Below are 121,896 nucleotides of genomic sequence, written 5' to 3' on the forward strand. Positions count from 1 at the left end.
CATTAATTTTTGACTCACATTTAACGTTTCTACCACATATCAAATCCCTCAAAACTAAATGCCTGAAGGCACTTGACATGTCGAAAGTCCTTTCAAATTCTAAATGGAGAGGGGACCAAGCTACCCTACTACAACTTTATCGATCACTGATCCGGTCAAAACATGATTATGGCTCCATTGTATATGGTGCAGGCTGTAAAGGCAGCCTAAAACGTTTAGATTCTGTTCACCATCAAGCTCGAAGACTTTGTCTTGGCTCCTTTCGAACTTCACCTGTTGACAGCCTGTACGTTGAGGCTGATGAGCCATCTCTTGAGCAGCGACGTATCAAATTAGCTTTACAGTATGTTACAAAATTATATTCCAGTGAGCCAAACCCTGCATATAACTGTGTTTTCAGTCCTCTGTTTGAGGATTTATACAATATGAAATCTTCGCTTGTTCCGCCTCTTGGTTTAAGAATTAAACCATTTCTTTCTGCTGCCGGCATTGAGCTTGAAAATATAGCTCCTTCCCGTCTTCTTTCTTCTCCACCTTGGCAGTTGGTTAGGTCCCAAGTGGACCTAACATGGACCACATTTAAAAAATCAGAAACTAATGAATTACAGTATAAACAAGAATATAATCAATTGAAACATAAATAGAGCAGTTATATATCCTTATTTACAGATGGGTTCAAGGACGGTGGCGCAGTAGCTTGTGCCACTGTCATTGGATCCAGAGCAATATCTTCTAGATTACCAGACAACAGTTCTATTTTTACAGCTGAGGCTAACGCCATACTAACAGCTCTTAAATATATCCAAAGACGCCATAAACATAAACAATATGTAATCTATTCCGACTCTCTTTCTTGCCTTCAGGCGATTAAAAATCTTTCTTGTAAACATCCACTTTTAATTAAAATTATTGAATTATATAATGATCTCGCTACTGGCCAGTACGACATCATCTTCTGTTGGTTACCCAACCACGTGGGCATTTCCGGTAACGCAATGGCCGATCTTGCTTCTAAGGCAGCACTCAACAAATCCGTGACACCACCTCTTATTCCTTATTCTGACTACAAAGCTAGCATTAGAGCTTACACTCGTGATCTGATGCAGAAGAAGTGGGACACCCAAGTAGGTATAAATAAACTACATGAAATAAAACCCTACATTGGCTATACATACTTGGGTTGTCAGTCCAGATTTGAAGAGGTCATTTTCCGACGATGTCGTATTGGCCATACAAGATACACTCATGCATGCATACCTTTTAAAAAGTGAGGATCCTCCTTTTTTGTATCCCTTGTGATGAGAGAGTCACGGTCAAGCATATCCTGCTTGACTGTGTTGAATTCTCCATCATAAGGGATACGTATTTTACTGTAAAAACCGTTAAGGATCTTTTTAACACAGTCAGCGCTCATTTAATTATTGTTTTTTTTAAAGGAAATTGATTTCTTGGTTGAATTTTGATTAATATGTTCTGTATATAAATGTATTTAAATGATTGGTAGTTTAGGTTAGGAACTAGAATTGTTAGTGGTTGTACCCTCAAAGGGGTTTGAAGCATTGTAAAATTATTGTCCTCCTGGGAGGGTGCGTAAGTCCACAAACATTCAATGTAAACTTAAGTCTACCAAGTTTTTAATCGTAGTATTCTTGTTGTTTTAATTTTGGCTAGCATATTGTACAATCGCCGGTTGAAGGGATGGTGTAAATCTAGTTCAGTTACTGTAAATCCCCATGGTCCCTAGTGTGGTGATCTACCTTCTGTAACAGTTGCTTGCGATTTATTGCCTGTTTTTATAGTGTATTGTCCTAATGGTGGTGTTGTTTTTAACTTTCCAAGCTATTTGTGATATTCTAGTTGTTTTACTGTCTAGGTTTTATAGTAGACATATAATTAATTTTGATATTAGATGTTCTCGTCACGATATGGCTGAGATATTGCCGATGTGACGTTAAATTTTAACTCACTCACTCACTGCTTGTCTTGTCAACTTCAATCCCAAAAGCACGATCGATGGGTACTCTTGCCTCTCTACCAAACATCAAGTAGAATGAGGAATAGCCTGTTGACTCATGTCTGGTTCCATTGTAAGCATGAACAAGTGCACCGACAAATCCTTTCCAGTCTTGCTTCTGGTTTGGCTTAGTACCAAACATGTTGAGTAGAGTCCTTTTAAAGCGCTCTTTCATTCCATTACACATCGGATGGTGTGGTGTAGTTCTCGACTGGGCTACCCCTAGGATGTTGCAGAGTCCTTTCATCATTCGACGCGTGAAGTTAGATCCTTGGCCACTGTGGATTCGCATGGGCGTACCATAATGAAGGACAAAGTTGTAGAATGCCTCTGCAGTGGTCCCGGCTGTAGTGTTCTTCGTTGGCACTTCTAAAGCATATCTCGTGAAATGATCAGTGATCACGAGCACATGTTGAAATCATCCCTTTGAAGTCTCTAGGGTGAGAAAAGCCATACAGACTAACTCCACTGGTTGTGATGTGGTGATGGACACGAAAGGGGCATTTTGAGTGTTCTCACACCATAATAGGCTGATACATTTGTAGCAAAGTCATCCCAGTGGACCCCGAGCCAGTGACAGCAGGGATCAGGGACAGGTCAGGGATAGGACAAAAAAAACTGACTACTCACCGAGTGGTTTACAATCGAGTGACCACAGAATGACTAGAGAAGGACTCTTGAAAGGGTTCTTGAAGAACCCTCCTAAATTGCAGAAAAAGCAGAAGACCCTCATAAACCGTAGTGACAACAACGGTGAAAAATCGGGAGACAAACAAATGTTTACCCACCAAGTGGCCAGAAGAAAACCGTGAGAAACGATGACATATCTGACCCCTGATTGACCGGATATTTACCCATAAAGAGGCCACAAGATAACAGGTGAGAAACGATGACTTCTGCTTGACCCCTTGTTGACCTGCCAAGGACACATGAATTCGAAGCATATATGATCTCAGGACTCAGAACATTGACTCAGAGCAGACACTCAGTCTCGGCACCAGTCCAGTGCACACTCCAGCCAGTTGGCCTCAGACCTGGTCCTGACGTCACTCAGAGCCTATGATGCGACAGATATCCTGCTTGGCAGATATCTCCTTGTACTTCTGGTGGTGTCTCTTACTTTGTTACAAGTAAGAAGTGGAAGAACGGATCTTGAATGGTGCCGTGACCCGGATCTTCCTAGCAAAAAGAAATTTGAAGCGCAGAGTGAGTAACTGTTAGAGATGCTGTTAGTAATCCTTTTATAAACATGGCAGCCCAGGAAATTTAGTTTATCAGGTCAGATAACCAGGCAGCTAGCTAATCTATCCACAGCACTTGGGGCTCGGGGAATTTCAGATGTGGTTTGAGGGGGATAGATAGATAGGATATTTATATAGTGCACATATCCACGCACTAGTGCATGCTCCCTCGATCACTGGATGTCAATCTCAACAGCACATCGTATTTCAATCTCAACTCCCTGGGGAGTATATAACTCTTGCTGCCACAAGGCGCACCGAGTTTATTGTGGCTCTCTCATCCTAACGAGGTACCCAATTGACAGCTGGGTGGAGTGGGACACATAGTCACAGTACTTTGCTCAAGTTTACTGCACGTTGCTGTACCCGCAACTAGGTGTATGCACGTGTTCATGTGGCCACCATCTAGTCATATACCAACGGATTCGTGGGTTTCTTTTAAGTGCACAGGGTTGTGTACTGTACACTGGGGGTTGTGACAACACTGAAAGTGTCTGCACACAAAGTTGACTCCAAGGTGTTTACTCCCGGTCACATGTGGCCTCGACCCCGGCACCTCAACTTCGCTGGATCACTAGCCTGGCGCCTTAGCCAGCTCGCCCACCATGCCCCCCTTTGTTTCCAGCACATTTCTTCAAATCTGTTTTAGTTGATAACTTGTATGATAATGTATATCTTGTTCAGACTCAAGGTCTTGTAAAATGATTTGTGGAAGCGGAGTTGATATAAGCTGTAACACCTTGTTTACCAATCCCTATTTATTTCTTGAAAACTACGTTAAAGTCGCTTGTACAAATTGTGACTTTGGATGCTCACAGACAACGTTCTTATGGAACTCACTGACAGCACTGGATAGTACACGTGATGCTTGTTTAGTCGATAAAGCTAGAAGATGACACAGACTCATTGTCCTCAATGTCAGCAGAATCAATACCGATACCTGAGGATTCCGTAGGAGATTCATGGGAAGGGGTCGTTCATAATTTATGACTGGAGTGTCATTTGTATGTCATTGCGGATCTGCCTTTTCGTGCATGTGAATCTGCTTGGGTTGATTTCAACATTCCTTTCATGTCCAGCAATCTTCCAACACCTCCACGCTTTGATGTTTATATATTTCACAATCAGTATTTCATCTAGCGCCATACCACTCATGCTGAAAAGTGGTTTGATCAAGTTTATAACATGCATGGCGCTGTTGAAGCTTTCGTGAGGTTTCATGGTAGACATGTGGAGAAAATTTCCCAGTTTGAGTCATCAATGACAAAAAGAATGTCCAATGCAATTTCTTATTTTGTCGTATACCATATGTTCTAACATTATTTCAGTTGAACAATTGTCAGGACAGCGTATGTGTCCTGGGCATAATAAGCTCCCATTTTCGCGAATATATCTGATTTGTGTCAAGATGGTTTAGTTGTTGGTCAAAATCGGCTGTCAATCGACTTACAGAAAAAACAATAAAGAATTTGTTGGTGCCACGTGTGGTGATCCATGGTTATGTTCACATTAAATTATAATCGGTTGCCTCCGATGTTAGCGTAGCGATCGACAACGCAGTCGGATGGGGGACATCGAGGTGTCCGGCCTTGTCATGGGGTCATCTAAAAATATTCTATTTTTTAAAATGTAATGCATGCAAAACACTAGGGCGTTTGCTACTGAAGGTCGACCCAGAATAAATCATGTAACGGAAATAGTGATTTAGGACAGTCATTTATAATGGCAGTGTCATTAAAGTTTTGATATGTCAAATGATGGATGGTGTTTGATGTAACACGAGACTCGCGTTGTATGTAAAATAGAGTTGTTTGTTAAAAGTCACTTGTTTGACCTTTGGTGTAAATGACCGACACATAACATACATGTTTCTATTTGTGAAAACATGTTTGCAACATTTTACATTATGCATATTCTCCTCCTCCTCCTCCTCTCCCCCCCCCCCCCCCCATCATCATCATTCGTTATGAGATGCAAAGACATCGTGAGTAGTTGTTGGAACGTTTGGAAAGGCAATCTACACATCCAAAATATCATCACTGTAGCTCATCATCATCGTCATCATCATGATCATAATAATAGTGCACATTTGCAATGCGCTCATTTCCACGCTTGCAGCATGCTCAAGGCGCAACAATCACGGAAGTACAATGGAATAATGGGAGATGACAAAGTTAGCAAGATTCGTAAAACTATCGGAACAGATACAGTTTGAGACCAACTTTGAATGAATCAAGCGTTGGAGAAAGTTTCATATCTTGGGGGAGAAGGTTCCACACGAAGGGGCATAATGTTCAATAGATCCAAACCAAATGACTTGAGTTTGTACGGTGGCACTGTCAGTAAGTTCTGGTTCTGATCTCAGTTGACGTGCTGGGACATACGCTGATAACAGCTCCGATATTTATGAAAGACTTTGCTTGTGAAGAGATTTATATGTCAGACGGAGAAGTTTGAACTGGATCCTTGCTCTTATCATCATCATCACCATCATCATGCATCGCGGTCGTTACGACACGAGATGTCGTGATTAGTTGTTGGAACGTTTTGGAAGGCAACGTACTCATCCAGAATATCATCACTGTAGATTTTCATCATCAGAATGTATCACCGGGATAGGACAAGCGGTGTCGCAAGTAGTTGTTTCAACGCCTTGGTAAGGCAACGTACACATCCAAAATATCATCACTGTAGCCCGAACATGTCATCAGGCCCCGGTGGATGACGTTGAGGTTCTTTTAGCTCTTGTTTGGCTTCGTTAGAACCATGAAATCTGCCACCTGCATCTATATATCCCTTTAATATGTCCTGACGCCTATCCACACCAGCCACTTCTGCAATGTGACCTTGCATCGACCTCAAGCGACGTATTGTTGCTGCAATACTCAAATATCGTTGCACTCTTCAATAATGATATGCAATGAGTCTCTCACGACACAGAGCTTATTGCTTACCTCCCGTTTACATCGCGCCCCATTAATGCAGGTCACTTTCTCAGTCCATCTTTGGCATTTCTTTCAGAGAAACGCGCTTGTTCTGCTAAATTGATTTATTCTGACCATGGTAATTCTCACGCTTCATACCTGCTTTCATACAATTAGTGTTCATCAAGGTTAGGTTGAATACATACGCAATAAGTGGTATGCCTGATTGAAAACATAACGGATGTCCACTGACACGTTTCAAATCTCAGATGGAAATAATTGTCTAATTGAAGTAAGAGTAAGGTCCGTGTGACTGTTGGATGTTGTTTGGTCTGAAAGTGCTGTCATTCATCAGCTCACACCGTTTCAAGAAGAATTCGAGGATTAGAACATTTTTATAAGTAATCAAAACACGTAATTCGAACCGGAACCATAACTAGACATGTATTTGGTTTCCATTTGTGTAGACGTATCACATACATATTATCTCGTATTGATCACATCCCGCCATATTAATGGGGCCAGTTTGTTAATGCCCGCAAGTGACAGCTGCTGATTGAGGTTTCCGTTCTCATTACAGCTTCATTGTCGACAGGGAAACCTGTACAACGGGATAGAGTTGTATTGGATATTTTGTATTCAAAGTGAGTGAGTGAGTGAGTGAGTGAGTGAGGCTGCTTCTCTACTGTGTTTCAAAAAACGAAATTGTGACAATTGCTCATTTCACATTTCTAATTCTTTCCTTCACACTTGGTCAAAGTTACTTGATCAGTTCATTTAATGTCCGTGTACTTCATACACTGTATGTTAATTTCTCCCTTTAAAATGACTAGGCTGGTGGTTAGAGCTTCCAGTATAAAACCATGTTTCTGGCCGTAAGTGTTATGAGTGAGTGTGTGAGCCCCTTTTAGCAATATACCATCAATATCACGCCTGTGGAAACGATAAGGTTTCACACATATACGCCGACATAACAGAAATCTCCGATAGTGTAATTATTATACTTCTCTCAGCCGACTGGAATGTAAACAGTATAAACGGTTTTGCTGTAAATGTTTAACTTTTGCTCGCTACGACATGACTGAAATATTGCTTGTGTGGCGCACGTGAGTGGGTGATCGGAGTGAGAGAGCGAATGAGTTAGTTACGCCACAAACGTCATTATTTGCCCAGTAAAATTAATGTCAGCCTAGACCTCGCAAACAAGTGACTATGCAGTCGCATCTAAAGACCCCTAGTGATGTTTGAAGTTCGTTTCATTCTTTTTTTTTTCTTTGGGTGTGTGTGTGTTGGGGGGGGGGGGGGGGGTGCTGCGAAAAGCTATAAATTTTAGCAGTTACGTCAAGTAACTGAACGAGGAGTGGTTCACTGGTAACCTTTCGCACGATTGGTTGTGTAATAAATTCCTATTATGAGACATCTAACTTCCTATATAAGGACAAGGAAGATCCCGTGACACTAAATACATCAACTGTTATCAGGATGAAGTTTGTGATAAGTCTTGCGGTTTTGGCTCTCCTCTCCGCTGGTATGTACACATTTTCCTGTAGTGCTTTTCAGTGGATCACGTAATAGAAAGCCGAAGTTATCCCAATTTTCCTATCATTATGAATCTTCTTGTGAGATCCTTACATGAACCACACTGGGTTTTTTTCTGTCCATGTGGTGAATATGCCAGAGTTTTATTGCTGTTTGATCTTTAATAAACGACATCAGGGCCCACTTGCACAAAGCGATCTTAGCGCTATAATTATTGTAAATCCTTAAGATCGCGATTTTAGGCTTCGGCTACAATCGCCAACCACTTGCACAAACCAATATTAGGCTAAGATCATTGTTAGTTACAATCAAAACTCGGAACCAATGTTCAGAAGGTAAGATCATTGTAGTCTGTAACAAAATGGCGTTCAAATTAGTATCATTTTCACGCAAATAGTTAGCTTCACGTTTGGAGAGTGCTTTTATATTGTCTGGTATTTTATTTTTTATTTTTATTTTTGAGTGTCCATGAAGATCCTGCAATGTGCAACTGAGGCACGTATGTCAGTTGTGTGCAGCAATCAGTTCCCCTTCTGATTTGCGCAGTATGCTATGCGCACTTGCCGACATGGTCATGGAGTCGAGTTTATGAAATTCCTACCTCCACCGTTGAAGAGTTCGATCTTAGTTAAGATCGCGATCTTAAATTCATGCCGACTTACAATCTCGTTAAGATCGGTTTTGGCAAGTGGCTTAGGGCACTTGTACGTTGAATGTATTGTAACAGTGATTGTAGCGCTCTAAGATTGATGGTAACTAAAGTTGCTCTGTGCAAGTGGGACCAGGTCATGGATATGTCTGAGACTTAAGTTCCGATCAAGCACAACTCGTCTACTTGTCCCAATGTCCTGTCTCTCCAGGTTCTGCTTTTCAAACATTGTGTAAATATGACTTCATGTGGTATATGTTATATGGTTGTACCAAATGTCCTCAAACGTTTTAAGACAGAGTTTGCGGTTTTAAGTGGCTTAAAAAGAGGGACACTGAAACAACACCACGTGACTGCTTTACCGCATCGTGCAGGAATATGTTCGCGTCAGTCCTGAATATCCTGGGACCACCAGCGTTTGAGCTGCTCATCCAAGATGGCCGTCTAAGTCTTGATTGCAGGTAAGAATAAAAATTGTTTAATGAAATTTGAAAATATTCAAAATATGTATATGATAAAGTGGGTTGTTTTACTTGTAATGGTACGGACCATCTATCAATATTATTGCTGAATGAGATTATTTGTGTTGAACTTTGATGTGTTTAATGAGGGAATGACTTTAGTTTTACGCCTCTGGGGAATAGAACCCAGGTCTCCGGCGTGACGAGAGAGCGTTTTAACAACTAGGCTACTTCAGCGCCCCTTGGTGTGCAGAAATTATGGTTGTTTGGATGTGTAAAATCGGCCGCTGCGTGATGATTACTTGATTATCTTTTTACTGTTATCTCGGATAACTCGATTTATCGAGATAGGGAAATGGGACACGTGTTGTTTGATAATAGAACCTGTTGCGAAACTTGAGTGGCAAGAAAAAAGACCATTCGCAAGAGTGTGATAAGATGGATGACTTCTAGAAACTGTGGCATGAATGATCTTCAGTGACCCATTCCCACATTCTTCCAGTTGGAATCTGATTTGCTGGATATTCGGGTCTGAGCATTCCTTGTTGTTGACAGGCTACATTCAACGATCACATTGTCTAAGAGTTTCCAATTTTTACAACTTTCAAAAATGCCCTTTCAGCGAAGATACCAAATATCGTCTTAAACCTCTGGTATCGCAATTGTACAATGCCTTATAAAATCATCACACTAGTTGATACCGGTGTGTCGAACTTTGATGAGTCAAAAGTAGGGTTATATCGAATATGATAGTTGCCCCTGCGTTTTCCTACCTCTATAAAGATTCCTACCTTTCTTCCATGATCAAATTCGGACAGCATCAACATTTTACGTAGATCCTTCAACTTGGACACATCGGTATCTGACTGTCGCTGCCCTCATGTCTGTCACATGGTGTTGATATTGTTACTTTCAGTTGTGACATGTGGCGTCTTCTTACTTTATCTTACAAACCTCTTGTGCTGGTTGTGCCAACAAGAATTACGATTGGATTACCTAACATTAAGAGAAAGAAATTGACATAATAAAATTTTGCAAGACTATATTTGTTATACCATATTGTTATTTCAGCCGACAGAACCTAGATCGAGCAGACGAATGCACGAACTTTTCATCGTTCTTGTGTGCTTCACCCTACCAAATGGATCTGAGACTTCACACTGCCCTCAATATTATCTGTAGAAACAAAGCAGGTGCGTGCAGTTTGGGGATTTCTATGTTGAATATCATGTGAACTGCTGTGTCGAGTACATGTTTCAGTGGCAATAAGTGGCAACATAGCCTAGATCATCATCTTATCATCTTAGGTATTAAGATGGTCATGTCATGAAGGGTTCTACATAGTCATAAAGTAAGGGACAATGGCTTTCAACTCTCTTACTCAATACGTGTAGTTGATTGACAATATACGGAAAAGCAGGAGCTTTTGCCAAGTGTTTCAATAACAGACAAAAACGTGAACGCTTACTAATATGAGATTTCATTTTTTTCGAAATTTGCGTTTCTTTTGCTATCGTTACATACCACGCAGATCAGAACAGTATCGAATACATGTTTATTAAACTCAACACGTTGACAACACGGTCCAAGATGAACACTGTCAACTTTTGTTTTGGATTCACATTACAATGAAACACCGAAATATGTTGAATATGTTGTGAATGGGCGATCTTTTTGTTGCGAGGTTCGATAACTCTCCTTTTAAAATGATAAAAGCGACGGTCCAACTTCTTGCTTCCGGTCTTGTTCCCGACTGAATGAGCGCTGCGGCAACATGACACACGTAAAGACAGAACCCAGCATACGCGTTGCCGTGTTCATGTTCACCTTCACTGAAAACAACTATCGTTGCCGACGAAATGTCATTAACTGGCACATGATTTGCTTTGATTTTTAGTTTTGAAAAACATTGTTTGTTTAATTTCCAAGTTTAGTACGAACTGACACGATATAGATAAAGAGGAAAAACGCAATGAAAAACGGCATATTGTCACTGCATTTCCGATGACAGAACACGAGGCAGTGCAAGTCTTGGGTTTCGTAGCATCTATGAAAGTTATTTTTATAAGTTATCAACCCCTATCTTATTTCCATCGGTAATTCTTCAACAATTGCCGCATTCAAATCTTAAAAATAGTTCCCGTACTACAACCGATCTCAATGTGAAAAATGGGAGATACACCCTTGGGAAGTCTTTGTCGTCAATTTGTGATTTTTACGAATCCCTGACATTTGAAGAAATTACGTAAGCAATGTAACAGTTAGAAATATATTTATTACGTTTTGAGCAGCGGTTCCTCACTCATCTGAATCCATTTTGGTTTTGAATTCTGACAATATACTTATAAAAGTGCTATACACCGATTATCCAAGCAGTTAGTGGGATGCATCAGAAACACCAGTCATCACAGATTGCAATTAAATATGTACCCCGTGTAAAATAAGTCCATCAGTCAGTGCTTTATTTTATATATATTTCATTTTATATATGCGAATTTATTCATTCACTTCGTACACAAATTTAACACAACTTAAGGCTCTTAATATAAATTGTCATTTACGGAGATGTGTCAACAAACAACATATAATTCTGACCCCCCATGAAGATGTGTATGATAGAATTACATTACATATGTGTTTCTTATTTTGATAACATTATATTGACAAATATTTCTCATGACAGACCACATATTATCTAACTATACATTTGTATTCTGTATTTAACAGTTCTTCAATGACATAAATTTGAATTAAACCCCGCAAACATTCTATGAAGATACGTTTATACATTTGTTTATACAGTACAATTTTAGCAGATAATATGTACAATGACTGTTATAAAGTCATGCATTTGTCATTTCATATTAAAGTACACACGCACCGTCATACGAAAACAAAATTAGAACATTGTACAGTGCAGCTATAATGTAAAGTGAGAAAAGATTCAGACTTTATTTAATATATTTGTGTTAGAATTTGAAAAATCAATCTATTGCAACAAAACATGAAGAGCTAGCTCTAACAAATACACTATCAGCCTTTTCATGACTATTATAATAAGCTGATTATTGTAGAGGCAAGCTGTATATAGATACTACAGTGAAATTAAACTGTCTGTTACTTAACAGTGTCATTTGTTATACTGGAGGTTGAAATTTATAATCAGTATGAATATATCTATTTCTAGTTATGTAATAAAAAATTGGAAAGTGACCTTGAATATGTACTTATCCTAGTAGTAGCATTGCTTTTTCTGTATCTGAACTATTATATTTAATAAATGCATATTTTAATATCATTAAAAATTAAGAAAAAACAAAAAACTGTAATTTATACCCTTAAATCATTAAAATGCAGTAGAAATTTGCAGTGTTTTTATGCATTATGTATCCATACAGTGGTTTTGTATTTCATGCACCACAACCTTTTATAGACATAAAAAAGTTACGTTATGCCCACCGCCTCGCTTCGAACTTCTATTTCGCGATTCATTCTTGCAATATAAGCAGTCATGATTATCCCAGGCGTTTCATAGAATCATGGAAAACATATTTCAGGACACAACACTTGATATGCACCAGCGAGAACGCTTCCGGTGACGGTGAAGGCTATACTGGTTAACTGTCTCGAAGTGTTATAGTAACACGTACGGCGCATATCGCGCATACGACTTGCGCTGTCAGTTTAAGGTTGGACCGTCTGGATCAGCACACCTAGCGGGTTAGTGAAGGGAAGATAAATTCATAAAGATCGCCCATTCTCCGAGTTACCCAGGGTTTGACACAATCGAAAGAGATGAATAGAAAAAGAAAGGATAGCCGCAAGCTCTACACAGGATTATATTATCATCAATACTACGACGTCGTCTATTGAGTGTTCCGTTTTTTACATCTTTAACAGATATCGTACAGGAAGCATCCTGCTGGACCAGTGGGAATCTGTTCGGGGCTATAAGGTCATGTTATGATGATGACAGGTAGGCACCTGTTACACCTACGATACGATTTCAATACTATGAATCTGCTGTGTGACGTCGTTCAATGATAACGCATTGCCGCATGCAAATTTGTAAATGGTAGGTGCTATAGGTGAGACAGGACTTGCTTGCAGGTTTGGCAAACATCACAGATATTAATTTTGTTTGTCTATTAATATGCAGTGATAGTCACGTTTTTCCTTACGCCAACTAGAATCTATTTGAAGGCTGGATATGTTATTGCATTGACGTTCAGTGACACTGAGTGGTTTTACTGACTGACCATAGCTGCACCATTGACTCGGTTAGCCCTGCATGTCCACTTTGTAACGCGGTGATTTGGTATTTCTAACACACGACAAATCTAAATACATACATGGGTGCCTACATCGTGGACCAGATATGGGTGACTGCTGTTCACGTGTATGCTCTGATTACAGGGATGTATATTCCGCGTGTGCTGAACAAAGTGTGGGCAACCTGCAAGGGTGTTCTACAAACACAGGGGCCATCGTGAGGCAGCTGATGTTGGCGCTGGTTATCTGAATGTCAGTGGATACACACCGTTACAGATCAACTGGTCCTTTCGTGTAACATATATCTTTATTACACAATAAATAGTTCTGTACTTGTGTTGCCGTTTAGGGTATTTTTTTTATAAATGTTACCTTTCAAATTCAGTGCTTTTGTTACTTGCTATACGGTGTTAAAAGACACATTGTCTCAAGCTTAGGTTTATTAATGTCATATATCAGTGAATTGCCGAAATAGGTTTGTGATGGCATGTATTATGAGACGCTTTTAAGAACTTGTCTTTCATTTCATTTACCAGTTGAAATGTGTAACCCTCAAAGAAAGACCCTTGACCTTCAACTAACTAATAATGATCCTGAAACAAAACTGAATTACCTACATGACAATGATCTTCACAAAGACGAACGCAGTCAAATAACTAATGGGGATCCTTAAACAGAACAACAAAGTTAGAACAACACAGTCAACTAATGATGACCCTTATACAGAACAACAGAATTACCCACATGACACTGATCTCCACACTGACTAATACAGTCAACTAACTAATGATGATCCTTATACAGAACAACAGAATTACCTACATGACACTGATCTCCACACTGACTAATACAGTCAACTAATGATGATCCTTATACAGAACAACAGAATTACCTACATGACACTGATCTCCACACTGACTAATACAGTCAACTAACTAATGATGATCCTTATACAGAACAACAGAATTACCTACATGACACTGATCTCCACACTGACTAATACATTCAACTAACTATCATTAGCTTCGATCTAAGCATTTATTTGATTTAGGTATTCGATGACATTTGTCAACCAAGCCAGCAAGCCTGACTACCTGATCCATTTAGCTGCCTCTTCGGGCAATCATGGGTTACCAAAGATCAGTCTTAGTCCGGATCTTCACGGGTTAAATCCTATGAATACTGATATGCAGTATGAAAGAATGAACAGTGTCGACTCATTTGTGCACATGTCTCTCATTTTAAAATATAATGTGTGTCACAGTTCAGCTGTCCATCAGATCCATATAACGACATGTTTGAGCTCACAAATTATGCGTAATTTTTAGCATAATATGACTTGTTAAATAATTGTAATTACAGAAAGTCGACGTGAACTTGCAAATATAAAGGTCAACAGGATATAATGTCAGAAATGATAGAACTGGTGATTCTAGTGTGACTGATACAGTATGTTCCAGTGTTGTTGCTTTCAATGGACTTAAGCAGACTCACTATACGCTATTCATGGTCACCTAGCATCATAAGCGGTCCATTAATACGTGTTCATGCTAAACGACATTGTATACACGACAGTCCTGAGGCTTGGATTACTATCGAAAGAGTTATGTAAATATATTTTAAAAATTTCAGTCATAAGTGCAGACATAGTTTCACTTAATCATTATTCTCATGATTTTGGTTTGCGCAGTTCTTAACGGTTTTATCATCATCATCGTTTTTATTGGGTATAGCCTTATTTCAATAAAATGTTAATAAGGACCATGCTTGGTGAAGAGGGGCAATTCTAAACACGCTCACTTGCTTGTTTCGGTTTTTCACATCGAAATAAGCATGAATAATAATTAATAAGCCCATATTAAGACGTGTACTGGACTTCAGTCCTGTTAGTAGCATGATGGCATTAAATGTTCTCAGGCAATAAATATGATGACAATAATTTTGATTGTTGTCAAACCATAATATGTTGACGCATTTTAAATGTTCTCACACCATAAATGATGAACAGACACATTTTGAGCTTTCTCACACTATCCTTCAATGGACTCCGAGCATTTTGATTTTAATATGATCATACATTCCCATTGTTTTCACACCACAAATGACGACACACTTTGCTTGTTCTCACGCCTTAATATGATGACACCGTTTGAGTTTCCTCACCTATTAGTATAACGACACATTTTAGGTGTTCTCGGATCATAATGTGTTGATACATTTTGAGTGTTCTCACACCATAATATGTTGATACATTTGGGATGTTCTTATGGGATAAAGGATGATACATTTTGAGAGTTTTCACGCACTGGTATGATGATACATTTTCAGTGTTCCAACACCATAATATGTCGAGACAATTTTGGTGTTCTCACACCTTAAAAGATTATATACATTTTGAGTGTTCTCACACCCTAAAAGCTTATACATTTTAAGAATTCTCACATCATAACATGGTGAGATGTTTTTGGAGTTCTCTCAAAAGATAATACATTTTAAGTGTTCTCACGCAATATTTTGATTTTGCATTTTGAGTGTTCATACGCCATAATATTACATAACTTTTACTTTGCAGGGAACTCCACCTATCATGATATCACCTTTAAACCCACAAATTATGTATAATCATTTCGACTTGACATTTTATCCCAGTAATGACGCCCACGTGTAACCTTAGTCTACATATAACAAGCTTGACGCTAACAGCCATCAGATTGACGCAAGCTGCTGAAGCAGATTGTAAACATACACACACTGGACCTCTTATACAACATGGATAGTTTGAAGATTCTTCTTATTGGGTGTCTGGTATCATGTAAGTAGTAAGCGGCTGAGTGAATGAGTGAGTTTGGTTTATCGCCTCTTTTAACAATATACCAAATATATCTCGACATTCTAGATTACTCGGAGGAGGGGATATGAAATAATGCAGATCTCAACGTTTCCGCACTTTGGTTTAACCTAAGTACATAAGTATGGCTCCGAGGCACTTAGAAACGTAACGTAACATGACACGGGGGTAGGGTAGGGTGGGGTGGGTGGTGCAGTTTTACACCACGAACTGACAACTGGGTCACTCCTGCCCCCAATAAGTGAATATTTCGGAATGAATAAAATTCTTTCTGTGGCAGGTGAGTGTATTAGAACGGTATATACTGAGGGAAACAAATAAGGGAACACCACTTCATGGCAGTGATAGGTTTTATTCGAAGATTTATTCCACAGTGATAACGGACAGCTCGTGATGAAAGATAAAATATATCAAATGATCACCTGAATTTTCCTATGTTCCTATATTTGTTTCTTTCAGTATATTTACAAAACGCACACTTTCACAGTGGGTATGGTGTGGACGGGAGTGTGTAATTGTATCAGCTAGAATACGCAGAATATTATACGATCTTTGCGTTATCATCAATCTTGAAAAAAACATGAACATATCCATAATGGGTTCTGTTCTTGATTGATGTTTACATCATGCATTTCCATAGCATAATATCTTTTTTCCCTAAAAGTAAAGATGAAAAAGACACGTTATGAAAGAGGACGCGCTTTGCTTGTTTTGTTTTACTGATATTGCCCCTTTCTTTGGATTTGTAAATGGAAACCTCTTTAACTTAAAATCAGAAGCTGAAAAAAAATAAACATTTTATCTTCATTGTTTACAAAGATTCTTGTATTCAAGATTTCAGGAAATATTATGCATGGTATAGGAGCGCCTCAGTGGGACAAGCATGATCGTGGTTATCATCACCATCATCACCATCATCACCATCATGAACATCAACATCATCATCATTATCGTGACCAAATGATGGACATCCTGCTAGGCACCTTGGTTGAGGAAATTAACATCACCATTTCAGTCTCCACTGCTGAATTTCGCTTACCAGTTGAGTGCGACGGGTGGCTCAGTCAGTGCTATCAGGTCCTGTCCCAGGAGGCTTTGTTTAATATCATTCATTCCCCATCAAGTATTGTAACACAAGGCGTGCTCTCAATTGACTGCTCGTAAGTATCTCAAACGTTTTGGGGCTTTTTGTGGTGGTGGGCTAGACTAATGGTTCAAGCGTTCGCTCTCACAATGCTTGAGCCGTTCCTGACGTGACAGACGCCGTATGTCCAGACCGTTTACCTGATTTTATAACAATATCTGAACAATCTTCTGTCTTGTTTTTCTTAATGGCATGTAGAGCAACACATTGACAAGTTTTATTGTAAAACATTTGAAGTTTTATCCCCGACCATGTTTAAATGCACATCATAAAGACATGCACCCCCAAAATTCACGAAATGGCACATCGTGAATAAATAAGAACACTTTTTATGGATAGGCAACTGCAGTACTGCGACGTTTTCGTGTATTGAACACACCGTACATCGACCTCTTCAACTGTTTGAAATTCAACTCAAATACTCGTCCTTGTGCATATTTGTGTATCATTTGCTTGATAATGGTGTTAGGATCTTCACCGAAAAGTCGCATCCACTGCATAAAAGACATTGTCTATCCATAAAAATATTCCTCTTGATCATACTAGATTCGAAATGTCACTTACGTACTAAACGCTGCGAATAAGTCCATATGTAATCCCAGATAATATCGCCCCAACATTGAATGTCATTTATATTTGTAACCTTATTAGTTACATATTTCCTTCAGGGCGGAGACAGCAGCTGCTCGACAGCGATGTAATGCCACAATACCGATGCCGTTTTGTTCAATCCCCCTGCCGGTTGACGGCAACATTCAGTTGTTGTCCTACCTGTGTGACCATTCCGATGGTAAGCTGGACATCGTCCACGGACAACTTCGGTTTATCTCAACAGATTAACATGTCGGTCATGGTAATTTTAGGCCTGGCACCTAAAGTATACAGTATTACTTTCTCCGGGGTTATTTCATTTAGTCTTGATGCAGAATGAGTACACAGATTTTTCAGATATGTAATGCCAAACAGAAGGGTCTGTAGAGGGTGAAGGATTTTATGAGAGCTTTCTTTTTGCCAGATTTTCCAGTACACTACCATGATATGACGTACTGCGACTGACTATTATTCTTAACACAGTCAAGGAACGGCTTTCCTTATATTCCCATCAGGTATTTCAGACAGACGAAATAAATACGATTTGGATTCTATAAAACTGATAAGTGTTTGTTTGGACTTCTGTCGAAACGTATGGCTTTTTTTTCTTTTTACGACAATATCCCACATGACATTAATTTTTAATTCATTGACCCATTTCTCAAACAAATGTGGAGACCAGGTCTAAATGAATGTCTGTCTTGATGGTTTGAAGGCAATGTGTCGGAATGTCATGCCGTGCCATAGTCATATACGGTTGCGACATGTTTATGATCACTGTCAACGCTATTTTGACCCTATGAACTGTAACTGGAATAATCGTCTTAAATCCAAAGTCAGTCTACAGAACATTCCTTACAAGTTATATAATTAGTACATTCATGCTCATCTATACCACACAGTAGAGGGATTGGCTCAAAAACTTGAGGATTTGCATGATTAAGAGGTAGGCCATGATCTACTAAACCTTTCCTGTCATAATTGCAGTAAACCAAGACTTTATGCTCTACATGTTTGGCCCCCATTCAGCCTAAAACTACGTTACATTTGTCTCAAGCATCCACTGAAGCTGCCAGATCTGATAAATGACAGACCGACTGCATATTGCTGGAAAGGTGCTGTTTACAACCTTGTGCGACCAACAACCATGCAAATATCCTTTGTTTCACCGACATGTATTCCTAAACAAATCCCATTCGAAGTGAACAGAATCGCTGCTATTTCTACATTGTATGCTTTGTACCACGTACAGTTTGTATTCCTGCTGCTCCAGTAAAGCAAATTATATGTTTCATGGTTTTCATGATGCAATTGCTGCGTATATGATATGCACAGGTAGTGAACTCCTATGTGTTCAGTGTTTATATTCGATTTCATGTTCAGGACATGCAGAGGCCTCCGAAAAACCAGATATTGTTCGGACATGAGAGGGATGTGCTCTATGTAAATATCTTGGCCAACATGGGTTCAGTTTTGCACATGGATATAACTTCTACAAGTCGCTGTCAACACCTGCCAGAGAGCGACAAACTGTGTTATGCTTCTATAAATGGTGTCTTTTTTAACTCCAAGACATTGCTGCACTTATATTTCATTTGCAGAGGTTATGACTGGTGTGTGACGTGACTTTCGCAAACGCACCAAATACTGTCGTACCTGACATTCAGTGATACTCCATTTCCAGGATAATCACCTCCATCTACATCTTGCTTCTGACGTCCTCCGGAATCTGTTTTGACAGCTGCTTAAGACTAACTATTTCCACTTCATATTTATAGCTATGTTGGTTGGTATGTTTGTTAAATTTCTTTTAAGCAAACGTCAACAATATTCGAGATGATGTGTCGGTGGTCAGTAAATAAACGTGCCTGCACCAGACAATCCAGTGATCAACAGCATGAGCATCGATCTACTCAATTGGGGTACGATGGACATGTGTCAAGCAAGTCAGCGAACCTGTCCATCGGATCCCATTAGCCACCCTTTATGACATTCATGGGCTGCTGAAGACGACCAATTGTAACCCTAATCGTCACTGGTTATATGTTTACAGTAATTACAAGTAATGCTGATTGCTGGAGTGACTCTCGATTCCTTCAAAAGTGGACCGAATGTAATAGGGTGTCGATTGATGCGTACGAGTAAGTATAGCGTATCTCACCATGACGTCAGCGGGGAATGTAGGAATATATTACAGAGTATCAATATATATATGTTTTCACAATGTACACAGCAAGACGATTATTAATACAGATGTAGACGCACTGACATGTAGAACTTATTTGTAAAGAACTGTTCAAGGTGAAGAAAAATTTCATGGTATTAAGAAAAGTCAAGGATGTGTAAGTCAGCATGATGAATTATTTAGATCGAGGCCGTCAATGTACCGCCAGATCATTGACAAAACCGCTGACAATATTTTCGGCAACAATCAAGCAGGCTTAAATGCAGTCAGTGAGTATATGGCGCAAGAGGAGTTATCCACATGTGGATCTTAAAAACCCAGCATATTTGATTATATGTATCTCAAAGGCGTTTTAGAAGCTTATGGACCTTTCGGTGTATTCGCTTTGAGAACAACCAGGCGTAGTTGTAGGACTGACTGTACAAGTATACAGATCCTCGACTGCGATGTTAGGAATACCTTGGATTCTAGCTCATCATATATTAGTCTCGGGCTATAGGGGATAATAGCATTGTAGAGAGTGGCTGTGGAGAGCAGTATATCACAGCTGCGTGTGGCTATTTGTGTCATCGGTATTTAGTCAGTGTCTATGAGGCATGAAAACGTAGAGGTGTACGGCTACGAGAATGCATTGTGTATCTATTGTGGTAACACAACAGTTTGTCACTGAAATAAGCTTAATGCTTCAGCTTGAGGTTATTTTTGGTTAATGGGGTAGAAGTGTGTGAGCGTGGGATTGATAGGGAGAGTTCTGTGTGGCTGTAGGGGTTGATAGCGAAGTAGAGGGCAGTTATGGGATTGATAGGGTAGCAGTGGGTGGCTATGTGGGTTGATAGGATAGTAGTATGTGCTTGTAGGGGTTGATAGGATAGTAGTGTGTACTTGTGGAAGTTGACTCGGTCGTTCTGTGTCTGTGCGGGGTTGATAGGATAGTAGGTGGTGGTTATGGCAGTTGATAGGATAGTAGTGTGCAGGTATTGGGTAGTAGTGTGTGTCTGTGGGAGGTTGATAGAGTAGTAGTGTGTGGTGTGGAGGTTGATAGAGTAGTAGTGTGTGGTGTGGAGGTTGACTCGGTCGTTCTGTGTGGCTGGGTGGGGGGTTGATTGGGTAGCTCTGTTTGACTGTTGAGGTTGATAGGGTAGTAGTATGTAACTGTGGGGGTTGATATGGTAGCAGTGTGTGACTGTTGGTGAAATAGTGAATGGTTATGGAAGGTTGATAGTGTGGTAGTGTGCATCTTGAGGTAAATAATGTAGTGATGTAGAGGGAGGTGGTAATGAAGATGAGGCAAAGAGGTGGAAAGTACTGATGTGTGTTAAATGACTTTGTGGGTGAAAAAAGCTCCAAATGTCATCATCTCACGTCAGCATCAGGGCTATGTTTGTTGATTTCGCCTGTGGTGTTGAAGATCCTTCCTTTGATCGTTATCCTTGAGTGTACATAGGCACTTAGGAATCCTCTTACGGTAATATATTGTCTATTTCTTCAGGTCCATGAAAGACTGTCTTCAGGAAGAGATGAGGACCATTCCAGAAAGTGTGTGCTCGTCTTCAGCTGTGTCAGTATTTTCTGAACTGCCAGCTATGTTCCTATCGGCTATGGAGTCTTTCTGAATGCTAGACGCCGATGATCCGGGTCGGTTCTGGTGTCACTCGCGCCGATATTCCTGGAATATTGCTAAAAGCGGCGTAAAACTAAACCCACTCAAATGGTTCCTGAAATGATAATAAACGCCATTGCTCAGTTACTGATCATCATGCCCATACCTGAAACAGAAATAAATTACACTTGCGTGAAATTCTTGCGTGTTCTTCAATGTTTTTCTTCAGTCGTTGTGCTAAAAAATTCATATATATTTCATCGTGTCGGGACAAACTCTTTGTTACAAATTACAGCTGGTGACTGAGTGTTGCTTCACGTCGTGGAAATACTGACGTGGAACCAGAGGGAAAGCCAATCGGGGAAGCAGACGTAGAACCAAATGTAGAAGCAGACGGGGAAACAGAAGTAGAAACAGACGTGAAAATAGACATGGAAGCAAGGGTTGAAACAGACGGGGAAACAGACGTGGAAATAGACATGGCAGCAGACGGGGAAACAGACGTAGAAACAGACATGGAAATAGGCGTAGAAACAGACGTGAATGCAGACATGGAAACCATGAATGTGTTCTCCCCATACAGAGTTGTGTCTAACGTTAGTGTACCCAGGTCATTCTGTTATGTTTCAGTATTGCGAGAACATTACTATGACAATTACGTAACAACACAGAGATGTCCTCGTCTGACGAGATATTCATGGTGGTGACTCCATCAAATTAACGTAATGTCTTCTACGAAAGAGATAGTTTTCGGAAATAATAAGTGGTGTTTTACATTTAAACATATTAAGCGCAAAAGAAGACCCCAAATACAGATGTCCAAAAGGCTCTGCCAAGACTACTGAATCAATGCGTGACTTAATGCATCATAGCAAATATCAAATGAATCTGAAAGAGATATTGTATAAACTTCATCGTAATTCGCTGGATGTATTAGTGGCAACTGTCGACATCCTCATGGAAACAAATAAGGGAACATATAAAAGTACAAGTGTTCTTTATTTATTTTAAGAATTTAACTCAGTGCAATACATACCTAAACCCAACTGTTCATAATCAAAGACCAACTGTAGATGACAACCAGTGGCATGAAATATTTCACATCTGTTTTAACTTTCATACATAATTGATAACTAATAAAACAATGCACATGACTGCCAGTGACACATGATTTGGTAATCACATTGATTGATAATGAATGTGATGCGATAGAGATAGGAATCGATGACACAGGAGGAAAACCAGCTGTGGTATAAATGAGACATTAGACGATGGTCAAAAATGATGGTCAGGGACAATATATATGGTCATTAATGCCATTATATACCCGACAGATAAGGGCATCATATAAACGATACACTGAATTTGAAATGTTTGCTTGGATATGACCAACATTCCTGGTTATAATCAAGAGTTTTTCCAGATTTCTTTCATTCTATGAAAGCTCTATTTGATTCACTTTTCTGCAAGGCTGCGTGTAATGGTGATGTTGACATAAATTATGTCCCATGACAAATACATGGTTACAATGACACCCATGCCTGTTACTGGATTAACCATTAAATACAATATGGATATAAAGACTTCAACGTTAAAGCCTGTTAAATCAATACCACCGACATATTACCAAACATTAAAATGATTTCCCTCCAATAATCAAACCACCATTGGTAGAATTCCATACGCGAACCTCATTGATTTCTCTCGCAACCACAATGAACACTGGCAACTTGCATCTGATTAAACAACACTGTTGACTGACAGGTATTTGTTTCCTACCCGTGCAAGGAGCTTATAATGAATGTGCTAATTGGTGCTGAGCGTTCAGCTCCTCACATTGCTTGTCATGCAGCAGAAGGATTCGTGTCTGTGTCGTGGTAAATAATTCAGTTGGTTGATGTGCTGATCTGCGTCACACAGCTCTTGTTTGAATGTATCGATCTCTGTAGTGTTGATATACCACAGTGAAAGGACAGGTAGAACAGTGCCAGGCCCTTCATACAGGTAGACAGGAATACCGACATGGCGACGTTCATGGTGGCAACCTTGGTACTCGTTGTTGCTGTGGTCGTTATTCTGTCCCATGGCACCGGTGCCGAAAACGTACCGCCAACAATAGGTACGTATATTCTTTAAACGTTTATGGCTATATCACATGTACATATATTATCATCACCAATGAAGCACGTATATGTGTGTAGAAACCGGGTACTAGAGACACTATAATGAGTTTATAAGTCTTGTTTAAACACAGTACCATGATGGGTCATGTGTCAACCGAGGATTTTGCTGTATTGGAAACATGAAGAATCATGCTGAATAGTACTGAAGATGCATGCTGTGGTGACATGTCACAGTACGTACATAGAACACCGGGTAAACAACATGGACGCAGGGCAACATTACAGAGCAGGCAAAGGTGTGTTCTCATAAAACCCACTGAAGGAGTTAAAATGCTGAAAAGCGAAACATTGTGTAGGCAGTGCCGTTCCTATGAAAATGTCAAGGTAATCAGGGCCGGTATTAACAAAATTGGGACACATTATTTTTGCAACAGTTCTGTAAATACACTCAGATCCGCTGACAGGAACCATTCCATATTTCGGCATGCATCAGGGATTGGTTAACGATTCATTGATCAAGTATATCTATTTCTTCTGTAAACACTATTGATACCATCGATTCATTGAAGATGGAGTCACTATTTCAGCAGTTTGTGTTGGCATTGCTACAATTATTTCTGAGCCATATCTCTTTTTCTGAAAGCTTTCAAATACATGCCTATAAAATATCTAAGTATATACTCTTTGTAACAACCTGAGAAGTAAATCATTAACACAGATCGACATTTTGGGGAATATTGTATAAAACAATGCAGTTTAAATGTTACAAAATCGTTTTAATTACTTCAATTCTTTAAACCTTAGTCCTATGGTAACTCACCAAATGATGCGGGGTGGGATGGAGTTGGGTGGGTTAGGCTAGGGTGGGGTGATAAGGGAACAGAAACCTAAACTCTCCCGGAAAATGCTTGAAAACTTGAAACATTAATGGACTGTTGACTGTAACGACCTTATTTTTGAAGTCTTTTGCGTGTAGTCGAGGACGTCCATGACAATGCAGTCGGAACATATAGCTGTAACATTCTCATGCAGTCTCGTGCAATATTCACTCACTTATTGACAAATTAGTAAGGGTGAAACGAGGTTTGCAGATTATCGAGACTTGCTGAATGTGCTCGAATACATGTCATCGGTAAGTATGCCCTTGAGAATTTTTCAAATTACTGCAACATTTGCAGTTTAATTTCAAATTCATTTGTATGCACACATACGTTTATATAGAGTTTTACATACCAATTAATAAGCAATTGAGTTGAATGATGGTGACACCGGGAGGACCAAACACGCTTACCTTCCTCACGACACCAGGTGTCACCACTATTTTCAGTGGACAATACAGCAACTTTGCCCTGTATATCTTTATGTAAAATCTAACGACAGAAGATGACGGAGTTTCATATTTACGTCGGTTAACAACCTGTAACTTCTTAATGCAAATTGTTTGTGATCGGGTCGACTCAATCGGGTCAAATCTATTCCTTTTTGCAAACACCAGGAGTCATCACTGATTTTTAAACGGTCGTAGAATTTTCACACTCTTTTGCCTAAGGAGTCTGTTTCCTCAGATATGTTATGGTTGTTGATATTTAAGACAATGGCTGACCGTAAACATGTTGGGTAGTGTAGTGGTTAAAGCGTTTGCTAGTCACACCGACGCCACGGTTTCAATTTCACGTATCGGAACAAACCATGCTCCTCATTTCTGCTTCCCCCACCGTGACATTACTGAAACATTAGCTAGAAGCGACATAAAAGCGAAGTTAGTCACTCACATTTTCTTCTGGAAGTCGAAGCCACACCCACATAATCGCCGAAAAACTTCCATTACTGACCCGTGAAGGTCCCGGGGTAGAATAGGCCTTCAGCAACCCATGCTTGCCATAGAAGGCGACTCAGCTTGTCGTAAGAGGCGACTAACGGGATCAGGTAGTCAGGCTCGCTGACTTGGTTGACACATGTCATCGGTTCTCAATTGCGCAGATCGATGCTCATGTTGTTGATCACTGGATTGTCTGATCCAGACTCGATTATTTACAGACCGCCGCCATATAGCTGGAATATTGCTGAGTGCGGCGTAAAACTCAACTCACTCACTCACTCACTCACTTCCATTACTGTCGGGACCCGTGAAGGTCCCAGGGTAGAATAGGCCTCCAGAAATCCATGCTTGCCATAAAAGGCGACTAAGCTTGCCGTTACGGGATCGGGTGGTCAGGCTCGCTGACTTGACCAATTGAGTAGATCGATGCTCATGTTGTTGATCACTGGATTGTCTGGTCAAGACTCGATTATTAACAGACCGCCGCCACATAGCTGGAATATTGCTGAGTGCGGCGTAAAAGTAAATTCACTCACTCACCTTCTGTTGAAGCAGGCATGGGTGGCCCTGTCGCCGAAGGCGCCACCATTGTCTGTCCAGATTTGCTTCCAACCCCTACCCTCGTGACGTTTTTCATTTCATTACCAAAGTGGAAAATGTGTGAGACCTTCATCATTGTGTATTGGGTTTCCACACCAAGGTGACACACTGATAAAAGTGGAATATTAGTCGGGTACTAATATATAACATAACATAGCCAAACATAACTGAACACAACATGACGTGATATGATTTCGGATGCTTCCTGTAATTCAGGACATCTGTACCCATTTTACGAACACCTGGTGTCATCGCTGATTTTCAGTGGTCCATTCATGCAATATTCACGGCTGCTATATCCTTTTCCACAAATGAAATCTGTTTAATCTTAAATAAATTCTGAGTATTCTCTCATATTGACCACTTTTTATCACGTCGTTCTAACGGCATTTGTATCTCTGGACTGTATCATATTTGTTGATAAATAACTTCATACTAGGCCGACACGCTAACTATGGCCAACTTCAGTCCTTTTCATTTATGCGACGAAACACAGATGTTAAAGTTCGGGCTGCAATAAAAAAGGAATAAAAAACATCTGCACCAAATTCTCTCTATAGGATTCTTACACTTTGTGACGATCGTTACGAGCGAACTATTTTTGTTTGTACAGAGAGCGTAATGAAGCTGAAAATATATTTGTCTTTGTCAAGAGACACTTCAGATAAGACATCTCACTGCTAATTGGGTTAATGGCATGTACAAGGTTCTAGCATGTTTATAATAACATGACGCAAATGGATATCTGTCTTTGCGCTCGTGTTGATCACGATATTTTCTAATTCTTCTCATGCTTCTGTAACGCAGTGTGACATGCTGTTATAGTGATGTGGACTAACATGACATGTCCATTTTTAATATATCTCGCACCGTATGAGTCAGTTACTACATGTGTTACTGCACATTGTGAAGAATATTAAATGCTCCTGGTGATCAGTGCTGCCAGATATGTAACAGTGATAACCAGCTGATGCTGACGCTACGGGAGGAACGCGCGACGTATTACATGGAATTTTTTGGAAACAGTGAGCTGAATTTGTACCAGCACTGATTGTACTTCAGCTGTGCGCGGGCGTGTAAGCGTTAGGCGACAAGATAATCTGTGATTCATGTATTTCGCAATATCTTTGCAACTTTGTTGAAACACATGTAGGGTTTTACCGATAGCCTAATATTCAAAATTAGGGCTAATCTTTTATCAGCCATGGTCTGCTGATCCTGTTACAACCAAGTGACACAATTCTGCGTAGCGTAATACCTCGCCTTAGTTAGATAAATTCCCCGAGCTCTCAGTGTCCTCATGCAATGGTGCCGTAGTGCCACAGCGCGTCATGCTGTGTCATCGTGATGTCATGTCATCGTGTCGTCCTGCCGAATTCTTGAAGAGACTCTGAAACATGAATCGCCTCGTGTTTCACTAACAATATATAAATATCCTCTGGTATTGGCTATCACAAATATGAGTTGGGAACTAAACCAACATCCGCCCCTGAATACAAACTGGTCGGACCCGTGTGAGGAATAACTGGCTCTGTAACACTCACGTCCACGTTTATGTGATGTATTTTGCGCCGTGTGTTAGTTTGCTGATATTGATTTGTCGATGTAAGCTACTCTTGCCGTTGTAATTGTGACTGTTAATGGTTCTGTTAAGACCTTACTCAACCTCCTTCCTCGTCTCCTTTCTGACCGGAAGCTGAGCCGCTCCAGTATTGACCAAGTGGTTGAAAAACGGTTGTATTGTTTGCTTAAATAAGCAGCGGCCATTAGTGATGTTTATAGACTGTGGAGGAACTGCGTCTCGCATTGATTTGTTGCACTTCCACCCAATCAGAGATAAATGAAACTCATTTGAATAAAGATTACATTAACTATTGATATTGCAAATGTCATCAATTCATGTGCTAGGCTGTCAACTATCTTTTGCTTTGTATAAAGTATGTTGCTAGTTATACCGGTGTGTGATGTACGTGAGCTAACATCCAGTTTTGTAACCCGTCCACGAAGGGCTGGGAGGGGCAATTCTCCGGGCGAATGGGTAATGAGGTGCCCCCGGGTACCCGTCTCGATACCCGGACCCATTATGATCATGTGACTAAACAATGCAATATCTTATTCTTGTCCAGTGACGGGACAAAATGGTTCCACCTGTGCTGGTCATTAGGAGGCGTCCCATTACATCGGGCGATCAGGCTCGTTGATTCTGTTGCCGGCGGGAATATTGATCACTGTATTGTCCAGTTCAGAAACCATCATTGACAAGTATCCGCTGCGCGGAGTGTTTAACAGCAAACACATCCAATATTCGTCACTCTTAGTGTACATATCGTCTTGTTGTCAGCTTCATTATTAACCTCCACATCCTCTACGACAGTTGGAGTAGCCTTGTGGTTAAAGCGTTCGCTCGTCACGCCGAAGACACAGATTCGACACTATTTTGGCGTAAAAATAACCTCACTCAGTAACGACAGTGCGACAGCTTAATCAACTGCAGAATAGAGAAATAACAACCTATCATTCGTTGCCATTTAAACCAGGTAACGCAGGCAGCTCAGATTACACAAACATATGTTACAGGTCTACAACAAACAATGTTTGCAGTTGATTACTACATATAATTTGTTAGTGCCCTACATTCATGATTATGGCAAATATATTTGCAAAACGTTTTTTCCTGACTAATCAGATGGTATCACACAGAAGGAAACGATATTACCATTTGCACTGTTAATATTGCATTCTCTTTACAGAACTATTCAACAGTTTGTTATTGCCCCCGAGACATTCCGTTTCAGCAAAGATATCCTGTCTAGCATCTGACGTCATTCTTCTCTTGAGTATGACATCATATTCTTGTTTTGTAGTTGATATTCGATATCATTCATTTTTATGCTTGACATTCAGTATCATTCTTGTTTTGTGGTTGTTATCCAATGTTATGGTTGACATCCGAAAACATTTCTTTTTTGCGGTTGATATGTGCCATTATTCTTATTCCGTGGTAGGCGTGGGATATTCTTCTTTTTAGTCTGACACAGGATATCGTTTGTGTTATGTTGTTGACAGCTGATAACATTCTTGTTTTGTGGTTGGTATAAAATATTATTCTTGTTTTGGGGTTAACATCCGATAACATGCTTGTTTTATGGTTCACATCCGATACCACTCTTGTTTCGTGGTTGACATCCCATACCACTCTTGTTTCGTGGTTGACATCCCATACCACTCTTGTTTCGTGGTTGACATCCCATACCACTCTTGTTTCGTGGTTGACATCCCATACCACTCTTGTTTCGTGGTTGACATCCCATACCACTCTTGTTTCGTGGTTGACATCCCATACCACTCTTGTTTCGTGGTTGACATCCCAAACCACTCTTGTTTCGTGGTTGACATCCCATACCACTCTTGTTTCGTGGTTGACATCCCATACCACTCTTGTTTCGTGGTTGACATCCCATACCACTCTTGTTTCGTGGTTGACATCCCATACCACTCTTGTTTCGTGGTTGACATCCCATACCACTCTTGTTTCGTGGTTGACATCCCATACCACTCTTGTTTCGCGGTTGACATCCCATACCACTCTTGTTTCGTGGTTGACATCCCATACCACTCTTGTTTCGTGGTTGACATCCCATACCATTGTTATCTTATAACATTCTTGTTTTGTGGTTGGTATCTGATATTAGTCTTATTCAGTGATTGGCATGAAATATTCTTTTTAGACTGACATAGGATATCATTCCTGTTTTGTTGCTGACATCTAATGACATTCTTGTTTAGTTGTTGCCATGTGATGACATTGTAGTTTACATGTGATATCATTTTGCGACATCATTAAGTGACATGTGATGTTATGTTTATTTAGTTATGTATGGGCATTGTGGTTAAGAGGCTGGGTTGAATTGCCCTTGTTGAACAGCTTTTACGCTGTGTCACGCTCGTAACTTTACAGTTGTGGAAGGTGCATACTCCAGCTTACGTGATTGTACTTTACATGTTTTACATTCGTATTTTCTAGACAGGTCGCACCATGCTTGTTTGACAATGCGAGTTTGATTTTGCTGTAATTGAATTACATATTCAGAGCGGCGCATTAGAGTAGGTTCTGGGTGCCAAGTGAGTCCCCGTTCCATATTTGCATGTTGAGTTGAAGACGTACTGTGTTTTCTCTAAAATGAATGGTCCAACCAGTTATTCAAAAATGCACAGAAACAAATATTATTTTCTTCGCCGGCCATATTAAATAGGCGAGGAAATGAATTCATTGTTCAAGCATTTGTGTGAACATAGCCTCGTTTTCCTTAATGAAACGGCATTTATTGTGGTGATATAGACCATTCTTGTATAAGGATGCTTTCTATTTACTGGAGACTCCTCAAGGCGCTGAAGACTCGATCAAAGTGCCATTATTTGAACAAATACTCCAATATTTGTTCAAGGCCAGATGACGGTTCTGGACCGGAAGCGCTGCTCCTTCGCCACGGCGAGTCGACTAATGACGCTGATTTTATACGTGCAAATACGGTTGTCAACGTACATTAAAGATGGATCTGATTTCACTGTTTGCTCCAATCTGAACCCAATATTCCGTCGTGCACAGGGAAACTTTCCGGTTATCATTAGCATCGTCAGAAGCATGGTTTCATCGATGTGGCAATCAGTCGAACGGCCAGGATGACATGTCAAAATCCTATTATATGGATGTTAACCTGTCACTTGACATGTTGCGAAGTTCGCGACCTTCCTCGCAGGAGAATTCCTTGCGCGTTCAAGTACAAACGAAAAATGTTTCTAGAACATTAAAACTGTTTTCTGGCACAAAAGAAATATATTTCCTCAACTTTTGCCATTACAAGCAGCGAATTCTATTTAATTCAAGATGAAAAAAGGACGTTTTCATTAGTTTTAAAGAAGTCAGCAATCTCCTTAGGAGGAGGGCTAGCCTAGTGGTTACAGCGTTTGCTCGTCACACCGAAGATCCGGATTCGATTCTCCATGTGGGTACAAATGTCAAGCCCATATTTTGAGTCCCAAGCTGGATGGTATTGCTGGAAAAGTGATAAAGGCGGCATAAAACTATCCTCACTCACTCAGATGTGTAGCCCTTTATACAAAGCATTTTCTGGTTTGGCGGGTAATCGAGACTGGTTATTCTCTTGCGCTTGTATTTGCATATGCTCATTCTTGCAATACATAAGCGTTGTCCTGTGAACGGCGATAATCTTGCTAACAAGTTAGACTTTCGTTACCTCCTTATTGAAGTCATTTGTTCAACGCAATGAGGTTTTTCATTTGTTTCTAATGAATCATGAACATAACAATTTCTGTATACTTGCGGTTTGAAATGGTTCTTGCAGATCCATATCCGTTTTTAGTTTTGGTTGATGTATGGAGTTATTGATTTCTGTAACGGTTGATATATGAGATCCCTACAAGTGCATTGTATTTACGATACGAGAGTCTGACAAGGGTTCCGTGAAGTCAGAAGAAAGAAAACCATAAACGCCAAACTGATAACCTTGATAGAGTGTTACGTCATGACCTTCTGTAACACCCGATGTATGTTAACAGTGGTGTTTGGATTAAGGTGACAATGACGTATGTTCTACGTCAGCAATCGCAAGGGTTATGTATTTTTATGTAATAGTTTTAGTCCTCGCGGTTTTCATGTATATGATTGCTACAAAAATTCATGCTCAAGGAAATCCCGATGCGAAAATTTGCGTATAGCTCGCCAAAACAGCTCTACGCACGGTTAAATATAATCCTCAAGTTAAAGCGCACCCTCGATACTCTTGATTTCAGGCGAGAATTGAAAGTGGAATGTGCATAGGCTGACAGAGTTGACAAGGGGATGAGGGATGGAATACGGTGAATGTTATTTCATATTCATGCACCTGGATGTGTAAGACACCACAGCGAAATGATGCAGGTTGACTACTTTCATGAAAATCCGTGCAGATCCGGGTTAGAATTGATCTTCAGTAACCCATGTTTGTCGTAAGACGCGACTAATGGGATTGGGTAAGTCGGTCTCGTTGCCACGTGTCATCTGTCCACAAATTGCGCAGATAGATGCTCATGCTGTTAACCACTGGATTTCTGGTCTTTACAGCCGCCGCCAAAAGTTGGAATATTGCTGAGTGCAGCGTAAAACCTAAACTCATTCACTCACTTTCTTGACACCCACGAGCACAGAAATGATGCAGACAAATGAAGACACACGCGTACGGTCGAAGCAAAAATTATGGATTATCTCTATGCGATTCTGCCGTTCCTATGACAATTGTCTCGCCGATCTAGAGTTGCATTCACCTGGATAACAAGTATTTTTGGTATTTTGTACATTTTATATTTACAGTTGTCTTGCAATAAGGGAGTATGGGTTATAAGTTGAAACATTTTCCAGCAAAATCAAAGCCAGGACACGCCAGAAAGGGGCCTCATATGTTGTACTCTTTAGGGAAAATGAGCCAGGACTGACGCGACATGCAACCGCTTGGCTATTCTGGGTTGACTACCTATGATCAAGTTTTACACCGCTTTTAGCAATATTCCAAAAACTAGCTTCACACATTGTACCCATGTGAGTTAATCAAACCTAGGCCATCGAGTGACGTCTGTACACCTTAACCACTAGGCTACCACACCACCCACATGTATTTATAATTCGATGTGTGTTACACCTATGTGAGCCTATGTTGAGTTGCATAGTTGGAAACACCATTTTGTTGCCTCCCCATTTCGAACTGATATATATTTTCTGCAAGTACATTCCCGCGATTATCATGCCAACAATGTGTGGCATCCATGTGCACATCCACACCAACTTGAAACGCAAATATGTCAAACTTCCATTTAATCCTCATTTCCAATATACTATAAATATGAACTTGTTCAAAAATCATTCCTTTGTAGATAAAACCATTGAACCGCCTCCATGGGTTTAAGTTTGTCATTTGCAGCGCCTTGATCACTATGACAACGTCACGTTTGAGTCAACCATCGATAAACATCTGAAATGTCACCTCATCATTGTTTGAGGTTTTCGTCTTTTTGTGCGGGCAAATGAGATGTAAATGATCACTTGAAATAGATCCATCCATCTTGAATGTAAGCTACAGCTGGTCGATAGATTATGAGGGCAAGGATTTTCATTCTGCAAATAGTGACTTCATTCCACCCAAAGATCCAAAGATCTATATGAACTAAATGCTTCATCGTCTACTCAACACAAGAGGGCGTGGATATAGAGGCACACGTTTTGGATTTTGTTTAGTGTAACAGATTCTGTATTCGTTTGCTTCGGGTAGTCTACTACTCATAATTAAGTACCTATTCATCACAGCTGGTTGCGATTTTATCGTTGTCATGTGGCGAGATCATCCCTGTATTACAATGCCATGTAGGGCAGGACATGCTTACCGTTTTTCTGACACCTGAGTCCCATCCACAAAGCGTTCGCAACTTTGCGACAAGTCGTAACTATATCGTTTACGTAGACTTACGGGTGTCGTAGCGCTTTGTGGATCGGCACCCTAGTTTCAAATTCAATAGAATTTGATGCCGAGACTGTCAAACGTCATAAGTCAACGTTTGTGACGCTGATACTATCATTGCTCACGGGATGGACACACTTACAAACACACGCTACCAGGTATCCATGTTGAACATACATGCAAAAGTAACAAATTTTCGTCTTAAAACAGTTGACACTTCGAAACGCTCTGTGACTACATCAGAACCTGTATCTCCCTATAATTTTTTATTGCCCCCTAGCTTCAAGTCATATTTTGCGGAAATTCTTGGAAGGACAATCAACACGTCAACAAATGGGGGTAACTCGAAGGTTAACAAGTCTTTAGGCACAATCTTCAATATGTCAAGGTTGTACCTGAGAGTGTGTTCATCTTCGAGTCAAACTGTTAGTACTTCTCCGAAAATATTTTCATATATTAAATATTAAAAAACAATATTAGTGACAAAATCCTTTCCACACACACACAAGAAATATCTGCTAAAAGTATTTTCTACAATCCACTCTTCATCGCGCACTCTTTGTTGTGAATCATTATCACATTGTAAAGATACCAGATGCAAATACAAAGGGTAAACAATTGTTCATCCCCAAAATACTGGAACATGTGATATAATTCAAAATACGTAATTGCAGCGGATATCGTTTTTTAAGAGAGAATGTAACTTAAAAATTAGAGAAGTAGTAAAAAGCGGTTACAAAATTGAACAAATGGCTGACATGACGTTGACGTCGTAGATACCGTACTTGTTTATATACAGCAATCAACACATTTCTATTCCGCAATACATCTAGTACTCGGGCTATACAAGATACCTAAAGGCAAACAAATGAAATCTGACACTTTACATAAGTCACGTATTTACTAGGCTGAAAGGGGTCGACTAAAATCTGGAAACTTAAATTTACGATATCCGTTTTAAATGCATCGTCATATAAAAAATTCGTTCGCCTTCTTTAATCTTGACTTCAAGAGAGGCATGGGTGTGTAGTTTCTTTTGGCTGCCCGTGTGCTTGAAATGCAACTAAAGAAGGATTATATACATCGGTAAACAATATGCACTGAAACATAGATAATACGGCTAATGGTCAAGTATCCGACCCTTTCTTGAGGATGTCCGACATGATCAGAACCCGGCGTATTTTCAATAAAGACTGTCACAGGCTGAGTGCGGTGAGTAATTTTCTATGTTTGACTCCAATGAACGTCTGTCGAGTTTTATTGGTTACTACTAAATACTGTAGATATTCCCCGTTATCTTCAAGGATGGGGATAAAATATCACCATTCACATGCTGAAGACAATATAAGTTGTTCATTGGTCACGAAGGGACTATGGGTAGAGGTACTTTCGATGTCTGTTTATGTTTAAAGGCAAGGGGCACATAAACCATGGTCTCTGGGGGACAAGTGAACAACATATTTATCTTACCGAACACCTCAATATTAATTTTGAACTACTTAAAGCATGGGTATCGGATCGTACACTTCAACCAACCTGTGTGAATCAAACGATTCGAATCTTGCATCTTGTGTTTGTTCCTGTAGGTATTGTCTTAATAAAGTCGCCGCGATGTATTTCCCCTTCTTAATATTCACAGGGACTTCATTTGAACGTTTTGTCAAAATTTATTTATTGGAAAGAGAGTCAAATGTTAAGGTAGCCATCACCAGATTAAGCGGACACAAGAAAAACGCATTTAGAGTTATCTAACCACCATCTATTTAATTTCTAAAATATCGGTAATTTGCGTGCATCATGCGTCAGTTACTGTTGCTCGAAATAAGAAAAAGTAACTACCACGAAGTACCGAATGAGCTGTTGTTGGCAGCCGGGTGTATTGCAATGCACATCGCTTGTACACGGGCTACATTAAATATAGTAGAAGAGTGCTCAGCCAATCAGACGACATTTATGGATAACAACTTTTTTTATTTCATGAGTATATATATATATGTATCTGCAAAGTTCGTATCTGCCTCAGAAATAATTGTTACCCATTGAGACAGATCTTCTTGTTCATGGACTCAGGTGTATTGAAATAACGTGGTATGGATACGTGAGTTATAATGTAATAACTTGGTATAGATACTTGAGTTATAATGTAATAATGAGGAGTGGGTACATGAGTTAAATTGTTACAACGTGTTATGGATACATATATTATTGTAACATGGTATGGATCCAGGAATTATAAGAAGTGATATGTATACATCTTGTGTTCAAATTATACATAATGGGTATCTTTCAGTTAGTGCAGCTGTTTCAACAAGCATCTCTAGCAATATAGAATTAAACCAAAGTCGGATAGCAGAAAGTTTGAATATGAATATTCAAATATAGAAAAAAAAATAATATACACAACAACTATGCACGATTAGAAAATTTGAGGTTAACCCCGGTAACCTCTTTCTTGGCATTATGTTTAAGGTTAACATGTCTCACAACGTGACACAATGTTCTCCCATACAATGCATGTCTTACCGTGTTTGTTGTATGTCTTTCAGTTGTCATCCTGGATGAAGTCATAGAGAAACAAAACGACAAGATTCCTGATATACTGGACCGGTTCAACAGACAGGACAACCCGACAGTTACATTCCAGCTCGTAAACTCGCAAAACAATGACTCACTTGGCACATTAGATAAAGGTAGGTATTACATAGTCTATAATTTTATTGAGCCAGGACTCTCCCTGCACATGACATATAGGTAGCTACTACATAGTCTAAAGGCTAATTGAGTCAGGAATCTCCCTGCACACTAGACGTAGGTAGGTACTACATAGTCTACAGGGTAATTGAGTCAGGAATCTCCCTGCACACTACACATAGGTGGGTACTACATAGTCTAAAGGCTTATTGAGTCAGCACTCTCCCCGCACACTGGACATAGGTTGTTATCTACAGTCTTATGCATCAAGCCTGATTCTTATGGTAAAGTAGGTAAATGTTGGTACCGCCTAATATAAGTCGTATCAAAGGGTTCTCTCTAGGTAAACTAGACAAATGTTGGTACCACCTAATATACAGTCTGGTCCAGCAGTACTCTCTAGGTACTAGATAAAGGTTGGTACCACCTAACATAAACTCTCGTCCACCAGTACTTTCATGGTAAAGTAGATAAAGTTTGGTACCACCTAATAAAAACTCTCGTCCAGCAGAATTCTCTGGGTAAACTAGACAAAGGTTGGTACCGCCTAATATACAGTCCGGTCCAGCAGTACTCTCTATGTAAACTAGCTAAAGGTTGGTACCACCTAATATAAACTCTCGCCCGGCTGAACTCACTAGATAAATTAGATAAAGGTTGCTACCACTTAATATCCAATCGCGTCCAGCAGAATTCTCTAGGTGAACTAGACAAAGGTTGGTACCACCTATAATACTGTCGCATCCAGTAGAATTCTTTAGAGAAAGGTTGGTATCACCTAATATACTGTTGCATCCAGCAGAATTCTCTAGGTGAACTAGACGAAGGTAGGTACCACCTAATGTACGCTTGCATACAGCAGAACTCTGTAAGTAAACTAGATAAATGTTGGTACCACCTAATATACAATCACATCCAGCAGTACTCTCTAGGTAAACTAGATAAATGTTGGTACCACCTAATATACAATCACATTCAGCAGTACTCTCTAGGTATACTAAATAAAGGCTTATCTTGTAATGCCCGTGTATTACCCTGGACTACTGCATTGTAGACCAGGTTATAGAGTTAGGTACCATACAGTTTGCCCGATTCATTAAATATACTCTAATATCTTTAACATCTGTATATACTAACATTTGATATCTTTGTTATGAATCATTTCCAGTTACATATATGCAGTATATCATAAGAAATATCGAGGTTGTTGAGACTGAATGAAGTCCTTTTTTATTCAACGAATCCGAACCGCTCGATTAACGTTATAACCTGAGGAAATTTGATAAGAAGAGATTTATCTGGGGTTTTCCTATTGTAACCTATCCTTGTGCTAAGAGTGCGTTTGGCAATATGGCGCGATCAACCTACCTGGTCACGTGTTGAAATGTCATGTAATGTCAATGTATTACCCCGGGACTGCTGCATGCAGGACCAGATTATAGACGAACCAGCCAATATTCTGATATTCAAGCAGTTCCTAGAACAGATAATTGTGTCCTAGTCCCGAGCTCCTGCCGCATAGCCTATAATTAGATTCTTAGATAAAACATGCAAATAAACCATTATGATGCAAAATATATAGTCTAATGGTATACAATTTCTGCTATTAGTAAACATCATTTTCTTAAAAACGAAAATCGTTCAACTTCCTGGGCATGTTAACATCCGCGATAAATTCGACGTTACAAACGATGATCGACTTGGGATTCAAACTTCCAACCTTGGCTGACATAAACACATTGTTCAACTTATAATACTAAACTAATAATGTGTTTCCACGAACATTTAAATGTTTTTCTCATAGTCAAATGCAACTCTGTGAAACGCATATTTTTGTTCCTGTACTCGTCTTTATCCCAGTACCTGGCCCTGAAAGCCTTCAGAGGCCATCTGATGACTACATTGGTTATACACTTACACAAATGTTTTAGATTTTATCATCCAAGATCTGATTGCTCATTATATTTTCGCGGTGAGTTATGATGTCCTTGGGGAGCCCCACACGGCAGTGACGGCACGACTTGTAATTAATAACATAATGATTTCGCTTCTACGAACCATGGCTTTTGAAGTAATTTTTGCATTTCATACAAATGAAATATCTCGCGTTTGGATCAGCCATATGTGACTCTAATGGAGCGAATGCATATGTATTGCAGGCGCCCCAGCTGCACTAGTGACTACCCTCCAGTATTAATAGCTGACCACAAAAGGCTTTAGAAAGATCATACATTTATGTTAAATAAATGTTCAATTACCCAGTGTATTGTATTTCCATTCTCTGGCAATAACTGATCTGGGCATTCTAGTAACTATTCCATGCCAAGAATTAAAATTGCTGTGTGTGTCATACAGAATGTCGTTCTGTTGTTTCACGTGATTTTCAAATCTATTCAGCTCTTTAGATCAAGCCTGTTTCTGAGCACAGTCAATTTGGAGTTTACTTGTATTAATGTTGAAGCTAGGCCTACTGGATAGAAATGTCTGATTATTTAATGCGCATGCATTTATCTGCATGCACATTTGCAGAATGTCATTTAGAAAGCGGGCAAATTATCATATATGTTATATTTGGGATTACACATTCTTAGTAAAGGATAGATACTATTACTTTTTTGTGGTTGACTTTGTGTACTGGCGATTAGATTCACCCAACTGGTCGTAACTGATGTGCCATCACGTGGTGCATTATTAACGTACTGAACAGTTTCGTGATACTTATTATCTCTTGTCGTATGAAGATCGTTATATACAAATGTTAATTGCTCGTTTTGTTGCATTTCCATACTGATAGTTTTACAAGACCACTTAAGTATAATATATCTCCTGTCCAGTGACTTTTAAAAAGTTGTCCATACAGTAGACGGATCTGTCATATATTAGTATTCTATTCGTGTGATAGATGGTTGCTGGGGTAGAATATTGCTTCATGTTACAGGGAGGTGATGCAGTTGAAAGACAAGCACTGCGGGTTTGCTGAAGACAAATAAAGGAATTTGTTATAAAATAGCTCCTTTCATTGAGGTGTAACTGTCATTGTATTATCAGTTTGTGACAGAGTGAGGGACGGTGTGGTGGGTATCATCGATATAACATCCCCAAGTGTCGCGCCATTGATGAGGTCCTTTGCAAGCACACTCGGCATTGCCTACACCTCCATCGTCGACAGTTCCTACTACCGCTACTCTAGCGGGGACAGCAGCATACACTTCGAGGTGGAACCTACATCAGTCGAGTTGCTGCGTGTCGTCGCAGCCATTGTTCGCAAGGAGAATCTGAACAACGTTGCTATTGTCTATGATGAATCTTTCGGTAGGTTGACATGAAGCTGTGAGGTGTGTTATGGTGTTGTGTTCACTGGGAGTATTTCAGCCAGACTGTAGGAAGGGAGCGTGAGGTTGTAACCCAACAGTGCTGAAGTGATCTATAAACATAAGTATTACCTTCTTAAATTGTTTACCGAATCAACTTTTAAGCCTATTTTGGTTATAATTTGAATGTGTTTTCATTTTTTATGTTTGTTTTTTAATGTCATTTTTATATTTTTCATATAGGGGATAGTTTAAACACTCTTTCAGTTTTTTTATCACACTTGTACAAATGGAGAAAATGATACTCTGGACAAGAAGTGACAGATTGCTTGTCTCCTTGTAGACATCCAGAACACCCCCCGTCGAGTGCTGACAAATGTTCCGGCCCAGCATCTGTACGTCCGCCAGACGTCCGATCAAGAGGAAACCAAGAGGCAGCTGAAGATGCTGCAAGACATCGAGATCAAGAACATCTTCATCATCGCTAACGTTGACAATGCTGAAAAGTTCCTCGGCTCGGTGAGTTTCTAAGGACTCTTAACAGTAGCGAGGGGTAGTACCGGTTGTTCAAGCAGCGGCACATAAGAGTTCGATTCCGTTATTGTTAAGAGAGGCAAGTCCATAATTGGTGTCCACCTTCGTTTACTTATAATACTGTCATATGTCTACTGATCCTTTTGTCAAGAGAAGAGGTGACAGCCATTTGTAAAGATGGCTAGGGTGTAAATGACAGTTGATGGCTAAAGGAAGGTCTCGTCCCCATTTACATTCATCTTCTGCTTTACATATGAATGATAACCAGGCAAAAAACCGTTCTGTGTTTCAAGAACACAAAACCAACTTTGTGTAGTTGCAGCTGATCATCATATATACTCTGTGGCTGCCATATTCCAGCATTGAACTCTCGCCTGTCTCATTGGTAGTCACCACATTCAGATGATAGGACATTATCAAAGAACGAAGATACCTGCAAACTCTCATGTCCCGCAATGCTATGTGCAGATTCATGATTGGGAATCAGCCACAAACACAAGGATCGTGATGGAAATCTATAATTACACGGAATTGTATATACATCGTAATGTTGATGCTGTGGGAGTTCACAATGTCTGTGTTTCATTCCAGGCGGATAAGCTGGCGAACAGTAACTTTGACGTTAATTGGTTTGTATTGACAAAAGTGAGTTGTCCCATCAATTTCATCAGCGTTCACACCATATAGCCTATATAGTGTAACACTGTCAAGTGCAATCTTGTTTACTTGTGTCCATAACTGTTGCTGTAGGCCAGACTTGGGACTTACCATATGTACTGGCAGACATCACGCTAAATGATAACGCAATCATTCACAGTATCGAACTGATATGTTTCCATTTAGTGCGGTGTTTAGACAGACATTGCTTTTTAATTAGCAGGTTGAAACTCAGCGCAACAGGTACCATGTCACCAAATAGACATAACGTATTGCACTGCATCACATATAGTACAAGACAATACTGCAAGGCAGAACACGGAGCACAACATAGTGTTACACTTTCTTGCAGAGCAAAACACAACTGTACAATACATTGCTGCAGAGCAGAACACAGTGTATTACATAGCACTACGCAGTAACTGCTGTGGAGCAGGACGTAATCTTTAACATAGAACAGCACAGCACATTGCTGCAGAGCAGGACACAATTTATTACATCCTACCCTGTCCTGTCCTGTCCTGTCCTTGCATACCACAATGCATCACTACAGAACAGAATACAAACCATAACAGAACAGCGAACAACAAAAAACGACAAATGAACACCGCACATAACACAGAATATTTCACTTTCTGCTAATCATTATTTACACAGCGTAAAGCAAAGATAACTTTGAACTGGTATTTACCTTCAAAACACTAGCGAATAGAGTTGAAATTAAAGTTCCATTTTAAACAAGCGAAGAAACCTGTCATTAACTTCCAAGGTGTGGCAGCAGTATCGACTGGTGGGGTAGGGATTCTATTGTACCTCAGATCAGAAATCAATGCATTCAACAAAAGAGTCCAGATGTTCTACATTGACGTATTTGGTATCTACGGTGTTCAAACACAGGTTTAATTACCTATCCCGTCAATCATCAATACATCATGCAGAGCATGATGTATGCCTACACATAGTTTCCTCCTGCATTACCAAATGGCCTCAGACTACAGTTACGTCCTCCTTTGCTGCCTACGGTCACATGCCAGTCCATCCTGTTTATTACATTCGACTGTTCTTATTGCGTGTTGATCAACCTGTCACTTGTCACTTTACTGATAAGATATCGACCTGGAGCCACCATCTCAATTTTGTTGTATTACCTGTCAACAACGGTCACCGAAATTTTCGAACCGAAACACCCTGAACAGTCTTCAAACTGGGCAAATCATGGAAAGCTGGAATTCCATGTGCAGACTGTGGACCCAAATGTTGTAATAAAGTACAATAGCCTACCTTCTTTCAAACTATTACAAGTTGCCCTGAAAAAAATTAATACAGGCAGAACAGCCCATTTAAACAAAGCACTGTATTCTATTTTCCTTCCGAGTCGGAGGTCACATTAGGGTGCCACTAAATGCACTCATGCATACCATATGTAGAAGGTTACAATCGGCACACATGTACACGACATTCAGTGAAAACCTGGTCACCTGACTGCAGTTTCTGCATACCCCCTGCTGCCAGGTATACTTGTGTAGAATACATGTCAGGTCATAACTGCGTTTAAGCCTACCGCATGCACTAGAGGGTAGTCTTTTCCATCATGCTTATCACATGTGTTTGGAGGCCATACTGGCCTCAATGCATACAACGTTTGTCAGAAGGCCAATCCTGCCTCAATGTATACAACTTGTACAAGAAGGCCATACCTGCGTCAATGTATACAACATGCACATGAAGACCATACCTGCCTCAATGTATACAACTTGTACAAGAAGGTCATACCTGCCTCAGTGTATGCGACTTGTACAAGAAGGTCATCCCTACCTCAATGTATACAACTTGTGCACTGAATCGAGTCCATTTTGTGTCGTGCACCGTGGTATTGTTTTAACACTCACACGCTAATGTGCATCAACAGTCGTAAATGGCCATACATATGCAGCTGTTGACTGACATCTTCAACAAACAGCTTCAGCTCTCTCTTACAGGAAGCGGCTTTAGAAAACGTATTTCCCTTATCAAGCACCGTTACAAACGTATCGTACTCGGGTGTCGAGTTTAGGTATGATTAATAGTTTCATCATATGGCGAGGAAAGCAATGCTGCGGTTGGGCTTATAAATGTTTGCAGCCGCCAGAGGCCCTCATCATATATTATATCTGATCATCCACACAGAAGGCAAATTGACAAATGTCCCAAGACATGTTGAAATCCACTACATGTATAAATCAAGTTTTGGCTTGTGAATAAATGCTATTACAATGTATGCCACAAGTATTATAGATTGTGTATTCTCTGGGTTGTCGTGGGAAGTTTTCCATGCATTTTCATCTGTTTTAACAACATCACAGCGGGTACATCTTCTCACACAGAGTCCGGGCACTTGGGCTCTTAGCGTTTAGATTGCCATGTTTTTTCCGTTACTTTCACTATGCCTCACATTGACTGTAACGTTCTATAATTCCTAAATTTCGCTTCCCCCTTCACTACGCTATACTGTCACACACCCTCACAGCAAATTTCACCATGTCACATTACTTTCTCCAGCGTAAGTTTTATTGTTACCTTCACAGTGTCACCTATTTCCCGTTACCCTTTTCATGACAAACCTTCATCGTACCTGCACCGTCACACACATTCACTGTTACCTACACCATGAATTCTTTACCCGTTACCTTCACCATGACACACTTACATGTCTACCCTCAAAATGACACGCTTTCATTTTTACCCTCAGCATTACTCACTTTTACTGTTACCTTCACCATGACACACACTCATCGTTAACTTCTCGATGCTACACTTTCACTCTAACCGCCACAGTTGTGGCCTTACCAACTACCTTGACACTGTTACTGTTACAGGACTACACGCTTGTGTGTGGAGAGTGTCAAAAAGCAATAGTTGTAAACGAGATCGTTGCCAGTTCGGACTACCCTGCCGACAGCGCCTACTATGAGCAGTTCATGGATTCCAACAGAGCTTCCATGAAGGTATGGCGTCATATGTGTGTTCATGAATTGAAAGGATTAATTAGCTTCTTTGAAATAATATATTGTCTTCAGTGTAATTCTGCGATGATTCATGAGGTTGTTTGAGATGGTATATTAGTTATCGTGTAAAATTCGCTGCTTCACAAGTTATTTTGGAATGACATATTGTGAACAGGATAATATTACAATGATTCGTGAGTTTTTTTCCAATTATCAGTTACATACTTTGGACTATAACAAATGATATGTTTTAATTTTGAAATGCCTTCAGTGAGTTACATCAGCTATTGCAGACAGTGCATGGGACATGCAGTAGGTGATAAGGGGCTTTTTATATTTGAATGGCTTTTGGTGATTGACGTGTAGTCTATATTATGAGTGAGTTCTATATAGTTAGATAATATAACGTTCCTGATATGTTAAAGTGCGATATTCCAACTATCCATTCAGCCGATTCATTCTTGTTTAGTCAATTGTACTGCAATGAGTACCGGATAACCTGTTGGAGTGTGGTGCTTTTTCAACGATGATATTGCATCATGGCAGTTTGTACTTCCTCTAACACAATACCGATTGTGTCAACTGTATCACTGAAGTGATTCCTCTTGAAATATTTTCCTATTGATTGATTCAGTTCTTACACAAAATTCTATACGAAGTGGGAGACATGCTTGACAGTCAAATATTGTAAATGACATTGGGCAGAATATTCTGAACAGCAAATGAAAGTCGAGTTTCGAAAAATGTTTATGTCTTCTATATAAATAACTTTAACCAAAAACAGAGTTGCGTTTCTTTGCTGTTCAGTATACGTGCATCGTGGCAGATGAATCTCGATTCCAAGCTAACAGTGGACCCGAATCTTATCTTATAGACAAGGCGGTCAGGCTGGTTGACATGGGTAGGCTTGTGTCGTAGTACCTAGACGGAGTGGATCATTGCTCGTATAGTATTACATGGATAGCTTCTAACAGGTGTCTGGTACATGGCAGACACTATTGTACTGAGGCGTTTTAGCACACACCAAACATGGTAAGACAGTAACATGTTGTTTTTTCAGGTAGATGAAGCGCTCGTATATGACATTGGAATGATCACGAAGAAGGCTCTGTCCATGTTCCGTGACCTCCGCCCCATCACCTACTCCGACTGCTACAACGTCTCCGAGCCGAATGTCACAGACTTAGCACAAAGCCAGAACATCACTCAAGCTCTTAAAGAGGTATTGACGTCTTCATACAAGACGTTCGTAACTCAATAGTTCGTTCGTAGACACTGGTATATGCCCTGATTGGAAGATTGGTGCAGAGCCAGTCAGCAATTTCAATTCGGAGTGGAAAACGTAAAGTTCCCAGAGAGCTGAAAGTGAAAACATTCACTTCTCTTTTACAATAAATGCGTGTGACATTGTCTTGAACCTTATCCATATTTACCCTAACCAAACTCGAGACAAATGAGTGAGTGAGTGACAACGGTTTTTCGCTGCTTTTCTCAATATTCCAGCAATATTACGGCGGGGTACACCAGGAATGGATTTCACACGTTGTGCCCTTGTGGGGAAACGAACCATGGCCTTGGGAGTAACGGGCAGACACTTTAAAAATAGGCTACCCCACCGTCCCTCGAGACAAATGAGCCATTTGTGTACAAAAATGAACACTCTGCTTGAAGTATTTTGTCACTGAATAGCCGTAACACATTTCTTTGCGCGCAATAGTCAGACACGACTACCGTAGGGAGACACCCTTTCCTGGGTGTGGCGTTTCTGTAAACATGGGTTCGAATCCGGGTCGGCATCATATTCCACCCCCTGGTCTTACCAAACTGGAAACACCTTTTCACTTCATCTAGCTGGCGTTACTGGATGCTGTTGAAAGTGGCATTACCTCCAGGTCGCTCGCTCGCTCGCTCATCCAGTCACACACAATATCTGCATGGGGAGGATACACCTGTAAATCGTGGTTAATAATCTATACGCTATTGCAGGTACAATATGCAGTGGAATTGAGTAATTTGTAGGTTTTCCTGTGTTTACTTTGGACACATTTGCATATATGACAATGTTGTTTCGTCTAGATATCGTGGAATGGAGTGTTTGGGGCGTTGTCTCTTCAACAAGGCATTCTTCGCTACAACTTCTCTCTGAAAATCAACAAAATTGCCTTCGATGGAGGGGACGACAACAACAAGAACATGGTCAGTATGACAATAAATCATAGTCTGTTTATATGAGGACATTTAGGATATACAGTACACATGCACGCGTGTTTAGAGACAAGGAATTCATTAACTGATTTGGACAAAAAACGTACTTTTTATGCTAATATTGTGTGTTTGGAGAAAACATGCCGTATTAGCATGCCGCTAAATCAATTAATAATTCGATCTGATGTTGTCGATTACAGACAGTAGTTGGTAATACCTGATCCCGTCGCCAGTATGTACACTGGTTATCATCGGCAGGCCGTATTAATTTTATAGATGATGACCTTTGCTCCCTTGTACTCGTCAGGTCGGCAACTGGACGGAACAAACTGGCCTGTCCCTCAGTGTGGCGTCACTGACCACGTCCAGCACCAAGAGACACTACAGGGTCGTCACTGTCCCAGGCGTAAGTTACCATGACGATGAGTGAGTGAGTGAGTGAGTGAGTGAGTTAAATTCAACGAGCCTGATTCAAGACCACACTGATCCACACGGACCTAGGGCAGTTAGCCAGTTGAAGTTTCATGTTGCATCGACGTCATACATACATATATACATATACAGGTGAAAATACAGCCACATTGTTGACTAACACGCTGAGATCGGGTTGGGTATAACAAACTGCTTCCCTACGACAGACTTAAGGTAGTTAAAATAGAAAAATACGTTATAGCAATAAGACTTATTATACTGAACAGCAAAAGAAACGAAACTGTTTGTATCACGTTTTCAAACAGAAATATGAAAGCTTACTTTTGTGAGATTTCATTTTTTGGAAACTTGCGTTTTTTGGCTGTTCAGTATTGAAACATATCAGCAAATATATAATATGACTATATATGTTACAGATGCATCCGTTTGTGTACAAGGAAGGGGGCGAAAACGGCACTGAGCCCAAGTACTCTGGTTACTGCATTGAGCTGTTGGACAAGATTGCTGAACGGATGAGCTTCACATATGAGATATACGACAGCCCTGACGGCTTGGTCGGCTCCATGGCCTCTGATGGTAGCTGGAGTGGCCTCATCAATGAACTCATTCAAAAGGTGACAAATGGAAATGACGCATTGGTGTTTCCGTTAACTTGATGACCACACTCGTGAAACTTCGTAATTACAGGAGTTTTAGAGTATTATTGAACTCATTCAGAAGGTGTTTCCGTTAACTTTGAAGACTACACTCGTGAAACTTTGTAATTACTATAGGAGTTTTAGAGTATTATATTTTTGTCACATTGTTTCACTTGCATCTGTTCAAATTAAGATAGTGTATGGTAGACATTAAGACAATCTCACTGGCAGGGTCGAACTATGACCATTGTCTTGTAGTCTTTAGGCCCATGTGGCAATGGTACTATCCAGTAAGAACTGTGTAGGCATAATAAATAATTGGATATGGACACAAAACGTGCATACTGATTTTCACTATAGTGTATTCACAAAGGTCATATTCCTTATCCGTGCAATGGCTCGTTTTCATACAAAAGTTTTTTTCACACAGCTTTCCTGATTAACTGTTATCGCGATATTTCGTGATTCTACTTCATTTGGTGAAGATAATTTCTCTGTTAAAGCGTACCCACGTGGGGGCGTTGCGTATCCTTGTGGTTAAAGCATTCGCTCGCCTCAGGCCCGGGTTCAAGTCCGATGTGTGAAGCCCATGTCTTGTGTGTCCCGCTGTGGGATTGCTGGAATATTGCTAAACGTGGCGTCAAACTCATTTCACTCACTCACTCACACACTCAAGAGAGACATGTTTTCAAGGAGGATTCTCTCAGGCACGTTGTGCTGATTCCAAACTGATAGATCCTGTTTACAACATCTTAAGGCATGGTAACGACATGTTCAGATTCTGTAACGTCATTTTCAGTGTTATTTAAGAACCCTCCTGCCACTTTGCTCACAGAGGTCACATGGACATCTTTGAGGTAAAGAGATTGTACGATGGATGTACTCTGTGATGACATAAACAGTCTACGTGTGCTAAGGGCAATACTTCTCACGTTTACAGATTGCATTTCAAGCAAATACAATCCTTCAGGGCTTGGTATTCTGTTTAATGAAAACACACACGGTTGAATGTAGGTGAACATAGATAATGTATCCTGGTAATTCTGTTTATTTCTTCAGAGAGCTGAAATAGCCGTCGGTCCAATCTCAGTGATGGCAGAGCGGGAGAATGTGGTGGATTTCACTGTTCCCTATTATGATCTGGTAGGCTTGACTATCCTGATGAAGAAACCCAGCTTTGACTATTCCCTGGTCAAGTTCCTCAGCGTCCTGGACGAGGATGTATGGGGCTGCATCATCGGTGCCTTCTTCCTCTTCAGCATCCTCATCTGCGTCTTTGACAAACTCAGTCCCTTCAGCTACCAAAACAGCAAACAAGAATGGAATGGGGAGGGCCCCGAACCACGAGTGTTCTCCTTGAAGGAAGGAATCTGGTTCTGCATGATGTCATTGACGCCTCAGGGTAGGCAATGCTTTTTTATTACATAGTCTCTCTCGTCCCATATAGGTGCTGATTGTCTTCAGGGTGGTACCCTTGTGCCATAGAGTCATCCATTCAGGTATATAATCATAAATTTTACCTACGTAATTTTTGGTAGAACACTGCCTTTCAGAAAGTGGTTAATTGTAACGCGTCAACATTTAGATACTTCAGTAGAAGCCGCCGGGACTGTGAGGGTTCAATTGCTGACTTTGTGTGCAGGCGATTCGGCGCCCTACTCTGAAAGTGTGGATTCATTAGCGACTAAAGTCCCCAAAGTACTAAAACCTGTACACCACTTAGAGCGTGAAATCCCACACATTTGACATGAGTCTTTGTTACTTGCATTCAGTGGATTCAATCGGGAAATATTGTGTTTTTGTCAAACCGTAAATGTACACCTGCATGGTCAACATAAAAACATACTTGTGCGAAATTAGTTTAGAAACTGTGTATTAACATATCATCAAATTTCCATTTCAGTTTCAAAATTCAACGCAAACTACAAACCTTAGATATTATATTGCTGTGATATCGTCCTTAAACAATTTTTGGCATTAAGTAGACCCAAACATTGTCTCTAATAAATTATTTAAGATTTTAAACACGGTTGTCCTGCAGGGGGAGGAGAAACGCCACGTGCGTTGTCAGGACGACTGATTGCTGCCACCTGGTGGCTGTTTGGTTTCATCATCATCGCCACATACACAGCCAATTTGGCTGCCTTCCTCACCGTGTCTCGTCTGGAGACACCGATTGAGTCCCTTGATGACCTCTCGAAGCAGTTCAAGGTCAAATACGCTCCAATGAATGGCAGCAACGCCCAAATCTACTTCCAGCGAATGGCGGACATTGAAAACAAGTTCTACGGGTACGAGGGCATATCTCTACACATATCATACACTTGTATTGTGACTGCATTTAGCTTTTCTATAGTTAAATCAAATCTTAATGGCGAATTCCATGTGAAGTGAATGGATTGTCAAAGTGTTTCTGTTGAAGGCGTAAGTGATCTCTGTTTGTGGGAACATTGAGGTAGGTCTGTGCCTAAGTTAGTATTGTTAGTGTATGTGTCTGAAGGGTCATAACAATTCCGGTGATATTGCTCGAACAAGCGGCGTAAAATCAAAGTCACTCACTATTGAATAATAACAATATCCAATGGGCTTTAGATGTTAATGTCGCATGTGCAAATTGCCCTTTACTGCCTTCCAGTTTCTTATAAAAATGTGAGTATCGATAGCGTAAATACTCTATACGTAATAACGGTTGGGAATGATGAAGATGTACGCCATACTTGTGGTAGTGACGAAATATTCTGCTGAGCGTGGTTCCAACTAACGCCATCCATTCTGCTGTCAGTATATGGAAAGACATGTCCCTGGACGACAACCTAGATGTGGTGTCCCGTGCCAAGCTGGCGGTGTGGGACTACCCTGTGAGCGACAAGTACACCAAACTCTGGGAAACCATGAAGACGTCTCAGTTCCCTAGCAACAAGCATGAGGCCGTCAAAAGAGTCCTTACGGGAGAATTTGCTTTCATTGGTTAGTCATCTTACCTTGCTTGTTTTCACAAGTTGTTACAAATGTATAATATGTCTATGAAATATACAATATTTCTTGCTTTATTCGGTTTGACTATTTGTTTCTCTATATATCATCCAAAGGTTCCCATGTGATAATATTGCTGACATGTTGCCAACAGTGAAACCAGACCAAAGTATTCTTTAATAATGGAGTTTATGTCAACTCTTCCCAGTCCAATAAGAGGGTAAACTGATTGTGGATACACGAGTATAGACGGGTCTTATATGCACACGCATACGTAATGATTATCAGATCTTCAAAATAAGTTAATCAATACCACTTGCAAAAGCAAAAAGATACTTTTCAAAAACATAAGGTTTGTGGATCTAATCGGTTTTGCGTAAAGACTGTTTCGTAAAGACAAGGACACGATTATTGTATTTCGAAATTGGTGCGATGTGCAGTGTACCCTCTTCTTGTGTCCCTACCTCAAATATCCCTGATAATCGACAGCGGCGTAAAAGCCAACTCACTCCAATTTATAATGTATGGTTGTAGAAGTGTTAAATGACCAGTGTACGGTTGTCGTGTTGCTTTCAGCGGACGCCACCGTCAACAAATACTCCACCCTGACTGACTGCGACCTGTGGCAGGTTGGGGAGGAATTCTCCAGGAAACCCTATGCTCTGGCGGTGCAGGAGGGGTCGCCTCTCCGGAGTCAGCTGTCTAACATGTACGACTGATTACAATAGCTCTTTAAAACATATTAAAGCTCCCTCTATTTCCCTGACCTGTACGGAGGATATCAGACGGACAGGATCAGTGACGTCTTCGATGACATATCATTCCATCCTAGCTGCTTGAGCCGATACTCATGAAGTCAGTCACTGATTTCTGTGGAAAGAGATGATATCATTACTTAATAGAAATCATCAGTATTGCTTATTGCTGCGTTCAACAAACATATATGTTCAACTAGTGAAGCTTCTTTCTAAGGACCACGCTGTGACACAGCTGGAAGTAAACTCAAAGTATCCTGAAACCACTGTATTCTCCAAGAAAAGTATAATACTCAATGGATAACAACTTCTTCATTTCATTATGATGTGACGTTTCGGTATACCTTCCTATACCATTGTCAGGCATTGTCTTATTCTCTATCTGCACATGTTTTACATTTTTATCATACAAAACTCGGAATCGATTAAAGATTTGTCGGCAGTTTGGCAGTTCATTTCCTGGGAAAAGTGTGTTTTAAGCAATTACTGAAAAAGAATATCCTTACAAATACTAGAAAATTCAAAATAATGTGGAAACGACAAATACAATTTCTTACGGCCTGTGTGTTGTTTTCTTAATGAAGAGTTAGAAAAGATCTCAGTCCATTTTTGTCTTAAAAGGCGGTGGTGGTCATGGTTGCTGATGTTATTGGCATATGTCTTTATAGATCGATGCTCCTAATATTGATCACTGCATTGTTTGGTCCAGACTAAGTTATTTTCAGACCACTGCAATTTAACTGGAATATTGCTGAGTGTAGAGTTAAACAACAACAAAAAACAACAACAACAACAGCAACAAAATACACAATAAAATAAGTTCCTTCATTCCTTCTTTGCAGTATCCTGCAGCTGATCAACCAGAGAGAACTGGAAGAAATGAAGACCAAATGGTGGAGGAAGGATCAAAAGGAATGCCCAAAGATCGAAAACGAGAGCGACGGCATCAGCATCAAAAACATCGGCGGAGTCTTCCTAGTAATTGTCATCGGCTCCGGCCTGGCTCTCATCACCCTGGCCCTGGAGTGCTACTGGTACAAATACAAGCCGAAACAGAAGAAGAAGCTGTACAATATCAACTCCCAGACCAACCTGACCAAAAACACTGTGTCATCGGTATCGCTGCCTAATGGCATAGAAAACGGAGGCTTCGAAACATCATTTGAGAGCATGTTTGAAAAGGAGAAGAAGGAAGAAGGAAACAGGGTTAACGGAACTGTGGACAAGGGGAAGAACGAGAAAGAGGATGGATACATCAGTGGAGGGTTCCTGGAAATGGTGGAACGTCTTTGAGACTCAAAGTCTCATGTATGTTGATGCCAAAAGTCGTCCTGGGAGATTTCCCCAGACCGCACCATACCTTGCATACCAGCACCAGTGTTTACTAATCATTACGCACTAGGAAGTCCTTACCAGTTTAACATTCGTGATTCAGTGTTATTACAGATTTACTATTTATGTTATCCTACATGTTTATAACAAATATTTATACCTGGCATAATATTTCTAAGATCATATAATTATTGTTTTTATGTGATGGTGTGCCACGTTCGCAAGAGCCTTGACCTACATTTGCCTCATGTTGGAAACAGGTGAACGTCAGGCACTGAAACCGAAACCAACAAATATGTTGGAGATCCTAAAAGTTTTGACCTGTATGCACAGCCTCCCAACACATCTGCAAAAAAGCACACACAATCCTTCAATTTTTATGTCCAGTAGAGAATCTCGTCATGTCCTCCCAGTAATAATAAGCAGTTTTTCTTTATTAGGCATCTTTATTGATACAGTTCCGTCCAGTGTGTTACCAGTGTTTTACAGTGTTATTCGTGCTTGTTCTTACCATCACTGTAACATTTAAAGCAAGCATCACCGAAGTGTCTTTCATGGCGTTTTCTTAGATAAAGTTTGCAGAAGTGTTTTGTCCATCCTGTTTTACGATTCATGTAATCGTAGATCCTGATCAGTATATGTCTTTATGTATTAGCTGTTTTGGGTTTTGCTTGTATGAGGGCTGTGGTATATATTTGACACATACCGTGTATGTACTCTCGCCCATATCGTTTATTTAGGTCGTTTTGGGTAGTGGTTAAGTATTCGCCACAAAGGCGAAGATCCTGCTTTGATTTTGGGTTCAGTATGGTTCCATTCTGCCAGAGATATGACAGTGGAACCCACGACGTTTGTTCAACAAACAGTTATAATTTATCATCAGAAATGTCAGTGCCTTAGGTATTTTATACTCATAACTATGCCACAAAAATATCCGTCACATGTTCGACCTGACAATCTTTTAATACTAGTATACTGTACCCGCGACGACCTTTCTGTACCCTTCCTTTAGAAGCACCTGTCGTACAAGGAGGTCAAGGTCACTGAACAGCCACAAGAAGCAATAGGACGTGACTTGATCACGGAAACTTTCTACAGTCAGTGCCACAAAACGGGGGCGGCGGCGTGGGCGGGGGCGGGGTAGCTTCACACTGAACGACAAAGCCCTTTACATATCAATAATCCGAGATGGATTCAGATCAGAACGTCTGTATTCAGCTTTTCACCAAACATCATCGCAGGAATTGAGAGGCATTGTTACCAGCACCTGATTCTTTAGGCTTCAGGCTCATTGTGCGTCGTTGTTGATTTCTTTGCTCTACGTCGTTTCATGATTTATTCACAGTAAGGGAAGGAAAATACAGGTCTAAGTGTATTTCACAGTTATCTTGTATCCTATTGTTCCGAAAAAAATTAAACTGTTTTCAAAGTCACGAAAACTCCGTCACGTATCTCACATTTACCATTCCGATCCTTCAGTATACTGAGAAAGTGAAGCTAAGCTGACAATATAGAGCTTGTGAGATATTATAAGTATCACAATGTTTATTCTGTTATGATGCGATACTAAGATGCCAATCAAGCAGTTCATTCTTACTGATGCATCAGCATAGACATTTCAATGATGCATCAACATAGTCATTTCAATCATGCATGAACGTACTGAAATTCTTGTGATGCATTAACGTATGGTCATTTCAATGATGCATTAACATAGTCATTTCAATGATGAACGAACGTACAGAAATTCTTGTGATGCATTAATGTACGATCATTTCAATGATGCATCAACTTGCGGTCATTTCAATGATGCATCAACATAGTCATTTCAATAATGCATGAACATACGGTAATTCCTGTGATGCATCTACGTAGTCATTTCAATGATGCATCAGCGTACGGGTATTTCAATTATATGTCAACATACAGTCATTTTAATTATGCATCTACGTAGTCATTTCAATGATGCCTCGACGTACCGTCATTTTTGCTATGCATCAGACCCAGTCTTTTCAACAGTGTGCGTTTGTTGTTGTCTTTGGCACACGAGGGATTTCTCAGTCAGGTACGAGTTATAGCAATTATCGATTATCAGCTCTGGGTAGAACATTCAGCCCCAAACAACATAAATCAGAAAGTATTACAATCAATATCACAACATGATGACAGGAGTTCCTGTGTGCCACAAAGTAAAATCAGCATTTCCCATGTCCCATGACACAAAGAAGTGTTATTCTCAACAATAAGTTGAAAACTTTCTATTTATTGTCGATGGAAATCCGAAAATAAAAAAGTTTAGTATGTTGAAACCCGTACGTTACTGTGAAAACAATTGTTATGTTATACGTGTACTAACTGCATCAATAAAGTTTTATAGATACTATCACACCAGTAAATTGTGTTCTGACACAGATCTTGTAATCTTAGCAACATGAGTTGTGATCTCACACGGAGCAGGGAGGTTGTGTGGTCTGTTTCGATCAGACTGTAATGGGATTATGGTTGAAGCTTTGGAGCCTCTCATTAAGAACTCGGTTTTAATTGCTCATTAAACTTGGGCCTTGACCTTGTGGTGTTACGTATGAGTATTCTCGCCCTCGTGCACTCTTTACATGATCGCGATTGCCAGATTACCAGATTTTTACACCATGTCCATGTGACAAATTCTTGAGTTGTCGACCTTTGACGAGAAGTGCCTTGTTAAAATATCACCACAATGCGAGAATGCAAAATTTAGGCCAAGTCCTTTGTTCTGGGCATCCTGGCACTTCTGCCATATTTACATCGTTCCAAAAGGAATCTGTCCTGTCCTGGAAGGTCGTAGGATCAAACACACATGTATCACGCCATGCTGTGTCCGAATAGTTGATCCATGTCTTTTGCACAAAATTTCCGAGTCCTGTGCTGGGGTTCGAACGACGGACCCTCTGATCCGAAGTCGGACGCCTTGTCCACATGACCAAAGAGGTTAAACCCGTCAGCAAGCTAACAAGGTAAGGATGTCATCTTTGGGATGACTCCACGCCCTGCTCCATACTCCCCTGGCAACAGAAGTCACGTTCCGTGCCGCATTGTTGGGTGCTGAGGCTTTTTTTTGTCCAAATTTGACGTGAACGTGCTCAGCCCCACGTTGGGCGCCAATGTAGCGGCCACAAAATTTCCGAGGCCAGTGCTGGAATTCGAACGACGGATCTTATCATCTGAAGTCGGACGCCTTGTCCACATGACTGAAGAGGTTAACACTGTCAGCAAGTTGACAAGGTAAGGATGTCATCGTATAATTTTACACCGCTTTTAGCAATATTCCAGCAATGTCACAGCCGGGGGACCAGAAATGAGCTTCACACATTGTACCCATGTGGGAAATCGAACCCGTGTCTTCGGCGTGACCAGCGAACACTTTAGCACTTGGCTACTCCACCGCCGTCTGTGCATGGAGAGTCGTTCACCAAATACAAAATGACACTACCAGACAAATATGTTTATTTATCGAAACCGTAAATGGGATTAACGTGAAATACAGTGGAGGAATACTTTGCACGTCACTACATCTTGACCTATGGAGTGAGAGTCGTGGAAGGTGTATGTCGCACGTCAGCCGCCATATCTCTTCATTACATGGGAAGGTCGGGCCACCTCTTCTGGGCACCGTGTAAGTCTGATCTGCAACAGAGAAGTATAACATGTAATGAACACGCAGAATACAGGTAACGATAACCCAAATAAACAGAACAGGAATTATCAAAGATCATCAATTAATAACAGAACAAAGACGAGATTCTAAATATATCTTTATCAAGACAAGAAAATATACAGTGTCTTTGCTGTTCAACGCCACCCTGACCGCCATTAATCGCCTCTTACGATCAGCTTCGTGGGTGGAAAATACACAGTAGTGAGTGAATGAGTTTAGTATTATGCCGCACTCAGCAATAGTCCAGTCAGATGGCGACGGTTTGTATATAATCGAGTCTGAACCAGACAATCCAGTGATCAAACGAATGGGCATCGATTTACCACTGAGATACAATGACGTGTCAACCAAGTGAGCGAGCATGACCACACGATCCCGTTAGTCACCTCGCACAAGCATGGGTTACTGTAGACCCATTGTAACCCGGTCGTATTTCTCGTGAACGAAGAGAGTAATGACCACTACATGGGTGGAGAAACGTGTCTCTGCCTGGACCTGTCCATCGGAAATTTGTCCATCAGAAATCTTTAAAAATCAAATATAATATTGCGGCAATATCGTTGACTCTCTGTTCCCTTTGTTACAGTATGATTTATTGGTGGTTTCCACACCTTAAATATATAGTCCAGACGTAATATACTCAATCATGATTGGCAAGCGATTTTTACGAGGATGGTGTACGCTATGATCTATTATGCAAATTGCTACAGGTACTCGAACATAGTCTGTATAAAATTAATGCCCAATATAAATGACAAACCGGAGAAGACAGAAAAACTAATCGGATTGTACTCAATAACATCTACGTGCTCATCATTATCACTCGTCAGTCCTAAGTACGTACAAGCTTTGCCAGGAGTAAAGTTGTTAAACCTTTTTGTATCAGCAGTAACTCACGTCACTAGCATTAGATAACGGCAGCCTGTTCGTGTCATGAATTTACACTCAGCTGTTTCTTGTCGATTTTAGATATCCTAAACAGGAAGCCCGACAAAGGGAAAGGTTTTTCCATATATTTCTCTTGATGGGTCTTATCGGAAAATCAAAACGTTGAACCATGCCAATGCGAGTATTTAATGAATTGTTCTGAACCGAGAGTACACTGAACCAGCGTCGAAGATAATGCGTGCATAATGTAAGAAACACCAAGAAAATACTAACATGTAAGATATTGGATAAGAATATATATTTTGTTCACTGAAGCATGACATCATTTAGCCAGTAAACGTTTCAAGATAAATATCCAATGGGTACAGTTGATATTGTAAGTGGCAGTACAACCTATCTTCAGTGTTCGCTCAGTCGTGAAATATTTTCTACTATTATGATGGCGTTAGTACCTACGCCGAAACGTAGCACTCTCTGCTATAAAGAAGTTGACTGGTCATTGATCTTGGTAATACGAAAACTGTCTCAAAATTGTGTTGCTGAACAGATGAACTGTAATATATACCCTTTAACGGCTATGCTGTGAATGTATTGGCATTGAATATATCATATATGTTATTCTCGTTGATGTGCAGGACACTTAGATACACATACAAATACCGGTGACGAGGGTGCCTAACTGACAACTTGAATTATTTATGGTTCTTTCTGATGACGATGGGTGTATTAGCAGAAAAAAATGTATTGCTGATAGTTCTTACGTCGTCCATATAGCCCACAAAGCCTTTGGTACCATGCGACATCCCGATAACCAGGGGTGAATTCTTGATCTTTATACCAGGACCTGTATATAGAAAGTATGTCCATGTTATTATATATACGGTACGTGATGCATGGATGGTCTTGTCACGTTACGTTTTGGTCAGATCTCGTAGCACAATGCTAATACTATTTGTGTGGAGTGGTTCTGGTATGGTTGATATATGATATACAAAGATATATTATGGCATCTTCAGCTGATTTCATGTTTCTTCTACTACTGAATGTCTGGTCCTGTACACAGAGTCTGCATGAGTTAGTGACTTTAGTTTTACGCCGATTTTGACTTCATTCCACCAATATCACGACGGCGAACATCGGAAATGGATTCACACTTATCATCATGGGGAATCGAGCCCAGTTCTTCGGAATATCGAGCAAACGCTTTAACCACTAGGCTACCCTATCGCCCTGAGCTTGCATGAACAGATGATGGTTAGATGTAATGACGTTAAAACCGATGCTTGTGACAGGACCCCCAGATTGCAATAGATATCAGAACGGCTCGGAGGCTTAAAACTCGAAGTCAGTATCTAGCGTCTGTGGAATAAGGAATTCTCTTTGGAAACGTGCACGCCCACGCGTACGTACGTGCACACGCGTATATGTATCTGTTTGGATTATACCCACACGTATATAGAGGATATTATATAAGCCCATGTCATACTATATTTACGTGTTTAAATGCAGGGATTTCCCGAGCGAGAGTGACATTTAGTCATGAATGTCCTAAACATAGTATGTCATGGGCATGAATATAATACTCTGTTTATTACCAAAGTCGTTACATTGAGGAAAATAAACCCAAATCTACTTTCAAACACGGGCTGGCTATAAACCGTCGCCACATGTTGAACGCAAAGTCATAGAAGAACCGTGACGTTATGGCACTGTTCATGACGTCACGTTACCATAACAAAGTGATATTTTGCCCTAGGGCATCGTATGAAAAATATGAACCCCGATATGTTCGTCCTCGTATGTCATATATAGATGCAGATACCCACTACTGTAGCATCATTAAGAGCGGCGTTGGTGATGACGTACCTTGCACAACCTTGGTGTGTGGAAGGTTGTCCACCTTCAATAGTATGGTACTCTTGTACTTAGACAACCATACACGATGCTTCAGATGTGGTGCCTGGAAAACACACATCATGTCTGTATTGTGCGGAGGAAGTGGCATTGTGTCCTTAGATACCCTTTATAGTATATTCCTTAGCTAGAAATGCAATGGAACAACTTATCTGCCTTTTTATAAAGTTATTTACAATACCCATCTGAAAGGTCAAATAAATGGAGATGTCGGATTTTCTTTGACTGGCATTTCATATACAGTCCTATCAAATTGTGTTACTTATAATTCCTGGTGACCCGTGACGGTCCCGGGGCAGAATAGGCCTTCAGCTACCCATACCCTATGCTTGCCATAAAAGGCGACTATGCTTGTTGTAAGATGCGACTCACGGGATCGGGTGGTCAGGCTCGCTGACTTGGTTGACACATGTCATCGGTTCCCAATTGCACAGATCGATGCTCATGTTGTTGATCACTGGATTGTCTGACCCAGACTCGATTATTTACAGACCGCCGCCATATAGCTGGAATATTCTGAGTGGGACGTAAAAATAAACTCACTCACTCACTATAATTCCCGGTTTAATAAGTAATAAGTAAGTTTTCATGGTGAAATATATTATGTGTTAGGGTACACTTTTGACATATACCGCCTGATGTTTACCAGTTAAACTATATTTTAAACCCCCCAAAGATTAATACATTATAGGAGAGACCTAGGATTCGAACCCACTAGTTTCGTTTCTGGTACGCTATGGAAACGCAATTCTGCAGAGGTAATTACGGTAACTAAAGCGAAAGGACCATGGGTGCTCTCTGCAGGTGCCTGTGATATTTTGCGTTAAAAGACGTCTCACAAAGAAAACCGACATGGTAACAGAATAAGATGATTGTATATTTAATAACACAGAATCAATGTAAGCACAAATCTTCTTTTAATGCTGAGATGAGTCAATTTACTCGAAATCAGTAATCAATTCATAAATCATTAATCTTACGTTTTTTCAAGTATAAGAAAAATAAACGGTGTTATACAGAGACGTAAGATGCACTTATTCCAAACATGGTGAGTTACAACACTAAAAAACCTGGTGCCAGCAAGAATGTGAAATATTGTCTAATATTGTGAATATAGAGTTTATTTACAGTAATAAATTATCACTGACGTCTATAGTAGATAAAACATATCTGATATAAATGTCCATATTTGGACGTTGTTATTAGTATTATATGATACAGATGAACTCCCATTGTTGATTATTGTCAACATAGGCACACTTTGGTATATTTGGATGTCGTCACGCATTGTAGTATTAATCAGTGATAAGTATTCATTAGCTAAACGATAAACAATCAGGTCTGGCATCGACAACCTAGTGACTGATATCATGAGCAATCTGTTACGTTCCATCGAGAGCGAACCTGACCATCCAATCCCGTCAGTCGGTTCTTATGCCATTCTAACCTGTATCTGCGCAGTTAAAATATACTGACGACAAATGACCCAGCAAGTATGTTCCCACGATACGCCTCTAACGACAAACATGAAGCAAAAAGGTTGTTTTTTCAGTAAGATGTCTGGGTTGAATCATTCTAGATGCATTTCAGAAAGGAATGATGGCTCAGATCGTCTAAATGTAACTAGGCATCGCAACTATGCATGAAATAGGTGACATGAACATGATATCATGGTTTCGAACATAATACAGGAAGAGTTTCTGTAACTTCATGCATAGATATGTGTTACGGGGGATGTCGTTCTTATACTCACCACGCCCTTAACAACAAGGAGCATCTTCCTTCCATCTTTACCCTCGATTCGTGCAATAACCTCTCCTCGGACTGTGTCCAGAGTCACTTTCAAGGTAAAGTACAAATCGTCTTTAAAATCGTTGGCCATAAGAGCTACTTCTCCTTTGTCTTTACCAAGATAGTGAAAGAAGAAGGTCAAGGCAAACATCGAGTCAAGGTCAAGGCCGTCCATCATCCAGAGGACAGCATAACCTCCTTTATCGAACTGAACCTTCTCAGAAGACGTTGTGACTGGACCACAGGTTGTCATGGAGGCCTTGTTGAACTCGTCCAGTGTGTTTCCATTGAACATGAAGTTGAACAACGCTGAACACCCTGAAATAAATTACATAACATGGTAGAATACATACTGCGGTACAGAACCTTTGGTTCGCTACAAGACATATGAACATAATCCTGAATATGCAAAGATGTAAACCTGGATAGATTTTAACCAAATGGTTTGATTTCTAGAATTTTTTGAAAGGTTCAAGAAGGTTAACAAAATGACGGCACGAAAACTGAAAATACCGAATTTTCTTGCATTACGGAATACCGAACAGACGACAAAATACCGCGGCTTTACTAAAACCGTGGCACACGCTACCAGCCCTACTATTGTAACAAAGTCAGCCGGACCCCTAGTTGACCGGACAAGGGCACATGTAGCACATATAAACCCAGGACTCCCTCAATTTCCTGGAATTTCCCCTCTGAGTAGAGCAGACCGGCTCCTGACGTCACTTGGAACCTACGACGTCATCCTTGGAATAAAATATCCATCTCCTTGTACCTCCGGTCTTGTCTCTTACTCACTACTTTGACGTTGAACGTTGTACGAATTTGTCATTAAACTTATTTCCTACTCAGCGATTCAATCTTCTCTGGCCAGCATCAAATATATCTCAATAAACAGAAAGGCGGTAACACGCAATTGTTTTTAGGTAACGGGACTTCTCTGCATTGTTACTGCGAGTCGGTTACGCAAATATATCATGAACTAGACACTGGAATACCAAGTAAATGCTTTCAAAATTCGACTATGCGTTAATACATTTCATATTTGTACGCTTACATCATCAAAGCAAGAGAATGTCGATTCTAAAGTTATATTATATCATTATATTTATATTTTTGCTGTGGACGTTAAGTCAAACTTGTGGGGAAAGTATCTGAATAGACTACTAGAAATCAATCGTAACACCAGACATTCAAGTAAAAAATAACCATGTCCTTTCAAACTGGTAATGCTGCCACACACTCAGTTTACATTGAACAAATGGACGCATTGTTTGTATTGTTGCACTAAACTTCATGGCCTGCACTCTATGGCGGCAATCATTACCCCTTCATCCGAATGGAACATGAACTCGTCATACCAGATAGCTCCCATATTTCATCATATCATACCCCGTTTTTTTCTGCTGCCTAAAATGTTTAAAACGGTTACATAACAATACGTATGTACAGCGGTAATCGTACTAGTTACTGTTTTAGAAACAGGATCTTTTTGAAGATCTTGTGAACAGACAAAATCTATCGGTATTACGATTTCACATGGTCCTTGGTGCATGCAAGGTAATTGTTTGCATAGCAAAAATATATTTTATGGCTGTCGTCAAAAATAACACGTAAACATAAAGAAACGTTATTTAATGAAAGCCGCCGTGGTGGTAACAACACATCCATAGGCTTAATATTAGACTAACAAATTCTGTCCTTAACATCATTCATGTGGATCTAAAAGTCGCCCATGTAACGACGACTTTCGTGTCTCGAAACTGCTTAAATAACTTTTTCACGCACTAAAAGTAACGATGCGCGGTGTCCTTATGACGTATACTTTGCCACAGAATCGACGAGAGTGCTATGAAATAATTCTTACCACCCGTTCTGGGATTTTTATAGTAAACAGTGTCGTTGATGGACGCCATCGTATAGTCATTGCCGTAGTCAGTATCAAAGAGTTAGCGCAGCAGACCCCGAAACTGGTTGATGGTGACACACAGTTTAGCCAGACCAGTTTACACAAACCTACTTACTATGTTTTGGAGGGTGGAAGCCCCAGTCACATGCGCACTTGCGGGGGTTGAACAGTAAGCCCTGTGGGCAAGGCATCTTGTATGCTATTCCGCCCGCACCAGCTACGAAGTATTTCGTGGGATTCCCGGGGTACGGGTTGATGTAGGGTGGACAGCCTGGAGGTCAATACAGAAATGTCAAGCTGATAATAATGCCAAATATCACGATAATATGACTAAGCCCATGATGGGTTGTAAAGTAAAACGTGGAGTTATTGTATAGTTGTTCACGGAGATGTGGTGGTCTAGGGTGACCATCAATGTGTCTGTGGAACTATCAGTACATGAACAATGATACTGATGATGAACTTCAATCACTGATTACCGTTTTCTGACCCAGAACCAATAAACATACCAAAAAGGACATAAAACAAGAATCACCTAGTGTAATATAACGAGTACTACAACGAAATAAATGGGAATAAATCCCAGTTTGTTGTATAGGAAATTCTATGAAAATGTTGTCGGAAAGGTCCGCCATCTTGGAAATGTTCCCTTAATTGAAGCATTAACTGGTATAATCAAAACTTGATAAAACCAGTGTTTTTGTCAATTCCATTGCTTATTTCGACCACTTACAGCATAATCCGTAAACTAATCAGAACAGTATAAATTAAAGACATACAGGCAAATACTCACCCAATCCCTTATGTTTCCACGAATATTGTTGACAGGAGGGAGACCTTATGCATCGTTTACCGTGGAAGGCGAAGCCTGGGAGACAACGACGGTAGACGGATCGTCGCCTCTCACAGATGTAGTAGCCGTAGCAGTAGGCGCCGTCGGAGTAGGTGTAGCCAGGGGGGTGTCTCTTACAAGGATCTAGCATTCAACAGAAAATTGGTACAGCGTGATATATAAGGATCTAACATGTAACAGAGAATGGGTATTTCGTGGTTTACAAGAGTCCAACATGTGACAGAAAGTGGTCTTGCAAACACTTAACATTAAACACATCTAGGTAATTTGAAAGGCTTAGAAAAATTGTACAGAGTGATTTATAGGATCTAACATGTAACAGAGAATGGGTACAGCGTGGTTTATAAGGATCTCACGTGTAACCAAGAATAGGTATGACGTGATTTACAAGAGTCCAACATGTGACAGAAAGCGGTCTTGCAAACACTTAACATTAAACACATCTAGGTAATTTGAAAGGCTTAAACGTAAATGACATCAGCCATTAAAAGAAGTGTTCTAAAAGGCTCTAGCATGAAACACCGGCACATGTATCCAAAAGCACAGTCAGTTCTACAACGATACATCCATGCAATCTCAGTATCAGGAGCCGGCCACAGTTGCTCCTCGCTTTGTTGTCAATGACGTGCTTCATGCACCGTAAATTTCAGGATGTCAATCAACGGATTTTCTGGCCCACACTTGGCTAATTACTGCCCACCGTCACACATCAGCACATTGCTTAGTGTGTTAACAACGACAGTTGAGTCGAGAGTTGAGAGTTGAGAGTTGAGAGTTGAGAATTTCTAGTGAATGAGTGACTTGTACAGTATGGTTCAAAATTATTGAGAATAGCTAAAGCATTTCATATTATTAAACGAGAACAAATCAGATAAGATTGAATGTATTGTGAAAGTGAACTGACCTTTTCATGTTTTGTAGGTAACAATTTAATATTTTATCAAGTCTCCTTGAGCTTCACGGCACAGTCTAAGACGGGTAGGCATACTTCCTATCAGAGAGGTTAGTGTCTCGTGAGTTATGCTGTCCCAGTATCGGACCACTTCTCTCTTCATGTCTTCAATTTTTGTCAACCCCTTTTGATTCACACATCCCTTCATCATCCCCCAAATGTTCTCAATGGGATTTAAGTCAGGACTATATGCAGGAAATGGTAATGCAGTCACATTTTTCTCCTGAAACCACTGCTTGGCATGTTTTGCGGTGTGTTTAGGATCATTATCTTGCTGCAAAATCCAGTCATTTCCATAAAACACATGTGCACTTGGAAGGAGAATATATCTAATATATTAGTGTAGCGTTGATTTGTCAGATTTCCCTCAAACACACACAGCGGGGTCGTTCCTAATAAGGATATCCCTCCCCATACATGAAACTGTGGGCTGTATTTAGGTCGTCGATACAACGGTGCTGACGCAGACTTTGTCCATATTTTCACATTATTGGGATATACCCATATTGAGCTTTCATCAGTAAAAATCACATTTTCCCAGTCAAAGTTTTCATGTGCCAAACACCACTTAACACGCCTGTCTTTATGTTCTTGTTTCATGAGAGGAGAAGGAATTCCAGTCTTTTTCTCCCATCCAAGATCAATCAAATTTCTTCTAACTGTAGATTTTGATACAACTGTTGATCCCCTTTCTATCATTTCATACCTGATGTTGGAGATGCTTGCCCTTTGCTTTTTAGACGCTAAAATTCCCAGCCGGACGCGATCTGAGAAGTCCAATTTTCTGGGTCTGCTCCTTTCTGGTGCCCAAAATCCTTTCCCTCTTTAAAATTCTTCCTAATCCTATACACAGTAGAAAGAGGAGTTCCTGTTTTCTCTGCCAATGTATTTACATCATCAATTCCTTGATTACACAACTCAAAAATCAACCTTCTTTTATCTTCAGCAGACATTGTTGACAGTGCTGAGGAAAATGACGTCTGCTACAAATTCAGGGGAGGTAACTCTAATTGTACTATACTCAGTAGGCCAAGATGAGTTACCTCCCTTATACCATTACTTAGTTTTAAGTATCAGTGAATCAGTTGAGGTGTTAGGATAGCTCAAAGTAAGAAGAAAAATTCTCAATAATTATGAACCAGACTATAATTGTTAGTAAAATATTATCGTTAAATATTAACTGACTGTTTCATGTGAATCTTAAATATTAAACAGAACATTTTTCAATTTGATTGAAAGTTTTATTATGTATCAAATGTAAAATTGATGCCTTATTAACTCAGCATAGAGTATATTCTTTGTGTATGTGGCGATGGAAGTGGTACAGTGGTACCTGTGATAATGTGAAGTCATTGAATGATAGCCAGATGTGTGAGAGTGGAATCTGACACTTGCCGATGATCCCTCAGACCTCTACCATTACTGGCACAATGTCATGTATGTTCGACAATATTTTGGTCTATATAGTATCTATTGGGACATATGCACTCACTTTAGCTTCCTATCGATGCAACAAAAGACTTATTATCTCTTGCGACCTGCCTGAAATCGTTGATTGAAACTTCGAGGCGAACAGCTGCCGAACGGAGAACACTTGCCATATGTGGAATGTAAGCAGTTGCTCCGTACATCGAAAACTCTCACACGCGGTGTTGTCGGTGTTTGCCGAACTGGTTTCAATCACAATTTGTGCGTAGGATATACATAGAGGAATCCATGGGTCACAGCTCTGTGGAGTTCGGTTGAAAATAATGGTAATGTTAGTAGGGGGCGTTAGAATCGATTTAATGCAAAGTTGCATCAACTTTTCACATGTATATTGCTATCTACATACGTAATTTCTTTTGAAATAGATTATATGGTATTTTCCCTGAGGGCAGATAGTTATAGTGCTATTGAGAGAAATGTTTTATTTATTTTCATAGAAGTGTTGTGTGATATAGTGCCTCTAAGAACAAGGGAGACAGGACACTCTTTCTACCGAAACAGTGTGGATTCTAACGAAATAACATGCTGTATGACACAGCGTCATGTCCGTTCCATCAGACCCTACCGTCTTTACAGTCAACCTCCTCAGCGTGTCGACACTTCCTGCCATCAAAGAAGGTCCCCGGTGCGCATGTCTGCAACTCCTGACTTTTGGCTGCGCAATGTGCGAAGACGTTGCAATATCCGGGTACTCTGTAGTAGCCCAGTCCTGACTCCAGCAAGCACTTACCACAGAACCCTACAACCGAACCACACTGGCAACTAACACATGAACTTTTTAACTGCCAAGGAAAACATGAAGGAAAACACAGGAAGACAAATACAGTCACTTCCGGCTGACACTGCACAGTACTACTCGAAATGTTACCAGGCGCGCAGGGAGCCAGATATTTTCGTGAAAGCTAGATTCAATTTGCAAATCTTTATATTTAAACAATACTGAGTGCTTGCAGAACCTTTCTAACAACAATCATATGCAATCCCGTGCATTTATAATGGTAGGTACGCCCCTAATCACTGCAGCCACACAGAAGACGACGCAGTAAACTAGACGCATAGACAGTTACTACAAAAACAGTTTGAAACATTTGCCTGCTAACATCCGAACCATATCAAGTACATATTTAAAGCCTATTTGTCTTACTAACGCATGCAATAGCACAATAACGCGCGCAATAGAACCAAGGTCTACGTTTGTTCACTGTGGAAAGAGTACGAATAAACAGATAAATATTTACATGGCCTCGAGCTTATCGTAGAATCTTCCGCACTGAATAAATGAAGAAAGAATGTCATTTTAAGAATATTTGGGCAATAGCATAGTATTTTTAAATGAGCTTCGTGAAATGCACCTATCGAATCCGAGTTTAGGTGCTCAAAGCGAACGGGATGATGTGTAATACCAAATGCGAAATATCTCTTAAAACCAAAATTCATTTTGCACATTAATACGTTTCTATCGGCATGTTGCAATGAATGAATAACCGAAAAACACGAATGGTATTATCGAACGAAAATTTGCTTCTTCAGGATGTCAGCAAACATTATACATAGTAGATGTGAAACATTTTTCATAAAGGTTAAACAGTAATATAAGCCATACCTTGGTCTTAGATTTACACCAGACTATACTTTCTTTCTTTTCGTATGAGTAATACTCCTTACAAGTCAAGCTCACATAGGGATGATACAGTATCACATGCATTCACCTGTTCGCCTACTCTAATGAGAAAGAATGCGTTAGGCTGCATAAACAAATTAAATGTTTCTCGGGCACATTTGTTTCAAACATGACAAGGGCGGTAGGACTTTGTTTCTAAGTTTTGAAAGAAAAAAATGACGAGGTAAGAACATGTTTCTCTCAACAATACAGTTTGGGGAGTTAAGAGTGTGTTAATAAGTTGCAGATTTAGTCACACTCGTTCTTACAGACACTCATTCTTATAGTGAATAAATAGATGATCGGGACGCGGCCAAGTCAAAAGTACTTTTTTCAAATGGCAATAAAACATTTACAGATTTACAGACAAAAGTGACGCGTCGATGCCCGAGAAACATTTCACTTTTTTATTTAGCCTTACACCGATTATTCAGTCGATCAAAGTGGAATGTATAAAACTTACATCAATTTATCTTTATTCGTCATACTAAAACAATGCAAACAGAAAGCATTGTGTTCGAATACTGGTTTTATGAAAGTAAAGTCTGAAATCCAACACTGCCGAGATGTTCTTGTCTGCAATCTTTGTCTCTTTATTCTTCCTATGTCCGTACTATTTTACCAATAAATTATACAGCACCACATGCTGGTATTGAATAAACCACTAAGGGCTCTTAATGACCCAAGTAGCCCAATGCTCACAGCGTTTGCCCCTCCCGATGACCCGGGTTCGATCCCCAATAATGTGTAAAGATTATATCTGGTGTCCCACGGCCTGATATTGCAGGAATATTGTTCACATCTCTTTTAGTTACACTTAATGACTAACAGTGTGATAAATCGTATAAGGTTTAAGGAGTACAAGCTACAGTAAAGGCACAGAGTACTTGTGTGAGGAATAAATCAAAGAAACGCATTAATGTCATGTTATGTTTCTAGTAGTTAATCAGCCGTGTTTATAACTTACTTTTTACATATGAAGCTTTCGGCCCATGTGTGTGAACAAGTCCCAGCAGGACTGATGTCGCTACCAGAGCCGTGAGGCTGACTTGAGCCATGATGGTGGAATCTCAGTCCGTCGTCGAGATAGGTGTTCGCCTGCCGCCTCAACCCGGTGGACTGCACTATACCTTGAATCAATCACGTGACAGTTAAACGCTCTCTTAGCATCAAAGTTAATTCTGTACGCTATAAATCATATCTCGGAACCGCAGCTCGGAACAGCTTGACAAAACTGAACTAGATTCGTGATTGATTCCCTTGAGTGGTGAGATTATCGTCCAGAAGGTATTGCAAGTAAATGTACTGCACAACTGAACGGCTAATTGATCACCTTGCAACACCTAACGGTTGACAGTTGTCTCTATATATATGATATGCCTATATACTACGGACAATAATGTTTGTCAGATGAGATTATAATTGGATCAGACAGCGACAACATGGTGACGTCACATCACGTGATCTGAAGGTGGAATAGGATTGTCGAAAGACGACGTAAAAAAATTGATCACGAAATACTAATACACTCTCACTTTTGAGCTAATGGAAGGGAAGAATATATCCATTTGCACAAGCCACTGTCGAATAACAGCGGTTTTGCTGTGTGACGCAAGGAAAGAAATCAAACGTTTAACACACATTGTGCTGTGGGCGTTTACGTTTACAATATTTCAAATGAATTCTATTTCTGTTTTCTTTTTATGCCTCCAAAATTATTTTTCGGCAGATACGAGACTGATTATACTCTGGCACTGACGTTTTTGACGTGGTTGTCAGCATATCTGATGTCCTTCCTCTTTCGTCAAATTTGATGGAAAAATGTTCCAGTGGATTTTAAAGAAACGTATAATGAGAATTTAAGTGAGTAGAAATCTTCTCTTTGTAATATACATGCTGTTTTATTTGAATTTTATTGAGGTATAACACGAAAACGTTAGTTTTAATGTAACGTTTAAGAATTTTTACAGAATGCTTATAACACGCAACTAAAGGATAGCGTTACATTACGTAACTCAGGGATATCGTTATAGCCCGTAACTCACGAATATAAACTGACAGCCAAACAAAACTTTACAACTTTCAAAACTAAAAATACCGAAATTTGGAAAAACAAGTGAAACAAGTTTAATGTGAAATACTTAGACCAATGAAAAACAACCCCAAAAATGCCACGGCTGACACCAGAAAAAAAAGCGAAATTATTCAACCATGCCCACGTTGCACGAACGTTTGGTTGTTGGCGTGTTGTTGTTTCCAACTTCATGCAGCGTTACAGACTGAGGAAAGACTGAGGTCAACTACGTCCCATGAAGACCGGTACCTATGCACCCTGCACCTCCGTAACAACTCCCTGACAGTGATGTCATCAGCCAGGAATGCCTTTGAACAGTTACGAGACGGTGGAGGGCTTAAGGAATCATTGCGTACGGCGGGTATGCTGTATGGAGTGTACTCCACAGGTATGGTTAGTACCCTGCACACGGCGGGTATGGTGTATAGAGTGTACTCCACAGGTATGGTTATAACATGCACTCTACCAACATGTTTTCGAGCATTTTCTTTTCAGTTATAGTTTGAAATTGGTCACCGCAGCTGTGTTTTTAAAAATTTACCATTAATGCTTGCACTGTGTAGCCTATAGATATGATATCTAGGGTGCACATCACAGATAGGCAAATAGTAGGCACAAATGAGATACGGTTGGATTTGTTTAAACATGCATAACGTTTACTGTGTGTAGTTTACTTATCTTTACCAATTATCTTTCTCTGGCTCTTCCGTGTGGGGGCAGCGGGGTAGGCTTGTGATTTAGGCTTTCGCTCGTCACGTCTAAGATCCGGGTTCGATTCTCTACGTGGGTGCAATGTGTGAAGTCCATTTGTTTCCCGCTGTGATATTGCTTCAGTATTGCTAACTCTTCACTGGGAGAATTCACAGTTCTTCTTAAGATGTATTTCCCATGACAGGCAAGTATGTGATTTATGCGAGCCATGTTTGTTTTAAAAATACCTGTCAGTAAGATTTACTTGGTCATCGCTCACCTGTTTTTGTTTGGGTTTTTTTCTAAACGCAGAATTTGAACTAAAATCACGGTTCTGTTATTGAGGCATCTGCATGTGTATCGAGACTTAAATGTTATGTCTGAAACTTGTTAAAGTGAATGATTGTTTTGTCCTCGAGTTGTCATGAGAGAGATTGCATGTATGACAGACAGCGACCTATGTTGAGGTCTTTTCCTGGTATACACAAGCAACGGGTCGTTGACAGTTGTACACCTCGGGCCACACAAAGGTGTGACAGTGTTAACAATTGTGAAGAAATCCCCTTGACCTGACCAATCAACTTTCGAGTGAATCACCAAAGTTTTGCAGCAACCTCACTCTGCTGTTTTCATGTCACTCCAAAAGTCAAATGTTATTTACATGCCACTGACTTCAAATGATGTCAAATTGTTTAGATATCCTATCCAATTAGTGAGTGAGTATATCTTTATGCCGCTCTCAGCAATATTCCAGCAACATCACGGATGGGGACACCAAAAATGGGTTTCACACATTGTACCCATGTGGGGAATCGAACCAGGGTCTTCGGCATGATGAGCGAACGCTTTCATCACAACCCACCACATCTTCAAATATAGTGAAATACCCAATGATATATGTATTTCGCTGAACGATTATGTTTTATGAAACAGTCGTTTTAGATCCAGTGTTCCCACCTATTCTTTTCTATGTGCATTTGGACGAGTCTGTACTAGTATTGATGATACCGTCCAATACCCTGTCAGTTGAGTTCGTTCTTTCTGGAAATTTCCTGACCTTTGAAGATCCGGGTCTTCAGTGATCTATGCTTGTCACAAAAGGCCACTATGTTTGTTGTAAGAGACGACCTACGCGATCGGGAGGTCAGGGTCGCTGACTTCGCTGACACATGTCATCGGTTCCCAATTGCGCAGATAGATGCTTATGCTGTTGATCTCTGGATTGTCTGGCATAGACACGATTATTTACAGACCACCACCATATAGCTGGAATATTGCTGAGAGCGGCGTAAATCTAATCTCACTCACTGGAAAGTTCCTCAATATAAACATTTGTATTCACAACTAAGAGTAACAATATTAGTGTGCATTCTGTCGAGAAAAAGCACACAAAGAAAAAAGTGATGGAAATTATTTGAAAACGTGTAAACGCCGACAGCAAAATTTGTGTAAAAGTTCACTTCATTTTATTTTCCATGCGTCAACCTTCAGAACTACTGTCTTCTGACTGTGGATTGTGAAAGTCTATATTTACTAACGTTCCAACAGATTACATGTGAGTATTTATTCATAATCTGTGAGTATTTATTCATGATCTGTGAGTATTTATTCATATCCCTGACGTGACGTCGCCATGTCGTCGTTGTCTGATCTAATTATAATCTCAGGTGACAAACATTATTGTCTCTAGTATATAAACACAGTATACATGTTTCACACGAAATGTATGACAACCTAACTCACGCAAGTGGAAACAACTTTACGATGCATACTTATTAATTATATTTGATTAAGAGAATTTATATTTTGCATTTCAGTATGATCGAGCGTTATACAGCATACAAGGTATTGCTTGTCTACACTATCGTATCAAGAAAAACATACAGCATTTGGCTGAGGACAACTGTCGTTAAAATGAGAAGTGACGTGTAAAGCATGCAATCGATGACAATATTCCTCTTCAATCAAATGATGTATGCGCTCTCCAGCTTTTTTAAAAATTATACACCTTTAGGCAGTTTGGTGGGTTTTTTCTAAAACTTTGTTCTGTCAGTTGACTCTTTTGTGCCTTAGTTCACTTCGTTTATTACTATGATCTTTGAACACAAAGTAATACCCGTTAGATGCTACAATTTATATGAACTAAACTACAAGCTTGACACACAAATATGTGTAATATGAATAATACTTCCTCATACGCCGTATAAGACCACTTGCACAAAGCGATCATAGCGCTACGACTTCTTTAAGCCCATGTTGAAGAATGGGAGCTACAATCATTACAACACTAACATCACTTTGTGCAAGTGTGCCCTAGGTCTAGATTTTCGAAGTTTTCTTAGTGTTAAGATGGTCGTAAGTGTCATGCATTAACATTAACTTATGACAATATTAGCTCTGAGACAACTTCAAAACTCTAGGTCCAGCGTCCCAGGTCTCATTGATGGTTAATAATTGACGAACATGTCACTTGCTTGAAGACGTAAATGGGTCTTGAGAAACAGCTAGTAATAGCAATACACAATGCTGACCCAAACAATGCAATGTGTTGGGGGCTATTTTGATGTTGTGTTGGAAAGAGGGTTGGAAATCATTTCGAACGATTGTTTGTTAAAATGTCATTACTAATGGTGAGATACAGAGCGGCACCTGTAGTGATCATGAGCAGATAAAGCTTGTCCATATCATACCTTCTAGGGCCGTAACGATGCATCGGTCTAATCTGTGATAGTACTTGATTGATGGTAGAAACAAATACTATCGATGAATCGATAGTATGTGAGACTATGGACAGTTTACTAAATGACTTCCGTTGATAAATGCGCCGCGCAAAGCACAGAGGATACCAGATTCGTTCACTTTGATTTAGAGTAATCTACACTGTTACCTCTTAAACAAACTTAATACAGGTTTCAAGATTCTGGTCAGTAATTAAAAGAGACTGAAACTACTTCAACTTGCTTTTATTTCACATAAACCAAACATTCATTTAGAAAATGAGCTCAAATAATTCAAGGAGAAAACAAACTATTGCAACAGTATTGCAATAGCTGGTAGCAATGAACTATCGCTATTGCACTAGTAATTTGCAATAGCATCTCGCAATAGTTGATTCCCTATATAGTCACCCCTCATACCCTACCTTTGTGGTGTGTAAAAGGTACTCATAACGGATCACAGCCAATGTTCTGTAGTGTATGGCGAAAGCTTGGCACACAGTAATAACACGTATTCCATTTCCCCAAGTGCTCGCCAAACTACCCAGTGCCCCAGCTGCTCGCCAAACTACCTAGTGACCCAGCTGCTCGCCAAACTATCCAGTGCCCCATGTGCTTGCCAAACTACCCAGTGCCCAGCTGCTCACCAAACTACCCAGTGCCCCAGCTGCTCGCCAAACTACTCAGTGCCCCAGCTGCTCGCCAAACTACCCAGTGCCCAGCAAATGTCATCATTATGTAACTTGATAGCACACAGTCAGCAGAGAGAAATCATTCAATAAAATCATAAGAAAATTACATTTTATTGAGCAATGTGTTGACAGTGATACTAATATCAAACCAGGAACCGCAGGTTTCCTTTTTGAAGTATCGAAAGTAGAAACAATAACTTGATGATACAAATAGTTGCGAATCGTAGAATTTGATATTTTGTATTATCGTGAAAAGACATGTGAATAGTTCAATACGAAGGCACGACCTGCGCTCAGTACACGCCCCTGTATGCTTATATATTCAAGGTATCCTCGGTATAAATGGAACTTGCGCCCGGTTAGGGGGGACATATGGCACCGGTCATCAGAACAGGCTGGAGATGCTGAAGAATCCAGGATTGACACACGGGAAGTAAACAAACTGAAATATATATCAGACATATATCATGACGTGATATATCTAGGATACTGTTCAAAACTGTGTTCAGCCAAACTCACCAACTCCACCTGCCAGTTAACATAAGTCAAATGAAATGCTTTCTTGTAAACCTTTTTCCTCAAAGCTAGGAATTGTTCAAGAAGTATCAGATCAAACGAATAAAGTGGCATGTGATCAAGAATATTTGAAACAAAAAACAGCTGTGAAATCAGTATGATGTGCCATCCATATTTGAACACTCAGATATCAATCAAATCTTGACGACACCTGCACACATTATAAAGTGTTTACTGGTCACGAGGGGTCCATGGGTTGATGTACCCTCCACGTGTGTGTAAACAGACATCGCGGGTACATCAACCGAAGGGCTACGGGAATTTAGACAAACATCGCGGATACATCAACCAATGGGCCCCGAGGGATCAGTGAACAACGTATTTATCCTGCCGAACACTTCAATGTTAATATTGAATTGCTTGAAGTACGGGTACAAATCTGTGTGTAGCCAACGCTTTTGGTTACAAGAAATACAGATTTAGAGTTGACTCCCTGCCATCGATTTGCATTCGTAAAACATTGGTAATTTCCGTACATCATATATGGTTCAATGTTATACGAGATAGAGAGGTAATACCACTAAGTACCAAATGAGTAAGGCATTCCCAGCGGGGTACACGAAATGTAACTCGCTTGTAAACGGAGTGCACAGAAAACAATAGCAGAGGGTTCAGTCCATTAGAGAACAACTTTTTATGGGTGTGACAAGGTAAACGTGTATAGTGCATGGGCATTGTATACACGGATACATCATGTTGTCTTTCATATCAAAGAAATTCAAATTCTAGTCATGTAAATATTATGACTAAGGCGCGAGTGTGTACAGTACGACCAGTCGCCATCGGGAGTGTCTGTCGTCTTCAAGGATGTGAGTGCAAAGGCGTATAAAGATTGCAGGAGTGACGAGGTAGATTAGTCAGATATTATTAAGGAAACAAAGCCGTGTCTGTCATGGGATGGATCTATATTGACAAATCACGAGTAATCATGCCCTTTTTAAAATACTGAATAAAATACCTGCATATCTCCATGATTACACTGACACGTTTTTCATCGTCATTCATTTTTTACATAATTAGAAATGTCCCATTTATCAAAGAGTTTCACCTGTATAATGACATATGGGTAAAGGTATCTTGATGTTCGTACCATGGTCAGTATTATCCCATGGTAAAAATAATCATTTGTTCAGGTATATATGAAAACATTATGTACTCTAGGCAATAGGTGACGGGGCGAATTTGAGAGTTTAAACACCACTGAGAAAAACTGAAAAATATTTATGATACAATGATCAATGATCTATTCCATTTCACTAAGGGGGCATATTCGTCGTTTTCAAATGAACGTGTGTGTGTGTGTGTGTGTGTGTGTGTGTGTGTGTGTGTGTGTGTGTGTGGCGTGTCTAAGTGGGTGTGTGCATGAGTGCGCACACATATGTCTGTGTATAAGAGAGTAGGAAAGTATTTTACTGGTTTATGACTATAAACGTTCATACGTACCTCATCGAACTCGCCAACATAGTTCTCAAGGCCCTTGCCGGCCCCAATCTGTAGCGGGCAGTCACTGCGCCCGATATAGTCGTTGATATCTGCAGTATAAAGACGTATACCAGCAATACAAACAATACATAGCGTCGGACATGTAAGGGAAGTAACTCTACACAGCGACGTTAGACATCCGGTTTTTAGTCACGATAATGATTCAATTTGTAAAGTCAGTTCTATGTTATTCTTTGCTATTCTATTCGCATACACGTTTTATTGGTCCAGTCATGAGGTAAAACAATGTGCAGTGCTTTGGAAACTGAAAGTTTGCATATATGTGGGATTTTTTCAAAATGGCTGTTTAGATATGATGCAGAAAGAGCACTTATTCTGATTATTCGATAACTAAATGATTGTAGGTCACCAGGTGGACCTTTTCGAGACAACTACATGATGAAGGATGATGAAGAATAAGAACCATAAAACACTGTTTTTATCATGATGTAATTTCTAGAGACCGAAACATATTTTCCGTACTCTGCTAGGGGAACGAATGACTTACAGCAAGGCAGCCACTGGGAAATCGAGAAATAGGCTCACGTACCTTTCCGAGATCAGGGAAATATTTTTAAAAGCCTTGTTCCATTCAAATATGTTATCTTTATAAGGTATACTATGAGGTATCCGTTCACCTTTTGCGAATGTCTGCTTGGGCTGGCCTGCTACCTGGACTTCCACAGCCGTCTCGTTCTGAGCGATCTGCACCAACACCTCCTCCCGAACGTTCTGCATGAGAAGATGACACTATGTGAATACCTTTAACTGACAGATGAGGTGGAATTGCGTTAACGCCATGTTCAGGTATGTTCTAGGTATGTTCTAAAACCAATATTTGGTTCTCCTGAAAGACACTCATCCGGCCTGCCCACTAGACGCGATCCTTCATTCACTTCTGTGAGTTTTATAATAATTACTCATGTTATGAGTGACTGCCACTCTTAATATGAAAATGGGTAATATTGAATAACCTGCTCGACCTTACTGATTTTCCTATTATCTGTCAATACGTAAATGAACCCTTTAATGATGTTCAGTACGACGCCACACCCTTCGTCATACACCATCTTCTCTTGTATTTACATTATTGAAGTTTGAGCGTTTGTTTGTCACACTAATTTAACGGAGACATTTTGTTTCTTCAGTGATATTATCCATATTTTAGTGCGTTTTTAACACAACTGATGGCCTCACATATTTTACCCATTTGGGGATTCGAACCTACATCAGTCGGCGTGACTAAAGGCTCCTGCCCAGAATGGTATACCTGCCTCTAGTATGATCAGGGGCCTTACCACGTTGATATTTCTCACAGTGATGTTCATATCTCTTTCGTCGTTTGTCATCCTAAGACTGAAAGTCGTCGTAGCAAACTGATTATGATGCCGTCCCGGTCGCAGTTTGAACTCCATGGTGGGTGGAGCATCTACGCAGCCGTTGCTAAGTATGGCGACGTCACGGAAGGTGCGCTGCCCCGTATACTTGAAGATGAATGCCATGGCGAACGCTGGCCGAAGAGGATTCTGCTGGAACATTGGGAGGGATAGGAACGACGAGCCGTCGAAGTGGGCGCGGTCGGTAACGACTATGTTGCCAGTGGCGGTCTGGTCGCATCTGTTACTGTACTCCTTAAAGCTCTGGTCGTAGGAGAAGCGGCATGATTCTTCACAACCTGTAGAACAAAAATTAGGTAATTGTGACTCTGTGTTTACCAGCATATAGGTTAGGTTGTACACCATACATCAGCAACATTCTGACCTGCTGAGGTCATATTAACGCCAATTGAAATTACATTCCTGCAGGTGTAGTACGTCTGTAAAACAAAAGCTCTCTCAAAATGTGTTTCTTACAACTTTTGTGTGACTGTCATTTACACCTAGTTGAATGCAAACAGTGGGGTAAGTATCAATATTCTAACATTTAGTTCATGGTATTAGTATTGATATTAGTATAGTTTATAGTGTAAAGATGACAAGAATTTTTTATGGATGATCAACTTCTTTATTGCAGGGTAGCGACGTTTCGGTATAGATTCTTATACCGTTTTCAAGCGTGTGGGGAATGGCAGGGGGAGTACAATATATATACAGCAGAGATGAGCATGTGATGACAATACAACAATAACAGGATTAACAATAACTATATGAGGTAACAATACATTAGAGAAGTGTTGAGGTAAGCTGATAAAGGACTGAAGCCAGCGGGTGAGTTGACAGAAGCCAGAGTGAGATGAGTGGATTAATTGGTGGAAGCCAGGGTGAGTTGAGTGGACAAATTGAGACTGGGGGCCAGAGTGGGTTGATTAATTAGTGTTAATGATGCAGTTGAATGCCGGAGAGACAAAGACGCCTCGATCCCTGTTGATTGTTGGGTTGTGTCTGCGGATTTGTACTGCTTCAGCAAGTTTGCGTTGTTTGAAGTCATGTTTGTTGCTAGCAAGTGTTGTGACAGTGTCCCAGTTGATGTTGTGGTCAGGAAATTTGGTGATGTGTTCCGAAATGGCTGATTTTGTGTCATTTCGGAACACATCACCAAATTTCCTGACCACAACATCAACTGGGACACTGTCACAACACTTGCTAGCAACAAACATGACTTCAAACAACGCAAACTTGCTGAAGCAGTACAAATCCGCAGACACAACCCAACAATCAACAGGGATCGAGGCGTCTTTGTCTCTCCGGCATTCAACTGCATCATTAACACTAATTAATCAACCCACTCTGGCCCCCAGTCTCAATTTGTCCACTCAACTCACCCTGGCTTCCACCAATTAATCCACTCATCTCACTCTGGCTTCTGTCAACTCACCCGCTGGCTTCAGTCCTTTATCAGCTTACCTCAACACTTCTCTAATGTATTGTTACCTCATATAGTTATTGTTAATCCTGTTATTGTTGTATTGTCATCACATGCTCATCTCTGCTGTATATATATTGTACTCCCCCTGCCATTCCCCACACGCTTGAAAACGGTATAAGAATCTATACCGAAACGTCGCTACCCTGCAATAAAGAAGTTGATCATCCATAAAAAATTCTTGTCATCTTTATCTCAGCAACTTCTAGAATGCCTCTCAAACTGTTTATAGTGTAGCTGACTGAGCGAGTTTAGCAATATTTCAGCAATATCACGGCGGTGGACACCAGAAATGTTCTTCATACATCGTCCAATGTGGAGAAGCGAATCCGGGTCTTTGGCGTAACGAGCGAACGCTTTAACCACTAGGCTACCCCACCGCCCCTGAATTTAGAGACAATTGAAATAACAATGATTACAGTAACACGCCGTTTATGCATAAATAACGACAGAGTAGATGCAGTTATGTCTTGTTACCTCTACCCAGAGATAAAACTCTGGCCAGATTTTTATCGAGTTTCATACAACATTGGATAAAGGAAACTTCGCTTAAACGTCCTTAGTAACCAGGGACTACCAGAGCTCCTCAGATGAGACTTTGAAAGTCCTTGTATTTTGTTATCACATTCAAATGTGTCTATACCAAGAAAGTCGTGCCTGACGATGAAGAGAGAACAAGATGATGTAGTAACCGGAAGTTGTGTTCACTGAACCGTTGTCCTGGATACGGTTCTGCTACCACTAATGAAATGAGTTAACGACGTAGTTTGGCATTGATGCCAAAGATGCAACAACCGAACATGCTTCTCTTATGGACGCGACGTCACACAAGCACATGTGGCTCATGTCAAATTTCGTATCCATGGATAAAACATTGTTTTCGATAAATATGAAAATATCCAACAACTTTCTTTAGAGCCTTTCTTGCTTGGGCATAACGTCGGCGCGTTCACGTTGAATTTCAGCCAAATGTGTTTGTTTATGAGTTTGACAGGTAAACAGCTAAGCGTGTGGCTAACGTTTGTAAACGACATGTGTGCTCCAGCAAACCAACAAACGAGCAAACATCACCGTGTAGTAATATGCACATGTACATTTTTATAACGATCTTGAACTCGATATGTCTTCAAAAACTTGTATTATTTGATTTCCGAATATGTCCATTCAACTCCTTATGGAGCACGGTTACTTTTTCCAAATTATGATCAAGTTATGGAGATATTTGTTCCCGGTATAGAAGTAAGACAAGTGATAAGGATCAGTAGTTACTTAATGACAATGACATTCACGGGTGAACGAATTCGAACACAATGCACGTGGAACCCTTCAGTTAAGTTGTAAATCTATGTTTGTTCTCCGTTCCTACAATTTGTCTGATTCAGTAAATTTAAATTCGCACAGTGATGTGAAACCGTGCTCAAAAACCGTTCAAAAATGTCATCCGTTCCCAGTTGCGCAGATCGATGCTCATGTTGTTAATCACTGGAGTGTCTGGTCCAGACTCGATTATGTACAGACCGCCGCCATATTGCTGAAATATTGCTGAGTGTGGCGCAAAACTAAACTCACTCACTCACTCACTCATGGTTTTATCCTGAACTTAAGCAAACTGCCAAAACACCGGTTCTAAATTCCCAACATGACAACAGAATATTTCTATACGTGCTTGCGATAATCGTCATACTTAGTCTTCAGTCATCAGAAACCATGATGGAGTTTGATCAAACACTTGATACCGATTATTAATGTCAGTTTTTAGCGAACCTTTCATATCCTTCATAAGCTAATGTCAAACTTGTTACATATTTCCATAAACAACTATCTGTCATTCAGATTAGTTCCACTTTACATTGATTAGGTCGTACCTATGCATGTGTTTTATCTTTTTCACATCTATGGATATTTAAACACTGCCGACTTTTGTCCTGTTTTCAAAGTGTGATTGCATGGTGTTCCTTTTAACAGATCGTTATTCATCATGGCAGATAATATACGACAATATTGATAATAGTTGTCATAGCTCCATGTCTATTGTACAAATAAGTACAAATTGATAAAGTGTTCTTTCGGCGCACCGAAAGTCGGGGTTTATTTCCTTACACAGGTACAGTGGGTGAAGTCCATTTCTGGTAGATGTGATATTGCGCAATTATTTCCCAAAAGAGATAAAACTTACCTTTAACTGTTATCAGCCATATTCCAATAAGCGTGTGAAATAGAACTGCTTTTAACCATGTCTTTGTGAAACGAGCATTCATTTTTGGAGGAGGATAAAACTAATCGGGTCGACGATGTATTCCCGTGGCCAAATCCAGCTCCTTTCTTGAGTGTCTGCAACACCGGGGGCAGGGACGTGTGTTCGAGTCAGCAATATTCAAAATCTGCATTTGTCTTCAACAAGATCAAGGCTGTGACAGGTAAAACATTGTCTGCTTAACGCCCCCATTGTCAGTGAAGTCTGCGCTGTGTTAAGACGCAGTGAGCTTCTACTGTTAGTTCTGTCAGTGGGACCATGTTTTAAACGTTAGAATGGCCGTAGACAATGTGTGACTCTCACGTCCCATTCCAGGGGATGTTGACAGACGGGTCTACCTCGACCCTCACCAACACGCGGGGATTGCATGGCCCTAGTCGCTGTTTGCGTGCCTCGAGGACAACAAGAGAGTCGATTGTTCTTGGAAGTAGTGAATTTAAAACGCCAGCACCAGAGACCATCAACCACGACCAGCTGCTAAAACGGTTTACGAAAAATCAGTGTTAACGTAAGGGTTCGCTAGACACGCCCTCATGACAGACTCGCCGTCATAGCCATAATGTTGCCGAGTGCAGTGTTAAACAAACACACAAACAATCAGACAATATAGTCAAAATTGTACAAATTACTCTGCAATCCTTTCAGCAGAGATTTCTCATACATATGGAACAGGGTTTGTCGCCGGTAGTTGTCACTGTACAACTGTCAAACCTCGACCGGACATATTTAAAAAACAACAAAGCGAACCAAATCCTTATCCTATATGCGGAGTAACATATATATTTCATGTACATAATGATCAATTGATGACACTTTGAACAAGTGGACCGTGTCTTTATTTGTTATTTGTTGCAGTTTACTCTGTATCCTTGTCCAGAGCTTTTATTGCTTGCATATCGTCCTTGCAGAGTTCAAAGTTAAATATCTGAAACAAAAACAATATCCAATCAGTACTTTAAAAAGTACTGAGTCTCTCTGCACTTTCCAACACAAGGTACTGGTACGGTTGCATTTGTTTGTTTACGTCATTTGAGGCGACACACCCATATATAAGATATTATATGACGTGTGTGACACAGAATATTAAACCTTTTTAAAAAAATACACCCAGGGCTTTTCTATAAGCACAGAAATCCACATAAAATAACGACTAACGAATCAAGGTCAGATACTGACTATGATACCAATCGTTCTCAATAAGATGGCACGTGTTGCCTCCCCCGTGGCCTCAAACACAGGGATGTGTGAAAGAAAGAAAATTGTTCACCTGATGAAACAAGGGAACGTATGCTACAAGACAAACGAGCAAACTGTATTGAAGATCATTTGCTCTAAGTGAAAGATCAACAAACTATGTGCATATATTTTATTCACTGTAGAGGGAACTCGGTTGTGCCCCTAAACGGTACGGACAGCCTCTAAATCTAACAAATGAAGGAACACCAAGGTATGAGGTGTCACACACAAATACCAAAGTGTAAATTGGACATCACCACCATTACATTTTTTGGCACACTCATATACATGGCACTGAGGTAAAATGAATTAAATCACAGACACAACAATTACAAAACAGACACTCACATCCATGCTCTGGACCAGACAAAATGTATTCGTTGCCCCGGGAACCACAGCATAGCCCCTCTGTATGCCCCACCTGAGTATCACCTGATGTAGAGAAAATTGTAATTGAGTAGATTACCGTACAAAATGTATCAGTTGTCGTTTTGGATTTGTCGTGCACAGTTCATAACGTCAGTCAGACTAGTTCCTGAGTTGAAAACTACCTCTCTCGGCGAAACAGTGAGTGGGTGGGTTGATTCGTTCCATAACGCCGCACTAAGCCATATTCAAGCGATATGGTGGCGGTCTGTGAATCAGACAATCCAGTGATCATCAACATGAGCATCGATTTGCGCAATTGAGATACGATGACGTGTCGACCAAGTCAGTGAGCCTGACCACCCGATGCCGTTAGTCGCCTGTTATGACGAACATGGGTTACTGAAGACCAATTCTAGCTCGGGTATTCACCGGCCTTCAAGTGAGGGTAACAATTCGGGCCTAGATTGCCTCACTTCGACAATCGACGTGCTGTATTTAGTGAGATTAGTTGAAACACAGTCTCTCAGGGATATCATTATGGTCAGCAGTACATATTTAGTATTAAAATCTATCACAAGGCTGTGGGAGAGATGTCTGCAGGAGTACCTCATGTCATTGCTGCTGTACAGAAAATATTATATACCTGTGCGGCTGATTTTCCGTATTTATTTGCGATAGCGACAATTGGTTCCTGGCAGCTGTGCGAGTCCTTGGAGATACTGCAACAGAAATCTGCAGACTGTGTAACGGTGTTGACGTAAAAGATTAAATTGGTTATACATAAAATAACACTTCGCGTGCGTGCATGCGTGTGCGTCCATGCGCGCCTAGTCTATTACATACACCTGGTATTATACTCTTACAATCAGTTGTCCAGAATGTCAGCATAGAGTCCGTTTTCATCAGCCCTGCAAAATGTCTAGGTTGATCAGTAAATGTCAGCTTCATGTGGAAGCGATTCCCATCACGGCATGGTACTGAGAAAGCATAGGAAACAACATCAGTAGTATTCCATCCCATATTCCTGACATACACAAGGGACGCTACTCGGACATTGAATTGTGGCGCGTTGCACAACTAGATTACCCGTGATAAGAATCTTATCAAGATCTATATCAGCGCGGTTTTATTGCTTTGCAATATTTCGATGTAAATAACATGTCTCACTTCGTTTGTCCTAGAGTCCCACATGGCTCACAGCCAGTAGTGGAGATACCGTTTTGTAGGGAGAACTGGAGAAGCTCCTCCTGGCACAGAGACGGAGTTATCTCCACCTGAAATCATTCAAACGATCAAAAATATATTTCCCATCTGAAGCAGAATTTGCATTGACGGATTTGTTTACTTCTAAAGTCTTCTTTGTACCTGATTGTTCGCAGGCTTGTACTTGAGGCCGTCCATTTTGAGAATCCTCTCCAGCTGTTGTTTATTGAAGTTGGAGACGCCGATAGACCTGACAAGACCTTTGTCCACGAGCTTCTCCATGGCCTGGTTTAGGTAGAAGAGAAAATACTCACTTAGAGCATGTAAGCAATGACAATTGTTTTTTAACTGTTTTGGCAAACAGCATGGTAAAAATAGCATATCAAATAACGCCATATATGAGGAATATAATTATGTAGAATGCGCCAAAGGGTTACAACCTTGATGAAACATGCTAAGAGGTCTATGGTAGAAGTATGGACAGTTTCTAAACTGAAGCGTCAGTTTCCGGACGAGGATGCCTCTTCTATTTCCACAATACATTCAAGGTCTTATGGGCGGGATAGCATTATTATCTGCAGGTGGGCAAAATATCAGGGAAAAAGCAGCATAAACCAACTTCCAAAATATCATGGATTATACATCAAGTTGTTAAATTGCTGGTCGGAAATAGAGAATATTTCAAACGTATCGCCTGTTACGGTTTATTGTTTCTCGCTGAGAGGAGAACAACCACCTACCCTCCAAGTGTCCAGGAAGTCGGTTGTAGTCAGTTTGGTTCGCTCAGTCTCCTGGGGAAACAACATGAGTAGATACACACCTGTCCATATGCAGTACGGAAAATACGTAACTAGTGTCATAATATCAATGGTTGACATTTTTTGCACACCATATAAGCTCATTGTGGTTACAGTAAGGACATCAGGATAGAAGCTTATCCTGCCTTCGGGAGACAGTAAGCACTAGATGTTAGCGGTTATTTGTCTTCTGGCTACAGTACGTACGCGCTGCAAGATGACGGCAGGACTATGTACACGCTGCATACCTTAAATACACTAGTAGTAAGAGTAACCTTGAATGTGATGTCTATGATTTGCCGGCCGCTTCACTGGGACTGTTAAACTACATGCAATTATGATGTGTGCCTTGAAGTGTCAATTGACCGACGCCTACAGACGGGAAATTCACAATTACTGGGCAGATATGGACATGGAATGTAAAATCAACACCCATGCAAGTGTGCTGACAAATCAGCCCAAATGTCCGATCTGACCTTCCCTAAATTAGTTAACTATTACGACTGTCATTAAGTTATTTTCATCGCGCCCTTTCCAAGAACGATTGCTGAAGAGCTCTGATCACTGGAAGGCTTTTGCAAAGAGATGCATTTTGAGTTGGAAGGAACAGGGTTTGGCAGAGTTCCCCATGTCTAGAGGGAGAGAGATCCCTGCTTTCTCACTAAATGTTATAACATTTGTTTGTTTTGGGAACATCGAGCTGCGTAAGATGAGCTGAACGGAAGTGGTTTTTAGGCGCGCGGGGGGGGGGGGGGGGGGGGGGGGGGGAGAGGGAGGGGGGGCGTGCAAAGCAATCAGTGTTTGCAGATAAAGTGGAGCCGTTTGTTGCAGTGAGTTGAAGACAACGGCCAGGAGCTTGTAATTGATCATGAGCCTGTTTAGAACCGCTGTTGTGTGTTCATATTTTGTGTATCAAAGTCCTGGGTGCCGCATTCTGGACAAACTGTAACTTATAAAGCTGGGTTTGCAGTAATTCAATCGAGATGTTACCATATCATTGACAAAGGCTTTTGCGACTGAGGAATCAAAATAAAGCCTTATTTGGTTGATATTTCTCATCTGGAAGTAAGCAGATTTGCAGACAAAATTTACATTGCTCCCTGGTGTGTGTGGTTTCCATAGTGACTCCATGCCTTGACTTGGTAAGATCTCGTGGCTACTCAGTTTCAGATTTGGAAATGATGTTCTTTCTTAACAAGACATGTCTGGAGCTGAATATCTAGACTTCTGCATTGTCATCATTCAACTTAAGGAACTTGTCCTGCATCCAAAGTCTGATGTCATTTACACAGTTTGTGATAACTTGGTATGTGTCTTTAACAGAAAGATTGTTCAACGGTTTAAATCAAAGAAACAGCTGGGTATCCTCCGCGTAAAGATTAAAGTACAGCTTACGTGTTCTCGAGATGTGTCCAACTAATATGGTATAAATGGCACAGAGAATAGGTCCCAGTACTGACCCTTGCGGCGCGCCATACAAATCTCCTCTGCGTTGTTCACAAACGCACACTGAAATCTATCAGTTAGATAGGAGAGCCATTGCAAGACTTTTCAGATCAGGTGACCCCAGTACAGGATTGTAGTCGTGAAAGCATTACTTGGTGATCTATTGTGCTACTGAGAGGTCCAACATAATAAGAAAAACAGCTCCGTTAGAGTCCATTGCTTTCAATAAGGCATTTTGTATGCGAACGGGGGATGGTTCTGTGATGTGGCCTACCCTGTAGGCTGACTGCATAATTTCACCAAGAGTGTTTTCCTTGATGTGCATCTGCATCTGGTTTGCTACTTTTTTCTGTAACTTTGGAGAGGAATGGTAGTCTTGACTTGGCCTGGTCTTAGAAAAATCAAAGTTGGCGGCCGCGCAATTTGTAACCAGAACTGGTTCTTGAATATACGCTTGTTACCAGAAGTAAGCTGAGATCTTTCTCGCAAGTCGCAAGCTAGCGACCACAGTGGAAGCCGAGATCCAGCTTAGTACCGGAAGTAGTCCCTCGCGAGACTTACAGGTTCTATATATATTTCAGGACTGGCAAGTGTATAGAGACAACAGGCGAGTACAGTTGTGGAAGCATTATATAGTGAAGGGTGTTAATAAAATAGACTACATTTTACACAAGGACAGAGTTTCAGACTCACTGTAAAGACCATCGGGCTCTGTAACAGGTAGAGATCGATATAATCCATGTTCAGGGCCTCCAGGGACATTTGGCATGCTGGCAAAACTTGCTCCGGTTCATGACATTGACTCAGAATCAGTAACTGTAACTTAAAGCTAGATGTAAATGTAAGCGAATGTAGCCACAACCAGCATGGAGTGACGATATTTGTTCATGCTGATGTGAACAGTAGTTCATGATTAAGCGATACTTTCAACCGATAAAAACTATTTGTAATCTTTATCGTATAGAGGGGTAGCGCTTTGTGAGTTAACTATAGATGCTACTTTGTATGTTCTGGATGTCAAAACAGAATTCGAATCCACAACGCCAGCACACTAATTCAGCGATCTAGTCCATTTAGTCACCGACGCTTGCATAAGAATTAGATAACTGGAAGTCAGTATCACACATTGTTTATACCCCTCTGACAAGTGAATTGGCCGTCTGAGTGTGGTGGATTCGAATCCCGTTTAGACTCAGTTGCAAAAAAACTCAAGGTTGTACAAGCTACGTCACATACTGTAGAGGAGTTACTGTCGTCCTCACATCAACACTAACAGTGTGTAGAATGGCACTATTATGTCATTGTGTACGAAGTGGCAACAAGACCACGTGTCTGGAATGGAGGGGGATATATTTGCACAAAGAACATCTCGCTTACAATTTGCCATAATTCCATATTCATTGATTCATTGCTGCGTACTGCATTGACATCTTACCTTCGTCACAATGAAAAGCTCTTCTCGCTTTATCCTTCCATCATTGATCAGTTGTTTAATAGTGACTCCTATTTCTTGCTGTGTTTCATGAACTGAGGTGGTGTCAATGTAGCGGTACCCTATCTGTATGGCCGTCCTCACAATATTCCCGACCTCGCTGACCTGACACAATCAATATAATGCCCTACTCATTCACATATTATTAAAATTACGTCATCATCTAATCACAGAAATTAAGAATTAATCATGTTCATCATGTGCATTACATACTGAAACTGAAAGGTAAGTAATCTGAATGTTCTGTGAGATATATTTTAAATTATGAAAATGAACATCATGGATATTTAATACGTAATTGAGTGATCAGTCGTCCCTACAAAATATGCCCATAATATTCATGAATCCTACCCTTTTGTGTTCAGGATATACTTGTTAACTAGTATCTGTGTCTCCGTGTATAACCTCTTCCGAATCGAAAACTTGGAATCACACTGTACGTCCAATTTGTCTAAACGTGTACTTACATGATCTTTTCAGAGTACTTTGTAGATAAACATAGAGATAAAATAGAGATATTTTAGTTTCGTTGTATGCCTCTGATTTTCCAACTCAGTATGTTTCTCTCCATTCTACCATAACCGCGTCATCAGGATTTTAAACAAATACATACTGTGTTGGAAAAGCAGAAGTATATATAGAGGTATATATACCGCTGAATGAATTTAATTAACCAATCGCAGTCCAGTATTTACTGACATTGACATATCGACGTTTCTGATAAGGACGTCGATGGCTGTCATGTTGGAAAAGTAGAGGTATATAACGTACCGCTGAATGACTTCAATTAACCAATCGCAATCCAGCATTTACTGACGTCAATACTGACGTTGACATATGGACGTTCCTGATAAGGACGTCGATGGCTGTCCCTGTCACTATAGTCCGTTTGTCTCAAAAGTGGACCGATGAATTGCCGTCTAGCTCCAAAACCAATAAACATAACATACTCAGTGAAATGCTCATCATAATCAGCACATCACACCAACTCTGTGAGTTTCATTGCAGAATACTTTTCATTAAAATATAAAAGTTCTTTAACAAACTAGCATTACAAATATTGACACAGTTTACTATTTAATACGAGGGAGGAGTTCAGAGAAAGGGACAGCTAGGTGTGCGAGGAAGCATGGAGACAGCACAGCAGCAGGTTAATGAATGTATAACTTTCGCGGCACTTGTGCACGTGCTTCTCGAACAGCTGACTGTGCCTTTCCTTGCACTCCTTCCTCGTAATAAACAGTTAACTGTGTCAGTATTTAATGATAGTTTGTTAAACAACTTTTTTATTATTTGGAAAAAAATTCTGTAAAAAACAAATTAGTTTTTGAGTTGCATTGCAATTCATCGGTCCGCTTTTGAGCCAAACAGACTATATACTGACCCATTGAGATTAAGCGCAGATGACGCCTTGAACTATGTAGAACACCTTGGTATGAATGGAAGACTGTATGAAGATAAGCAAGGTCAGTTCACATGTGATATTCCTTACAATATTCCATACACGAGTGATCAACAATGGAACAAGTGTTGTTGGTTTTATGATAACAGCCTCTTTGCTCTTTCCTTATGATTTTTTAAATGTTTTATACTGTTGAGCATTATGCATTACAGACAAGGCTTAAATATGGCCATATGTGGGAAAATCTTTAATATTATTTCATCAATGTATTCAAATGGATTGTGCAATTACTTCACGTGTAATGTTGGTAGTCGTCAAGGATGCATACTGAGTACACATCTGTTCCTTATCTTTATTACATCGATGCACATGCTGTTGATCACTGGGTTGTCTGGTCCAGACTCGATTATTTACAGACCGACGCCATATAGCTGGAATATTGCTGAGTGCGGCATAAAACTAAACTCACTCACACTGAACTTTGAAAAAAAGATTGTGGTTGGATTGTTTTCTTTTGAAGTAAACGTGAGCAAGTCAAAGGTTAAGGTGTTTCGTAACAGTGGCCCAGTAGAAAATTATACGAAAACGTATCTCTGAGGCAAGAAGCTTCTGATAGTGTTGCACACAGACTACTTTGGACAAAAGGTAAATTCTCGCCATGTATCACCAGCACACACAAAAAAAACGTTAATGGCAATGTACACGTGTCTAAAGAGCATCTATTACCTGTACTGAACAGGGATTTTTTGTGTAATGGTTAAACCATCAGCGTGTCAGAAATCTGGACAACAAAATTTTAAAAATAAATAAAAAGTTCAGATTCCAGAACTGGGTAATGGGTGAATGCGGTAGTGCTCACATATATGTCACGGTTAGCGAAGTACTGGCTCAGATTAAGTACATATACTCTTGATAAAAGTGTTCTACCTCCCCAATGTCTTTTTAATATTAGTCTCACGGTGACAGTGGTGGAATAGTATTGGCTACAAATGCCAAACATATTCTATTTCAGTTTGGGTTTTGTTTCATATGGACAAGTCAATAAGACATTTGGATAATCGTAAACAATATTGTTAATAGTGACTACATACTCCCACAAATGCTTCAACTAGGTTTAGGTATTTTTACAAATGAAAAAAATGTTAATTGTTATTCCACAATATCTGAGAATAGTATCATTTAGATGAGGAAGTATTAGACTGATGACAGAGACCGTAACATACAACATGAACACAAAAGATGAAATCCAGGTTTTGCATGTATAGTATTCCCAGAAATTATTGAGAATCATGTTGCGACATGTAACTCATTACGTTTATTAACTTCTGGCGTTTTACTTACATAAACATGTTAAAACATCATCCTTTTACAGTCTCAGTCTTGTTTTAGTACTTTGTTAGACCTCCTTGCTCAGCAACGCATGCCTTAATACGCCTAGGCACGCTACCCATCAAAATTTGTAGGTAATCGTGTGACAGGGTATCCCAATATTGGACCACCTCGGCCTTCATATCTTCAATATTTCTCAGTCCCTTTTGGTTTATTCTGTCCTTCATGACTCCCCACACATTCTCAACTGGGTTTAGGTCTGGGCTGTAACTGGGCCAGTCTAAAACTTGAACATTTTCGCCCGACAACCACTGTTTTGTGTAGCGCGCAGTGTGTTTTGGGTCATTATCATGCTGGAAAATCCAATTATCTTCATACAATGTTTGTGCTGTCGGAAGAAGGTGACCATTTAGAATGTCAACGTATCTTTCTTTTGTCAAGTTTCCCGTGAAAACACACAATGGCGTCACTCCGCGAGCCGATATGCCACCCCACATGTGAAACTTCGGGCTATGTTTTGGTCGCTGGTAGATAGGTTTGACAGTATCTTTGGTCCAAATTTTCACACAATTAGGGAAAAGCCAAACAGAACTTTCATCCGAAAAGAAAACATTATCCCAATCTTGATTTTCATGAGCCCGACACCAGTTTAAACGTTTTTCCTTTTGTGCATCTTTCATCAACGGCGAGGGAATTCCACGTTTTTTCACCCAATTAAGTCTCTGTAATTCCTGCCTAACTGTTTCATTGCATACCTGAGGACTTCCTCTGCTAATCATTTCATTTCTGATGTTCTCAACACTTTTCAATTTGCCCCTACTCACAATCTGCCCAGTCTTCGGCGATCCACAACACTGAATTTCCTAGGCCGACCTGCCCCTGCTTTGTGCTATATCCCGGTTGCTGTTTGAATATTCTTCAAAGTTCTGTATACTGTAGACAGAGGAATACCATGTCTACAAGCTAACACTTTAGCATCAGCCTCACCCCTTTCAAAATCATCTAGAATGAGCTTTCTTTTCTCTCTTGCTGTAAATTCTGCCATGTCAACACAGGAAGCCGTCTGCTCAGACAAGGGAGATAACTCTTGACGTAATGAGCTGCCTTCTAAGCCTTCAAGAGTTGTCTCCCTTATTTAGTTTGCTTAGTGCATAGTGAAAGCCCTTTTTCCAATCTTAGCATCATTAGAAAAAAAACAAAGATTTTCTCAATAATTTCTGGGAACACTGTATTAGATGAATATACATGTAGCAGAAAGATATGTTAATATGGCGGCGAACTGAACATTAAATGTACAGTTAACAGTTAAAAATACAGAAATTATGTGCAAAAGATAAGAAATAACTTAATAGCAATTAATAGGCCTAATATGAATATAATGAATGATACATATCTGTATATGTCTATGCATGTCTACCTCATTCTATGATAACACATTACATCCTCTCCTCAACCTCCTGGTATGTAAAAAAAGCAACCTTGAGAAAAGTAGAGGTTACAGGTCTGGGTGGCCATTGGCATCTATACTATGTCTATACGGATTATTGCATTGACTGGAACACTGAGTACGTTTTTACAGTTCTAGTCAAGAAAATCCCGCGGAGTATTCCTACAAGGGCACAAACCTTGGAACAGTTGTTTGTTCCCAACCCAAGCATGGGCATGTTGTAACCGCTGCTCAGACGCATGCTCGGGATTCGGTCCGCCATTATCTGAAAGATATCCCAACCGAAACTTAAAACGATAATCACATGGTAACTACTATTACGTCATCTTGCAACAGTACCTGCAGTGTAGATAATATCACATGTTGTGTCTTTCTCTATGTGTCATTAGTATGAGAGTGAAAAAAGATTATCATCCATATGTAGGGTGTGTTAATTGTTGTAAACGCGGATTGGTCCGATATGGTAATATATGACGTCATAGGGTGACGATGTAGAGAAAAGTACATATGACGTCACCATGTGACGCAATCTCTTCTTACTTCAGTGACGTGTTATTAAGCGGCCTTCCCTCGGTAAACTTAAGTTTGACAACGCATGTTGTTAAAATGTTACAAACTGAAGTCTTCACACGTCTAACACATGTTGTCAAACTTCCGTGTCATTTGAGCGTTACCATTTTGTAGGCTGATTTTACCGGACGACCAAAATGTGTCACGTGACACCTCGGAAAGTTTGATGGAAAAGTTGGTGAGAAAAACGACCAATCCTGTTTCTCGACAACTGTTTGAGAAGTCTAACATTGGAGTTGGTTGCGAGATGTACGATTGTTCACACTCTCAAACTCATGTTTGATAATATGCGTAGTCTTACTCTAGTTTTAGGCCGCTTTAGATTTCAGAGGATTGGTATGAGGTTTTACATGGCTTGTGGTACGCAAGAAGGCCTACGGCAGTTACGGCCCTTGTCACAGAGAGATTGTTCCAGAGAACGCTTTATAGAACGTTTGATCATGTAACCTTATTAAGTATGTGTATACATTGTGGATTGTGATGTCACACGCATATGGATGTTGTGATGGTAAACAGTAAGACAGGAAGTTGAGTAATTATACATCTATCTACCACGACAGTCATCGGTGTTGAACAAAGGACTGGGGTGTAACAGTATTGACAGGATATATACACACGGGGCAGATAGTTAATAATTCATGGGTTATGGACAAAGACTATGTGTGCTTTCAGAATCAAATATAGCTATCATAATTATATATAAATATTTCAGGACATAACAAAGTCAGTATCAAATGTGCAGTGTGACCTACAGAAAAGTAGCATGTACCCAAACATATTCAACGGGCGAATATTTACAAGCTGAGAAAATCACAATGGTGTTCAACAATTAACGATGAAACGATATGTTCAGTCAGCTACGAGATGTGGATAACATCAATATTTTGATAGAGCATGTCTACATATCTGAACATAAAACAATGCTCTTGTACATTAATATATATTGTTAAAGATTTCCAAATACAGGAATGTACCAAATGAACATGATAGTTTTTATGTGAGTACACTATGAGTGAGTTTTCTATGAAAGAGTTAAAATGTGAATTAGACGCATGGCTACAATGCAATAACAGTCTAATATTTGAAACCAATTTTCTTAATCGTAAATCATCATTACAATTGTTATGTGAAAACATACCCCACGCGTGACAATTGTAATAGGCAAATACCTTTTCATAGCCATAACATTTATAAATGACAAGGTTAGTTTTAAAAGGGCGCACAACTGAATGACTGGGGCAGGGTGACACGACAGGAGCAGGGGTCGTTGAAGTTAATCCCACCTAGAGTCTTGCTCCACCACGCCACGTCATCCCCGAATACCTGTACACGTATTGCAAGACTATTCCTGGATACAGGATGCATGTGCACATTGTGCATATCAGGTTGTTGTCAGTGAGTTGAGGTCCAGTGTACAGGCTCCCCCGACATGACGTCACCGACACCGAGGTACGTGCACGACGGCACGAACACATAGTATAGGACCATCCAGCGTGTGCACAGTACAATCAATAGAGACATGCAGTCACGGTGCACAATATTATATCAAAAACTAAACTTTGCAAAACTGCATTGTTTAAATGTAGGTCTATCTTACCGTTTCAAGTTTTAGAACGAAAGAAGGTGACGGACGTTGTATCTACTGCACCATCAGGGTGTCAGGTGTAACATATTGAACAGAAAATGTTGTAAATCTCATGTGAAGTTCAAACTGCCAAACACTTTTTTCTGCTATGCTGGTAGTACACAGAAAGCAAGACGTAATGTACGTAATGTAATGGCAAGGCAAATTGCTTTCCATGTCAGTATGTTTCTACACTAAGGGCTGATCTTCAAATCATAACAGTATCACTGTATTCGCACAGATCAGGAATACAGACATGATTAATAAGACACACAACCTCAGCGACAGACCAGGTAAAATATATTTATGTGTATTTGGGATGTGTTTCATACATAGCTTATACAAACCCTGTAAGAGGCAATGGTACTAAACGTTTTATACAACCTGCCTGTTACAGACCATTTTCATATACGTTTTTTTCAAAGCCCAGACAATGTTAATAGGCGCTTTTTATACAACCCTGTAAGAATCAAGATACATCGTGTATATATATATATATGTATGTGTATATATATATATATATATATATGTGTGTGTGTGTGTGTGTATGTTGTGTGTGCGTGTGCGTGTGCGTGTGCGTGTGTGCGTGCGTGTGTGTGTAATGTGATGCAATTCCAGAAGGGGTATATATCTGCTGCACTCACTAAAACAAGCAACCTACCTTGTACGGCCATACAGAGCGGATGGTGTCAGGTGTTATTTTTCACGCAGCGTGCTTAAATCCCGGATAACACTGGCTTTTTTATCGTTGTATATTCAGTGGTTGAGGAAGTGCTGTGTGTGCAGATGTCTCTTACGTTTCAACTATAGACAGAGTTTGGCTACGCCGATTGGTCAGTTGTTGATTGATACGGAATGCCACGTGACATATCTCGCTTGAAATCGGTCATGTTAGAGTTATAAGTTAGACTAAGCTTAGACCTGAATATAGAAAATAAATCCCTTTTAAATTGAAAAGGAGCCCAGGTGAGAAGTAAGCTTGAACTTGAGGAAATCTAGACTTGCTTCCTTTAGGGCTCTAGCTTTGAGGAATGTTCTGGGCAGATGTTTAAATAATGCGGTTCAGGGACTGTCAGACAGACTAAGCGTGTGTATTGTGTGACTGTGATGGTATAGTGGGTGGCTCCCGATGTCATTGATATGTTTGAATAACAAGGTTGTATCGTGTTAGGATATTTCATATTTTTCCTTCACTCATGAAATGGAAAGACAACTAAGTTTGCCCGCAGAAGGAAAAATATGCTTATTGTGCATTATTACTCAAGCATTATGACAGTGTTGATCCCTGCAGGTACAGGTCTTCAGCAAACCATGCTTGTCGTGGGAGGCGGCTAATGGTATCAGGTTGTGAGGCGCCCTGACTCGGCTGACACATGTTAGTGTAGATCATGATGTCAGCTCTTTATTGTCTGGACTGCTATCATATTGCTGCACACTGCAACGTGCAACGCCAAACAACAAACAAAGAAAGAAATCATTAACGCTGACAACCAGGTGACGGTTACATGCAAATTTCGACCTGGGGTGAAGTCGGTGCGCTTGTTATCAACAACTGGTTTGTATTTATAAACAAAATAACTCACCTCCACCGTGACACAGTCAGCGGCACTTTACGTTCACTGCCCATACGTAACTACAAATAAACTAAATGTTGCATGGTGTGATAGAGTGATTCCAGACTCTAGAGATTTGGTTCGTGTATGGGAACAATGTGTGAGTCACATATCTTTGGTGAAGATAATAACAAACGACTCTGTTTTCCATACATCAAAGGGTGTATCTTGTGCTTATCTAACACCATACTGGAGGTCCCATGACCTGTATAATCTTTACCCTCCCAACCGACAAGGTTAACGTGGATAACAGAATATTTTTTATCAAAACATATATAGACAAAATGTTTTGTCCAAGTGTAATCACAACATTCGCCATCGTGTGTACGTTCTACCTTTGTCTTAATGGGACAAATAATCCCACTTAGATCAAGATCACTATCCTGAAATTTTATGATTTTCTCTTTATTACAAGTGAGTGAGTGAGTGGGTTTTACGCCGCGTTTGGCAATATTCCGTCATTATCACTACAGGGGACACCAGAAAAGGGTTTCATACACTCTACCCATGTGTCGAATCGAACGCAAGTCTTCGGACTGACAAGCAAATGTGTTAACCACTAGGCTACTCAACCGCCACAGCTTTATAAGGAAACGTCGATATAGTAAATCCTAAACCTATGAATCGCTGAAATGAATGCCTATCGAATTGTATCACTTGCTTAAGTTGAACTTATATCTTGCCAGATATTGTTGCGGTTTCCACGTTTAGGTACGTATTTTTCAAATATGTGCCTTTGTTGCTGGTATCACCGCACAAACCAGTGCCCGGTGTAACAATTTCTCTGTACAATAACGCCATACACAGAACATAGGTAACCTGACTTCCCTGAGGTAGTAAAAGGAACATTTCATTGGTTTCAATGCCATTGAAATGTCACTACTGCACTTCAAAACGAGTGTACAGACTCGGGGATGGTGAAACCTTGCACCCCTAAGTTGGGACCGAACGCAAACCATTCAGAAGTATGATTATTATCAGTGTTAACAGTGTTAAAGTGTTACGTGTAAGTGTTCGCTCACATGGGTACAATGCATGAAGCACATTTCTGATGTGGCCACCATTGTATTGCTGGAATATTGCTACACTCACCGATTTCGTTTTTCGTGATATGCACATGGTCGGGATAAAATATCGAAATTTACAGTAAAACGTGTCAGTATGTTGTATACATTTAAGTGATGAAAACCAGAGTGGACGTCAGCAGCGGTTACGTGCAATTGGAGTGTTGGAAATTGGAACAGCTGCGCTTAATAATGACCAAACAAATATCACATTTATATTTACAACGTCGAATCTCCCTTATTCCTCGAGGAGCCAGTACTCCTAATAATCCAGACGTTGTCTGTAAACAAACTAGCACGCAGTCAGGTCGTTATGGCCGACTTAGTTCTTTCGCTTTGTCACGGGTGGGATTTCCCATGGCGTCATAAAATTTATATATAGCACATGTCTTCAGCTGTGGTGCGGTACTATCAATGTTACAAAAGGATATTGACCAGAAAATGTTAGCTCTGCATTAAGTGACCTTAAAATGATCACATGAATATTGAAAACACATAGCCACACTTTTTGAAAATTATCAACACCAGCATAGGTGACTGCTAGTTTTGCAAGCGACCTACTTACAATTGAGACCTCCGGAAACAAACTTAAGTGACTAATATTAGATACAAAATGGCGACGGGAGGAGACAGGGTTGACAGTATCCCTATGTCGCCCGGGAAAGAATATCATTTTAGTATCTTATACAATTACGATTCCGGTCCCCAAAATGACATTGAAAAGTCTTTAAAAGTTGCTGAAACAATCATTGATACACTGGCAGCTATCGGACTCAGTGCTTCGTACTATTATGACCGAGACTGCTTGCCGGGTTCGAATGTTTTCGAGGAGCTATTCCGGGTGGTTGAAGCGTCCGAGTACATCATCGTCGTCCTTACCCCAGGATTTGTTTTGGGTACTTGGACTCGATATATACAGCAGGCCACGTTTAAGGAGCTCCTGGATAGGGGAGCTTCTCATCGGTTTCTTCCCTTATGTTTTGGGTTGAACCAGAATTTACGAGTGCCTGTAGAGCTGACCACACAGGCATCCCTGGAGTTTTCTGCTGACTGGGAGAATGACGAGGGATCATGGCAAAAGCTGAGAAGAGTGTTCACTGAACAGAGATCAATATCTAACTTCAGCATGTACGGAAATCAACGAATCGGAGACCCTGTTGAAGGTGAGTTGAATGTTTGGTATCAATTTCGACCTCGGGTTTTCAAGAAATGTTGACATGTCTTAAGGCTTTTATCATTTTCCCACAAAGAAATACTCTCTACAGTTACATACAGAACTGACATGCGTCCATTGTCTCAATGTAACTGTCGTTGCTAAAGCGAAACTACAACGCTAATCCTTAAAGAATCCTTAAAGAGTTGCTTCCCTTTGGTGTCCGGACTTTCACCAGTTTGTTTCATTTACATCACCCAACTCTATACCGTACCCTGGACGACACTGTGAACAGACGAACACCACTTTTCAATGTTCCAGACATCGATTCTTCAACTAAATGACAGTATCACTAAATTCAAAATCGTAGCCATGGGTTTCGTTGTTACTGCTATTCAGAAACCAACCAAAATGGAGGCCAACAAGCTGAAGACAGTGATCCCCCAACCTCTGTATATAATCCGATCACCCAACAGTATGAAGGTGAGTGTCATTTCCTTTTTCGTTGATGTCATTCTTAAATGTGATAGGCACCAAACACCATTTTGGGGTAGTTGTTAACGCTAGAGCATGGCATGTCCAGTCCTTTCACCTTTCCTCGCTAATGTTCGGCAATTCACATATGTAATACTCTCTACTCTTTCGCCCAGATTTTTGGGTCTGTTAGCGGGATTGGGTATTCTCTGGTGCAATATCAGTCCAACAGCTACTCAGATGTAACACATTTACATAAAGGCACTTCCCTACATCTTGTAACATAAATTCAGGTTACATACGCCAAAGATGTAAATGGCTCTTCTTTACAGATTCCCTGGTTAATCACCTGCCTCAAGGAGGGCCTTCAGCAGATGGAGAGCAGATCATATATGAGCGTCTGGGACAAGATCACGATAATGTTAGGAGAGAAATAGTAGAGACACTTCAAGAAACAAGCCTCGCCCATGATGGTGAGGATCAGGTTCAAGATGATGTTACGGGGTCAGAAACAGATGAGACAATCCCAAAGACAATCCTGATCCCTGAGGATGATCATCAGGTTCAAGGGCGAGATGGCGTTACAGGAAGGGAAATAGAACAGCCACTTCAAGAAACAAGCCTCGCCCATGATGGTGAGGATCAGGTTCAATATGATGTTACGGGGTCAGAAACAGATGAGACAATCCCAAAGACAATCCTGATCCCTAAGGATGATCATCAGGTTCAAGGTCAAGGTGACGTTACAGAAAGTGAAATAGTACATCCGCTTCAAGAAACAAGCCTCGCCCATGATGGTGAAGATCAGGTTCAAGAGGTACAAGAGGTACATCCAGAGAAAAGCCAAATCCGTGATGGGGAATATGAAGCACAAGGTGCGTGTTTGGTTCCAAATTCATATTTAAAAGTAAAAAAGTTCTTTGAATGGTCCAGGCAGGCGAGATATGTTGACATCAGTCAAGTTTGTATCACACCACTCTATGTTTGTATGATCCAGGCAGGCGAGATATGCTGACATCAGTCGAGTTTGTACCACACAACTGAATGCTTGTATGATTCAGGCGTGCGAGATGTGTTGGCATCAGTCAAGTTTATACCACACAAATGTATGCTTCTTTGATCCAGGCAGTCGAGATATGTTGATTCGGCAAACGATACCTACTGAAGGTGTGTGTGTACAAACTGCAAACTGATGTAAATGGATGGTGGACATGTCGGTGTTAGTGCTTTCATCATCCGGTTTCCCTTCCATAGATCTGCTTATTTACAACGTGTTTGTGTTCATTATGACTCAAATTCAACTGTATTATGTATGCATATGTATAGTGACCGCCCCTGTGCCACAGTTACCACGTGTTTTCGTGTGTTTTTTTCACAGATTCTCGTGGAAAGCGCCTTTTGGTGGGATTATTCTTCGTCCTGGCAGAAAACTTCTCCATAGCTGACTCGTTGAGTAGGGTTCCTGTGATGAAGTAGCGCACATTTGCAACCTCAGTATTCCAATGAAGTGTGTCGTCTCCAGTTTAATGTTTCTCTGAATTCGACTGATTAACAGCTACCGAACCACGATGTCCTTGACAAACTAACACATCAATTCAGCCGCCTATGCTGAATGTTATGCTTTTACATATACAATGAAAAAAGTAGGGGATATTGGATTTACAAGATTGATAAAATGGAAATGATGAAGCCAAGGGGGAAACAGATGATGAAGAGAAATTATGGGAAAACGTGACATTTGGAAATGTTTCATCTGTATGGATATATATTACTTTTTGTCATATACATTGACAGTGGACAGTGGTATGCTCGCAAGATGGAATATCCACTACTTATTAATGGTATATTTTATCGTGTTTGATAAAAGTAGTTGTATTCTGCACGAAGGCGAGATATACCGACATTTTGAGGTTGTGCTCAACCTAGAAGTGCTTATGTGTATCCATCCATCGCCACATGAGTGTGTGTACTTTATTCTGGTATTCAGTTCATGATATTGTCCATGTCTGTGTAAATACTCACCACCATCTACAGTACATACCCACTTTTGTATACAAATGAAGATTTCATAAATGTTCTGGATGAATGTCACATAAATGTCAATGGCTAAAAAGAAGATTGTGGGTCCTGTGTTTATTACTGATCAGCTGCGGGTTGACTGTTCACCCATCGTTGAGAACGATTAGCTATTATTGGTTTTGTATAAAGTTGTTTAACCACAAGAAGCCTCACAAACATCTACAGGTGATTGTTTCAGCTGTAATCACTGTAACAATCTACAGGCTGTTTTAGGCAGTGTGAGTGTGCTTTAATATAATGCGTCCGTTTTGTTTAGTATGATAATGTTAGTTATTTTCTTATGTTTCTTATGAAATAAATTATTCCTTTATTGTTTTATATTTCACTCTCTGTGTCTTTCTGAATGACATGGAAGTCCATGTTTTGAAGAAGGGCGTTCACTGGACGAGATTAGAATAGGCATGTTGTAAGCTAAATCTCTATTGCTCAGAGAAGTCAACCATTACTAGAAATACAGTTAACGCATAACTTTCATTTATACAATTAAAACTTATTTCTTCTATTCAGAAAGCAACACTGGCTTAAGACCTTTGCCAATTGGCTGACACAAAGATATCATGAACAATGGTGTGAGCAACAGTGTACACAAGATACACAGGAATAACTATTTCTCGTATTTTAATACATCTCATGTACTTGATGCGCCTCAGAAGAGTGGACGACCTTTGAAGATCCGGGTTAAAACTGGTTTTCAGCAACTCATGCTTGCCGCACGAGGCGACATCATCGTTGGTCAGGGCCCCTGTTATGGTTTATATCCCGAGTAGCATAGATCAGTGTTCATGACGTCTGTCGGTGAATTTTGCTGACCCGATTATTTACAAATCGCCGCCGTCTAGCCAAATACTATTTAAACAAAGAAACATAAGACGAAAATGGGATGCCCTGGCTAGGAGTGAGGTGGATGGTAGTGTATATTTTACCTGCACAAGCCTGATAAAGTAATGACTGACCGCTGCATGTCTGAATCGTCTGTTGTGCATGTCTTCGAAATATAGACTACCAGTCAAGGGGAGACAACCACTGTTATTGTGCCTTGTTTTAAACTTTGTGCTACTTTTAAAAAAATGAGTAATGTATACCGTGTAAATTTATTTCGATGCTCCGAAATTCAGATTTAATTACTCAATGACATGCATTTGCCTTTTTGCACTTGTGTTGATAAAGAATTAACTTGACCAAGTTATTTACACATGAACTTTTGCCCCAAGCATCGTCTACGGAATCTTCAATCTTCAAATACCCTAATAGTGTGAACCGTTCAAAATGCTTACATAGACTTTTTACTGAACGTTGTGAAAAAAACGCGACTGTATGTCTCTAAAAACATATATTATTCTGAGAGCAACAAATAAGTATCTAAGTTAAAAAGGAGCCCCAATGGGATATGAGTAGTTCAGGAAATGCCAGACTTGCTTCATTTGGGGCCTGTGCATTACAGATAGGATCAGGAGGAAAGGAAACAAATAGTTCGAGAACTGTGAGGCAGACTACTCGTAGTTCCTACTAAGGGACTTTATTTGCATAGTTATGATTTATCAGATACCAAAGTTAATTGGCTGGTTATCACATCGATGACATTGTCCTTTGTGATTAACAACGTTTACACTTTCTAAAACACTGTATCGGACAGTCGCGTGGAATATTTATTTCAAATATGTGCCTTTGTTGCGTGTATCACCGCACAAACCAGTTTCTCTGTACAATAACGCCATGCACAGAACATAGGTAACCTGACTTCCCTGAGGTAGTAAAAGGAACATTTCATTGGTTTCAGTGCCAGTCAAATGACACTACTGCACTTCAAAACGACTGTACGGACTCGGGGATGGTGAAACCGTGCACTCTTCAAGTTGGCAACGCATGCCATTCAGAAAGAAAGGTGTGATTATTAATATTCCTTTCACAAACAGTGTTAAAGTGTTCGCTTACATGGGTGCAATGCATGAAGGACATTTCTGATGTAGCCGCCATTGTATTGCTGGAATATTGCTACACTCACACGCACCCATTTCGTTTTTCGTGATATGCACATGGTCGGGATAAAATATTGAAATTTACAGTAAAACGTGTCAGTATGTTGTATACATTTAAGTGATGAAAACCAGAGTGGACGTCAGCAGCGGTTACCTGCAATTGGAGTGTTAGAAATTGGAACAGCTGCTCTTAATAATGACCAAACAAATATCACATTTATATTTACAACGTCGAATCTCCCTTATTCCTCGAGGAGCCAGTACTCCTAATAATCCAGACGTTGTCTGCATACTTTGGTTCAATATAGCACATGTCTTCAGCTGTGGTGGGGTACTATCAATGTTACAGACAGATATTGACCAGAAAATGTTAGCTCTGTATTAAATGACTTTAAAATGAATATTGAAAACACATAGCAACACTTCTTGGAAATTATCAACACCAGCATACTTGACTGGTTTGTGTTGCAAGTGACCTACTTACAATTGAGGACCCCGGAAACAAATTTAAGTGACTAATGTTAGATACAAAATGGCGACGGGAGGAGACAGGGTTGACAGTATCCCTGTGTCGCCCGGGAAAGAATATCATTTTAGTATCTTATACAATTACGATTCCGGTCCCCAAGATGACATTGAAAAGTCTTTAAAAGTTGCTGAAAAGATCATTGATAAACTGGCAGCTATCGGACTCGGAGCTTCGTACTATTATGACCGAGACTGCTTGCCGGGTTCGAATGTTTTCGAGGAGCTATTCCGGGTGGTTGAAGCGTCCGAGTACATCATCGTCGTCCTTACCCCAGGATTTGTTTTGGGTACTTGGACTCGATATATACAGCAGGCCACGTTTAAGGAGCTCCTGGATAGGGGAGCTTCTCATCGGTTTCTTCCCTTATGTTTTGGGTTGAACCAGAATTTACGAGTGCCTGTAGAGCTGACCACACAGGCATCCCTGGAGTTTTCTGCTGACTGGGAGAATGACGAGGGATCATGGCAAAAGCTGAGAAGAGTGTTCACTGAACAGAGATCAATATCTAACTTCAGCATGTACGGAAATCAACGAATCGGAGACCCTGTTGAAGGTGAGTTGAATGTTTGGTGTCAATTTCGACCTCGGGTTTTCAAGAAATGTTGACATGTCTTAAGGCTTCCCACAAAGAAATACTCTCTACAGTTACATACAGAACTGACATGCGTCCATTGTCTCAATGTAACTGTCGTTGCTAAAGCGAAACTACAACGCTAATCCTTAAAGAATCCTTAAAGAGTTGCTTCCCTTTGGTGTCCGGACTTTCACCAGTTTGTTTCATTTACATCACCCAACTCTATACCGTACCCTGGACGACACTGTGAACAGACGAACACCACTTTTCAATGTTCCAGACATCGATTCTTCAACTAAATGACAGTATCACTAAATTCAAAATCGTAGCCATGGGTTTCGTTGTTACTGCTATTCAGAAACCAACCAAAATGGAGGCCAACAAGCTGAAGACAGTGATCCCCCAACCTCTGTATATAATCCGATCACCCAACAGTATGAAGGTGAGAGTGTCATATTCTTCGTTGATGTCGTTCTTAAATGTAGTACGCAACAAGCACCAATTTGGGGTGGATGCTACCGCTAGAACATGGAATGTCTACCCCTTTCACGAGCACCTGTCATCATCGCTAGTTTATCAACGCCATTTACGTGACATTCTCTACTCTTTCGTTTTGTCGGTCTGTTAACGGGATTGAGTATCTTCTGGCACAATGTCAGTCCAAGCACTACTCACGTCCCTGCTTCCTGTAATGCAGGTTATGCACGCCAAAGGTGCAAATGACTCTTCTTTACATTTAATAGATTACTTAATAGTCATGATTAACTAGTTGTCACAAGGATTTTCTTCTGCAGATAGAGTGATCATCTACTCACGGATTCCACTGACTGACTTTGAACATCGGGTTCAAGGTCATGCTGACGTTACAGGGAGAGAAATAGAAGAGCCACTTCAGGAAACAAGTCTCATCCATGATAGTGAGGATCAGGAGGAAGATGGCATTTCAGTTAGAGAAACAGATGAAGTGGTGGTGGAGAAAGAAGCAGAAGGTTCATTTCCAACTTCATATTTAATAGTAAATGAGGTCTTTATTTAGTATGACTGTCTTTTAATTCAGTCATGTTTCTGTTCTTGCCAGTTTTGTGGACTAAGCAAGGCAAATCAACATAAATATGTCAAACTGCTTAGATAAACGCTGGCACCCACGCACACATACACACAGACACACGTACATAAAGCACAAACACACGAATACCCTTGATATCACATACTGAGAGATGTCTTCATAAAAAGTGTTTCAAGTCAGTCAGTTCCTGCAGTTTTATAAAGATGGCAGAGTCAACAGATGATACATGTTGACATCGGTTAGATAAGGCCCACAAATATGAGAGCTTGGCGAAATATGTTGACATCAGTCAAGTACCCGACAACTGAATGCTTGTATGACCTAGGCAGGCGTGAATGATGACTATTGAATGTGTGACGTATACAAACTGCATGATGAACCTACCACAGGAGCATGTATCGCTTAGAAACAGTGGTAGAAAGACACATAGGTGTATAGGTCCTGCCCTAGTACTATATAAAAGGAAAGGGATGTAACGACGAAACCGCCCCGTCCTCAATCAAAGTTAGATTTCACCACGTAAAATATTTTCACAGCCCTGCCGAGGCCTACAGATCAAGGCCTATATAGATTATTTTCCTATAAAATGGTCACAATCGGATCATTATTTCAAAAGTTATACGCCAAAACTTACCGAAAACAGATACCACGGCAATTCCACGCCAAAATCATTGATCACCAAAGACATCGAAAATTCACGTTTTAAACTCTTTTATTAATCCCAGCCACGTTGGCAGCACGTACGTAGGGCTAGATTCGACAGCAGCATTCCACTGGTCTGAAAACGTTTTGCAGCATTTACATATCTCTTCGTCAGTAAGCGGTGGCTTTCTCCAACATTACCGGCAATCACACTCACATGTCGGCCAAAGATGGCCTTGGAATTCAAGTGACCTGAGCAATAAATTGGTCAAAATAATTTCAGAGGTGAAATATTCATTAATTGCATTTGTATTACCTCTAAAATTATTCTACCAATTTACTGTTCCGTACTAAATCCATAACAGAATGAATATTGCAAAGTTCATATTTCGCGCCAATTAGTAAACCGTCAAAATCTTATGCGGGATGATTTATTCACCACCAGTCGGATGACCCGAGTAAGTTAGTGCGGATCTGATCAGGTCACTTGAATATCAAGGTAGTGTCCATACAGCTATACGTCTTTCTGACACTGTTTCCAAGCGTTACACGATCCCGTGGAATGGAAATGGATGGTGGTCATGTCGTTGTTAGTGCTCTCATCGCCCGATTTGCCGTGCACTGGTCTGTTTGTGGCGTCAATATGTATTCTGTCCATCAGTCATTCAGCCTCACGTTGAACCGATTTATACATGCATATATATAGTCACCGCCTCTGTTGCTGCTTTTACAGATTCTCGTGGAAAGCGCCTTTTGTTTGGATTACTCTTCGTCATAGCGGAAAACCTCTTTATGCCTGACACGTTGTCAAGGGTTCCAGTGACGAAGTAGCGCACAACTGCAACTTGACTCTACAGCCATTCCAGTGAAGTGTGTCCTCTCCAGTTTAATGTTTCTCTGAATTCGACTTATTAACAGCTACCAAATCACGACGTCCTGAAAACAAACACATCAGAGAACCATGGTGAATGTTGTGTTTGTACAAATACAACTGAAAAAGAAGGGGATACTAGATGTACCAGATTGATGAAATGCAAAAGAAGCCAAGGAGGAAACAGATGATGAAGAGAAATTAAGGAATGTTTCATCTGTATGGATATATATTACTTTTTGTCATATACAATGACAGTGGTATGCTCGCAAGATGGAATATCCACTACTTATTAATGGTATATTTGATGGTGTTTGATGAAAGTAGTTGTATGCTGCACGCAGGAAGAGTTTAGGCGGAGGTTTTAGTCAGAGTGTGTTTTAATATATGTGTTAAAAATATAATGCGTCCGTTTTTTTCAGTGTGATAACGTGCGTTTTATTTCTTATGTTTGTTATGAAATAAAGCATTCATTTATTGTTTTATATTTCATTCTCTGTGTCTTTTTGAATGATATAAAAGTCCATATTATGAAGAAGGGCGTTCATTGGACGAGATTAGAATAGGCATGTTGTAAGTTAAATCCCTATTGCTCTGAGAAGTACATGTTTCAGAATTAGGTCAGTCAACCATTACTAGAAAGACAGTAAATGCATAACTTTCATTCATACAATTAACACTTATTTTTGCTATCCGCAAAATCCGCAAAATCCGCTTAAGACCTATGTCAACTGGCTGGCACAAAGGCATCATGAACAATGGTGTGACGGCTGTAAGCATCGGTGATACACAAGAATAACTGTTTCACGTGTTTTAATACATCTCATGTACGTGATGAGCGTCAGAAGAGTCGCCGACCTTTGAAGATCCGGGTTAAAACTGGTTTTCGGCAACCCATGCTTGCTGCAGGAGGCGACATCATCGTTGGTCAGGGTCGTTGTCGTTCCTGAGTAGCGTAGATCAGTGTTCAAGACGTCTGTCCATGAATTTGCTGGCCTTGACCCGACTATTTACAAATCGCCACCGTCTAGCCAAATACTATTTAAACAAAGAAACATAAGTTCTGACGAAAATGGGATGCCCTGGCTAGGAGTGAGGTAGGCGGTAGTGTATATTTTACTTGCACAAGCCTGATAAAGTAATGACTGACAGCTGCATGTCTGAATCGTCTGTTGTACATGTCTTCGAAAAATAGACTAACAGTCAAGGGGAGACAACCACTTGTCAAACGACACTTATGTCTAGTTAAATTGTTATTTTCTTTTCAGTAACTTTCAGTTTCGTTTGAATTCTCTTTTTTCTTGTTGTTACATGTTATTACAGTGTATGACCATTGTTATTGTGCCTTGTTTCAAACTTTGTGCTACTTTTAAAATATGAGTAATGTATACCCGTGTAAATTGATTGATGCTCCGATAACAGTTCAGTTTTATTTATTTATGCATTTGTCTTATTGTACTTATGTTGATAAGGAATGACCTTGACCGAGTTATTTACACATGATCTTTTGTCCCAAAATCTTGAATCTTCAAAGACTGTGATAGTGTGAACCGTTCAAAATGCTTATCATTTTTTCATTTAATTTTTATTTTTAATTTGTTTTATTCATTTCAGTTAATAGACAGAGACTGATTTATTTGCCCAAACCCTATTTACTGAACGTTGTGAAAAAACGCGACTGCATCTGTTTCATAAAATTATATATCATTCTGGTAGCAACTAATAAGTATACAAATTAAAAAGGAGCCCCAGTGACACATGAGTTGTGGAAGAAAGCTAGACGTGCTTTATTTGGGGCCTGTGCATTACAGGCGGAGAGGAAACAAATGGTACGAGAACTGTGAGGCAGACTACTCGGAGTTCTTACTAAGGAACTTTATTTGCATATGATTTATCAGATACCAATGTTAATTGATTGGTTATCACATCGATGACAGTGTCCTATGTGATTAACAGCGTTTACACTTTCTAATTCTTTCTGTATTGGACAGTCGCGTGAAAAATACTCTTATACACGAGACAAAATATTTTATGGTATACCAGCTTCACTTCATAGTTGAAAAACAAATATTACTATAAGTGGGTAGATATGTCCCCAATAGCTGAGCACCTAGACTTTCTGTGGGCGTTCAATGTTGCCATGACTCAGTCAGTGAAAGGAATACCAGCAATGCTCGTTTTCCTTATTGATCCATTCACTACCCGAATGTACATGTTTTGGAGGGTGTCGATGTGGGTGACGTAGATAATATTATGGAGGAGATAGCTAATCTTTTTGCCTGTTTGTGAGGATAAAACCCTTTCATAAGTTATCCAGTATCCATGCTATCAAATGACACATGCAGGTTCAGCGAAAACTCGTTTCTGCGGACGATAACGTTTACTTGTGGGATTATCCGGTTGAATGTAATTTCAGGACTACCGAATGCTTTGTACAGTCTTTTCAAGACCATCACTGATGAGGTGAGGGTTAAGGGCCGTCAAGGCCAGGAAATGGTGATTCATGTCTTGTAACTATTGCTATCCCAACGGTGCAGAGTATGAATTTGATACTTTTGATGAACCAGTGCCCCTATTCTCGAAACGTCCGTAGCCCTAAGTATTCTTAACTCACTAACCGCAGCCAATGTGTTAAGAATGGACTTAAGAATTCCTTAGGGCTACTAACGTTTCGAGAATAGCCATCCAGGAGATTAGCTACTCCTCACGTGAAGCACGAGATGCTAGCGGCCTAGCGGAACATTCTTAGGAGACCTACTGTCTTGGAAAATCAGAGGCATATAAAGAGATTATATTCCTCTGAATGACTTTAATTAACCAGTCACAAGCCACTTGAGTTATGGTAGAATTACCCTTTCGTATACAGTTGTCATCCACGCACGTCATTTTACCCTTCTTTTACCCTCCTACACTGACGTTATATATTGTAACTACCTACAACGTAAAGCTAGAAGCACTTAAAATTTACAAGGTAATTTTAGTGTTTTTCGGAACTGTGCATATATTGTCAGAATTCTGCTTGTACGAATATATCCATTCCTTATACTGTTATACATGATCTCAAATGAAATTTGGTATTTTATTTACAGCAATGTAGATCCTGTACAGAGGAGCTGTTTACTACGGCAGCGTATTAGGGCCACGGTGAAAAATGTTTTTGGTGTCACTATCTCCTACGTAGGACTAAATATCTCCTACTTAGGACTTACTATCTCCTACGTAGGACTTACTATCTCCTACGTATGAAATAGTGAGTCCTACGTAAGAGAAAGTACGTTCTACGTAGGAAATAGTAAGTCCTAAGTAGGTGATAATAAGTCCTAAGTAGGTGATAATAAGTCCTAAGTAGGAGATAGTAAGTCCTACGTAGGTGATAATAAGTCCTACGTAGGAGATGTTAAGTACTGCGTCCTACGTAGGAGATAATAAGTAGTAAGTCCTACGTAGGAGATAGTAAGTCCTACGTAGGAGATAGTGACACCAAAAAGATTTTTCACCGTGGCCCTAATACGCTTCCGTAGTTTACCAACCATGGCAAAAATTACAAAATGTTTCACTCAAACACTTCAGACACATGGCATCGGGTCCCAGTTGCGTTGATCATTGGACTGCCTGGTCCAGACTTGATTATTTTGCAGACCGCCGCGATGTAAGTGGAATATTGCTGACTGCGGCTTAAAACGTAACTCACTCACTCACTCGAATATTTCAGAGTTCACCGTTACTTTACAATGTACATTTTCGGAAGGATCCAAACGACCCACGCCCTTGCATGTCGCCAGTCCGAATTACTAAAAGATCCCTCCAGCAGGTGCAAATACTTCCAGTTGAGGTGTTAAATCCTGAACGGGCTAATTGTTAAGACGACGATTAAAGATTACATTTTGTTTCGTACAATGCAATCCAATACAATAACGACATATTTGTTACACCCTTGTGTGGAGCCTCAATGTTTAAATGGGGATTTCCTTATCGTCACACCGGTTGTGTGTGGCTGATATGCACTGGTGAATAAACCGAAAGTCCAAGTAGCTACGTTAGAAGGTTGGGGTCGCCTCGAACATGGCGGAGGCCTTGGGTCGCTGTCCTCTGCCTGACGGGAAGATCTACCACTTCAACGTCATCTACAACCACGCCCGAAGTCCTCTGTCAGTCACCCCGGACACACGACTGTCCCGGGCGTTCACTGAGAAGGTCGTGGCGACCTTGGAGTCGTTAGGCTACGTAAACTGTTATTTCCACGACCGGGACTGTTTGCCGGGTAGGAATGTTTTCACCGAGTTGTTCCGGGTGGTGGAGGGGTCGGACTACACAATCGTTGTCCTCACGGCAGGGTTTGTCAGGGACTGCTGGAGCAGGTACACCCAGCAGTCGACGTTCAAGAAGCTTCTTGACCAAGGACAGTCCTACAAGTTTCTACCTTTATCGGTCGCACTCCGAGAATCTGACCTGCCCGAGGAACTCACCACGGAGCATGTTTTGTGTTTTGATGAAAACTGGGAGAGTGATGCTTCGGCGTGGCACCGACTGTCGCGCGTGTTCACAGAGAATATTCCGGTGCCAGAGGTGACAAGAGGACAGGACCTCCCGAGCACAGAGCCAATACAAGGTGAGAGCTCCATTCAGCTGTACATGTCCTGTGCAGACACTGGCGGCCTATTGTGGATTGATATAGTGCACAGTACTATACTCACGACAGGCATTATATACAATCATGCAAGGCTATTCATTTCAGATCAACGTGCAAATTGAAATATGTTTTTAAATGCCGGTTTCAAATACAGCTTTACAAAGGTTCTAATGGATCAAGGAAGGTGTTCATAGCGCACGACTTAAACTGTAATCGATAACAATTATTATACAACGACACTCATGCAACGTGAATACCTGTGTTGGTTTTATGCGTATTGAAGGGTTTAAATGTACAAGCGTTATTCTACTATTGGTTAGCATGTCATGTCAGACATTAAGCGACATGACGAGAGTAGAAGTATGCATACCCGAGTCAGTTGTTATTGTTTCATCCAATGGAGTGATGTATGTATGTGTGTATGTATGTATGTATGTATGTATGTATGTATGTATGTATGTATGTATGTATGTATGTATGTATGTATGTATGTATGTATGTGTGTGTGTGTGTGTGCGTGGATGTGTATGTATGTATGTATGTATGTATGTATGTATGTATGTATGTATGTATGTATGTGTGTGTGTGTGTGTACGTGGATGTGTATGTATGTATGTATGTATGTATGTATGTATGTATGTATGTATGTATGTATGTATGTATGTATGTGGGGGAACAGTCTTGTTGAAGATTTTAGGAATCATCCGTGGTCGATATTTCCAGTTTCAGTCATTGATTTCCCGCAGCTGAATATGTATAACACTCCTGGTCATTATTGTCAACAGGCTATGAATACACACGGAAACAGATACGCGTGAGCAGTTGAATGTAATGACAAACCAATGTGTGTGAGGAGTGGCTACCAATTCCGAAAACTATGTAACTCGAGGGTGTTTCCGTTGAAATGACTCGGCTTGTCGACATTATGGTTGGTTCATGACAATGGCTGAAGTGCTGCCACGCCAACCTGTAAACGCCTGATCTGGTTACGAGTGTGATATCTTGTGTCCAGATGTGTGTGTGTGCTTCCCTTGGATATTGATGAGTACTGTGGTTGGTGTTATTATTTGTATCTCAGACAGGGGTTCAAAAATATGTTGAAAAGACACATGGCACAGGGCTTCAAGAAAGTGACTTCAAGAAAGTAACTTGTCCTGACTTATTTTCCACTTTCCCTGATTTTATGACACCGTGCTTGATGTAAATGTTTACAGGCTATTTATAGAAGAGTGATAATTTCACTCTATACTAGGTCTACTTTATTATTATTGCGAAATTTAATAGCGTCATTATCAGCAGATTATTTTGCAGTTCGAAAACATAAGTGGAAAATATCTAGTAGGCCAAAGACAAGTAAGAAACCATTATTTGATTGCTCGAAATGAAAGCTGACTTGTCTCGGGCGTCGGGCGATGGGATTTTTTAACCCCTGATCATATCCCCGGATGTAAATACTGTTAATATATGCGTGGTCAAATCCGCACTCTATACCATGCTCAGTCGCTAGGTTATTGACTGGGGACCGGTGTGGATATCTATTGCAGTCTCCCCCCCCCCCAAAAAAAAAAAAAAAATTAACCGGTTTCCCACAAGTATTTTCTCAGCGGTAGAAAAACCAAACTTACTTTTGAAAATTCACACAGTAACCCTAGGGTGTCATCTGCAAGTATACAAAATGTCTGAGAGATTGCTTGCAAATCATGCGAGCATTGTCAAATTGAAAACAGCCTGTCCTAAAGGAGAACGTTTACCGATGAGTGACAGACAAATTGACCCACGGGTGTTGAAGGACAGGATAATTATGTTATGGGGGGAGATATCGGTGGAAGAAATACGTAAAAACATTTCTGCTTGGAAACCTTGTACGGTTTCGTTTAGTTGTGGAGGAAGATGGAGGCCACATTTAACATAGACTGAAATAAGTGAATTTCCACTTGATATTACATTTTTGACAAGCTGTTTTGAAGCCGACAGTGCTCGCATAATTTGCAACCAAGCTCGTCGATATTTTGTATTATATTAGTTCATAATACCTTAATACTCTGTGAAACGTTGAAATACATTCGGTTTTTCTATCGATAAGAAAATACGGGTAAAAAACCGGTTCACTTTTTTGGGACACCCGATATATACTATATACCCCATACTGTCGTATGGACGATAGGAGTAGCACAACATTTTAAAGCGTCCCGGGTTCATTTCCCCACGTCGGTACAATAGGTGAAATCCAATACTGGTGTCCCACGTCGTGCAAATGCTGGAATATTGCTAAACAGCAAAACACAACTTACCTACCCGCTGCTGTCATGGTGCTGGAACACTAACAGTCTCATTACTGTCTTTTTTCTAACGGGTACCCAGAACACCTGTATAATCAGAGACATTTCGAGCGAATTATCTTGTCTAAGTAGAATCCACCCGGCTTCGATTCCTAACATTAGTGCAAAGTGTGAAGGGTATTTATGGTGTTTCGCGCCTCGACACTGCTAGATTATTGCCGAAAGCGACTTATAGCCAAACTCATTCTCACTCACTCATTTATTGACGTACTCCACAAAAAGCCGGGAATCAATTGAGGTGAGAGTTTACTTGTACGACGCTTTTTAGCAGCATTCCCGCAATATCCCGACAGGGAACACCAGAAATGGGCTTCAGACCTTGTACCAGTGTTGGGAAATTGACGTTCGGTTCGGTGAAATGTTCGTGGTGGCTGTATGTGTGTGTGGCAGCATGTTAAAGTCCGGACTGAATGCGGTTTAAGAGTGCTGGCCCACCGAAATACCATGGTGGTGTCAACCACACACGCACTCCGACCAATCCTTATTTATCCCCGTCAAGCAAGTAGAGTTCCAGGGGTAGCAAGAACTATCATATTTTGTTATGAACAATAAAAAAAGTTTCTACACAAATTCCATGTATGGGAAGACGCTATCTTTCCAACTAAACACATTTAGTAGTGAGTGAGTTTAGTTTTATGCCCAGTTTTATTCTCACGATATGGCGGCGGTCTATAAATAATCGAGTCTGGACCAGACAATACAGTGATCAACAGCATGAGCATCGATCTGCGCAAATGGGAATCGATGACATATGCCAACCAACTTAGCGAGCCTGACCACTCGATCTCGTTAGTCGCCTCTTACGACAAGTATGAGCTGCTGAAGATCAATATTCTAGCCCGGACCTTCGCGGGTTAACACATCTAAGAAATAAAACATGAAACAGTAAAACATTAACATATCTTGATCTGTCCCCTGAGACACAACACTTGCTATAGCAAATGCTGTTTCTTTATTGGTCTTTCGCACACACCCTTTACTCTGGCTGAAACAATCAGCATCTTTAGCTTAAAAATAGTAATCCAGATTTAGTGCTCAGGGAGTAAACAAATCCATTAGCCTACTTCCAGTCCCTGTAACACGGTATTACTCACACATCAAGACACCAGGGGTCGTTAACCCACTCGGATTAGCTATATCCTTATGGTCACGTGATAAGGACTCTTAAGACCTCGTTTTTGTTTGTTTGTTTGCTTTTTTGTTAGCTGGGTTTTTTGTTGTTTTGTTCATTGGTTTGTTTGGGGTTTTTATGTTTTTTGTTGTTGTTTTTTTATTTAAGTCAAATCCTAGCCATAATAATGGTGTTCATATTGAAAATATAAAAATGGAAAAAATAACACAATGCTAGGCCTGTTATTGTGAAATAAGAAAACGAGTACATAATGCTTTAATGGCATTGGCGTTTTAATGCTGAGTATCGTTGATGTATCATTCATGGAATGATGCTTCAAACATGCTGGCCTGAATCAATATGCCTCCTAATGCATTTCCAGTGCAACCAATGTCTGACTAATTACATGCTATCACCACCTGGCTGCACCCACACAATGCGACTTACCCCGCCGTGCTACACAATTACTGACGGGAGAGTAAGTGTTACTGCAAGGTCAGAATGTAATACTTACAATCCTGATTCCGGGCATATAGAATATAGATAAAGGCCCTCAACGAAGAGAGTAGGATGAAATTAGAACGTGAAAATACGTCGTAGACGACTTGTAGGTAGGTGAGGTTGGTTCATGGAGACGCGGCGATACCATCATGTCCATAGTCCTACCCGCAAAACCATTTCCAGGTAAGACTGAGAAACAGCTGGGATATTGTGTCACATTGCACGGGCGGATTTGTGGTGATCCTTGGTAGGTCTTAAGTAACGGGGTAAGCTATGAATGTGCCTGTGTAACAGTCAGAACCCCCATATATATCGTGGCCACATGCGTGAAGAATGGTAGTTCTGTTTATAGCGTGGTCTGTGACGGTGCGGTAAGAATTGGAATGTGACGATGCTGTCTGAATTCATTCTCTTTGTTCATAGTTGAAATGACCATGCCCTGTTAATGAGATCTAGCCTTGCATGGTTGTTGTACTACATGTGACATAAGACTTGTATAATGGTAAAGATGAAAATAGTGTTTACATTTTTAGCAAAGAATTTGGCTGTATTTTTTCTCTATTTAATGTATTTTAATGTATCTGGCGTGACTGTTCGTGTTCATGTGATTATTATCCGAATGCACGAGGCCGTATACTCTATTACAATGACATCGTTATTTCCAAATGTCACTGGATGTGGTTGAGTACTGGTACTTGTACAACCTCTGGAGATCAGGACCCGTGAAGGTCCGGGGTAGAATAGGCCTTCAGCAAACCATGCTTGCCATAAAAGGCGACTCAGCTTGTCGTAAGAGGCGACTAACGGGATCGGGTGGTCAGGCTTGCTGACTTGGTTGACACATGTCATCGGTTCCCAATTGCGCAGATCGATGCTCATGTTGTTGACTACTGGATTGTCTGGTCCAGACTCGATTATTTACAGACCGCCGCCATATAGCTGTAATATTGCTGAGTGCGGCGTAAAACTAAACTCACTCACTGGAGATCAGTGTGCAAAATAGTTTCCAAATATTGCTTGGCAGGCTGCCTATGCCTGAAAGCCCACAGCATTTTTCACTAGCCCGAAATTTGAATGTAGGCATTAAGCAAAATCATACAAAAATAGATGAGAATAAGAAGTTGTCGGCATGACACAGGTTTCATCATAAACTTGCTAATATGGTGAACATTTGTATAATATTCCATGACTGTAAAGTGTATTATAACTTAACAAGTCGGAGAGAGTGATATCTTCACAGAATGACCCTATGAAAATTCTATAACCAGTTTGGTCAGAGATTTACTGGCGCGACTGGACTTTTACTAGCCATGGGTACTGGCTATTTCGTACAGTGTTTGCAACTGATGCTGTCCCCGTGTCCCGTTTGAGCCTGCGTGATGCCCTGTCCTGATATCGGTAGGACGGGTATTAACAATCGTCATAACAAGGTTAAAACATGGACCTTACCCTGCCAAAGATATTAAGGCGAAGACACATGCACAATTCAGACGGTGTATCTGAGTTGGGTAACTATGTTAAACTGCGGCATGGTATCTTAGTGGGCTGTAGTCCTGAACTCCACACGTGTACAAGACTCTACACACAGACGTGCAAGCAGACTGCTGAATTAGTGCAATGTTTATAAACGCGATTCACGACTTCGTCTCTTTCTATGACAAAACGTCTCTACCACAGAGGTACCCCTCAACGCTGATCATTGTCTAGTACTGAATAAGTATCATTCATAGTCGTGGTATAACACCATAGCCACTGTCTGTTTACTCACAGATTCGCCGATTTATTAAATTCTTTAGTTACCAACTTGTGGGAGAAAATCGGGTCCTATAAAGCGTTTTTGAAATTTAGTAAGTGAGTAATATTTACGCCACTTTCAGCACTATCCACACATACCATGGTACTTGAAATGAAATTTATTACATGGAATTCATGTGGGAATGATCCCTAGGATACAACTTGACGAAATAAATGTTTTACCTGTAGGCTTCCACCTTCATCATATTTTAGGCACAGTGCTTGCAAGGAAATGATCAGAGATGACACTCACTTCCAAACGTCGGTGATTTAGAATTAAAAAATAACACAAATATAGGTGTGCACTGTGAGAGTGACAGTATCCTAGGGAACATGTTAACGTGATTTGTGTCCATACATGTTGTACGATATAAGAACATTATCGTATCGTTTTGTTTGTTCTCTAGCATCGCATTAGCTATAAGGCGGCGGTCTGTAAGTATTCGAGTCAGGAATGGAAAAACAATCATGGATTAGTTGATAAAGCACCCACTGAATAACCCATGCTTGCCATAAAAGGCGACTATGCTTGTCGCAAGAGGCGACTAACGGGATTGGGTGGTCAGGCTCGCTGACTTGGTTGACACATGGCGTCGGTTCCCAATTGCGCGGATCGATGCTCATGTCGTTGATCACTGCATTGTCTGGTCCAGACTCGATTATTTACAGACCGTCGCCATATAGCTGGAATATTGCTGAGTGTGACGTAAAACCGAACTCACTCACCCACTGAATACATAATTCATTAAGTCTCCTCTGTCTACGGGGACCAACTCTAACTTTTGACTGTCACGTCCTTTATAGATATGCTACTTTTTTTACCTTAACGACTTTTAGGAAAAAATATCAAGATGACATTTAATTACGTGTTGTTGTCTTTTATATTTCTTTAGAAACCAACACCCCAGATGGGCAAGTGAACTCCCCCGGGAGAGATGACCTTGACCATGCAAGTGAGCTTCCTGAACCACAAGGTGAAGGTCAACTTGGAAGTGTGTTAAATCAGGACCAGTCTCTTGGAAACACTGAGGTACCAGTAGGGAGGAGTCATTTTGCTAATGTTAATGAAAGTAACAGAGAGAACACTAGGGTGACTGATGAAACTGATAGTGGGAGAACTGATAGAGTTGATGAAGCTTCTGACAGAGTGAGAGAAGACGAAACGCATTGTGGAAATGATCCACAGAGAGAGACTTTAGGTGGACCAAGCAATGCCCAGAGTTCCTCTGACCACGCTCAAGACGAAGTCTACTTTCGCCATTCTCGAGACCACCCTGTGAATGACGTGGAACAAGACGGATCAGTCAGTGAGCGGAATAGGGAACGTCAGAACACTGGAAGACAAAACAACGAGAGCCAGGACATTGAAAACCAGAACACAGAACTTCAGAACATAGAAAACCCAGCCACAACAAGCCAGAACACAGAACATCAGAACATAGAAAGCCAAGACATAACAATCCAGAATATAAAAACCCAGAACAAAGGAAGTCAGGACATCGGAAGTCACATTGCGGACTTTCAAATCACAGAAACCCAGAACACCGAGAATCAGATCACGAATAGTCAGATCACAGACGGTATCTCCATGGACTTGTCCAGGCGACAGTTCATTAAGAGTAACCGGGAACAGCAAGGAAAGACAAGTCAGACCTATCCAGAACATTATAGAGAACGGGGTCCAGGGGCAGGCGAATGGTCTACATCCATGCAAGGTCGTGGAACAGTTAGCAGGAAGGATGACTGGGAGACTGGTGCCCAGAATATCTCATCCCATAGTCTACCAAGTACAAGTCTTGAAGAGGATCAGGGAGATTTGGAATCGTCAGTTGTAACACGACTTGAAAGAACGGGAATGGCTGGGTTTCGAGATGATCTTGTTCAGACGAGGAGGAGATCCACTGATGACACGTCAGAGAAACGCATTAAAGAGGGACGCTACCGGTACAGCGTTGACATCACTCCTTCAAGTCACTATTCGACCCAGAAACAAGACATGGAGATGTTTGTACACGATGTAGACCAAACAAAACTGAAGATCTCTGAGAGTGAAACTCAAAAAGATAGCTCTAATCAAAGACAGGTTTTCGCTCCAGCTAACCAAAACGTTTCGCCTCGTGATAAAAGCAGCACTGGTAGTCACAATGGCATGTCAGATGTGTCTTCTAAACATCCGGTACATCATCAAACCATCACGGACCAGACACGTCATCCAATCGAAACCACCTCCACCTTGAACCAACATGTCACGAAAGTTGATGAGGCGAGCGAGTTAGAAGCTGTTCTCTTCAGGGCCAGTCTTCCGTCGCTGGATGATTCTGGAATCTCAGAGAGCGGAAGTTGGAGTAACGAAGCTAGAACAGACCCCGAAAGTCTGCAGGATTCGAGTCCGGAGGAGACATTCAGTGGCGATAATACATATGGCCAAAGATTGCTGACCTCGTCGGAGCGAGGTACGCCAGATGGTAGTGTCCAGGAAATAAAGACGACAGAACATGTCCAGAGCAGACTTAAGGAAAATGTAGATAAACCGGAAGCAGATGTTGAAGTCCCTCGTACTGACGCTTGCAACTACCATGGAGAACCTAACGCGAGTGTGGCAGCTGGTAGGCTTAGGGTTTCAAACCAAGACGACTTATCAGCAGCAAAGGCTTCCGAAAATGACAGTTCTTTTGTTGACCAAACAACTTCTTTGGAAGTCCTAAACTCCAGTGGGAGAACTCAGACAGACACCCGATCACTGCTGAAGAAGCAGTCCGTTACAGATACCATCAGTCTCACGAACGATGCGCTAGAGCAATTTCAGACAATCCGAGCATCCACGGCGCTAACATCAAGCAGTGAGAAAACGGCATCTTCACAGAAGGCAACGTTGTTTGATGACATAAGTCAAGATCACCTCAAATCTAGACAAACAAACACTGAATCGCCTGAAAAACATGATACGATGGATAAAACATCAGAAGAGTGTCTTACACATCAGGACCCACCAGGTGACAGTCGGCGTGATGATGAATACTCAAGAAACGACAACGTTTCAACTGTTACGGAGCCGTCATCGACAATGCCGGGCACAGATACGAGCTTTGCCCCCGACACACACGTAGACCATTCCACCTCCTCCACTGCTGCAGGTGACTGGAGCGAAAGTTCAGGAGCACCAAGATCAACACCAAACGTTGAATCTGACAGTGCTGCAAGCAGTAAGTTTGTAATATCTTATCTTTGATAATTGTTTCATTGCTAGAAGCTTAAAATGGAAGAATGCCAGTAGTGATACAGGCTAAAGGGGTTTACATTAGGGGTTAAACCAATGAGATGATGGTGCTGAGGAACTGAGAAACATCATTAGTGCCAATACTGGATTCAGCTGAATACAGTGCCATGTGCACGTAAGTCGTTGATACAGCACAAATGCACATCCGTTCTACGGTCGTTTTCCTTTGTTTTCCTTTTGTTTAAAATGAAATAATGCTAAATTTACAGTTAGATGTAATTTTCCTATCTTTTGTACTTCACAGAGCCTCGACACACCACGTGGCTTCTTCCAGCATGCAAACTGATAATTCATCTGATAACGAGGGCTGAAAATCCGTTTCTTATTTGAACACTGACACGACACTTACCTTATCTCTACCCCCTTTGATGAGATGTCAGCTTCGGTAATATAAGTAACAGTTGACAGTTATGGACAGAACAAAACTCCAAACATCAGACCACACGATGCTGAAGAGACCGTGTATATAACAGTCATGGTCTGCGCATTTAAGAAGACTCAACTCAAAGAAAAGACAGCAAAACTTTCTCGCCTCGTTCTCTCCACATCCAAGCATTGCGATCAGCCAAGGCGGCTATCATCAGCAAAGAAAATCTCCTTCTGGTGTCTGTTCTGCTCGTCGATGATTATCGACGTGATATCGAGCAATCTGGTATCACATACCGATAATGGACCATGTCTATATGACGTCACTTCCGTCCGCTTCGTGATCGATCATAGATCTGTTATGTTGGTCAACTGATGACGTTCCGAAAGCATCAACATTGTGGAATGACTGGACACCAAGATGTCTTGAACCTTGTGACCTCCTCATTTCATCTTCTGTCAGACCAACAGTTACACGGTTCATTAACCTTTTGTGTCTAAAGTAAATTCAAACAGCTATTATTTGGGATCATGGGCAAAGTCACCAATAAGTCAGCTGAAGCGGTTCTCTTCTGGTCATAAAGCGTCACCTTCCTGGCACTTTTCATCAGACTTCGTCCTGGTAAATATCATGGAGAGTAATATTAAATGTTGTCTAATTCAAAATGTAATTAGTGTTTTAGTTTTACATCTTTCCTATTCAAAGAGTTATGTGTACATGTATATACAAATGTGTGAAAAATCTGGTATTTAACAATATTCATCCCGCTTTCATCTCGTTACTCTTACAGATATGTACTGTAGCTTGTTTGTTTTGTTTTTTGGCGGGGGTGGGTTTTTTTTGTTTGTTTTTTATTTTATTTTTTTTTTAATATCACGTTTTCAGTCCTTTTATTAAGCGATACTTCTTCATGTTATGCCCTTTTGTATCTTTCTCTTTCTGTAAAGAGAAACGTACTTGCTATGCCTATGCAATTATAAGAAAATGGTCCTGGTAGATATTTCACAGTTAAGGAGATATGAAAAAAGCAAGGCTTATCGCTTTACTACGTGATACCTCTGTCGTCTGCCGCAATCATTATGATATTGGATAAATCGGGTATGTCCTCCGTGGGTTTATCTAAGGATATTTTGGAAAAGGAATTACAGTTCGGTATATCCGCAGTTCGTTATACTTATTTTATGAAACAAAATTCTTTGCAATATCCTTTTGTTCGAAATAAAGGCACATTTAGTTATTTTATGTGCTTAGATTAAATTCGGCATCTATGTCTCATCCTGCAATATTTGTGTGGATTTTTTTATCAGAGATAATATCTGTATGTAATAATAAAGCCTCGTTGTTCCGAGAACTCTGTCTTTACGACCACCTTTTCAGTTTCTATATTACTACAAAGGAACAATACTTGATAACCATTTACTTCAGACACTTGTGAATCCGTACAATTAGAATAATTTAATAATGCTATTAATGAGGTTTCTCTATTTATATGTTGTTTGTTCTTTGCAGTGACAAGTGTCATGTTTTTGTCGGTGTTCATATCACCTCTAATATCAAATCACATTTAAGTGAGTGTGATTTTATTCCGCATTTAGCAATTTTTCAGCAATATCATCACACCAATGATATGCCTTAGTGTTCTAGAAAGCGTTAATTAACTCTAGCTCCATATGTCTTTCAGTTTGACAAACCTCTAAATACTTTGTCAGTACATATTTAGAGAATATAACATGTTTACGTGTTGATGTGATATTTACTTAGATACGATGTGAGAGCAGTATTTCGTAGTGGTTTTGAACCTTGTTGTCTGACGATAATGGAATAGATCTGTAGACATTGCAGCATGAGAATTAATGTACAGAGAGATGTAAGTCTTGAGTTAACAATATTAACATTTCTGTGACTTGTTTGCAAATATTGCAAGAGAATCCTGTCTATTTTTGTTGATACTTTGTTGATAAATTCCACAGACTAAAACCTTAGTATTATGAACGTTATGATTTGGTAATGAAACTATTTCAGCACGTATGTCTGATATAAATATTTGGTGATTTTATTCATGTATATATACAAGTGATATTCTGTATGATAATCCCAAGAGTTGAATAAAGACAAACATGTGTGGATATTTACACGTCATTGGTTTGGTGATTTGTTCATAAAAAAAGATGAATTTGACGCCACACTTGAGTAAGTGAATTTAGTTTCATGTCACTTGTAGCAATATTCCAGCAGTAACACAAAGGGGAACACCAGAAATGGGCTTCACACATTGCATCCATGTGGAAAATTGGACCCGGGTCCTCGGCGTGACGAGTGAACGCTTTAGCCACAAAGGCTACCCACCACCCCCAACACTAACCTATACTTCAGCTCTGCGGAACTGGACAATCCAGTG

The 121,896-nt window shown here is 40.4% G+C and overlaps 9 protein-coding genes across 12 annotated transcripts; 6 read left to right on the plus strand and 3 right to left on the minus strand.

Moving 5' to 3' along the window:
• The first annotated feature begins 3,080 nt into the window (after positions 1–3,080).
• On the plus strand, positions 3,081–21,666 carry LOC137264836 (uncharacterized). Its single transcript, XM_067800171.1, has 6 exons — positions 3,081–3,220; positions 15,750–15,912; positions 16,964–17,108; positions 17,761–17,882; positions 19,737–19,824; positions 21,358–21,666. The coding sequence occupies exons 2-6, from the start codon at positions 15,870–15,872 to the stop codon at positions 21,479–21,481; spliced, it is 522 nt and encodes a 173-aa protein (XP_067656272.1). The 5' UTR covers positions 3,081–3,220; positions 15,750–15,869; the 3' UTR covers positions 21,482–21,666.
• LOC137264837 (uncharacterized) lies at positions 7,669–13,435 on the plus strand. Its single transcript, XM_067800172.1, has 5 exons — positions 7,669–7,707; positions 8,663–8,828; positions 9,900–10,021; positions 12,729–12,804; positions 13,245–13,435. The coding sequence occupies exons 2-5, from the start codon at positions 8,746–8,748 to the stop codon at positions 13,348–13,350; spliced, it is 387 nt and encodes a 128-aa protein (XP_067656273.1). The 5' UTR covers positions 7,669–7,707; positions 8,663–8,745; the 3' UTR covers positions 13,351–13,435.
• Positions 21,667–23,358: 1,692 nt separating the features above from the next.
• LOC137266177 (ionotropic receptor 25a-like) lies at positions 23,359–54,413 on the plus strand. Its single transcript, XM_067801663.1, has 15 exons — positions 23,359–23,587; positions 36,062–36,205; positions 39,255–39,518; positions 39,861–40,036; positions 40,643–40,696; positions 43,564–43,692; positions 44,753–44,914; positions 45,769–45,888; positions 46,205–46,303; positions 46,746–46,943; positions 48,027–48,369; positions 49,009–49,258; positions 49,750–49,934; positions 50,517–50,649; positions 51,538–54,413. Exons 1-15 carry the CDS (start codon positions 23,491–23,493, stop codon positions 51,986–51,988), a joined length of 2,805 nt encoding a protein of 934 aa, XP_067657764.1. The 5' UTR covers positions 23,359–23,490; the 3' UTR covers positions 51,989–54,413.
• A 1,080-nt stretch (positions 54,414–55,493) lies between these two features.
• On the minus strand, positions 55,494–69,950 carry LOC137265543 (uncharacterized). Of its 2 annotated transcripts, XM_067800962.1 has the most exons (9): positions 69,935–69,950; positions 68,144–68,306; positions 66,082–66,255; positions 63,017–63,199; positions 62,339–62,494; positions 60,277–60,632; positions 58,476–58,569; positions 57,371–57,453; positions 55,494–55,690 (listed from the first exon to the last, which is right to left on the minus strand). In XM_067800962.1, the coding sequence occupies exons 2-9, from the start codon at positions 68,232–68,234 to the stop codon at positions 55,622–55,624; spliced, it is 1,206 nt and encodes a 401-aa protein (XP_067657063.1). In that variant the 5' UTR covers positions 68,235–68,306; positions 69,935–69,950; the 3' UTR covers positions 55,494–55,621. The 2 variants fall into 2 exon arrangements, with proteins under 2 accessions (XP_067657063.1, XP_067657062.1); XM_067800961.1 differs by lacking the exon at positions 69,935–69,950 and having other exon boundaries at positions 68,144–68,521.
• Positions 69,951–72,887: 2,937 nt separating this feature from the next.
• Positions 72,888–80,834, minus strand: LOC137264835 (uncharacterized). Its single transcript, XM_067800170.1, has 5 exons — positions 80,446–80,834; positions 76,706–77,082; positions 76,046–76,139; positions 75,369–75,457; positions 72,888–73,791 (listed from the first exon to the last, which is right to left on the minus strand). Exons 1-5 carry the CDS (start codon positions 80,525–80,527, stop codon positions 73,735–73,737), a joined length of 699 nt encoding a protein of 232 aa, XP_067656271.1. The 5' UTR covers positions 80,528–80,834; the 3' UTR covers positions 72,888–73,734.
• Positions 80,446–95,157, minus strand: LOC137264834 (aldo-keto reductase family 1 member B1-like). Of its 3 annotated transcripts, none has more exons than XM_067800167.1 (10): positions 94,100–94,221; positions 91,423–91,509; positions 87,010–87,171; positions 86,268–86,390; positions 84,072–84,122; positions 83,494–83,616; positions 83,296–83,402; positions 82,772–82,847; positions 82,108–82,191; positions 80,446–81,448 (listed from the first exon to the last, which is right to left on the minus strand). In XM_067800167.1, the coding sequence occupies exons 2-10, from the start codon at positions 91,504–91,506 to the stop codon at positions 81,380–81,382; spliced, it is 879 nt and encodes a 292-aa protein (XP_067656268.1). In that variant the 5' UTR covers positions 91,507–91,509; positions 94,100–94,221; the 3' UTR covers positions 80,446–81,379. The 3 variants fall into 3 exon arrangements, with proteins under 3 accessions (XP_067656268.1, XP_067656269.1, XP_067656270.1); XM_067800168.1 differs by lacking the exon at positions 94,100–94,221 and adding an exon at positions 95,022–95,157 and having other exon boundaries at positions 81,269–81,448; XM_067800169.1 differs by lacking the exon at positions 86,268–86,390 and having other exon boundaries at positions 81,275–81,448; positions 94,100–94,220.
• A 1,559-nt stretch (positions 95,158–96,716) lies between these two features.
• LOC137266051 (uncharacterized) lies at positions 96,717–100,141 on the plus strand. The gene is made up of 4 exons (XM_067801549.1): positions 96,717–97,278; positions 97,668–97,751; positions 98,075–98,617; positions 99,121–100,141. Exons 1-4 carry the CDS (start codon positions 96,729–96,731, stop codon positions 99,216–99,218), a joined length of 1,275 nt encoding a protein of 424 aa, XP_067657650.1. The 5' UTR covers positions 96,717–96,728; the 3' UTR covers positions 99,219–100,141.
• Positions 100,142–102,316: 2,175 nt separating this feature from the next.
• On the plus strand, positions 102,317–105,966 carry LOC137266052 (uncharacterized). Its single transcript, XM_067801551.1, has 4 exons — positions 102,317–102,879; positions 103,259–103,342; positions 103,695–103,889; positions 105,342–105,966. The coding sequence occupies exons 1-4, from the start codon at positions 102,330–102,332 to the stop codon at positions 105,437–105,439; spliced, it is 927 nt and encodes a 308-aa protein (XP_067657652.1). The 5' UTR covers positions 102,317–102,329; the 3' UTR covers positions 105,440–105,966.
• Positions 105,967–109,431: 3,465 nt separating this feature from the next.
• Positions 109,432–121,632, plus strand: LOC137264831 (serine-rich adhesin for platelets-like). Its single transcript, XM_067800164.1, has 3 exons — positions 109,432–110,088; positions 116,748–119,057; positions 119,376–121,632. Exons 1-3 carry the CDS (start codon positions 109,542–109,544, stop codon positions 119,459–119,461), a joined length of 2,943 nt encoding a protein of 980 aa, XP_067656265.1. The 5' UTR covers positions 109,432–109,541; the 3' UTR covers positions 119,462–121,632.
• Positions 121,633–121,896: the final 264 nt, after the last annotated feature.

The sequence above is a fragment of the Haliotis asinina genome, chromosome 15, assembly GCF_037392515.1.
Source record: "Haliotis asinina isolate JCU_RB_2024 chromosome 15, JCU_Hal_asi_v2, whole genome shotgun sequence".
In the NCBI taxonomy this organism is placed as follows: Eukaryota; Metazoa; Mollusca; class Gastropoda; order Lepetellida; family Haliotidae; genus Haliotis; species Haliotis asinina.

Coding starts and splice junctions, on each gene's coding strand:
- LOC137264837 (XM_067800172.1), top strand. CDS start 8,746: ATGTTCGCGTCAGTCCTGAATATCCTGGGACCACCAGCGTTTGAGCTG. Junction 8,829..9,899: donor CGTCTAAGTCTTGATTGCAG/GTAAGAATAAAA, acceptor TTGTTATTTCAG/CCGACAGAACCTAGATCGAG. Junction 10,022..12,728: donor TATCTGTAGAAACAAAGCAG/GTGCGTGCAGTT, acceptor CATCTTTAACAG/ATATCGTACAGGAAGCATCC.
- LOC137264836 (XM_067800171.1), top strand. CDS start 15,870: ATGGATAGTTTGAAGATTCTTCTTATTGGGTGTCTGGTATCAT. Junction 15,913..16,963: donor TATTGGGTGTCTGGTATCAT/GTAAGTAGTAAG, acceptor TCACCATTTCAG/TCTCCACTGCTGAATTTCGC. Junction 17,883..19,736: donor CCTGTGTGACCATTCCGATG/GTAAGCTGGACA, acceptor ATATGTTTACAG/TAATTACAAGTAATGCTGAT.
- LOC137266177 (XM_067801663.1), top strand. CDS start 23,491: ATGGCGACGTTCATGGTGGCAACCTTGGTACTCGTTGTTGCTGTGGTC. Junction 36,206..39,254: donor ACTTGGCACATTAGATAAAG/GTAGGTATTACA, acceptor TTGTATTATCAG/TTTGTGACAGAGTGAGGGAC. Junction 46,304..46,745: donor GGGTCGTCACTGTCCCAGGC/GTAAGTTACCAT, acceptor TATATGTTACAG/ATGCATCCGTTTGTGTACAA.
- LOC137265543 (XM_067800962.1), bottom strand. CDS start 68,234: ATGGCTCAAGTCAGCCTCACGGCTCTGGTAGCGACATCAGTCCTGCTG. Junction 66,256..68,143: donor GAAAGCTTCATATGTAAAAA/GTAAGTTATAAA, acceptor GTTCGGTTGTAG/GGTTCTGTGGTAAGTGCTTG. Junction 57,454..58,475: donor ACACACCAAGGTTGTGCAAG/GTACGTCATCAC, acceptor TTCTATATACAG/GTCCTGGTATAAAGATCAAG.
- LOC137264835 (XM_067800170.1), bottom strand. CDS start 80,527: ATGAATGCTCGTTTCACAAAGACATGGTTAAAAGCAGTTCTATTTCAC. Junction 76,140..76,705: donor CTGTGAGAAATATCAACGTG/GTAAGGCCCCTG, acceptor CTTCTCATGCAG/AACGTTCGGGAGGAGGTGTT. Junction 75,458..76,045: donor CAAGCAGACATTCGCAAAAG/GTGAACGGATAC, acceptor TTTATACTGCAG/ATATCAACGACTATATCGGG.
- LOC137264834 (XM_067800167.1), bottom strand. CDS start 91,506: ATGGCGGACCGAATCCCGAGCATGCGTCTGAGCAGCGGTTACAACATG. Junction 83,403..83,493: donor ACAAGCCTGCGAACAATCAG/GTACAAAGAAGA, acceptor GAATGATTTCAG/GTGGAGATAACTCCGTCTCT. Junction 82,192..82,771: donor ACGGAAAATCAGCCGCACAG/GTATATAATATT, acceptor TCTCTACATCAG/GTGATACTCAGGTGGGGCAT.
- LOC137266051 (XM_067801549.1), top strand. CDS start 96,729: ATGGCGACGGGAGGAGACAGGGTTGACAGTATCCCTATGTCGCCCGGG. Junction 97,752..98,074: donor GATCACCCAACAGTATGAAG/GTGAGTGTCATT, acceptor TCTTCTTTACAG/ATTCCCTGGTTAATCACCTG. Junction 98,618..99,120: donor TGGGGAATATGAAGCACAAG/GTGCGTGTTTGG, acceptor TTTTTTTCACAG/ATTCTCGTGGAAAGCGCCTT.
- LOC137266052 (XM_067801551.1), top strand. CDS start 102,330: ATGGCGACGGGAGGAGACAGGGTTGACAGTATCCCTGTGTCGCCCGGG. Junction 103,343..103,694: donor GATCACCCAACAGTATGAAG/GTGAGAGTGTCA, acceptor TTTCTTCTGCAG/ATAGAGTGATCATCTACTCA. Junction 103,890..105,341: donor GGTGGAGAAAGAAGCAGAAG/GTTCATTTCCAA, acceptor CTGCTTTTACAG/ATTCTCGTGGAAAGCGCCTT.
- LOC137264831 (XM_067800164.1), top strand. CDS start 109,542: ATGGCGGAGGCCTTGGGTCGCTGTCCTCTGCCTGACGGGAAGATCTAC. Junction 110,089..116,747: donor GAGCACAGAGCCAATACAAG/GTGAGAGCTCCA, acceptor ATATTTCTTTAG/AAACCAACACCCCAGATGGG. Junction 119,058..119,375: donor ATCTGACAGTGCTGCAAGCA/GTAAGTTTGTAA, acceptor TGTACTTCACAG/AGCCTCGACACACCACGTGG.